The 144179-nt window shown below is 43.4% G+C and overlaps 1 protein-coding gene across 1 annotated transcript; it reads left to right on the top strand.

Moving 5' to 3' along the window:
* The first annotated feature begins 68452 nt into the window (after nucleotides 1-68452).
* LOC148146490 (uncharacterized) lies at nucleotides 68453-133723 on the top strand. The gene is made up of 8 exons (XM_087998643.1): nucleotides 68453-68633; nucleotides 92449-93351; nucleotides 115547-115694; nucleotides 117137-117374; nucleotides 118222-118394; nucleotides 118625-118787; nucleotides 133362-133459; nucleotides 133546-133723. Exons 1-8 carry the CDS (start codon nucleotides 68453-68455, stop codon nucleotides 133721-133723), a joined length of 2082 nt encoding a protein of 693 aa, XP_087854769.1.
* The last annotated feature ends 10456 nt before the right edge of the window (nucleotides 133724-144179 follow it).

The following is a 144179-nucleotide window of genomic DNA, read 5'->3' as shown; positions in this document are numbered from 1 at the left end:
GGGGAAGAAATTACTTGATTTCAGCAACCTGCTGAAATACAAGCGAGTTCACACTCCATTAACACACTTGCGGTGACACCAGCGAATTAACATTGGCAAGGGAGCATTTAAATGTAGCATTTCTGGGAAAGGATGCACTTAAATCTTCCATTCTGCTAATACACCAATGGGTTACAAGTGAAAAGAAACCGTTTAAATGTCCAGAGAATGGGAAGTGTTTTATGTTCCCAGGAACTGAACTCCCATCAACGTGTTCACATTGATGAGAAACCATTCACGTGCTCTCACTGTGAGACTGACTTCCCACTGTGTAGCGACACAATTTACCTGCTGCATCTCCTCAAGCAGTGATTACACTTCTCAAGGACTTCCATTGCAGTGAATCACAGTCAATAATTCTGAATGTATCAAATAAGTTTTTAATACACATTAAGCTTGAACAACGAAGAAAATGCCAAAGAACAGAGTGCAAATGCATATCCACCAGATTCCTCTCACTGGAGAGAAATTGGGGAAAACTGTATATTTGATGTGACTGATACTTGAGCAATTAAAACCCAGTTCAATTAAAGAGGCTATTCACATCCAATGAAGTAAACCCCAGCTGATAGAATGAACACAGTTCATTTCTGGATGCAATAACAGCAACATACAATCACATTTGACCTCACTGGAATGGGTGTACCACCGTCGATATGCAGACCATAGGAGCTGCTCTCTGCATTAGAGACAGAAGTGACTGGTGGTGATTTAACCAGTAGGCTCCAAGACTCCAGCAACGAAGAGGTTGAGAGAACAGTTGCTTATGGTATTCTCAACCCGTTGATGGGAACGGGACCCATGCTGTCCGCATCTGATAGCTTTACAAACAAGCAACCCAGCCAACTGAGCTAAACGAATACCTCCTTACTGGTGTGTCACATGTGCGGATGAATTATTGAATCCATTGCTACACATAGTGTAGGTGAACGGCCTCTACCCACAAAGCGTTTACTGTTGTATCATCAAAGCATTGTTACTCCTGAAGCTCTTCTCACAGTCAGAGCATTTACTTTTTTCTCGCAATGGTATGAAAAAGCCCATATCTGTTGAGACTGGAGAACCAAGTGAATGCCTTTCCACACAAGAGGCAAGTGTTTGTCACTAATGTGATTAATCTGTGCTCACTGAGTACAGATGATCACGTGAATCTCTTCCAACACTCTGTTGAGGTGTATGGTCTCCATCCAGTGTTTATCAAGTTTGTGCGTCTGAAACTTTACTGATTTAATGCACCTCTTCTCCAGCACAGAGCAGAAGGATGTACACGCTCCAGTTTCAATTCGACTGGTTGACATTAGAGTGGATTGTGGAGGTTATCACTGCCCAAACGGAGCGGAAAAGCTTCTCTCCCAGTGACGAAGACATATGTGCGACATTAGGCTGTATCCCCTCGCGAAAATTTGCCCACTCATGGAACAGCTGAACGAGTTATCGCCCATGGAAATAACGTGATGTTGAATACAGACCTCTGAATTTCAGATCTGAGAAAATCTTAAAGATTTTTACCCACAACCAGAGGAAATGTCTCTTGTCATTTTAAACCCACAGATGTCACGTGAGGCTGAATGACAGAGCAAATCCCTTTCCACACATGGAGCACGTCAACAGTCTATCCTCAGAATGTCTGTGTCACTGAGCTTCCAACTGCTCTGAGCAGCTGTAATACTTCCCACAATACATAAATTTCCTTGTTGCTGATCTCCTTATGTATCTCCAAGTCCGATGATCTGTTGAATCCTTGCCCTTAAACACAACAAAGGTATGGCTTCTCTTCAGATCTTTTAAAGAATGTTAATTGGATTATGTGAAATAATTTCTGCAGTCATTGCACTGAAACACTCACAATGTACAGTGTGTGAGTGTGTGTGTGTTTGCATGTGTGCGTTTGCATGTGTGTGTCTGTATTTGCATGTGTGTGTGTGTGTGTTGGCGTTTTACAATCACACTGTCATTTGAAATCTTTTCCCACAGACATACCAGATAAATATATAGCCTTCATGGCCTGCTGAATTTAGTGATCAGTTGGTTCGTGGATCAGTATATCATGCTTGATTTGACTCACTCAACTTCATTTCTTTCAATCTCGGTATTTGCCGAGAGGTGCGAGTGAGGAGCGAAGGACTTCTGGGAAGGTGAGTTTAACGGTTAAAATTCCTTCGATCAGGCGTCGGGGCCTCCATTTGACCAGAGGTGTGAGGCAGGAGTGAAGGACTGCTGGGACGGTGAGCCTGATCTTTTAGAAACCTTAGTTCAGGCGTTGGGACCTCAATTTGCCGAGAGGTGCGAGGGAGGAGCGAAAGACTTCTGTGAAGGTGAGTCGAAAGGTTTAAAAACTTTAGTTCGGGCGTCGGGTCTCCATTTTCCGAGAGGTGCGAGGGAGGAGTGAAGGAATTTTGGGAAGGTGAGTTTAACGGTTTAAAATGGAGGCGCCGGGGCCTCCATTTGCCGAGAGGTATGACAGAGGAGCGAAGTACTTTTGGGAAGTTCAGTCTACTGGTTTAAAAACCATAGATCAGGCGTTGGGACCTCCATTTGCCGAGAGTTGCAAGGGAGAAGCGAAGGACTTTGGGAAGGTGAGTCTAACATTTTAACAACCTGAGTTCAGGCATCGGGGCCTCAATTTGCCGAGAGGTGTGAGGGAGGAGTGAATGAATTCTGGGGAGTATTTAAGTGTGTGACATCTAACCCGAGGTCTTTCACCGTCAGGCCGCCCTCCTACCGACCTCCTCGAACCTTACGAAGATTCTGTAAACGAGGTAAGTTTTCAGGTTTCTGTTTTTTTTTTCCTCTTCTCTTCCTTTATTTAGATCTGTGCAGATTTTCATACTAGCGGGATATGGATGCCAGGGGAGTTGCATGTTCCTCCTGCAGAATGTGGCAGGTGAGAGACCCTCCACATGTTCCCGTCGACTACATCTGCGGGAGGTGCAGCCAACTTTCGCTCCTTGAAAACCGAATTAGGGAACTGCAGCTGGAGGTGGATGAACTACGGATCATCCGGGAGACTGAGGGGGGAATTGAGAAGATGTATAGGGAGGTGGTCACTCCCCAGACACAGGATAATGACAGCTGGGTTACTGTCCGTGGGAGTAAAGGGAAACGACGGACAAAGCAGGGATCACCTGTGCTCAATCCCCTCAGAAATAAGTACATCGTTTTGTATACTGCTGGTGGGAACAGCCTACCAGAGGAAAGCCATTGTTGTCAGGTCTCTGGCATTGTGGCTCAGAAGGGAAGCGGGGGAATAGAAAAGCGCTGGAGGTAGGGAATTCAATAGTTTGGCGGATTGACAGGAGATATTGTGGTCAGGAAAGGGAATCCTGGAAGGTATGTTCCCTCCCTGGTGCCACGGTCCGGGATGTCACCAATCGAGTTTGCAAGATTCTGAAGTTGGAGGGTGAGCATCCAGAAATCATAGTACATATTGGCACCAATGATATCGACAGGAAAGGGACTGAGGATCTGAAAAGTGACTACAGAGAGTTAGGTTGGAAGCCAAAGAGCAGGAGGAGGAGAGTAGTGTTCTTAGGTTTCCTACTCCTGCCACGAGATAGTGAGATGAGGAACAGTCAGCGAATGGAACTTTACACGTGGTTACGAGGCTGGTGCAGGAGGGACGGTTTCAGATACCTGGACCATTGGGATATCTTCTGGGGAAGGTGGGACTTGGACATGAAGGACGGGTTGCACCTGAACTGTAGGGGTACAAATGTCATGGGTGGGAGATTTGCTCGTGCAATTCGGATGGGTTTAAACTGGTTTGACAGTGGGGTGGGAGTCGGATCCACATGTCTGAGAGGGGTTGGGCTGCAGACAGGACCATGACAGGATATATGGAATCTATCTGGAAGGTTTCTATTCAATAGTACACCCCAGAATGTTGTTCATGGAGGATTCAAGAATAAATTTGGTGTTGAATGTCAAAACGGGAAACTCAGATTCCATCTTGATGAAGATGGGCATTGCCAGGCATATATGTGATATGACTGTTACTTGCCACTTGTGCAGAGTTTGTATGATATCTAGGTGTTGTTACGAATTAATAAACGATTTTTGGGAAGTTTTTTTAGCGCATGTTGAGATTCCGGCTGAAAAGTTGTTCTCAATTAGGACACATCTACCAGCTCAGCTAGCATACATACAACTTGAACATATGCATATGCGCGACTTCAGTATCTGAGCAGTTGAAAATGATGCTGAATGTTGTCAAGCCGTCAACCAACATTCCCACCTCTGAAGGGAAAGTCAGTTACAAACCCGTACTAGGACGTGACCGTTCCGACCACCCATGCGTCCAGAACCTGAGCCAGAATGGCAGCTGTTTACCTTGGAACTGCAAAATATTTACCACTATTTATTTTTCAAGCTGCTCGATTTTCGCTGGAAGCGTTTTTAAACGCTCTCGGCCTGAATCCCTCTCTCCAGGCTCTACAGCCTTAACGTCTGGAAAAGTGCATCTCTCACATTTACCACGGAGGTGAAGCCAGCATGCGACTGCCCCTTCCTCTCCTGTGATGAGTACAGTCTCAAGGCGTGGAATGCCGGGTAGTTACCCAGCCATTGAATCCAATTGTTACAGAATGTGGATTATATTCATTCCTAATTTTCTCTTTCCTGCATTTCAAGCTTCTGCTTCCAAATGATCTTTGGAAAACAAAATTGGCTGGTGAAAAGACATCTTAAATTGCATGCATCTATCAAATCTCTTAAACCCTCTCGCCAACATAACCTTATCATAAAATACGAGTCCTCAAACCATTTAGTAAATTCCCATCCTGAAATGTCAGTGCTGGATTTTGGAAGGTTTTTTAACATTTGGATGATTGAAACTCAAGCGAAGAGATGTATATGTTTCTTCTGAATGTCTCTCAACACATTTATTTTATCATCTCATTTTACTGAAAAGTGGAAGGCACGAAAACCGAAGTGTTTCTCTGATCCCATTACTGTGTTATATTTTCAGGTACAGTAGATGTTAATCCATGACCATCCATAGCTCTGCTCGCGATCTTTGTCATTGTCCAAACTGTCGTATGCTAAATAATGAATATTTTAACTCTGTGTGTTAGTTTGTTGTTATTTCTCCAGTCATGTTTAAGTGAGGGTTTCACCACTGCAGGTCACTCAGCTATGTGCTGCTAATTTATTCCTCTTGGATACGTGGCCTCTTTCACAAGCATCACTCGAACTCTCCTCAGCTCCTGCTTTCTCCGGCTTGGGTTTTGGGGATGAGGCTATGGGGACACACAGAAGGATAGGAATTCAAGGGTAGCAAGGAAGATAGTTGTCCTCTTGACAGAGTGAGGGGATTCGGCAGGAACACTATCCCACAATGGACATTCACCAGAGAAACAGAGAAACCAATTATATTTTTATGGGTGACGAGTGGGGTTTCGGGATGAAGGCGGTAGCAACAGACATTTGCTTGAAACGTCTTGGCTCCTCTCGACGGGGAAATGGAAAACTGTGTGGGAAAGACAGTCGTGAACCAATTATAAGGGGAGGAGAATGAGTTTCTTAACTTTCCTATCACAGTGCGGAAACGATGTGCGGTTTTCTCGTTGTTTGATGAAAGGATCTCTCAGAGTGGTTGCATGTTATTCTGACAGATTGAGGGGTGAGCGGAGGGCGAATATTCAATAGTCGTCGGGCACATTGGCACTAAGACGGTGTGCAAAATAGGGCTGAGGACGTGGGGGCAGATAGCAGCGTGTTGTGAAGCAAACTCAACTGTGTGATCTCAAATGGGGTGATCTTAGAATGATGTGCAGTGCCACCTGCCCATTAGTGTAGAAACAGAAAGGTATATCGGGCAAAGGTATGGCCAAAGAGATGACGCTAGAGGCAGAAGGAGTGGAGTGGACGAGGTTCTGATAATGGACACCATTTCTTGCAGTGGAGGAATCAATCCACACTGGAGGCATCACAACTGGGCAGGGACTGAGATCATTGGGGTCGTGGGGCGGTGTGTTGTTTATTCACCCAGGCATATACAAGGACTGTTTAGCTAGAATGGCAGTGTGCACCGTTTTAGCAAACCTGGTAAGAATGGGCCGCGGGAAAGCAAAAAGACAGGATTACAGAGGAAACTGGACATTTCGCTTTATAAAACACTGGAAGCAGCTCTGAAGAGTTCCAATTTATAATCCTCTGGTTTAATGAGGACTGTGATTAACAGTGCCTATTTATAATCTGAGTTTAGCAGTTCACTGCTGTTTAGTAAGAGTCTGTCCGAATATCAGGAGAATTCGAGGCCATTACCTTTGTTCTAAGTCTAGCTGGAGCTGAAACGACGAGAATCGTTGCGTGCAAATCTGTTTCTGAGTGAGCTGTTTGCTGGAGCAGTGCAGCTGGCGTTAGCTGCGGTGGTTTGGGTCCACCTGTGGGCATGAGCAACGTGAATGACCCAGTAAGGCACTTCAGGAAGAAACCTCTCACACAGCGTTAAGTCAGTCGCATGAGGAATAGAAAATTGAGCAAAGTGTCGAACAGAATTGCTAACAGATGTTTCTATGACCCCTACCCATGTGCAATGTCGTCTGTTTATTCAGCAAGTGTATTAAGTTTCAAACCAGTAATGAGATCGAGAGGACAAGGCGAAAATTTTCATGGGAGATGTTACTGCGTGAATTTACATTCACAACGATCACATCAAATGCGTTCAGATCTCCCCCACCCCCACAGCCACTCATTCTGTTGGAAAAGCAGCCATTGTGTTTCCCATGTGGAATGGACAAACTTGTATTCATCTTAAAATGTGTTACTTTTGACAATGTATCTCTGAGAGCCATTGAGAGCAGATATAGAAAGGTAAGATTTAAAATGACAGAGCGTCTTCCAAACTCAGGATGACTTTCAAACTAGCAAAACTGTGCCAGAAACACGAACCTATTTTTAGACATGCTTGGCCAATTTTTAAACTTTTGGACCTAATGTGTTCAGTTTTCCAAATATTGGCTGGATGCCTGAAATGTTTAATCCAACTCAAGGTGTACAGTTGCTTTTCAATGGTTCAATCACACTTCTTTTTCTCTTTTCCGCACACTGAAATTACTCCATAGAGGCCAGCATCCTATTACTCAGACAATCCTCATGATAAGTGCGCAACACTTGACATAAGTTCGTCTTCCTCAGAGCCAGCTCTCAGAGAGGAAAGAATCTCGACACTTTAATTGGACCTGCCAGCCAATAATCTCTGTATGAATCATATTAAATCATCCTCTACGAAGTTCACATGGCTGACCTTGTTTTAATCCCTACAAAACAATTACCATCAGCTATTCAAACATAGAAATACGTCATAAGCCTCACACGTGGAAAAAAAGTTAATTCAGTTGCATTGATTGCCTCACTTGCAATTGGTGCAGCAGGAAGAGGAATTCAACTTTTAAGTGGAACAAACAGTAAGACAGAGAGAGATATGGGTGGGGGGAGAGACAGACAGAGGGAGCGAGAGAGTGAAAGGGAGAAAGAGAGAGAGATTTGTCGCTTGCATAACCACAACAGCTACAGAAATCTGGAACTAAAACTGTGATTTTGTGGGATACGTCACAAATCTGGCTTCTTCTATCGCATCAAAATAAATACAAGGCTTCATAAACGTTTTGATTTTGTAGGTTTCTGGTCGTGATCTCACCAATTCTGTCTCAACTTCCACTTCTTGCAGAAAAAAGACAGCATAAAATGCACCTGTCAAAGCCATAGCATCGCCACAATCAGTGATGGTTATGGATCAGATTTGTTTCGAATTGTGATTGATGTAAGGCTTAGTGTGGATCCTGATGATAGTGTTCTGAAGTATCTACTTGTCATTGCTCTTGTAGACAATAGAGTATGAGTTTGGAAGGCGCTGTCTGAACAATATTGATTATTCTCTAACTTATACACGGCTGCGACTTGTGCGCTGGCGTTCGAGGAAGGGGAATTCTAAGTGTTGCCAAAGATGACAGCTACTTTGCCAGGGATGCCATCAGACTTCTTGCGCATTATTGAGGAAACATTCCAACTAGTAAGTTTTGTTGATTATGCTTTGCTGATAGTTGGATTCCATCCTCGGGCAACTATCTTTGTGGAGATAGCACATTCTCTCCGTCTCTGCTGGGGTTTCCCTGAGTGTTTCAGTTCCTCCGACAATCCAAAGATGTGGTGGTCAGCTGAGTTGGCCTTGCTAAATTGATTACCGTGTTAGGTGTGTTAGTCAGGTGTAATTGTATGGTACAGGAACGGTTCTGAGTGGGTTATTATTTGGAAGATTGGTGTGGACTAGTTGGAACGAAGGTCCTGTTTCCATGCGGTCGGGGATCTAATCTAATCAGTATGTACTGGTTCTCTTGCGAAAATTATTTTGTCAAAATGATGTTGCAATGTCTGCTTCAGAAACAGTGGCGAAACAGCATTGAGCTCCTGGAATTGTTGTGTTTTGTTGAATTAAACAAAAGCAGCACATGTGGGTGGACTCAGGCTCACCGGGACACAGGTTTTTAGTTGTCCCAGCAGTTTAAGTTGGGGGGGGGGGGGGGTATTGGTGAAAGATTGAAGCAGATAGACACAGATCTGTTCGTTTTGCTGAAAAAACCGGCGTACTCTCTCTGCTGTTGTAGAGTTTGTCTTTTTTTGCATCTTTTCCTTTCTCCATGACTGAAGATAACCGGTTAAAAAGAATAATCTGTGCTTATGGGAACAAAAGCAACAAATGCTGGAAAACACAGCAGGTTTTGCAGCATCTATGGAGAATAACCAGAGTTAAAGTTGCGTGTCCACTTACACTTCATCAGAATTCATGGTTTTTGGTGATGCTGCTGCATTTTAACAGTTGAGGATTTGTAGTTGAAGAAAATATACGTTTGGTCAACCTTTTAATGGATTGGAAGTGATGCCAATTTTACATTTTTTGTTATATGTTAACTTTTTTTAAAGAATAATGTGTATTTTGCTTAAAGCCAAGTAGCTTGAAGAAAACATACACATCTGAAACACTACACTTTTTGCATGCCTTTAAATCAATACAGGTCAGGATCTAGGGTATCTTCTTGATAAGTTTTGATCGGGGCTTGTCCAGTTCGTTATACTTCCCACACCTATCACTGGACTAGATTCTGAAGTTTCAATTTAATCAAATATGCATCAGAGGAAAGGTTGAAAATCAGAATGAGAAAATACAGGAAGACAATGGAATCGGTCTTACTCTGTGAGTGACTTCTCTACATCTGGTAACTACAACAGTAACATTGTTAAAAGAAGTACAAAAGATGTGTACTGTCTGTAAAATATAAAAAATTAAACAAAATCTGTTAGAGAAACTCGGCAATTTTGGCACCATCTGTGGAGACAAAGCAGAGGCAACGTATCGAGTCCAGTGACTCTTCATCAGAAACGTCATTGAGATAAGTTGATACCATGAAGTTACTCAACATTGTTGAGGGATCACTCTTTAACGAACTCCGCTATGTGTGTTTTGGTCGGGAAGTTTTGTTATCAATTTGTGTTTTTATTTCTTGAGCAGTTATAACATGTTTTTGAAAACAGTATCATTGCAGCTGATGTAATGTTTTTGGTCAAGTATGTGCAGCGAATATCACTGATGAGATGCACAGCCATGTTAGTGAGGATGGATTTCAATAGCATTCCAAGGCCCACTTGAATTGATCAGTTTCGATGATCTTGCTTAACTATCACTTCTAGTCTAATTAAAACAGCTGCTTATCCAAGAAATAGAACATGCAATAATTGGTGAGTTAGAACGCACTCACTATTCTAATATGGCAGCTGTTCGGGTCCACGGTATGCTCCTTTTTAATTGCTGAACTTGAACATCGCTGTGAGCTTTGTATGTTCTTGTCCGCAGTTCTAATTGATTTATTTCACAACTCCTTGTTGTCCATAACAATTGAGCAAAGTGAGTTACTCTGTCCACAATGTTACATTGCTTTAGATTGTGTTGTATCAGCAACGAGTTTGCTTTGTTAATTTCTAGCATTCAGTCCTAGTTTAACAAAAGGGGACATACTTCTTTCAAAAATGTGCTCGTTCTTGTTCTCTCGGGGGTGGTTGTGAGTCTTCAGAATTCTGGGCATCAAATAATAAATTATTCTTTTTCTGAGAAGAAATCATGAAGGCAGAGCTAGTTTCTTGATGACTAATTAAGTGAAAGAAAAGCAGAGATATTCAAAAATATTCAGGAAGGTCGAGATGAGGATAAACGTGTGTGAGTTATGAAATTAACGATTAGCAAAGGAGGCTCTTAGGGAAAAATGATCAACTTATGTATTTTTGGTTGTATCTTCAAAGTGTTAACGAAATGTGATTTTTCATGAGTGTTTGTGTTTAGAAATGACTTCTGGTCAAGCGTCAGGGAGCGGGGAGACATCAATTCTTTCTACTTTTTACGTGTGAGCCTGGCGATCAGAATAACAATGATCAAATACCTTTCGTGTGGAAGCAGGCCATTCGGTCCACAGAATCCACACCAATCCTTCAAAAATATCCAACCTAGCTACCCAAAATCTGTAACACAGATTGCACATGGCTGACACTGCACATCCCTGGATATTATGGGCGATTGACCAAGTGTAACCCACGTTCTGTGCACATCCTTGCACTGTGAGATAAATCGGAGCTCACAAAGGAAATCCATGCAGACACAGGGAGAATGTACCAACTTCGCGTGGTCGCCTGAGGATGAAATTAAACAGACGTGCCTGGCACAGTGAAGCTGCTGTGTTAACCACTGAGACACTGTGACAAGAAAAATCGTTTAATATATATACTTCCAGTAAGAAATCTGTGTTTACCCGTCCCAAAGTTACGCAGAGGAAGCTGGAAATGGTCTCACCCGAATCAGAGGCTTATGTGTATTCGGGTTTAACAATATTGGCTATCTGTCTGATGTTGTATAATATTGTGCATAACTAAGCCTAAAACAGATTGACGTAAGATTTCCAGTAAGATGAAAAAAAGATGAGAGATTAATGTAAGTTAGAAAGAAAATAACGTCGAGCACATGCAGGCACTGAAATTGATCAGGAAGACGTCACTACAGGTATGGATCTGTGTGGAGCGAGCATGATCTTTAACAGATTAGGAGAGATCAAAGGATGAAGAGATCACACAGACAGAGTGAAGAAAGACATAGGAGGAAGCAACTGCTGGTTTGAGAGGAGACTGTTTTGCAGAGTTGAGATGCAGGCGCAAAATGGCAATTGGGAGTGTTTTACAGAGAGTGACAGCAAGGGATGGAGAGTAAATTAGAGGGATAGAAAGAGATGAAAAGGTATTGAGATTGATGGAAGAAGCTGTGAAACTAACAGACCATGCACAGTAATTCATGGGAGAAGCTGTTTTTATTTTGTTTGTTTCTTGACAGAATCCTGTCTTATTGAGTGATATTGCAACTTGGCCTTATTTTCTACAACTATGTTCCTTTCAGTATGACAGTCTCTTCCATAAACCTGTTACCATTCCAAAATCTAAACCGCATTTGTGTCCAATGTCGGATCAATTTTTCATAACACAGGATTTGAAACTGAACATAAAAAGGCCTTTCCCAAAGAAACCGGAAACAGCCCAAGTCTGATGGGCTGGAAAGCACTTTAATTCTATAAAAGTCCGCCGTGTGGAATTAATAAACGTGGATTGCACCCTTCGCTTACCTGTCACTAACATCAAAGGCCATAGGATTAATGATTTTTACGGCTCTTGAATCATTTACTGTTAGTTTAGTTAAAGAAGCATTGCTGCACTTTAATGCTCCACAGATTGCCGACAGTGTGGAAACAGGCCATTTAGCCAAAACGTCCACACCGACCCTCCGAAGAGTAACCAGTTCCCTAGTCTATTACTCTAGCTTTACTCCTGTTTTTTGAACTAACCTACATACCCTTAAACTATGAGCAATTTATCATTTCCAATTCACCTTACCAGCATATCGTTGGATTAAGGAGAAACCGGAACTCCCAGAGGAAACCCGCACACACAGGGAGAATTCTTCTTTTTCTTATTTTTTTAAATGGATCCCTACAGTGTGGAAACAAGTCCACATTGATCCTTCGAAGAGTATCCCATTCAGATCCAACCACCGGCCCGATTAATCTGCATTTCACCTCAGGAATGCACCTGAATTACACATCCCTGAACACTATGGACAATTGCGCTTGGCCAATTCACCTGACATGCACGTCTTCGGAATGTGGGAGGAAAAACACTCACACGTAGGAAGAACGTGCAAACTCCAGACAGGCTGTCGCCCGAGGCTGCAACTGAACGTGGTGTTCTGGTATTGTGAGGTAGCAGTGAACATAGAACATAGAACATAGAACAATACAGCACAGAACAGGCCCTTCGGCCCACGATGTTGTTCCGAACTTCTAACCTAGATTAAGTACCCATCCATGTACCTATCCAAATGCCGCTTAAAGGTCGCCAATGATTCCGACTCCACCACTCCCACGGGCAGCGCATTCCATGCCCCCACCACTCTCTGGGTAAAGAACCCACCCCTGACATCTCCCCTATACCTTCCACCCTTCACCTTAAATTTATGTCCCCTTGTAACACTCTGTTGTACCTGGGGAAAAAGTTTCTGACTGTCTACTCTATCTATTCCTCTGATCATCTTATAAACCTCTATCAAGTCACCCCTCATCCTTCGCCGTTCCAACGAGAAAAGGCCGAGAACTCTCAACCTATCCTCGTACGACTTCCTCTCCATTCCAGGCAACATCCTGGTAAATCTTCTCTGCACCCTCTCCAAAGCTTCCACATCTTTCCGAAAGTGAGGCGACCAGAACTGCACACAGTACTCCAACTGTGGCCTAACCAAAGTCCTGTACAGCTGCAACATCACTTCACGACTCTTGAATTCAATCCCTCTGCTAATGAACGATAATACTCTATAGGCCTTCTTACAAACTCTATCCACCTGAGTGGCAACCTTCAAAGATCTATGTACATAGACCCCAAGATCCCTCTGTTCCTCCACCTGACTAAGAACCCTACCATTAACCCTGTATTCCGCATTCTTATTTGTTCTTCCAAAATGGACAACCTCACACTTGGCAGGGTTGAACTCCATCTGCCACTCCTCAGCCCAGCTCTGCATCATATCTAAGTCCCTCTGCAGCCGACAACAGCCCTCCTCACTGTCCACAACTCCACCTATCTTCGTATCATCTGCAAATTTACTGACCCACCCTTCGACTCCCTCATCTAAGTCATTAATAAAAATTACAAACAGCAGAGGACCCAGAACTGATCCCTGCGGAACTCCACTTGTAACTGGGCTCCAGGCTGAGTATTTACCATCTACCACCACTCTCTGCCTTCGACCGGTTAGCCAGTTTTCTATCCAATTGGCCAAATTTCCCTCTATCCCATGCCTCCTGACTTTCCGCATAAGCCTACCATGGGGAACCTTATCAAATGCCTTACTAAAATCCATGTACACTACATCCACTGCTCTTCCCTCATCCACATGCTTGGTCACCTCCTCGAAGAATTCAATAAGACTTGTAAGGCAAGACCTACCCTTCACAAATCCGTGCTGGCTGTCCCTAATCAAGCAGTGTCTTTCCAGATACTCAGAAATCCTATCCCTCAGTACCCTTTCCATTACTTTGCCTACCACAGAAGTAAGACTAACAGGCCTGTAATTCCCGGGGTTATCCCTATTCCCTTTTTTGAACAGGGGCACAACATTCGCTACTCTCCAGTCCCCTGGTACCACCCCCTTTGCCAGTGAAGACGAGAAGATCATTGCCAACGGTACTGCAATTTCCTCTCTTGCTTCCCACATAATCCTAGGATATATCCCGTCAGGCCCGGGGGACTTGTCTATCCTCAAGTTGTTCAAAATGTCCAACACATCTTTCTTTCTAACAGGTATCTCTTCTAGCTTACCAGTCCATTTCACACTCTCCTCTTCTACAATACGGTCCCTCTCGTTCGTAAATACTGAAGAGAAGTACTTGTTCAAGACCTCTCCTATCTCTTCCGACTCAATACACAGTCTCCCACTACTGTCCTTGATCGGACCTACCCTCGTTCTCGTCATTCTCTGGTTTCTCACATACGCATAAAATGCCTTGGGGTTATCCTTGATCCTATCCGCCAACGATTTTTCATGCCCTCTCTTAGCTCTCCTAATCCCTTTCTTCAGGTCCCTTCTGGCTATCCTGTATCCCTCCACTGCTCTGTCTGAATCCTGTTTCCTCAACCTTATGTAAGCCTCCTTCTTCCTCTTTACCAGACATTCAACCTCTCTCGTCAACCAAGGCTCCCTCACACGACCATTTCTTTCCTGCTGATAGGTACATACATATCATGGACACGTCGTATCTGCTCTTTGAAAAAGTTCCACATTTCCACCACATCCTTCCCTGACAGCCTATGCTCCCAACGTATGCTCCTCAAATCCTGCCTTACAGCATCGTAATTTCCCTTCCCCCAATTATAAAATCTACCTTGTTGTGCGCACCTATCTCTCTCCATAACCAAGGTGAAAGTCACAGAATTGTGGTCACCATCACCAAAATGTTCACCCACTAACAAGCCCACCACTTGTCCCGGTTCATTACCGAGTACCAAATCCAATATGGCCTCCCCTCTGGTTGGACAATCTACATACTGCGTTAGAAAAGCTTCCTGGACACACTGCACAAACACCGCCCCATCCAATCTACTTGATCTAAAGAGCTTCCAATCAATATTTGGGAAGTTGAAGTCGCCCATGACTACGACCCTGTGGCTTCTGCACCTTTCCAAAATCTGTTTCCCAATCTGTTTCTCCACATCTCTGCTGCTATTGGGGGGCCTATAGGAAACACCCAACAAGGTGACTGCACCTTTCCTATTTCTGACTTCAGCCCATACTACCTCCAGAGGCAGATCCCCCTCAAACTTCCTTTCTGCAGCCGTTATACCATTTCTAATTAGCAATGCCACCCCCCTTCCTTTTTTCCCACCCTCCCTAATCTTACTGAAACACCTGTAACCAGGAACCTCCAACAGCCATTCCTGTCCCACATCTATCCACGTTTCCGTGATGGCCACAACATCGTAGTCCCAGGTACCGATCCACGCCTTAAGTTCACCCACCTTATTTCTGATACGCCTTGCGTTGATGTATACGCACTTGAGCCCATCTCTGTGTCCGCTAGTAGTCCCTGTCAGTGCTACCTTCTCCACAGCCCCCCTACAGTCTTGGGCATCCTGACAAACAGCTAACCTACTTGCTGGACTATAAGTCCGGATCCCATCCCCCTGCCAAATTAGTTTAAACCCCCCCCCGAAGAGTGCTAGCAAACCTACCCCCCAGGATATTGGTGCCCTTCTGGTTCAGGTGCAACCCGTCCTGTTTGTACAGGTCCCACCTTCCCCAGAATGCAGTCCAATTGTCCAAATATCTGAAGCCCTCCCTCCTACACCAGCCTTGCAGCCACGTGTTCAACTGCACTCTCTCCCTATTCTTTGCCTCACTGTCACGTGGCACCGGCAACAACCCAGAGATGACGACTCTGTCTGTCCTAGCTTTTAGCTTCCAGCCTAACTCCTTGAGCTCTTGAATGACCTCCCCACCCCTCTTCCTACCTATGTCGTTGGTGCCAATGTGCACCACGACTTCTGGCTGCACACCCTCCCCCTTAAGGATTCTGAAGACACGGTCTGAGACGTCTCGGACCCTAGCACCCGGGAGGCAACAAACCATCCGTGAGTCTCGCCCATGTCCACAGAACCGCCTGTCCGTCCCTCTAACTAGAGAGTCCCCTATAACTAGCGCTCTCCTCCTCTCCCCCTTTCCCTTCTGAGTCTCAGAGCCACAGACCCCTTCACTGCAGCTTACACCTGCAACGCTGTCCCCCCCAACAGTTTCCAAAGCTGTATATTTATTTTTTAGGGGAACGACCACAGGGGAACCCTGCACTGCCTGCTTCTTCCCCTTCCCACCTCTAACTGTTACCCAGCTACCTCTGTTCTCCGGCGTAACTATGTCCCTGTAGCTTCTATCAATCACCCTCTCAGCCTCTCGAATAATCCTCAGTTCATCCAACTCCAGTTCCAGTTCCCTAACTCGTTCGGTGAGGATCAGGATCTGACTGCATTTCCTGCAGACGAAGTCGGCAGGAGTATCGGTGGTCACCCCTACCTCAAACATCCTGCAGGAGGAACATTTCACCGCCTGCGCTGCCATGACTGTACACTTTCTCCAAAAACAAGAACACACCCACTCAAATACTAATCACTTACCTTCCCGCCCAGCTATGCGCTCCAACCTCACTTCCGCTGTTCCCACTCAAATGACCGTTGGTGATTAAAGGGTGAGTATTTATACTCAGTTCTCCTTCCCGGCTGCCCCTCTGCTTGCCGTCACTTCCTCTGCTGCTCCCGCTCTTTTTGTGAAGAGAGAATAAAAAACACCGCTGCCCGCTACAGGTAAGTAATTTTGAAACAAACTGTTTTACCTTAGCTGTAGTCTCCCGGGTTCGCCTTTACTCGGCCGCTGCTCCCACTCAAATGGAAGCTCACAGCTTAGCCATCAGGCCACTGAGCTTTGATTTCTTTGAAATATAAGCAAATGTAGCGGAATTGTGGGAGCACCACAGATATCGTAATCTCAGCGTCTCTGTAGGGACACCGATTCTAATCCATTCGTAATAGATACATTTGAATTTAATGATTAAATAAACTCGATAATTGGCAAATTTTCTCCCCTGTTTCATTTCGTGGAGGAAATCAGTCAGCCTAAGTGCGACATCAGAAGAGACAAACAAACTGCAGATGCTGAAATCCAAGGCAGACAAGCAGGAGGCTTGGAAAACAAAGTAAGTCAGGTAGCATCAGGAGGTGAAGATATCAACGTTTCGGGTGTCACCTTCCTTCAGTCGTTGGGCTGGGTGTAAATGGATCCGCAGATTAAGCGGGGTAGTGGTTGAGGATGGCAGTGTGTTGTGTTCAGGACAGGTGAAATAAAATAGAGGGCACGGCCTGGTTGGTTGATTGGAACAATACATTTGTTTATTTCTGGAGGAAATGCTTGATTAGAGGAATGGAAGGTAGGGAGAGGGGAGGGGCTGAGAATGGTGCTGGGGGATAGGAAAGGAAGCAATTTGAAGTTCAAGAACTCAATGCTGCGTGTCCGGGCTACATTGTCTACAAGCAGAGGACGAGGTGCCATTTCCCACAACCTGCAGTCAGATTCGCTGTGGCAAAGAAAGAGGCTAAGGATGGTCATGTTGGAAAATGAGTAGGAAGGGGAGTTACAACAGAGAACGACTAGGAGGTCAGGTCGGCTCCAGCAGGCCAGGCTGAGATGCTGAGTGAAACGTGGACTCGATTTACACTTGCTCTCATCGATGACGAGTAGACGTCATCGGGACCACTGGATACAGTAAACTACTTCGCAGAAGGGGCAGGTGAACATCAGTTTCACCTGGAAAGGTTGTTTGTGGCCAGGGATGGAGGTGACTGAGTGGTGGTGCAGCATTACGTTTTGCATGCCTTTCAGTCGTATGGAAAGGTACCTTTGGGTTCAGGAGTATTTATAGGGCAATGTCCCCAAACATTTGAGGAATGGAACGATACTTGACGTACTCAGGAAAGGGGACGAGAGCAAGGTGTTGTTGGTGTTGTGGTCTAATTAGAGTTGTCAGAAGGGTTTAAGGATGATCGGTTGAATATAGAGACTGGTCAGCTGTTCGGTGAGCACAAGGTTGAAATTATCTTTACTGTGTGCAAACGGGTTTTGAGAGCAGTGCAATGGGGAATGCAGGAGGTGCGCTCGAGTGCTCTATGGATGACAGGGCAAAGCAACAAGTTTACCAAAATGGGTGGACATCTATGATGGTTGAGAGTGGAATGTATCCTCATCCACGCAGATGCGGTCTAGGCTGAAGAATTGCCTGAATGGTGTGGACTGCTTGACGGTTATTGGCAGGGAAAATTTGTCAGTCATGTAGCGATGAAAGTCTGTGGGTTTTCTTATACTCATCCGCCTGGCGATTGCACCCGAGATAGACGGATATGTTAAGGCAGGCGAGGATGATGTTCAGGATGGACCAGGTGTGACTCCTGCAATGTGCCTCATTATTATCTGACCTGATGCAGTTGTGGGTGAGTGATAAAATACTACATATTATACTATTCAATGCATGTACTATTAATAGAATATTTCCATTTTTGCTTCAAGTATTTCGAACTACCTAACTCAGTCAAGCTGTCTTCACTTGCGTTTCATAACCGTTGCTCTCTCGAGAAACCCAATGTTTGTTTCAAAGTTAAAAATCATACAAATCCGAACTTATACCATTCGATAATCTGATTGACAAAACATTTTGCCAGTTGCATACTTCACTGCATTTTACTTCAGCAATTCAAGTGGATCCCGTGCATTTTTAAAAATTAAATTACGGCACTGAGTAAATAAATGATAGTTTTTTTATCAAAGCAAATTGGACAGAAATAGAAAGAAAAATATCATCGTCCTTAATAGGAATGGCGAAGAACGATTTTAAAAAGTCATTCTAGAAATGTGATTTGCGACTTTGACTCTGCTGACGATCCAAGTATATTTTCTCTCGTTCGGTTAACCTCAGTTTAATCCTTTTCCTGTCCCGCTGAAAGTGTGCTTTGATACTGTTGATACTATTGATTTATAAAACATTTAATCTCTTCCTGACTTCACTGCACCTGACTTCGGCAATTCAAATACATCTCGTGCTATTCTTCCTCATTTCCGGTATTAAGTAAATCAGTGAGAAGTGCTTTCCCATTTCCACCAAAGGAAATTGAACCGAAATACAGAAAAAAGTTTTACGTTCCTCATTGAAGGTGTAGAATTTCGTCTAGACATGTTAATTGCGTTGTTGTCTTTGTATCTGAGACGTAAACACGAGACTTTAGGCCAAAGCTTATGTTTTAGAAGTGACCTAGATAATGAAAGTGGAGTGGTCAGTCCAAAAAGCTGAACTGTTTGTTGAGTCAGTGGTACAGCGGGCTGTGTGCAAACTAGCTGCGAGACTCTCTCTCCTTCTGTCCTTCTAACTTCGAAATATAAACCTTTGAATCATTTTTGCTCAGTGTTTAAGGGGTTGTGTATGTTCGGAACAGCATAATTATGTCTAGTTTCGAGATATTCTGAGTGCTGTGGGTATTCTATATTCTGTTCTTTGTGTTTCATTCCGCAATTCTGTAAATAACATTTTTTTGTCTGTTTTCCAACCTGATAGTCAACCTAACTAGTTTACCCCAGTTGTTTTCACTGTGCACTTACCAATACGCATTGCAAATACACAGTCTGGGCTGTCAGCTTAAGAATGCTTTGGGTGGTCAGGCCCAGTTAATAAAATAGTCTCTCTTTCATTTACTGGTCCTGCTACTTCATTGGTCATGACTAATTTTAAATGTTACCAGGTTAGTGATATGGCCAATGATATAGGTCTCAGTGTAGGTCAGATCCTTTGTTCGGGACAATTCAGATATATATCTTAAATTTGCAAAAATAACTCATCTTTAACCAAAACAACGTAACTCAAGCTATGAATCAATGATACATGAGATGCAATTTGGGCAAATATGTGCATCAATTCTTCTATTTCAATGCATGCAGAGATGCCCTTCGTTCGCACACACAGACATACACATACACCGACACACACCGTGACATACACAGAGTCACGCACACAGGTGTACACAAACAAATACATACACATACCTGAAGACAAACAGAAAAGAAAAACCTGCAGAATATTAACTCGAAAGTGTTTGTCCAAGCAACAGTTAAATTCCAGAAAAGAGGCGAAATTAGATTGCCCGAAATGCTATTCTCCCTGTCTGGTTATTCTGCTCAACCAAGCTGTGGGCAATGGGATTACTTCCTGGAAAAGTTGTATTTTGCTTCAGGCAGTGGAAAGGTTCCAATGAATCATCAACAGGAATCTTTCACATTTGTTAAAGATGAATGGCATATTTTCACCTCTCACATTTTACTGTGAGAAGGAACAAGGAAAGAGAGTGAGCAATAAGCTGCCTCTCCAATAGATTACGTTTTGACAGTCTCTGACTGAAATTGACAATAATGTTATCTGACCACCAAACTGGACTATGTGAGGCCTCATTGAAAATTATCTGGAATGTATGACTCCATCCTTGTTCCCTGCTCCATGTCGAAGCAACTTTTAATTTTTAATTATACTCTCTTGGTGGTTAAACAAATTTGAAGATATGTTCAAATGTGTTCTCATGGTTTTTGTCCAATAAATTCATGTTGTCATAGTAACTGTGTTAAAATGTATACATTATTTTCTTAAATTTGAATCCTTGGCTCTAGTGTACCATACCAGTGAAAATGTCCATCAGCTACGCACCTCTCATTCTCGACTCTGAAGTGTTTTGGCCTTATAAATGTGTATTAAACCAAGACGGGCATAGAAATGGTAAATCACCAACGTCATTTTCCTACTTAGGCGGACTCCAAAACTGGAGCACATAGATTTAAGCTGAGAGGTGAAATATTGAAAAGGACATAAGTGGTAACCGTTTCATGGAGTGCATGGAATTAATTGCCATCCGTTCTGTTGGAAACTGCGATCATAACAGCATCTAACAGCCATTTGGATAAATACATTAATAGGAAAGGTTCAGACGGAAATGGGCCAAATGCTGCCAAATGAGACTTGATTAATTCAGGACATCTGGTCAGCATGGGCAAGTTCGACAGAAGGGTATGTTTCCGTGCTTTATGATAGAACATGGTCTTCTTCCAGGAGCAAGTAAAGTGAAATATATTTGCAAAGCTTCGAAAACAATTGGGTACATATTTATTTTCAGTTTAGGGAATCATAACTGCATACAATACATCAGATGCGGCCTCAGAAATGCTCTGTACAGATGCATTAAATCATTCTGATAGCATTTGTATGAAGTAGAATCATTCCATGTACGGTCCTAATCACTTGGTGCATCTGCATACTAACCTTGTGTGATTTATGTAACAGGCCGCACAAATGCTTTATACCACTAAAGTTTGTGATCTCTCTCCATTTAAATAGTTTACTGTTGTCTTACACTCTGTCACAGCACGAATTTCGTTATTCCAGTCTATACTGTTTCTGCTGAAGGTTTGCACATAACCCAACTGTCTCTATCCCCTTACAGACGCTCTACCACCAATTGACATCTGTTTAAATTACTATTTTGTTTGCTGAGCTAATTGAGCTCAATCCAATCAGTACACACATCTAAAGCATTGATAGATTCTAAATTGTTGCTAATCTTACAGTGTGGAAACAGGTCCAACAAGTCCACACCCACTCGCCAAAGCGCAACCCACCCATACCCCTACATTTACACCTTACCTAACACAACGGGCAATTTAGCATGGCAAATTCACCTGATCTGCACATCTTTGGACTGTGGGAGGAAACCGGAGCACCCGGAGGAAACCCACGCAGACACGGGGAGAACGTGCAAACTCCACACAGTCAGTCGCCTGAGGCGGGAATTGAACCCGAGTCTCTGGCGCTGTGAGGCAGCAGTGCTAACCACTGTGCCACCGTGCCGCCCTAAATAATTAACTCTGTGCCATTCCACCAATGTAAATCTTTCCAACCTGAAAAGAAACATCTAACCCTAATGTCGATTGTCTGACAGTACCCAGTGCTCCCCTGTTCCTGTGCAGCAGGCTAGAAATGTTGAATGACCTCCTCCTGTTCTGTGTAATGTACTCATAAGGCTGAATGACTTCACCCTAACCATTTGTAAAAAAAATAGGGGAACAGAATGTTATCCTCCTGTCTTATTGCATCGATGCTGACTGGCTGAATGGGATCTTCCTTTCCTTCTGTAACAGCATCGAGAGGCGAAAGTGAATGCTGCAGATGATGGAGATTAGAATCAAGTGTGTGGTGTCCGAAAGGCACAACAAGTCAGACAGCATCCGAGAAGCAGGAAAATCGGCGTTTCGTGCAAAAGCCCTTAATAAGAAAATAATGCTTATGATGTAGGGCTTTTGCCCAAAACGACCAATTTCCTTCTGTGCATTTCCGGCGCAACACTCTTGACAGCATCAATGAATTGAGTGAGAGTACACCACATGGATTGCGAGCAGCAGTTGGTCATTTAGCCCCTCGAGCCCTCTGCACCGTTTTGAATATGCAATGTTGATGTGAATATTGCTGCATAACACTTTCCTGTTTGTTCCCAGTTGGCATGGATTCTTTTGATCATCAAAGATCTATGGACCTGAACCTTGAATGTTTTCAGTAACCCATTCTTCACTGCTCTTTGGGGATGAGAACTCCACAGCTCACACAACGCTAAAGAGAAACGATCATCCCTTCTTCAGTCTGAAGTGTGAATGCCCTTATTCTCAAATGTCTTTCTCTCTCGACAATCTCCTGCGTTTTGAGACACAAGGATGCAACAACGAGGAACAGATATTGACTAATCACCCTTGATAACTGTCCACATGTCCATTAAATCTCTTCAATGAAATATATACCAAATTTTGCCTCCATTGAATTTAGCAGAATTCCAGATAGCATAAGCTCACAAGAGTATAAGAAATTGGAACATAGAACATAAAAGAGTACAGTACAGCGCTTCAGCCCTCAATGCTGCGCTGACCTTTTATCCTACTCTAAAATTAAACTACACTACATACCTCATTTTACGATCATCCATGTGACTATCCAAGAGTTGCGTAAATGTCCCTAATGTATTGATTCCACGACACCTGCTGGCACATCATTACAAACACATCGGATCTCTCTCTTCAACCTTCCTCCAATCACCCTAATATTCTGGTCCCTTTGTGATCGATATTCCCACCTTGGGAAATACATTTCTGGCTTTGCACCCTATCTATGCATCTCGTCATCGTGCACACCTCTGTCAAGTTCTCTCATCATTCATCACTCGAATGAAAAAAAAGCCCGAGATCCCACAAACCTTCTTCAACAGTCATGCCCCTCCCCCTCCCAGTACAGGCAGCATCCTGGTAAATCACTCCTGCACTCACACTAAAGCTTGCATATTCTTTCTATAATCGGGCGAACAGAACTGGATACAACATTCTAAGTGTGATCGAACCAGGGCTCAATAGAGCAGCAACGTCCTGCTAATGAAAGCTGACACACCATATGCGTTCAGAACAACGTTCAAATTGGGTAGCAACTTTGAAGGGTCTATGGACATTGACTTCAAGATCCCTTTGTTTTTCAACACTGCCAAGAATCCTGCCTTTGAACCTACAATCTGCATTTAAATTCGATCTTCTAAAATGACTCACTTCAGGAAACAGTAATTTTAGCAGAATTGGGACATTTAACCCAGTGGATCTGCTGTGCCAATTGATCACGTTTGAAATGCTTCTCAGCCGTATTCTCGTGCCTTCTCCAACTGACCATTGATTACTCTATGAATGAAAAACCTATTTCTGTTCTAAAGAAGTTTCAATGTGTTTGCATGTAAGTTAGCATATCCACATGTGTATGTGGTAGCTGTTTAATATGTGCAGTTATATTTGTGTGCATCTCTGTCTGTATCTCTGTGAAATGCTGTCTCTGTGGTTTTTCCAATAAATCAATTGGAATTGGGATCAACTCCCCCCGCCCCCACGTCATCTGCCTGTCCCCTTGAATTTTATACACATACAATGACTTCTCCAAGCAACCACAAAAATAGCAGATATGCTTTTTGCTTACTCTGAGAGGACATCAAATACTGTGAAACTCTCACGATGCACGGCTGTTTAGTTTTTTTTTTCAAATACTGTCTTTGGAAGCACAGAACAGTTTGTCTGATACGGAGTAATGTTGTTCTTGAAATTTTGCCATCACCAATGGGCCAGTTTCAGAGCTTTTAAATCCATTCTCACTTATAGTTTGTAGGATTGCATTACAAATGATTTAAACTTAAAGAACGTACAATAAAGTCATCACATCACCTTACAAATGGTTCTGTCGGAGATGCTTGGATACGATTCCAATGCAAATACACTTTAATGTGCACATTCTGTTACGTATAATCTTCAAACATAAATTGCTTCGACATTACAGAGCAAACACATACATTACTCTACATGATCATATTGCACTCTGAGGGGCTTCAGTACAATAAGTATTCCTGCCTCTTTCAGCGTGTGTGAGTGTTCGTGGTGAAGGTGCCATGCACAGTGATACACACAGAGATACACAGAGACGAATACAGTCACAAAGATGCACACAAAGATGAATATTATAGAGTCACACAGATACTAATGCAGCCATACAAAGACAAATACTGATACACAGATGCACATGCACACAAAGATACGCAGTCATCAATACACACACAGTACACACACTGACCAAAATACAGAGTTAGGAAATCTGGCAGTACTTGCTTTTCTGCGTGATGACTTTCTCAATATTTTAGTGGCTCTGTGTGGTCTGTGTCAGTATTTCTGCTGTCCTCTGTACCCTCGCTAGAGCTTCACACATTTCGTTTAATAAGTCGACCAGAATTGAACACAATATTTCAAGTGTGGTGTTATGACACGTCAATGAAACCTTCTGCTAATTAAAGTTCGCAAGCTTTAGCTGCCTTGTAAGCTATTAATATACAAGTGAAAGAGAATTAACAAAATCAACTATTTTCAAAAACAAAAGAAAACAATTTATTCCTTTGTCTAAAAGTGATCATTAAACAGGAACTGTTCATAGCTCATGCTCACCATTATCTAAACTTGTAATCCGCATCCAACTTTATAACAACGTAGTATTCCAACCAAAACTTGTATTAAGAATACATAAACTTAATTTCTGAACCAGACAGCGGTTGTCGTATTCAATGCCCTACTTCTTCGGCTAAGCATCTCCCTGGGTTGTCTCCGGTAAAAATGCTTCATACAAAAAAAGTACCCTTGATAGAGAGTGTTTTAAATATCAGTCTCTCTCGATGGCAGTTTACTTCTGTGTAACATTCAAACTGACTGCCTCTTTATCATCCCAATATCGATCCTCCCATTTGTTCAATCTTGGCAAAACAATGAATACAAAATCGATTGAATTTTAGTATCCTGTGAAATAATTTAAACTGCTTGGTTAAATTCGAATTATTGTCAAAATAGCACACAAAACCTAGCTATCTATTCCACAGCGAGATTTACATATTTTTCGTTTTTCTGGAAACTCTGAGACTGCGAGTTATTCATAACAAAGGTGCTTGTGAACACTGTACAGAATACCATTCACTCTCTCTTTAAGCTACAGGGCACACTTCCACATTCATAGCAATGGCTTAATGCGGGCTTTATACAGCTGCATCACAACCTCCCGGCTCATAAAGTCAGGCCCCAGGTTAATGCAAGCCAGCGCACCATGTGCCTTCTTAACAACTCTAACAAACTGTGTGGCAACTTTGATGTATATTGACATAGACTCCAAATTACACTGTTCTTCCACATTACCAAAAATTGTGCCTTTAACCCTGTATGCTGTATTCAAATTCATATTTGAACTCCCGAAGTGTATTATTCGCACTTTTCCAGATTGCACTTCATCTGCCAATTATCAGCTCAATTCTGCATCCTGTCAATGTCTCGGTGAAACCTACAATAAGACTACACACTGTCCACAACTCGAACAATATTAGCGTGATCAGCAACATTCCTAATCCATTCTTCCAATTACACATCGAAGTCATTCATAAAGATCAGAAAGAGCAGATATCCCAGAACTGATCTCTGCAGAACACCACTGCTCACTGAGCTCCAGGGTGAATACTTTTCATCTTCTGTCTTCTATGGGACTGCCAATTATGGATCGAGATATCTAGATCAACCTGCATCCCATGTCTCCTTACTTTCTGAATAAGCCAATCATGCGGAAAATTATCAATGCCTTGGTAAAATCCATTTGCAACACATCCAATGTTCTACCTTCAACAACGTGTTTTGTCATATCGTCAATGATTTCAAATCGGCTTGTGAGGCATGAACCGCCCCACAAAAAGTCATGCTGAGTCTACCTAATCAAACAATGGTAATAATGAGTCCTGCATCTTGGAATCCTCTCCAATAAGTTGCTAACTACTGGCATAAGAATCATGGTCTGTAATTACCAGGATTAACCCGATTCCCTTTCTTGAACAAGGAGTAACATTTCCATCCTCAAATCACAAAGCACTACTCCAGTGGCAGTGAATGCGAAAAGATCAATACCAAAGCAATCTCTTTCCGAGTCTCTCATACTAACCTTGAGTCCGACCCAAAAGATTTACCTATCTGTGCGTTTTTCAAAATTTTCGGCAAATTCTCCTTCCTCACATCAACCTGTTCCAGAATATCAGTCTGTTTCACGCTGTCCTCAGAAACATCAAGGGTTCTCTCAGTACAGAATACCGAAGCAAACTATTCATTAAAGACTTACTCTCGCTCCTCCAATACCAGGTGAAAATACCCTACACCGATCCTGATCAGCCTTACCCTCACTCTGGCCACCCTCTTGTTCCCCACATTAGTATAGAATGCGCTCTGATTTTGCTTAATTCGACCCATATTTTCACGCCTCTTTCCAGCTCCCGCTTAGTCCATTATTCAGTTCCTTCCTGACTACCTTGGAACCCTTTAAAGCCGTGTCTCACCCTTGCCCCCTCAAACATACGTTAGTTCTCTTCTTTCTCTTGTCTTGATGCTCCATATCCCATGGCTCAATTGAGATATGGAGCTCTGAATGATGGGAGCTGTACCTCCTGTCTTTTCCAGCAGGGGCTGCATGATTCCATCTGTTCGACAGTGATCGAACACAGTGTTAGCAAGCAATGCACAGGGTCGTTGCACACAGCTGTATTTTCCGGGAGGGCAACAGCTCCTGTTTTACAGATCAATTCACTGCTATTCGCTGCAAGGATCCCCTTGCTGGACAGGCAGCTAATCAACTAGTGTGTTCTGCACGGTCTGCATAGATTGTTGCCGTGCATTGAGCAGGACATTTGACTGGTCTGCACATTGCTCCATACTGCACTGACATCTCATTTGGTTTGTGGTATCTGATTCTCTGAGGTAGATTGATTAACTGATATCACTGTCCATTTCAGCTGATTTGTCGCCACATTTATTTTATGTTCTCATTCCTGATATTGGACTCATCAAAATCTGATTCGTCAATCCTGTCCTATTTCTTTAAGACGATCCACATTTCTGCAACTTGGTAAAAACAATGACTGCAGACGCTGATTTCTGCAACTTGCCGATCAAGTACTTATCCAATGATAATATAAATGACTGTCCTTCTGTACGTTTACCCGACTTTCTTGCTCATATCCCTGGATGCCCGGGTACAACATCATGAAGCTCAGAAGCAATGTGCAAAATGTATACCTCACGCTCTCCTGTACAACCCTGGTATGTCTCACATTTAGCTCCCTAGTGTATGGAGTGCTGGAATTATGAAACTCAGAAGCACTAAAATGGGGTGTGTCGGGCTGGCGTTCACTTCTGGTGTGTCCCAAGTGGTTCTCCATGTTGGACTGGGGAGTGACAGCAGCTTTTTCTCACATCTTTGAAATCTGGCCAGTGCCTGTCCACCGAGCATCTATGTTTGTCCTTTTCAGATGATCGTGTGGTCAGTTACATGAGAAAGCCCCTCAAGTATTTTTGGAAAGGTAGGCATCTAACTTGTCACTGAGAGGCTTCTGACTGACGCATGTCCTTGAAATTTAAGTTAAGGTGCTGAGGTTGGTTTGCTGCAGGTTGTGCAGTGAGCTGCCTCTGATATTCCGGGATTGATGAGGATTAGTGACCCAACTCTGAATGAAGCATGGGGACTGTAGTTCTAGCAACTGGGTGCATAGCATAACCAACAAAAGAGCAGAGGCTCCAGTGTGGGGTTGATCTGAAATCACGGAGTGAGTGCGTTTGGGGAAAGGAGTTTGGCCGTATCCACACATTGTTTTCCAAGAACAGTTTCTCAAGCTACACTTAACCCAGGAGTTGAGTGTAAGGGGGCACTGATGTAACAATGAATCCGTCACAGTGCAGTATCATCTCCTTCAACACGACCTGCAGCTTCACACCAGGGGGTGGACCGTGCTTCCACGGGTTGTTAGTGTCACACTTTCATTCAACTTCTTTGATCCGGACTTTCCAGACAGGAGGGCGGTGCCATATCGATCATCTCCTCGTATGTCGACACCAGTGTCACCGTTTGGTGACGGAAGAAATATATCGTGTATCAGAACAACAGGGCACTTGGAACATCAGGGAGCAGAGTATTAGGGAATGGAGCACCACGTCCGATGTCTAAACGGTTTGGAGTGAAGCCTCCAGTGCGCACTGTATCATTAAGTCCAGTATTGTCTCTATATTTCAGTAACATATTCCCTGCCAGTCTCACTGAAATCAAAATGACATGTATTATATTACGTTAAATTCCACTACTAAACTATTACAGACTGACTTCACTTATCGATATCCATTTCCATAATCTCCAACTTACCCGATAATTTAATTTCCTGTTTATCTTAGTTTAATCGCCAAATTTAGTTGCAGTACATCTGTTCCCTCCTCCTGATTGTTGATGCAGATTGTAAATAACTGAAGACCGAGCACCGGCCACTATACAACTCCAATGGTTATGGTCTGTCAAACAGATTAAACCTGATTTATCCTGGTTGCATGCTGCCTGTTTGATAACCAATCCACCCCCATTCTTGTATAAAACATTCGAAGGGCTGAGTAAGAATGCCGAGCATTAGACAGCAATTCAGCTTTTCGAGCCTGCCCCGCCATTTAACACAATCATGGTTCTGTCATCTCGGGCTCAAATGCACTTTCCTGCCGACTCTCCATTCACTTCACTTTCACACGATCCAGCATCCCCTGCACTCTGGGGCATAAAATCGCACAGATTTACAACGATTTGAGGGAAGTAAAATGTCCTCAACCCTGTTCAAAGTCTGTTTCACCTTATCCTAAAACTGTGATCTCCTGTTCTAGGTTAGTGAACATGAGGAAATATCCACTCCACATCGACACTGTCAATCACCTTCAGCAACCAACATACGTCAATGAGAACTCCTCTCATTCTTCTAACTTCCAGAGAGTGTAGGACAGAACTACTCAATATCTCTTCAGAGGACAAACTCCACAACTCTAGAATCAATTTGGGGAACCTCTGCTGAACTGTCTCAAATGCAAATACATCCTTCCAGCAGTCAAGACAGCAAAACTGCACACAATATTCAATTTGATCTCACAAATACATTGCGTTTTTGCAGCAACATCTCACTCTCTTTAGAATCGACTGTTTTAGAAATAAATGCTAAAATGACACTGACCTTTCTCATTACCTGCTGCACGTGCATCTGAAATTTCCGTGATATGTGTGAGGACACCCAATAATTCTGCATCTCAGCATTCTGAAGTCTCTCTCTGTTTGGATAAGGCGTTCTCTTTCTGTTACACTGACCAAAATAGACACCCTCATACTTTTCGTTGTTCATTTTCTTCTGCCAAATGTTGGCCCATTCTATTCATATCCATTTATAAATTTATTACATCGTCATTTCAATCTCACATATGAGTTTGTGTCATCTGATAATTTGGTCACAGAATGTCTATCCCCTCAAATAAGTAACAGTTTAGATTGCAAACAGTTGGGGCATGGGGACCGAGCCCTATGGTACTCGAGAAGTTGCATTTTGCCAAAATGGAAATGATACATTTATTCCATCTCACTGCATTTTGTTTGTTCTCCAATTCGGTATCCAAGCTAATAAATTACTTCTAAACAAACGCAATCGCATTTTCCAGAGAAAAACTTTTTTGCATAATTTATTCAATGCCTTATGGATGTCGAAATATTACATCTCAAGGATCCCAATTATCCAGATTGCTTTTCACAACTTCAAAGAGATTTAGAGAGTAATTGAAATATGATTATTTCTTTGTCAAATCATATTGATTCTGATGGATTGTGGTTTGCCTTTTGAAATTTCCAGTAATCAATTACGGAATAATTGATTTTAACAATCTTTCTTAAATTTTAACAGTTTTCTCGCTACCTTATATTCTTTAATTCAAAATTCTTGTCTTTCTATAATCTCACCATTCCATGCAATGCGATATAAGAAGCACAAAGCGTGAATTCGCCTGCTCTCGCTGCTTTTCATGAGACGGTAGTGGCTATATGGACTCATTTGCATCCTTGTGTACAAAACCGGTTGGCTATTGTTTTTCTGGTATTTCCACATAAACGTCGTGATGGTTCTCCTCTTGTTAATGCCGAAGACTCTGGAGGGCTTATGGAACCTTGCTGTTGATATATAATAACTTGAGCGACTGAAGACCGTCCTCATATTCCTCCATAACAGGCTGGAGACAGTGAATCGCCTCTGTCTGCATCTCTGAATTAGGACTGATGGAGTATTTGGCTTCATCCTGTTCCCATACAACAGACACGTGAGGTGAACGTCTTCCTTCTTTCACAAAAGGAGTCTCATAATTTGCATCCTTTTTCCAATTCCGGTGTAGCAAGTTTGATGCAACTCAATGGCCTCATGTTAACCCTATGTAATACCCTCCAGTCACCCTGTGACGTCTTCCACTTCCTGCTTTACAGACTTAAGGAGGCTGAATGGACCGATCCTGTTGCTGTGTATCATGATACTGGTGTTGCATGGCCGACACTGGATACTGTGTTACAGGTTCGAGAGACTGATTGGGCTCATCAGGGTCGAAGGCTTCAATATCCTTCTGCTGTTCCTGTGTAACCGGTTGGAGAAGTGTAATGAAATCCTCCATTTACTGTGCAATTGGCTTCTGTTTCCGATACCTTCCAGTGTTCAATGTAAAAGTAAGATCATTTTTCAATCTTGTAAACTCCAATGGGCTTGGGATCAACCTGATCATCTTTTTCGGATAAATTCATAACTTCACTGCAGGAATCAGTTGAGCGTGCCAACACGGCTACCAAAGTCTGACATGCCTTTTTCAGTGTGGAAACTAATTCTTTACACACGAATCTTGATGTGATCTCACAAAGATACTGTACGGCAGCAGCAATACTTTCCAAGCCTGCTATAAAGTTCCCACTCTCTTTAGAGCAGTTTTAGTTGTCTGGCGGAATACACAGCATTGCTGAAATATCATTGTCCTTCTGCACTCCAAACAAAAAGGAGATCTGGTGTAAATATCATAATGACAGTTGAGAGGAACATGAGAAGATGTAGAGGTGTGATTTTAAACGAAGTCAAAATAGGTCTGGCTGAATCCACCGTGCATCACCCCACAACCCACGTCGCCCAAACTCTACTGAACCTGGTAAAATAGAGCTTAGACCAGACTAGCATTGATGGAAGTTATATATCAAAGTGAAAACGGTGACACAAATGTCGGGCATGTTCGAAAACAGGAAATTGGATATAGAAGTTTGTGAGTACCGCAGTAACAATGTAAGTTATAGGACATCTCTAGACACATCTAAACCGGCTCAATCCAAATGAATGTTAATGCTCGGAAAAATGGATTTCATGAGTGTGCATGAGATGGCTTGGTTTAATAGTGAGTTGACCATAAGGCGAGAGATCAAGCTTTTTTGGAGTTGATATTGTGTGATTAGAAGACGTCATTGAAAACCTTGTGGTGAAGGAGTTTTTTGGGAATTTTGATCATAGCACATTTTTCTTTCACAATAATATTTGAATACAAGACGGTTGATGATTTCTGTTTTGGAAATTTTGTCCAATACCCTGAGTCATGCATGTAAAGAAGATGTGAGGGCAAGTTGACTTCAGTGAATTGGAAAAGTGAATTGGAAGACAGACACTGCCTTTTAAGTAATGAAACACTTTCAGGTGTACAATTCACATTTATCCCTTCAAGATGATAACATCAAAAGGGAAAGGTGATTCAATAATGGTAAACAAAACGTAAGATGACATTAGATCAGAGTAAGCAGCTACGAAAAATTGAAAATATTGTGAGAAGCCATTGATTCAGGGAAGATTAGGACCCAAGCATGTTGAAGCAAGAAGCTAATAAGTCAAAAAGAAAGAGAACAAGTTTGTAAAGTAACTGGAATCATAAGTATTGGCGAAAACATTCTACCGATAATTAAAAGAAAAAGCAAGCAAGGTCAATTGTGGAATGGTGAATGTGCAAACAGGATTTTATTTGTAGGAGAGAATCGAGAACCTAATCCGTTACTTTGTGCCTATCTTCATGGAGGAACATTCGGGAAACCTCGCAGAAATACTGTCTGACAATCATACCTTTGTTAATAAAGTCCTTCAAATCAATAACGAGATTGTAATGCAAACATGTCTGGTTGAACATTGGTATATCTGACGAACCAGATGTAAGTCATGCTAGCATTCCAGATGAGATGATAATACACATATTGATTGCATTGGGGAAATCAAAGTAATTTCTTCCTGTATATTCCAGAAATTCAGGTAACTCGGCCTATATTGCCAAGTGCTTTAAAAATGACGGGTGATTTCAGCGAAAGTTAGTTAATTCACACAGACAATATCACAGAGAAAATGGGAAATGTGAGCGGGCAATTTTAAGGAGAATCACAAGATATTTCACAAGGACATCAAGCGGAACAGAATAACCAGTGAAGAATTAGGTTACATTAGAAACCAAGGGAAGAACATTTGTGTGAAGCTGATGAAGATTGCCAACTTGTTACCTGATAGATTCACAACAGTTTTACTTCGGAGAAGGAGGATGCAAGTATAGTATTCGAGAAGATAGACTGGGAAGATCCTGAGAAGATTGACAGAAGATGCAAAGCTTTTCACGGAGAGGGTGTTGGGGGTCTGGAATATGCTTACTGAAACAGGAGTTTCACAGGTACCCATACGAACGTTAAAAAGTACTTGGACGAGCCCTTGAAGGGTCAGAAAATTCCCAGCGACGGACCTCGTGTAGGAAGATGGGATTTAGGTTCACCGTGCTGAATTTCGTTTGGTACAGAGCCTATGGTGCTGTGATTGTATGGCTGTGAAATGCCAATTATTGAGCAACATTAGACAGGACTTCATGGGTTACTGAAAAGTATATTAACAAGGTTATTTTGACTGAACTGTTATAGCTTCTAAAGTTATGCCAGTGCGAAAGCGAAAGGTAAACAAGACCAGTCTCTTTACGGTCTAAAACTAGAGAATGGAGAACCGAGAAATGGCAGAACTACGACATAATGATTTCAGTTCTATGTTCACAACAGAAAACACTATTTAAAGAAATTTTTCTCAAGTAATAATAGGAATGTTAAGTCTGGTGAGAAAAAAGAATAGAATGAAATTTGTAAAGAGACAATTTTGAAGAAATTATTAGGAGTAAAAGCAATATAGATTTATGAAATATGAATCATGCTTGAAAAACTGACTGGGAGATAAAGAATGAAGAATGTATCGATACAAGGTGTATGGGTTTTCTGAAAGAATATCAGTGAAGTGTCAATCTGAGTGCACAAAATCAAATCGTCTGGAAATGAGCCTACTAAATGTACATTCTTTTAGGATGGGACAACTGGCAGGAAAGAGTGAGTGGGAAGGAAGCAATGTTTTTCTTTTAGTGGAAGGCACGTGGGGTTTCAGAAGAATCTGTACTTGGGCCCGAGCTATTCCCAATACATATCAAGCATTTGGGCGAGGAAATCAAATGCAATATTTCCAACATGGCAGAGGGCACTAAACAATGTCTGATTTTGAGTGGGTGAGGAGAAGGTGATAACTCTCCAAGGTGATTGAGACAAGTGAAATGAATGTGCGAACACGTGGCAGATGAAAATCGATGTCAGTAGATTTGACGTTCTTCACGTTGTTGGGAATATAGAATAGCACCCTACCATTTTAAAAGTGACTAGACAAAAACGTTACTCTAAAGGGGGACTTGTTGTTGCATCCTTCCGCGCAGTCCTCTGAGGTCCATGCAGGGCGGCGAAATGTGAAGCCAGAAGTCAATAATAGGAATAGCAATGGCATGCTGACTAATCTACAGACACCCAACAACTGGATAGCTGTAACACTGAAAAAGATCTTGATCTCCCTGTACACCAGTCACTGAAAGCAATATTTCAGGAGCAGAAAGCAGTTACGAAGATAAACGGTGCGTTGACTTGCACATCAAGGGATTTGTGTAGAGGAATAATGGCGTCTTGCTGTCGCTGCACAGACCTTGATGAGACCCCATCTCGAGCATTTTACAGTATTGTGTGCAGTTTTGTTCTCCTGACCTAATAAAGGACAAACCTGACATTGAGGATGTACAGTAAATGATGGCCACACTAATCTCTGCGATGACAGGCTTGATGTGGAAGCAGAGTTTCGGCCTGTATTGCAAGGAGATTGGGAAAATGAGTGATGAGCTCGGTGAAGACAGGTCGAGAGAGATTTGAAGCAGGTATGATAATTCCTCTGGCTGGGACGTATTAAACAAGGGGTCACATAATAGGATACAAACAGACATATCTGCATTGAGTTAAGAATAAATGCCAGCGCTGAGAGTCTGGTGACACTGTGGAATTCTCTGCAACACAAGGTTGTGGAAGCCAAGGCATTTTGAGCCTCTAAATGGATAGGGAGAGTGCAGGTGTTCACTGTGGAGATATCGGATCAAACATTATTATAATGGGTTGGGTCCAAAACTTGACAGACAAAAGGGATTAGTGTTGTTTCTATTTTATATTTCCCAAGCTCAATCACATTAAGAATTGTGTACAGTCTGTGCGAAAAGAGGATTGAGGAGACGTTCGGTAATGAACTAGAATGGGGAAAGATCAATGTATTGGATGATCTGTTCCATTCATGATGTTTCTGCTCAGACGACTGGAACTCTCTGGAAATGTTTTCGAAAGATCTCATATGTTTGGAAGGATATTTCTACAGGGTCGACAAGTCTCTGGTACCCACTCCATTTTTTGAAACGGAGGCTGGTGCTGAGTGTTCTGTCTAGATTTATCCTTTAAAACCATGGAGCGGTTCGATACAATTGAGAGACTTGCTTGGCCGTTTCAGAGACCATTGAAGACTTTTTCACGTGTTTGGTGGGTCTGGAGTCACCTTTAGGCCAGACAAGGAACGAACGGGTGATTTCCTCAGTGAAATTACGTTGGGGAAATAATATAGTGATTACAATCGACGTTGGCTTTAACGTCACTGTTGATTTTAGATCGCAATGTTTTATTAATTGTTTTAAACGTCCATCAGTTGCCAGTGCATTAGCCTGATCTGGCTTAGTCACCCATTGATATTTCCAAAACAACATCGCCTCCACATGGAGACATGTCGGAAATTACCCGGAGCATGTTATTTCTGTGCTGCTTGACAGCTCTGTCAATAAGAATATTCACAAATTTGACTGTGGTGATGAGACTGAGGGGGAGGTAATTAATCAGGTTGTATTCATTCTTATAGCGGACGGGACAGAGTTGAGTCATTTTCCACATTGTCGGAGAGATGTCAGAGTTGGAGCGAGAGTAAATTAGACACGTGCGGACATAACTTGTTGCGCAGACAAGTCTTCATTCTTATTGCATGAATGGTGTCGGGCCCAATTCCTTTTTCGTATCTATTGTGTTCAGCTGTTTAATTCTTGTCACGTGCAGCGAATCGATTGGTTGAAGGCTGGCATCTGTGATTCTGTGGGCATCATGATGAGGGTGAAGTTGATCATCGACTGAACATTACTGGCTGAGGAAGTTGCAGTTGCTACATCCTTGTCTGTTATACTGATGTACAGGGATTTTCCTTTATTGAGCATGGGCGTATTTGTGGGGCATTTCTCCAGTGAGTTGTTTAACCGTCCATTACCATTTATGACTGGATGTGACAGGACTCTTGGTCTGTTAGTGTTGGGATTCTTATGCCCTCAAATGAGATGTTAGTTCTGCTGTTTGGAATGTAACCAGTCAAATCTGATAGCATTAACGAGTGGTCATCAGGTTGAGACATAAATATTTCTGACCCAGCTATGTTCAGTAACACTATTATTGGATCATAGATCGGCTTTTTTATAATTGTAGACCGAGGGAATATCCCGAATAAAAAGTGACAGAGTGTGCTTGAGTATAATCCTGCTGCTGCTGTGGTCTTCATTACCACATCAATGTCAGGAACTTTCTATTTAATAAAGATCGGAGAGGTAAATCTTTGAAGGCATTTACAGGGGATTTTTGGCCTGTAAATGAGGTGAGTGCATTTAAAATTTAGTGATGAAAGAGGAGTTATACAGTCACAGACTCACAGCATCATGCAATATGCAAATACACCCTCCAGCTCAAACCATCCATGCGCACCAGGTTTGCTATAAAGAACTACATCTATTTATTTCTTTTTTTGGCAAATAACCCTCCTATGCATGTCCCAATCCAATTGTCATTTAAATGTCGTAATTGTAGTCCAAATACTACGTACTCTGATAGCTCGCTACATATACACACCAACCTCTGTGAGGACCAGCTGCCCCTTACATCTCTTTTAAATTTCTTCCCTCTCACATTAAACCTATCCTCTCTGTGTTTGGACACCCCCACCCTGGGGAAAAGCCCTTAGCAATTCATCCTACCAATGCCCCTCGTGATTTGATAACACTTGACAAGGTCATCCTTCAGCATCTGAAGCAATGGGGACAAATTTACAGCCAATCAATATACGTAAAAACCTCCAGTCCACATCACGTGACTGAAGATGACCACAAAGTTTTGTTCGACGTGGCAATGCCAGGAGATATTCAACTATTTGAAAACCAAACCACAGCAAACTTCACAAAAACTTTTATAGTCGCAATCGATGCTCGTGACATAGGAGCAGAAGATGTACTGCTATAGTAAGATAAGAATGGTGTTGAAATGTCATTGAGTTACGTTTCGAAGAAACTTAGCATCCACCAGTGGAAATATTACGAAGAAGTTAAGGTGAATTAGATTGAAGTAATCTGCATGTCATGGCAATATGTTTGAAAAATAGACAAAAATGTGAAGCCGCATTTTCATTATGATTGCTCCTTTTGTTTTTTTTTGTGTTGTGTTGTGTCATTCTAAATGAGTTGAAGGACTTAGCAAATACACCGAGTACTAGAAAATTTACAATGTAACATTTCGCCGTGCAGTTGGCAGTGCCTGGGATGCTATGAGACAAAAAAAATCGAATCAGTCAATCCGTTTAAATTATGCCCCAAAAATACAAAACTCCAATCAAGTTTGAATTTAGGATTTAGACAATATTAACACCACTGAAACGATCAGTTTTGGGTATGAAATCGAAAAACAATGAACAGTTGAGGGGAGAACTGCCAAGCCACGAGCATGTGCAGACGGCCAGTAAAATGGTTGTCTTGAAGGTACCTCTTTCTGTCAATGGGCTGTAAACCTGAAGACAGAGGAAGATGTCAAGTGAAGATTCGACAGCTGACTGGTTTTGAAATCTGAAGTTTTTTGGTAAATCTTAATTGGGGTTTTGTGGGACCATATAGACGGGGAAAGGAAGAAAAATGGGTTAGAGAAAGGAACAGTAAATAGTTATTACACAATTACTCTGTTAGTTTTTTTTTTAAATATATCAATTTTTAGTTTAAGTAGTGATTTGGGGGAATAGTTCCTTATCTCTCGAGTTTTCCAAGATTACAAAACGGGTTAAATCGTTTCAGGGTTGGACTTCCAAATTAGCAACTGGCTGGGGATTAATCCGTGTCAGAACAGAGGTTTCCCCAATCAATACTAACACCACTCCTCTCTTTCCTTCCATTCTATCCTCCACGAAGCATCTGTACCTTGGAATAATGAACTGACAGCCCTGTCTCTCCCTCAGTTGTGTTTCTGTAATACCTGGAAAGTCCCAGTCCCATGTTCCCATCCATACTCTGAGTTCATCTGCCTTAGCTGTCAGGCCCCGTGCAGGTAAATGAATTCAGTTTAATTCATCAGTTTTCCCTCGTTGCTTGCTTTATATTTGTCTGCATTGTTCATTGAAATTACTCACTTCATCGTCTGCAACAGCTTCAACCTTCTTACTGCCCTTACAACTGTTCAGGTTCCAACATCTCTGCCAGATTAGTTTAAATCCTCTCGGGTAGTTCCAGAATTTCCCCAGCTGGAGATGAAATCCCCTCCCGCTTCCAGTTCAGGTGTCTTTCCCACCCTATCTAACGTTGCTGACAACTTCAGGGATCAATGGACTTGTTCATTGAAGTCCGTGTGTTCCTCAACACTCCCTAAGGATCAATCGTTCACCAGGTATGTATTCTATTTATCATACCTCCCAAAATGTATTAAATCATACTGAGCAGGAATATACTACATTTTCCATTACTCTGCATTGTTTTTCATGGGATCGATATCAGACTGTATACAGAAACTATCCGCCTCACTGTGGACAGCACCCTGACATTTCATGTCATCTGCAAACCTGCTACTGATCCCTTCTAGTCTGACATCCAAACTATTAGTGTAGATAACAAACAGTTGTGGTACCGCCGCATGTCACCGTCGTACACCACTGGGCAAAGTCTGCTCATCACAAAAGGAACCGTCCACCAATTTTGGATCCAAATTGCCAATTTATCTTGGATTCCATAGGCTCTTCCCTTTTGTAGCAGCCTTCATTTGGAGCACTTCACCTGTGTACAGAAAAGTATTAAATACATGCGCCAGTGCTCCTGCAATCTCCTCCCTTCCCTCCCATAGCATCCTGGAATACATTCTCTTTGAACCGGCATTTCTTCACCTTGATGCCCACGAAACATTTAATACCACAACCTTATTGATCTTAACATGTTCTGGTATCTCAACGTTCGAACTGAAATCTCTGGCTACAATGTCTTTCTCCAGTGTGAATACTGATGAGAAGTATTATTTTAAGACCTAACCTCCTTCATCCGGCTGCACACACAGATTATCGCTTTGGTTTCTCAAACGTCTTATTCTTTCCCTGGTAATCATTATTACTCTAACTATTTTATAAAATACCTTTTGTCTTTTCCTTAACAGGACCTGCCAAGGATAGTTCATGGCCATTGTCTGCTCCTCATTTTTAAGAACGCCCCTGTAGTCTCCTTCAGCTGTTTTTATTGTACTGTAATTTAATTAACAAACTCACCATTAATGATCAGTATTGACTGGAATTCCTGCCTTTGTCATTCACTTTTGATGAACAAACTGTCCCTGAATTCCCACTGTATTACTTTACATTCCTACCACTTCCCGATTTCTGACTCAACTGCAAAAATTTCTTCCCAGACTATATTTGTCACATCCTGTCGAAAGGCGGTTAGAATGTCTAGTGACACCTAATGATAATTGGCCTTACCTAAATTTAGACTATTGTCTTCTGCACAATCCTTATCTCTCTCCGTAATGACTTCGAAACTGACAAAATTCTGCTCACCATACCCAATAGACGACCAAATCCTTATCTCGGTCATCTTGCCAAGTTGCTCCAGCCCAAGTTACCTCTGTAACATCCTCCAGCCATTAGGAATCTCCCGATCTGAGCACCATCCTCATGACTCTACAGTCCACGATATTCTTGTAAACCTCTCCTTTCCCTGAAGCATTCCCCGATCCTGTCAGATTGCATCTCACTCCCTTTAATCTTCTACCATACTTGTAAATCTCCTTAGCTGATTAAATCACTCCAGTTCCTACAGCATTTCAAGTCAATACTCCTTTTATGCGACATTATAAAACCTTTTGAACCTTCCCTTGATCTGTAAACTTGCCCAATCTTTGAAATCGTCTCTGTCTCTGTGACAGCCTACCATTACTACTAGCCTTTCTAACGCTGTCACCGAAACCATCAGTGAATGGATAACATCCAATTGATTACTGTCACCTCTTGTAGTGCGGACAATTCTCTCTCCCTGTAACCTTGGCCAGTCCGAACAGTCCTTTGAAACTCTGCATCCATCAGTATTTCTAACTTCATCCAGTCTTCACAACCTTCCTTGTCTCTGTAACCGACTACATCATCCACCACTCTCACAATTGCTGTAATCACCTCCAATCCATTGAATACACACTGTAGATGTAACCTCCTCTAGTCCCTATAGCATACCCTGAACGAATCCTCCTCCTGTTCCTATAATCCTTGTGAACGTTGTGAACTGTGCCATTCTTTGCAACTCTCTGTATCATCTCATCTTCCCGCAGTCGACCATCCTTTTCTTAAGAATCTTGCCTGGATACCACTGTTCTCCTTAAATCTGTAAAGAATCTGTTGTACACGTGTCGCCTATGTAAGCTTCTGCAGTCATCACAAAGTTCCATGCTTGTCATTTTTTTCCTGTCGTTAGAATTCTTTTTGCTACTGCAAATTCCAAATAAATGAATCAATGAATTAGCTTTATTTCCACATGTACTCAAATGTATTCCACACTTGCAGCACCATCTGATTTGCTCTCTTCAGTTACAGTATCAGGTACAATGCAACAATATCATCAACACACAGTTTCATCTGAGATACAGAGTACGTCGGCACAATCCATACAAACGGAATAGAGAAATGAAAAAAAAAGTTATATTGCATTCCGAATCACTGGTACTGCCTGCAACTCTAAGAACATTTCACATGTCAGTGTAAACTGATCGAGATAGAAAAAACGTTCTTTTTGACTGTCACTTCCTCGGTCACCATCGCTAGCACTATATTACTTTAAGTTTCCCCCATCCTGACACTGACCGTCTTCGTAACGTCTTCCCAACTATACAGACCTCCCTCTGGTTGTAATCTCCTCCAATTCCTATAATCCTTAGTTTGTAATCTCCTCTAATCTATAGAATCCTCGATATCTTGTCAGATTCTCTGATTCCTAACACTCTCAATGTCAGTGCAAACCTCTTCAGTAACTTCACCCTTCCGACTCCATGTATACTCCCGATAGCAGTCGCTATCACTGGAAGATTCTCTGACCAAAACAACTGGCCATGTCTGTGTGTTTGCCCCAATTCCCCATGGTTCGTTACCTTTGTAATCTTATGCGTAAAACATGAACCAACACTGAGCGTTATAAAAGACTCAGGCTAAGGTCAAAACATATTTGTTGGCCAGGAATGCACAACGATGTGGTTAACTTAAACCATAAGTGTCATGCTTGCCAAATAATAGGTAAGCTACAGGCGGTAATGAAACCAGCAGCTCTATTGCCAATGACCACATTTGAAGAACCTTTCACGTGGGTGAGAATTTATTGTGTAGGTCCCCTCCAAATAAGTAAAACTGGGAAATAGTCCTTGTTAACCGTAATGGGTGTGACTACCAGATTTCCGGAAGCAATTCCATTCCAGAGTATTATGCGCAAAAACTGTAGTAGAGGAGATAGCAGCTTTCATCACACGGTATCGGCTGCCCAGGGAGATTCAGACGAACCAAGGGTCCAATTTTAATATGAGGCTGTTTAAGGAGGCCATGGATAGCTTAGGTATACTGCACTTTAAATCCAGTGTTACCATGTCAAGAGGATATGGTCAGGATTACTCGAATAATTGGGATAAAAGCATCCAATTCGTATTGTTTGCCATTCTAGATCTCACAAAAGAATCTATTCAGTTCACTCCGTTTGAGTTAATATTCGATCATAAAGTGAGAGACCCTTTGAAATTAAAGAATAATTGGTCGGACCAAAGTCAGAGATCTCAGAATTCGATTATGTATCGGACGGGATGGAGAGATTAAATCGAGTAGCAGAGTTCGTTGTACAGCAGCGAAAGAGGGCACGGTGTTGATTGAAGCAGGTGGAAGATTAAACCTTCTGAGACTTGGACGTTTCCTTAGGGTATAAATTGATAATACTGTTTCTAATGATAGCAGATATCTTCAAAGCCACGTTTAGTGGTCCCTATCAAATTGAGAAAAAGTTGAGTCACGTGAATTATTTGGTAAAGATGCTATCAATGAAAAGGAGCTATCAAGTATGTCATGTGAAGACGTTGAAAACATATAGCAGAGAATCAGAACTGGAGAAACAGGTGCTAGTTACTGCGCGCAAAATGAGGAATCAAATCCAGATGGTATGGATTTTGAAGTACCTCAGAATAGATTCAATATGAGGAAGTCCTTGAGGAGTGGGATAGATTACTAAGCTACCTGTCTCAGGAGTGTAGAACGGTGTTGAAAGAGTTGGAACATAAGGAACGAAGTAACAATCAGATGAAGAGAACTAATGCTATTGTACATGAAGTAGATGAAGGGAATACTGTTCTATAAAATAATACCCCTATCGGCTTAAAGTTTTGAATGCCAGACAGGTCAAAATGAAGGTGGAGGCCATGCTCGATGAGAACACCATTGAAGCAAGCCAGAGGGAGTGGAGTTTGCCGATCGTCTTAGTGCCCAAAACGGATGAGACGCAACGATTCTATAGGGATTGTCGGAAGGTCAACGCCATTACAAAATTGGACTCATATCCAATTCCGAGGTTGGAGAACTGTATCAAGAATTTCAGACAAACCGGTTACACTACCAAAATTGGAATTAATGCGTGGGTACTGGCATGTACCTGTAGTAGAGACGGCAAAATAAATTTCTCCCATTGTCACACCAAATTTGCAACATTAGTTTAAAGTGATGCCCTTCGGAATGAAGAACACTGCTGCCACATTCCAGTCTCATGACAAGCGCTTCGGTTAGTTTAACAAGCTGTGCAGTCTATTTGGACAATGTCGTGATCTTTAATGAGTTCTGGAAAGATCACTTGGTACAGTTGGCAGAGCTCATTGATGATAAAGCAAATAAAATGGAATTTAAGAAAACGGAGGTGATGATCTTGGACATAACATCCGTCATGGAAGGATTAGTTCCTTCTCTCAGAACACATAACGATGACTGTCGATTCATTTCCATGACCAACCTTAAAGAAAGACGTGCTTTGAATATTTAGGACTCAGCGAATTCTGTCGGAAGTTTGTTACAAACTTTAACAGTGTACTGGCAGCGTTAACAGATGTTCTGAAGAAGACCACAACATTTCGGTGGACAGAACCATGCCAGAAGGCATTCAACCATTTGAAATCAATATTCACGACCAAACAAGTTTTAGCAACACCAAACATTTGAAAAATATTAAAGTCGCCATCGATGCAATTGATATTGCAGTTGGACCTGTACTCCTACAGGAAGGTGAAGATGGAATTGAACTGCCAGCTGGTTACTTTTCGAAAAAAGATAAACGTCTTGCAGTGGAAATGTTCCACAATCAAAAATGGACCATTGAATTTGGTACTGACCTGACAACATTTAAATGTGCATTTCATGAACAATATTTCTGAGACGATTGGTACGCGGATCACAATCCGCTTATATTCTTAGAATGTCTTAAAGTTGAGAATATGAGACTATTTCGTTGAAGTCTTATGTTAAAGACGTTTAATTATATAAAAAAAATACATGTCCAGATCGGAAGACTGCAATCACAGATGCGTTATCACAAATATAACTGATCGAGTTTAGATGACGCACACGCACAGGTGGAAGGGAAGAAGTTAAGGTGAACTAATACTAAAGTTATTTGTATGTTAGGATAACGAGTTTAAAAAGTAGGTAAAGAAAATGTAGCAATCTTTTCATTATGATAGTTCTTTTTTTAAGGGGGGAGGTGTTATGAAGATGTGGGTGCACTTTCAGAGAGTTAAAAGCAGCGAAACTTTCAGACAACTGTTCTCAATAAGGCAACAATGCAAGTTACACTTGGCCAACCAAAATGATCAACTCGTTGCCTGGAGCCAAAAAAATAACAAGTTCGAATTCGGACAAATATTTAAGATTATATCCCGAAAAATACCAAACTCCAATCCTGTTTGAATTAAATATATTGACAATCTTAAAAGCTAATGACATAATCTGATGCTTTGCGGATAGAAGACCGGGGAAAATTGTACAGTTGAGAGGAGAACAACCAAGTCCTGCCATGTAACAGACTGCTTGAAATGTTATCTTTCTGAAAAGTACATTTTCGATCAGGAGCCTGTGACGCAGAAATTCCTGACAAGGACCAAGGAGGCACAGGAAGATCCGAAGACAAGCACCGAAAGTTGCCTACTTTTGTGATAAGAAGTGTTAGAACATAGAACATAGAACATAGAAAAAATACAGCGCAGTTCATGCCCTTTGGCCCTCGATATTGCGCCAATCCAAGCCCACACAACCTACACTAGCCCACGATCCTCCATATGCTTATCCAATGCCCGTTTAAATGCCCATAAAGAGGGAGAGTCCACAACTGCTACTGGCAGGGCATTCCATGAACTCACGACTCGCTGAGTAAAGAATCTACACCTAACATCTGTCGTATACCTACCCCCCTTAATGTAAAGCTATGTCCCCTCGTAATAGCTGGCTCCATACGTGGAAAAAAGTTCTCATGGTCAACCCTATCGAAATCCCTAATCGCCTTGTACACCTCTATCAAGTCACCCCTAAACCTTCTTTTCTCCAATGAAAACAGCCCCAAGTGCCTCAGCCTTTCCTCATGCGATCTTCCTACCATACTAGGCAACATCCTGGTAAACCTCCTCTGCACACGTTCCAATGCCTCCACATCCTTCCTATAGTATGGCGATCAAAACTGCACACAATGCTCCAGATGCGGCCGCACCAGAGTCTTATACAACTGCAACATGACCTCAGGATTCCGGAACTCAATTCCTCTGCCAATAAAAGCCAATGCGCCATATGCCTTCTTCACCGCACTATTTACCTGGGTGACAACTTTCAGAGATCTGTGTAAATGGACACCAAGATCCCTCTGCTCATCCACACTACCAAGTATCCGACCATTAGCCCATTACCCCATCTTTTTGTTACTCTTACCAAAGTGAATCACCTCACACTTCCTTACATTGAACTCCATTTGCCACCTTTCTGCCCAGCTCTGCAACTTATCTATATCCTGCTGTAACCTGACACATCCTTCCTCACTGTCAATAACTCTACCGACTTTCGTATCATCCGCAAACTTGCTCACCCAACATTCTAGCCCCTCCTCCAGGTCATTTATAAGAATGACAAACAGCAATGGTCCCAAAACAGATCCTTGAGGAACACTGCTAGTAACTGCACTCCAAGATGAACCTTTACCATCAACTATTACCCTCTGTCTTCTTCCAGCCAGCCAACTCCTAATCCAAACCTCCAATCAACCCTCAATGCCATACCACCGTATTTTTTGTAGACGCCTACCATGGGGAACCTTATCAAACGCCTTACGAAAATCCATATACACCACATCTACCGCTTTACCCTCGTCTACCTCCTTAGTCACCTTCTCAAAGAATTCAATAAGGTTTGTGAGGCACGACCTGCCCTTCACAAAACCATGCAGACTATCCTTGATCACATTATTCCTTTCCAGATGTTCATAAATCCTATACCTTACAATTCTCTCTAAGACTTTGCCCACAACAGAAGTGAGACTCATCGGCCTATAGTTACGAGGGTTATTCCTACTCCCCTTCTTGAACAAGGGAAACACATTTGCTATCCTCCAGTCTTCTGGCACTATTCCTGTAGACAACGAAGACGTAAAAATCAAGGACAATGGCTCTGCAATCTCCTCCCTTGCTTCCCAGAGTATCCTAGGATAAATGCCATCAGGCCCAGCGGACATATCTATTTTCACCCTTTCCAGAATGTCCAACACCTCTTCCCTACATACCTAAAAGCCGTCCATTCTAATAAATTGTGACTCAGTATTCACATCGGCAACAGTGTCCTGTTCCTGAGTGAATATTGACGAAAGGTATTCATTCAGTGTCTCCCCAAACCCTTCAGCCTCCACACGCAACTTCCCACTACTATCCTTGACTGGACCTGTTCCTACCCTAGTCATTCTTTTATTCCTGACATACCTATAGAAAGCCTTTCCAACTATGGATTTTTCAAGTCCCCTCCTTGCTGCTCTTAGCTCTCTCTTCAGGTCCTTCCTGGCTCCCTTATAACTCTGAATCGCCCCAATTGAACCTTCATGCCTCATTTTGACATAGGCCGCCCTCTTCCATTTAACAAGGGATTCCAATTCCTTATTAAACCACGGCTCCCTCCCACGACCCTTTCCTCCCTGCCTGACAGTTACATACTCATCAAGGACATGCAATAGTTGCTCTTTGAACAACCTCCACATATCAATTGTGCCCATGCTTTGAAGCCTACATTTCCAAGCCACGCATCCTAAGTCGTGCCTCACCACATCATAATTTCCCTGCCCCCAGCTATAACTCTTGCACTGTAGTGCACACTTATCCCTCTCCATCACTAGAGTAAAAGTGAATTGTGGTCACTGAGCCCAAAGTGCTCACCTACCTCCAATTCTAACACCAGGCCTTGTTCATTACCCAGAACCAAATCCAGTATGGCCTCACCTCTTGTTGGCCTGTCGACATATTGTATTAGGAAACCTTCCTGCACACATTGGACAAACACATTGGATTTTGTTTTGTAAATCTTAATTGTGAGTTGTATCGGACTAGAATTACAGAAGGGAAGGGAAAAGATAGGTTTGAGAAACAAATTGCAAATAGTGGTTAGTTAATTATTCTCTGCTATACTTTATGAAATTATGTTGTTAAGTTTACTCAACGCAGTTGTTGTCCACTCGAATATGTACAGCTGACTGCACGGGATAAACCTTTTCTGTGTGACTGGTTTTAAATTAAGCAGGAGATGTTTGCCTATGTAATACTAAGCACATAATGACACGGGGATAGGCCCTCCATACCAACGAACCTGCACTGGCACATGATGCCTTTCTAAATTTAAAAAGAACGCTCTTGCGTCAACTCATCCTATGCTATTCTATTCCCCACCGACTCATCTCTGTGTTAAGATTCCTCTAAAATGTTGCTAATTTATTTTCTTCTCCTCTGTCGGTGAATTTCAGGCACTTCCACATTCTGTACAGAAAAGAAAAAAAAAGCCTGTCGCATCTCCGTCAAACTTCCCGCCTTTTCCTGAAGCATACGTCCCTGAGCTATTGATATTTCTACTCCAGGTGAAAATAGCCTCTAACTCCCCTCCGCTCTCTGCCTTTAACAATTTTGTAAATAACTATAAGGTAGCTCCTCAGCCATTGATGTCCACGTGAAAACAACCCATTTGGTACAATTTCTCTTTTAGAGTAATATCCTCCAAACCAGGCGATATTCTGGAAACGTTTTTCTACTTGCTCTCCAGCACCTCGGTTCTGCTGCTGTGAAAACCAATACAGTGCACAATATTCCAAATATGGCCACAGTAAATTTCTATAACTCTGTAACATGAACCACCAATATTTATACTGTATACTCCGACAGATGTAACCAAGTCTTCTTAACCACTATGATTACCCATGTTGTCACTTTCAGGGAATTGTGGAGCTGTACTCTGACAACCGTTCCGACATCGATATGACTAATAGTTTTTTCTTCTACTGTATACTTCTCTCCTGCAATTGGCCTTGTAAAATGCATCATCACACAACTGTCCATACTAAATTGCATGTGTTTTTTTCTCTCTTCCAAGTTTCCAGCCGACCGATATGCTGGTGCGACCTCTCGCAATCATTCTCACGATCGAAACTCCCTCACTCTTTCCACATATCTCCAGTCACAAAAACACCATCCCACACCGACTTAGTCCACAAAGACCTCACAGTTCTGGACCCGTCTTACCGACTTACTTCTGATCCCGTGTGACTTCAATTTCTATTTGAGCCGACAATAAGGAGCACTATCAAAGGTCTTGCTCTGGTCCATAAGGCCACCATCAAGCCCCATTCCCACATCAATCACCTTTCTTAATTCTTCAAAATGTTCAATTGAATTCGTGAGACATGATCTTCCCCACACAAAGTTATTCTGCCTTTCGCGCATCCGCCATGTTTTTCCATGAGTCAACTGTATCTTTAAGAATGTTCTCCAGTAATTTCCCTCCCACTGACGTAAGGCTCACGAACTGAATTTTCTTCGATTAACTCTCGTACCCTTCTTCAAAAAGGAAACAATGTTTCCTCTCTCCCATTCTCAGTAAACTCTCCTGTGACCAGAAGAGCATAAAAAAGAATGTGTACAATGCCCCAACATTTTCTTCCCTCACTTCCATCAACACTCTGTGATTGATCCAATCATATCTAACAGACTTGTCTAACTGAATGCTTTAGAAAACGACCAGTATATCCTCCAATTTTTGGAAACTGAAGTACCCTGGAATATCACCACATCCTTCTCTCGACTTACCATCCATAATATCCTTCTCGACTTACCATCCATGCTGTCCTTCTCCTTGATGCATACGAATACATAATATTCGTTAAGGATTTCACCCACTTCCTCCACGCATTAATTCCCTCATTTGTTCTGGCATGGATATACTCTTTCCTTGGCGACTGCCTTACTCCTGATAAACCAGCTTGGGTTTACCTTAATTCCATACCCCAGTTACATTCCAGGATGTATCTTAAGTCTCTGAACTCCGTGTTAACATTTTTATGTGTTTTTAATGCAGTTTTCGAGGCCTGTCAGTGTCTTCAGTTACCACACACTTACAAGTTCCTCCTTTTCGTTTTTTGAATGAGCTCGCCATTCCTCTTGTCACCAAAGCTTCCCAAATCTTGCCATTCTGAGCACTCTGTGTCGATGATCGGATCTCATGTTCCTAAATGCAGGAACATTTAGACAGTTTACGAAAATGTTCGAAGAAAAGGCTGTTGAAATTCAATGTGAGCAAAGGTGAAGACTTGCACTTTGGAAAAGCGAACACGGCCATGATCTATTTTATAAATGTTGAGGAAATTCATATAGCTAACGTGCAAACGGATCTGGGAGTGCTACTACAGCGTTCTCTCAGGTTAACTTGCAGGTTGAGTCCGTGATTTAAAAAGAAAATATAATATTGTCATTTATTTCAAGAGGGTTGGAATGTAAAAGTAGTGAAGTGCTACTGAGACTTTATAAAGATCTGGCTGGGCCCCGTTTAAAATACTGAGTCGAGCTTTGGGCCTCATACCTCAGGAAGGACATACGGGCACTGGAGCGTGTCCAGTGGAGATGCACATGAATGATCTCTGGAATGGCAAGCCTAACATGAGATGAACGGCTGAGGATCCTGTGATGGTATCCATTGGAGCTTCGAAGGTTGAGGGAAGATCCAGTAGAAATGTACAAGATATTGCATAGCTTGCAATGGGCGGACGCTGGAAAATTGTTTCCTTCAGGTAAGGATATTAGGACTTGTGGCCCCAGCCTTAGATGTAGTCGAGGTCAATTTAGAACTTGGGCAGCCACAGAGTGGTGGGCCTGGTTAATTCATTGTCACGGAGCGCATTGGATGCCAGTTTATGAAATATGTTCAAGGCACAGATTGATAAATTCTTAATCTCTCTCGGAAGTAAGGGTTACGGAGAAAGTGCAGTTAAGTGGCGTTCAAACATCCATCAGCCATGATTGAATGTCGGAGCGGGCTCGATGGGCTGAATGTAGTCCTCTCAAACAATACTCTCAGATTCATTACTATATCTCACATTGTTGAGGTCCTTTTAAATTTAAATTCAAATTAAGTATCATATACAAACCTTGCACAGCTACAGGTGGTTTCTGTTGTTTGCCTTTTGCGTTCCTTACTTTATTTGTTTTCATTTTCTTTATTGAAAACATGTCTCCTGAGTATTGCTTGCTCTATATTGCTCTATCATTTCACAATTTCTTTTTTGGTCACATCCCTCGACATTCCATTCTCCTCTGTAGTACTGAGATCCCTCTAAATGACATTACCGAAGCCTTTTTTTGGCAGTCTGCTTGTTAACTTCCAGGGAACTCTGGATTTAGCAGCCAGACCCTCACGGCACTCACACCTGCTGTTCTGCCTCAGTGGAGGAGGGTATGGATAGCAATCAAGAGGACTGATTTTATCCAGTGTTATTCTGGGACGTATCCATCATAGTCTTTGGGGACAGGCTTTCGGGCATCAGCCATTAAAATGCAGAATTGCTGGCCTCTGACCTGTTCTTGATGGCCGTGTCATTTATATGGCTAGTCCATAACATGTCTGGTCAATGACAACAAATTTTATGCACAGAAGCACTATGTTGGGCACTCTGTGGTGGTAATGCTATTGAAAATCAAAGAAGGATGTTTTGATTACTTCTTGCTGTATTTTCCTAGCATTCATGTGGCATGAATATTATTTGCCATTTATGAGACTAAACGTGGGTATTTTCCAGGTCTCATTGCGGATGGACTGTTTCAACATCTGGGGAATGGTGTGATCAGTGAATATTTCCACGTCTGAACTTATAATAGACAGATAGTCATTGCAGCAACTGGAAGTGGCTAAATCTTGCACACTCGCCATCCCTAGGTATGGCTGCAGATCTGTCCTGAAGTTCCAATTGCTGACACTCACAACAAGCATTTTAGCCCTGGTGATTATTCCAAGCAGGAGTGTATTTTCCCCAGATTCTAGTTAACTATAATTTTATTCGGGTCCCTATCGTCACACACTTTTAAATGGCGCCTCGATGTAAAGAGTAATTGCTCTTACTGCCCTTTTGGAATTCCACTCCTTTAAACTGAGCTTGCAATGGAGACAGCAGCTCAGTGAGCCAAACGACACACTAACTGAATGACACTGAGCAGGTTATTGCTGATTTATCACATTTTTATTGCTGATTGCTTCATTTATACTTACATGGTAGATCGTGCACCAATGGTTCAGTGACCAACTGCAATGCAAGCCCCTGCTTTTTGTTTACATGGCATACTGTGCAACTTATCACGTTGTGGGTAGATGTTAATGTTCTTGCTCAAATGGAACAGATTATTTGGAGGTGTGGCAATCTCTGGAGGTAAGCCACAGTGTCTAGTGTCTCCAGCCATATCTTGACATTGTGTGGGGTAAATCAAGTTGTCTGAACACTGGGGTCTCTGATGCTGTTGCCTCCTAAAGGAACCGAAATGGATCACCTGCTCAGCCCTTCTGGCTGATGGTTGTTATAAATGCAACAGCTTTAATTTCCCTTCTGACATGCTGTGCTCCCCCATAGCTGTGTATTTCACTGTTGGAGAGCAGTCTACTCCTCTAATGGTCTCTTTCATTATCCACTATCTTTTACACCAACATGTGGCAGGACAACAGAGGCAGATTTAAACCATACATTGTGGGACCACTGAGCTCTGTCCTTCACTTGCTGCTTCTGGTGTTGAACATGCAAGTTGGCATCTTTTTGTAGCTGAAGGCAATAAAGGCTTCTCCAGGTTATTCTCAAATATCTAGCTCTGGCTGGTGCTGCTTCCGGCATGTCCTTCTGCACTCTTCGCTGAACCAGGCTGGAGCACAGGCTTCATATTTACTGCAGAGATGGAGGTATGCCGGGCCGTGAGGTTCGTGACCGTATGAGTTGTATAGCGCATGATTCTGCTGCTGCCTGATGGCCTCTTACACGTTCGTTGCTCTTTCTTTTTAAAGTCTGTCCCATTCAGCTCACCGGTTGCCACGCAATATAATAAAGGGTTACAAAATGTGAAGATGATCCTTCCTCCCCACAAGTTCTATGCAGTGGCAACACTTACTTATATTAAATTCAGAGGTGTCTCTCTGAAGTAGGAGAAACGGTGATGATGTTGTCATCTGTATGCTTCTCATAACGTGCCTCTGAGCAAGCTAGCAGCCGCAGGATTCAGCATAAATGCTGAACGCAATGCTGATTATATACCAAGAAGCGACGTACCAACCCCCCCTCACCACTCCCCCTCCCCCCCACCCACCCACCCCTCCTCCCCCCCCCCCCCCCCCCCCGCCTGGTTTGTCCTTTCAGGGACAGAACCTACAAAAGAAAATGGTGATGTTGACTGGGACATAGTCCTGTTCCCTGAATCCGGATTTAAAGACAATGACTGCCAGTTGCTTGATTAGTCTGTGTGAAATATATGGCAGGTCCCTTTTACATTTTGTGCCATGAAGATGTAATGTCACTTTATTTCTTACTTGTTTTAAAATGAACCGAAATTCATTGTTTTCAGCTGAACACAATCGAAGTGAGCAATAATTAAATTACCAGAGAGCACATATAAATTTTACACAATCCAGTGACTGTAGTAAGCAGCTGATTCATGATCAGATCAGTGAACACACCATTTTGCAGTCAGCAAAGCTGTTGAAAATATCTTTTAAAAAACTGAATTCGGACGCAGTGTTACTGGGCTTCACCACTACCTCCACAACACTGGCCAGCTCCAAAATCTATCCAGAGTCCTTTAAAACTGGAGCTGGCCAGTTTTCGCACAATCCCTCACAACAGACCAAGGAGCGACAGATCTGAACAACAGGGAATTGCATGGCCAATTAACGAGCACAGTGCTTGGTGCTGGTCCAAACACAATTCAACATTTGTAAAAAAACATCTGACCACGAGCATGTTTTGCAAGTTTATCTAATCTCGTATGCCACCGAAACTCTGTGAGTCTCCACCTTGGACGCGATCCGAAATGAAATTGCTATAAAAATGATGGACTCCTGACGCACATGGCGTCTTGCACTGAATCCATCATAAACCATGTTCAGTGCATGTCAGCTCCACAATGTCAGTATGTAAGCAGAATTGATGACCAGCATGATCCCAGACCAACTTCCAAGTGTGTGACTCGAGATAGACATTTCTGTGTAGGTATTTTCAGCATTGGTCAAACCATTAACAGCAAAGTCGCTTTATTGACGGTTCGACATCGTTAGGTAATATTGACTTTTCCATTGCCCGATAAGCACAAACCCATCCGTTTGTTCTGTTCACTTTTATCATAACTACATGATGAATGCAGTGCACAAATCACATTAAGGGGCTTTGGAATGATACATCTCATTACTACAACCAAGAGCAAATTATTATGAAGTGTAACGATGCAATTACTTTCCCTTGTAATAACATTGTGCGCTAACATTCACACACAATCATTTTCATGGCAAATGTATCACTGTCTAACGTTCTACAGATAGATATGGGTACATTGTCAATTGCTTCTGTCCTGCTCATAGCGCAGGAATGTGATGTGTCAATATCAGTGTGTACCTGATGTTAGGTATGTAGGCCGTGCTTTTGAAAGACTGACAATGTGTTTCAAACAGCAAATCCTTTGAGCTGTTCACAGCAATGAAGATACTAACTATGCCCAGCCAGCGTGCGCTCACAAAACCAAAAACTCAGAGCCCAACTTTGGGCATTGATTGGATAATATTTTTTATTCTAATTTATTCATGGAATGGGATTGAGCCAGGAAATATTGCCCTCCCATGTTGCCCTTAAGGAGGTGGTGGTAAGCTGCCACAATAAACCACGACAAACCATGCGCTGTCGGTACGTTTACAATACCCTTAGGGAGGGAACTTGTACCAGTGACACCGAGAAACAGCAATATATGTCCCAATCAGGATGGTGGGTGGCTAAGTATTGACTGTTCCCATGTATCTGCTGCCCATGTCCTTCTTGATGGTGGTTTTTCAGGGGTACTTTGTAAGAGGCTTCGGTAAATTTCTGCAGAGAACTATGTAAAAGGCAGGGATTGTTGCTAGTAACTGTCAGTCGATGAGGAGTGAAGCTGCGCTCATATTGATACATGGGGTATATCTCATCACACGCATTTTCAACATGTGTCAAAATGATGGCGGATAGGCTTTCAGAAATCTTGAGGAAATGTATTTTTTACTGGATTCATAGCCTCTGACATACGCTTAAAGACAATGAATTTATTTCAGTTGGCAAGTGTGGTTCCGGAATAGCACAGGATGTCAGACAACAACTGGGGTACAGAGAGTAGAAATGTTTCAGTTTAAGCCCATCACTGGAATGGATAATAAACTTATTTGGTCCATCCAGTTCTGGTTATTAGTAATATCCAGTATATTCGTCCTTCTGAATTCTGTTGTGGCGATAGCATTGAATGTGTTGTTAGAGGTGATAGTTGTCTGACATGTGTGTAAGGATAAGGTGACTTGTCGCTTTTCAGCATGCGCCTGCATATTTTGCATATCTAAGTAATCACATATCATGTCGAATATTATGCAATCATTGGAAAACACTCCCACTTGTGATTTTACGGTGGAGAGATAGTTTTTCATTATGCAGCGAAAGATTGTTAGATCGAGAACAGACATCACTCTAAGAACTGACTGATAAAGACACTCTCTCTGAGCTAGGAAGTTTGCTTCGACTTCCACCTACTCCAGAGGTGTGTAACAACATATCTGAACAGATTAATATTATTATTTTTTTCCCTAAGGAGTCCAGTGAGGACGTCGTTAGCTCAATCAGTTGGATGGCTAGTTGTAATGCAGATTCATGCCAACAGAGTTGTTTCAATTTCTGCACTGACTGTTTGTACTGTCCTGCACAGTATCGTTTCACTCAGCCACTCCTTTCTGTGTGGCACACTCACTGTCCAGTTAAAATACTACCGATTGTCTCTGTCTAATAAGAGCGTAACCACATAATCTCTTCAGATTATGGTGCCTTACCTTTCCATTTCTGATCTACAGGCATACCCAGAAACACTTCCCCGAGTTAATCGCTTCAGCGCTGTCGTGGAGCTGAGATGGCTGGTTTCAACCATCTTCCTTTGTACCAGGTATAGCTTGAACCAGTACCGACGTTTCTCTGATTCTCATTTGCTCCACTTTAGCAATTAATTCTTGATTTCACACCTGATCAAGAGCAGTTATGTTAACGTTAAGTGCAGCCACTCTTGACTCACCTGAGAATTTAGCTGTGTGATTTCTTGTTGTCCATGTTTAAACCAAGTTTTCAATAAGGCCAGGGGATGAGTGCCCTGGCAGATCTCAAACTGAGCTTCACTGAACAAGTTGGTGCTGAGAAAGAGCTGCTTGACACCACTGCTAATGACATTTTTCATCATAATGTTCATGATAGGTGTGAGACCAATAGGGCAGTCAGTGAGTGATGTTTTTCTGTGCATGCACAGGACACACTCGATACTTTCCCACATTGTCAGGTCGATGCCAGTGCTGTAACCCAGCAGGAACTGGTTGAATGTCATGTTATTAAGACCCACAGCCTTTGCATTATCCAGAACCTGCAGCCTGCTTAGAGATACCACACGAACTGAATCAAGTTAGTAGAAAACTGTCATCTGGAGGAGACTAAAATAGATCATCCTTTCGGCACTTCTGTCTGAACCATTTTGTGAACGTTTCAGCCTTATTTTTCTATTGTTGTGCTGGCCTCTTCCGCCATGTGGATGCCTTTGATGATAGAGTTCCGGTTGGAATGCCAGGAGTTCTTGTGAATGTGTTTGTTTAGTCTGTCACAGGATGGAAGTATTGTCCTCGTCGAACTGATGTCCCTGATCGTTGATGTGCATGATGCCGGTTATCGCTGATCATGACTTTTGGTTGCTGGTGTATGCTCATATATCCTGGTGGCTAGTTTAATGCCCTCTTGTCCACTGTCATATTTGTCCCAGTCGAATTCATGTTTCGAAACGACACGACCAGCTATCCTTAGTAGCCACACACGCAGACAACAAGCAACATGAATTCGACTGGGACAACACTACTATCATAGGGCAAGCCAGACAAAGAACAGCCAGGGAATTCCTAGAGGCATGGCATTCATCCACAAACTCCATCAACAAACACATCGACCTGGACCCAATTTACCAACCACTACAGCTGAAACTGACAACCGGAAGCGGCAGGGACAGACCAGTATAAACACCGGAGGAAACATCAAAGAAGCGCTTCGCAGGAGCCTCCCAAGCACTGATGATGTCGCCTAGCCAGGGGACGAAACATTTGCAACAAAAACTTCCAGCTCGGCGAACAGAATCACAACAACGAGCACCAGAGCTACAAATCTTCGCACAAACTTTGAACTAGATTGATCCTTTTAAATTTCGATGGCACTATTTTCCCGTTTAATAATATCCTTCCAATAGCAAGGTTAACAAAACTGAACACAATGATCGGACTACGGCCTCACTGACATCCTGTACAACTGCAACATAACTTCCCAACGTCTGTTCTTCATGTCCTGACTGATGAAGGGCAGTGTGCCGGAAGCCTCCTTCCTTGTACTGTGTACCTGTGACTCCACTTTCAGAGAACCGTGCACCTGAACGCCAAGGTATTTCTTTTCCAGTGAACGCTAAAGACTCTGCCATTCACCATGGAAATTATACCTTTAATTGATCTTACAAAATACAAACCCTCACACGTATCTATATTAAACCACATTTACCATTACTCAGCCTAATTCCCCACCTGTCATAATTTCTCATAAACTTTCTCACTACCCACGATACTGCCCTTTTTAGTGTGATCTACAAACTTCCTCATCATGCTTGAGCGTTGTCATTGAAGTCATTGAGAAAAAAAAAACAGGAATGGCCTCAGCACCATTCCCTGCGGAACCGCACTACTCACAAACACCCAGTCCAACAAGCATCCTTCCACTATTCCCCTCTGTTTCCTACCATCAAGCCAGTTTGTATCCAATTTGTCAGCTCCCTCTGAATTCTATATAATCTATTCTTCCAGAGCAGCCTGCCATATGGAACCTTATCAAAGTTCTTACTGAAATCTACATAGACTATGTATCCCATCCGAGGAGCATTCAATATTCCCTAAACCTGTAACATTTTCCAGTCCACCCCATCCTCCATATCCCTGTAATATTCTCCAATCCATGCTATAATTCCCATTCGTGTAATATTCTCCAGACTCCACAACTGGTGTTAAATCTACCACATTCTCGACTCTACTGAATGTTTCCACACCCGGCTCAATTTGGCCACTGTGACGATCCACAGCCTTACAGCAGTCCCTACCTCTGAAATCTCATCTAGGCACTCCAAGTCTGCAACTTGCTCCAAACTGTAAAACCCATCCTTGCGCGATTCTCTGACATTCTCTGACAGCTGGTAACTGCCTTTAACCCTGGAAGAAACTCAACCGCCTTCAGACTTCTGTAACTCTATAATCCCAACTAACCCTCAAACACACACTATCACTGAAACACTCCCAGCATTCACATCGCGGCTTTCAAGGTAACCCTTCTTTCCCGGACTAACCAAAATCTGATAATCACTGTCGGAATTATACTTAATGACCTAGCCTCGACAGCCCTCTGCAGTTACGCAATCCACAGATTCAATACCCACAGAGAGGCTAAATTCATCCTCATCTCCTTATTGAGTGAGTAAGATCTTGCTGAGATTTGATTGTCTCTGGTCACAGATTCTCACAAAAAAGCAAAACAAAACGATGTGGCAAAAATAATTATTCAGAGTAAGGCTGTGGAGATTCTCTGCATTAAGTTACTAAACCACTTGCCGATGGCAGGTTGGTCTGCAAAATCAAATCACAATCTATGGAATCCGTGGTGATTGATCAGTTGGATACAAAATTTTCTTTGTCACAGTTGTCACAGGTATCGGACGGTTTATTTCTGTTTACAGGTCTGTGGTCAGGGATGCTGTGCAAGAATCAGTGCTGCAATCTCTGTACTTTATATCAGTGATTAAGAGGAAAACGTCAGCGCTCTGATTAATAATTTGACTGACGATATGTGGAAAGACAATTAGTTATTGGGCTAACTGGGAGTATTGTGGATAATGAGGAAGGATGTAAAAGACTGTAGCAGTATGTCGATCAGCTGGAACACTGGTTGGAGAAATAAAGAAAATTGCATTTCATCGTGACAAGTATGAAGTGAAACATTTTGGAAGTCAAATGGTAGAGTAAAATACACTATAAACAACCGACTGTGCTATACAGATGGATCTTGGTTGCTTCCTGAAAGTAACAACACGGCATGATGTGATGGTAAAGAAGGTGTACGGCATGTTTGCCTCCCTCGTTCGCAGCATTAATTGCAGGCGTTTATATGTCATGCTGTAACTGAATAAAGCTTCAATCGGCTCAGTTTGGAATGGTATGTGTCGTTCTAATCGCCACACGATCGGAAGGTTACGGAGGCTTTGGAGAAGGTGCAAAAGAGGTTTACCAGAATGTTGCCTGAATGACAATGTGACAAGGAGAAGTCGAAGTTTTGCATGTATGCAAAAGTGTTGACTGTGAGGAGAGGTTGGACACAGTTGGATTGTTTTTCTAGAATGTGGAAGCTCAAATGCGACCTGGTCCAGATATATGGCATTGGGAGAGGCGTGAATAGTCTGGATGGTCGGAATCGCTTTTCCAACGTGGAAATAATAAATGCTAGGGCGCCTTAGTCTCAGGTGAAAATGACAATTTGAAATGAGATGAACGAAACACTTTTTTTATTGCACAGAGGGTGGAAGCTGCCCAGGATAATGTAGAAGAGGAAAAGTTAGTAAAGTGTTTAAGTGGGGTTCAGACAGAAATACGAATAGGCTGAGATTAAAGAGATATGAGCCACGTGCAAGCAGATTGTATTAGTTGATACAAGCATCATGATCACCACAGCCATGGAGTGCCAAAGGGCATTTGCTGTGCTGTATTATTCTATTTTCTAACCTCCCAGTTTCTACCATGGCAAATGCACTCAGAATCTTGGATGTGTATTGAAATTCGCATTCATTCTTCTAAATTAGAGTGTGTTAAAGTTCAACTGACTCAACCCCTAATGATTAGAATATCGGTCCAGCCGCAAGATCAACCGATCATCCTCTGCCCTGCCTGCAAAGCCAGAATTTCTTTCCCTGGGACACTAGTACTGATCATATTATTCTATGCTTCATTTGATTCGGTACTTGTATAATTTTAGCAAGTCCTCCCTATGTTTGCAATCCATTCCCATTGTAATAAATTACAGCATCTTGTTTACATGTTCTATTACCCGCTGACCTGTAAGCTGCCACTTACACAAGAATTCTCAAATCTCCTTGTGTGAAACCAAACGGTGCTAGCCCCTGACAGTAAGTTGGGAAAAGCTAGACTGTAATAGATGGTTTATGACAATAAATAATAACTGCACACTTAGAAACAATGGGATATACATGATTTTAGGAAAGGGAAATATTTTCAAACCTGTTTGGATTTTACATTTTGGAGTGACCATTAATGACAGAATTGATAGAGATGTGGGAGAGGACTCTCTGTTTGGGGACGTTTGAAGATCCAGGCAAGTTTGGAACAATTTGAATAAGGGATAAATCTTAGCTCGGGAGAGACTAGGGCCTCTTAAAGTTCAATGAGGTTGTCCATGTGTATCCACTGTTGATGGGGGAGATCTGAAACAATTATCTTGCTGTAGGACCTCCTGTTGAGAATGATAGTACGCGCAGGAATCACGGAGAATAAATTGTGATATCTTGGAAAGTGTTCACGTTATAAAATAAGATGTGCTGGAAGTCTTGAAATGCTAAAAGGTTTACGCAACCTGGGGACATGAGCAGACATATAACAGCACTTCATGAGATGCTCAGGAGGAAATTGAGAGCCGCTCGCAGATATATTTATATCATCGACAGGCACTAAAGAACAATGAGACTGATGAATGTGGTGCTCAGTTGTTGGAGTAGATTCTTAGAGAATAGATCATCATGCATTTGGAAAGGCAAGGAATAATGAGCAACAGTAAGCAAGGATTTTTGCGTGTAAAGTGGTTTCTGACAAACCTGACTGGTTTTTGAGGAGGTAGAGAAGTGTATACCAAGGTAAAGCAGTACACCTTGTCTACATGGTCTTTAGCAAGGCCTTTGGCAAGGTTCCGCATGGCAGAAGAAAAGAACATAACAACTACGAGCAGAGGTCGGTCCTCTGGCCCTTCAAGCCTGCTCCAGCATTCAATAAGGTCATTGCTTATCTATTCCTGGACTCAGAACAAACTATCAGCCCGCACATCTTACTCTTCCATTAATTTTTCTTGTCAAGAGTATGTCAACCTTAGCTTTAAAACGTTTACTGAAGTAATGTGAACTGCTTCACTGCAGTGGAAATGCCACAGATTAAAAGCGTTTTTGGTGTAAAGGTTCCTTCTCAACTTAGTCCGAATGTTGCTCCTTCTAATCTTTTGGTTATGCCCTCTTGTCCTAGCTTCACCTGCCAATGGAAATATCCTTTCCACGTCTATCATCTCTACTCCCTTCATAGTTTCATTTTTTTCCGAGATCTCCCCAATTGGTTTGAATTCCAATGAATAAAGTCCCAAAATACTCTTTGCATCTCCTTATAAGCCAATCCGCTCAACTTCGAAATCGAACATGTGAACGTCCTGTGCACCCCACCTGTATCAATACATCCTTCCTCAAGTAAAGAGAACAAAACAACACACGGTAATCCAGGCTTTGGCAGCACCTTGCACAGTTGCAAAAGTAAACACTCTGCTCTTAAACTCAATCCATTCAACCAATGAAGGACAACATTTAATTGCCTTCCTAATTAGTTGTTTCACCTTCGGACCAACGTTCTCTGACTCACGCACAAGTGCACCCAGGTCTCTCTACACAGCAGAGTGCTGCAACATTTTACCATTCAAGTAATAATCGTTTCGACTGTTACTCCTGTCAAATTCTGAGGGTGCTGGTGTTCGACTGGTGTGGACAAAGATAAAATTCACACAAAACCGGGTTTTATTTCAGCAATTTCGTTTGGAAGCAGCAGCTTTCCAAGCAGCGCTGTCCTCATCTACATTCGTCTCTTTATCGATCACTGGCATGTGTTGAGTGTCCCCCACTGTGAAGACCGATCACAAATACCTGTTCAATGCCTCAGTCGTTTAATCATGTTCCATAACTAAATGCCTCAGCTGTTTTATCGTGTTCCTTAACTAAATGTTCCTCATCATCATCTAAATAACTAACATTTACTTTCGCCACACCTTTGTGTTGTAAATAATTATAGAACATTTTGTTGTCTGAACTGGAACTGCATTTTCTTCTGTGGTAGTTTATCTCATGTTCTACCTTACTATTCTTTGTAGCGCTTTTGGCGGCTCTCTGTTGATCTTTGAAGTGTTCCCAATCTTCTCGATCCCTGCTGTTTTTGGAAACGTTGTATCGCTTCTCTTTCAATTGTTAGCCTCCCTTGTTTCCTCAGATAATCATTGCATATTACCCCCTTTTCTTACAGTCTTTTCTTATCGCTAGAATATGTTTTTTTTTTTGCTGAACATCTTGAAAAACATGCTCTGAATGTCCTGCGCAGCTCGTCAACATATTCACATTAAAATATTTGCTTTCAGTCTATGTGAGTCAAGTCCACACTCATTCTATTGTAGTCTCCCGTCTTTAAGCACAGGGCCTTGGTATTTGATTTTGTGTTCGCACACTCCATTTGTACTCTAAATTGAAAAAAAAACTATGATCACTCCTTCCAAGAGGATTTCAAACAAGCAGGTCATTAATTAATCCTGCCTCATTACGTAGGACGAGATCTCGGACAGATTGTTCCCTCATTGATTCCATTTCATACTGTACTAGCCAACTATCACGGAAACACTGAACTAACTCTTCCTCAAGTCGAATGTGACCGGGCTGATTCACCCAATATTCCCCATAACAATTGCCATGCAATTTTAGAGACTATAGTTATTTGTTTGTTGATTGCCCACCCCTGACGTATTAATAAGTTTAGATCACACAGGGCCAGGGAGTGCTCACCATCTGGATTCAATGTTTGATTGACAGTCGACGACAAACTGTGTTCATAATGGGTTCAGGTCAAGGTGCAGGCCGATGCGAAACAGTGAGCAGTGAGGTTTGGTGCTGGGTCCACTGTTGTGCATCGTTTATATAAACAATTTGTATGTGATAACAAGAGTTATGTATAGCAATTTTACGAGTGACATTGAAATTGGTGGTAAAGTGGACAGTGAAGTGGTTTATCAACGAGTACAACGGGATCAACAATACTGCTGATCCATTGTTGAGGTATAGCAGGTGGAGATTTCAAAGACGTTGCATTTTGCGAATATAAACAATGGCGGGAATTTTCTAATGAATGCTCGTGGTCTGGGTAGTTTTACCAAACAGAAAAACCTAGGGATGCAACGACACAGTTCTTTGAATGTTGTGTTGCTAATTTTTTTAATCATTCTGTTGAATATTTTAGACAGTTCCTTCGAATGTTTTCCACTGTTCACTTCCAGCAGCACATTTCAGTATGTTTACCCTGTTTAGCTTGGTTAGTTCTCCACTCAAACTCATGTAATCGGCTTTTATATGATTATCAGCTGTGCCTACTGGTCATTTTAAAAATTCATAAGCTCTTTGAATTCCAATATATTACAATTTCGCTTAGGATCGCTCAGTGTAATATCTCTCATTCCCTCACTTTCATCTCCTCATCGATCTGAGATAGCTATGTTCATAACGACTTGCACTATTTGGTATTCAAAGAAATATGACAAAAAGCATTCCCCACAGTCCAGTTTGAGCAACACACTTGCGAGTGTGACTGTCCCAGAATGTAGAAAGATTGACGTCTCCCAAAACTATTACAACGCATTTGTTACAAATTCTAATAATTCATGTTTAATGCCGTGATGAGTAATTAAATGTTGCTCGGCAGCCAAGAATCCATTCTCCTGCTGGAGCTTTTGACAAGTTGTACCTAGAGTGCAGTCGGATTCAACTGAATAATCTGAGACCAATTGTTTTTTTTTGTAATGCCTTTGTCAGGATTACACAATCTGCATTCCCATTCAGCCTGCGCCTCGGGACTGTTGTATACTATTGAATATTTATGTTCTACAGGTTGTTCACTCTTCTACCACGTCTGTCCATCGAACTTATTTCAGGTAATTTGTCCTTTCTGAAAAAAATATATAATGTACATATCATCCGCATTTCCTCTAACTAACCTATTAGGTGATGTACAGTTTTAGTTCAAACTCTGTCCATTCCTATTCCTTTCACTTTGCCTTTTGCCATATCTCCAATGCTTTTCCGATACTTTCCTTTTCCTCTTTGAATTTCGAAAGGTTCTTTCACCTGAACAATGTCTCCGCGTCTTCTCTGATTGTTTAAATACTTTTTCATAAACATATGAATGGGATTGTCCAGGAAACAAGTCCCAGCAGGGTTATGTTTATTTGATGCGTGCGATTTAGATGTTTCTCGCTGTTCAGTGTTTCTTGCCCGAGCTGGCCTTGGAGTGAGTGGCTTGCTGGACAATTTCAGAGATCAACTGAGACTCAAACACATTGCTTTTGTTCTGGATTATATACATGCCAGACAACTGCTGAGAACATATTTTCTACCCTGAAAGATATTAATCTATCAAATGGATATCCCTTGCTAAACTGTCTTGTGAATAACACTCGGCCATCGTCTGACCACTAATAGATCAATCACCCCTGAGTACTGATACAATTCCACCCACATTCTTCGTGACAATTGTTTGATCCTGATACCTTCCTGAACTCTGGTGCTATCACTCGATATCTGTTCATGTGTTATCCCTATCCATGTGTGTCCAATTTCCTCTGCCTTCACCTTTTGCAGCTACTCCAGATCCTGATTAAACAGAATTTTCCGCTCCAGAGAGATGAGGTATCAGAGACCAAGGCGGAGACTGGGATTTTCGTGGTCTCTATGGGCCTCAGCACCATTCTCCAAGTGTAAAACTCAATGAATCACTCTATTTTCCGATTCTCTGTTTCTCTGTCTCCAGTAGGTATGCAGGAAATGTCCAACTGAATAGACTTCACAAAAGCTGGGAGTCTCATCCATCACCATGAATTCCAGTACGTTTGTTGAGCCCGCACTAGGATGAATTCATTCTCCCAGTCGAAGTGGTGTCCTTCTGTGGATGTCCGTACATATAGTAGTGATAGTTGTTCATGTCTTTTGGTGGCTATTTGCTGCTCGTGTATCCTGGCAGCTAGTGTCCTGTCTGTGAGACTGATGCAGTTTTTAGTCAGAGGGATGAAGGACAACTCCAGGGTTGTGAACAAAAACAACTTCGATTAGCACTGGAATTCAATCCAAAAGATAATGGACTTATGGAAGAATCTGAGCATGCCATTAGACAGACAGCAGTTTCAGCACTAAACTGGACAAAACAAGGGACACACCCCGAATACCCATGAAAGGAAAGCCCATACTTCAGACCCATAGTGCCACTCATTGGCACACCGAAATACAAATGACCAGAGAAGCTTCACCAAAAACTGAAACAGTTATTAGAAGCCTTACGCTACTGAATCCACTCCACCAAACAATTCTGCAGCATCACCCATGCACCAAGCTAGGGGAAGACGAAGTCATGGTTACCTTCGACGTAGCAAAATCAATTAACATCTGCCTGGCCAAAGAAACACTGACTGCACTACGAGATGGTACCAAGGACGTAAGTAACAGACAGCACCAACTTCATCAGAAAGTATAGCATCTTCAATGTAGTAGTCCTGTGTCTCACTGCCCACTTCATGTTCAACGACCAGACAGACAAACAAATCAACGGGACACGCATGAGATTATCAATACCAGGATTCTAAGCAGAAGCAGTTATCCGGACATTTTCGCAAACAGCCATTCACATGTTCCAAACCAATCTTTGCATCCGGTATTTGCATGACACATTTTTTACATTGCGAAATGGAACAAATTTGAAGAAATCTGCAAACTCAAGAACTTATTGGTATAATATTCACCAAAGATGAAGAGAGCAAAAACAGACTCCCCATCCGAGATGAAGCGTCTTTTTTTGTCCAAAACATCTATTTTCCTGCTCCTTGGATGCTTCCTGACCTGCTGTGCTTTTCCAGCACCACTCTAATCTTGACTCTTATCTCGAGCATCTGCAGTACCCAATTTCCCCTTCCGAGATGTCACAATGAAAACGTTGAGAGTCGGAGTTGTGATGTCATGCTGTAGCTGTACAGAACATAGCTGAGGCCAACATATTGATCAGCATCGATGATCAAATCTCCTCTCAGCGTGCTCTGCTTCAAACATTCCTCATAACTGCACTTTGACTTTCACAGACTAATGAATTTCCTCTGTTCTCTCTTCAGTTCAATTCTTTCCTTCCATGTGACAGGGTGACCAGAAATGTACTCAATCCGCAAATTGCGAGCGAACTCATTATTTCTACATATGCAGCATAAGCTTCATGCACTTATATTCTGCATTTTGGCTGATAGAGGAAATGAAGCTATTCCCTCACTTAAGATATTATTGAAGTATTCTTTTACCTTCTGGGTGCCCCCCAATTGTTTGCCTTGCACTTCTCTTAGTTATTTGCTTCATTCACCTGGGTCCAGGCGATTCTGTTTTTAAATGATACTCCTTGTGTTCCCTTGTCAAATCCAAGTACATGACATCAAGTTGCAAGTTACTGTCTCAAGCCAAAGCAGAAAAATTAATTCTGCATGATCCTTTCGAAACAAATCCAGCTCGCCTGTCTGGGACTCCCTGGGCAGAAATCCATCAAACAAAAACATTGCAGCAATGCACAAAATCTAAGTCTGGTGAGAGAGAAAAGAATGTAATTAGGAAAGAAATCGTTTTAGAGAAATTATTGGGACTGAAAGCCAAGATAGATTTATGGAATTGGAATCATGTATGAGAAATTGACCGATAGATACATTTAGGAGAAACAATCGATTCAACACATTGGGTTATCAGAAAAAAAATCAATAAATCCAAGCTTAGTGGGCAATATTAAATATTATGGAATTTGGCAAGATATATTAGCATGTTTTAAGAATGGGAGAGCTGACAGAAAGCAATATGTTTTTGGATCTTAAGAATTATGTGGTATTGCGATTGTGTTTGCCGAGCTGGGAATTTGTGTTGCAGACGTTTCGTCCCCTGTCTAGGTGACATCCTCAGTGCTTGGGAGCCTCATGTGAAGCGCTTCTGTGCTCTTTTCTCCGGCATTTGTCGTGGTTTGAATCTGCCACTTCCGATTGTCAGTTACAGCTGTCCGCTGCAGTGGTCGGTATATTGGGTCAAGGTCGATGTGCTTTTTGATTGAATCTGTGGATGAGTGCCATGCCTCTAGGAATTCCCTGGGTGTTCTCTGTTTGGCTTGTCCTGTAATAGCAGTGTTGTCCCAGTCGAATTCATGTTGCTTGTCATCTGCGTATGAGGCTACTAAAGATAGTATCTTCTCACAAAATTTGAGTTATGTGGAATTGCATGGTTTGGTTCTTGGGCCCCAGCTATCTCGACACATGTCAAACGTTTAGTTTAGGGATTCAAATGTAATTTTTCCAAGCCTACTGGTGTAACTAAACAATGTCAGGTTATGCGCAGATGAGGAGGAGATTAATAAAAAAAAAACACGTTCCAAAATGATTGAGACAAGTAGAATGAATCGGGAATGACATGGCAGACAAAGGGCGATTTGGACTTTGTGCTCTTTGGTGATAGATAGAATACAGCAGCCGACGTTTGTAATAGGTTTGTTTGAAAAATGTTGAGCTATAAAACGATTTATTCTCCTTTTCTTGTTTTATTCAGTGCAGACCTCTGAGATCAATGCAGGACAGTATGCTCTTAAGCTAGACATCAATATGGGAATGACTTTGGCACGCTGAGCAATGCACGTAGACCAACGAGGTGGGTAGCTGCAACATTGAAAAAGATTTGGATATCCTTATCACCAGTCAGTGAAAGCAATATTGCAGGAAAAGAAAGCAATGACGATGATAAATGGTGTGTTGCCCTTCATTGTCATCAACCCTCCACCATCACTTTCGTTTCTTACCTTCGCACTAATGACTCCAGTTCTCCACGGATTCCATATGATCTAACTTTGCTGACAGACTATCATGTGGGAAATTGTCGAACACCTTACTGAGCTCCATGTTGCCAACATCGGTTGCTGTGCCTTCATCAATCTTTTTCATCATTTCCGTAAAAACTTCAACGAACTTAGTGACACATTATTTCCCACACAAAGCCCTGATATCTACCCCTGAGCACTCCTTTGTTTTCCAAATACAAGTAATTCAGTCCCTCAGAATATACTCCAAGAGCTTGCCCACACTGACGTCAGGTTCACCGGTGTGATATTTCCTGGCATTTCCTTATCACCTTTCCGAAATAATGGTACGACATTAGCCAACCTCCAATCTTCTGGCACTGCATCTGTGGCTATTCATGATGCAGATATCTCATTAAGATGCCCAAACAATCGAATCCTTAGCATTCGAAGGGGTTTGGTGTTACAACTGATGAGGTTCCCGGGCTGTATCCGCCTTTGTGCATTTTAACTCTTCCTCTTCTCGATTATAGACACTTCCCAAAATATCACTTTTTATTTCCACAATTTATCTAGATTCCATAAGCTTGTCCAGAACAGATATTGATATGAAGTATTCATATAGTATCTCACCAAACATCTGTGGTTCCACAGATAGGTGGATTTGTTGTTCTCTCCCCAATTACTCCCTTGCCCTTTCTGCACTTGTGGAATCCCTTTGGATTCTCCCTGACCCTATTGACTGAAGCATTCTCTGGTTCACATTTGCCCCCCCCCCCCCCACTGATTTCCATCTTGCGTATGAACCTGCTCTCATTATACTCCTCAATGGATTCAAGTGATCACTGCTCTCCAAACCCTACCATATGCATTTTTTCTGTTTCTTGACCAGAGTCTCTGCTTCTAGTCATCCAAAATACCTCACAACTGCCAACGTCTCCCTCCTCTTGAACAGTAATATACTTCTGCAAGTCTTTGTAATTTCGTTTCTGAAGATATCCCATTATTCAGCGTGTAATCTCTCCAAAGTACTTTCGAAGTGCTTCGCTAAAACGTGCATTATTGGCCTTAACAAATTTAGAACTTTAATATTTATATCAGGACAATTCTTCTGCCTATCTCTTTTAGAGCCAACAGCTGCTGCATAACAAGCTCAAGACTTCCTGCAACATGCACGAAAGGCTGAATGGTCTCCCCCTGTCACTTTCTTTCAGAAAGACGGTGATAGACTGTTACCCCCTGTTCCGGAGAACCCCACCCAATGATCTAAATGATATCTAAATGTTACGATACGATTTGGAAACAGGGTACTTCACAATAGGTGCAGCATTACATGATGTCCACAGGCCATAAATATTGCTACCGTGATTTATGATCTCTGTTAATTTTTCAATCAGTCACGTTCTGCCGCTGGTCTCGTATAAACAGGGTGGAAAATGCACCACTCTGCAGTGGCATGGCACTATTCCCCAATACAAGCACGAAGGATTAAAAACATTGAATGTTTTATGGTCCATCCTTCAAAAACTCTCATCCATTCCATCCATACCCCCTCAGTAAATGTTCCCTTTTATTAGGGCATGAAAAGTGATGAAAGGAAGGGGTTAACTGAAACTGTTTGTACAGTGACTGTGATTAATGAGAGCCTCCATGGATTCAAATGATCCCAGTGAAGGGTTTACATCTTTTAATGAAAACTGCTCTCCATTCACAGTGTTATACCAAAAAATGAGTAAGAGCCACGAAAGCACGAGCAGGAATCAGCAGCTCCAGGGAGAGGGGAAGAACAGATCAGAATCTTATAGCATTACACTGGAGTGTTCCAACAATGGATCAGAATCTGAGTACATTATACCGGAATATTGCAACAGTGGACAGGGATTTATCGTGGAATATTTGGGCTCTGTCTACATATTACGATTATTTGCCATTGTCAGTGCGAATTACATATGTACTTTACATTATTCAATATATTTATTATCCAATCTTGGCTATCGTTGGTGTCCCTGGTAAGTCTTACTTTTCAGTTATTAATTACATACACCGTTTGTGAACAGAATACTGTTATTTTCATTTACTCGACTCTCCTTGCTGCTACTATTGTATCAGTTGAGAGTCTGAATCCAGATATTCACTCCACAAACTATCTACATCAGTCAAATTGTTAATGCTCTCTCTCTCTGTCTCTCTCTCTCTCACTCTCTCTCTCTCTCTCTCTCTCTCTCTCTCTCCCTCTCTCTCTCTCCTTCTGGCAGAGTCCCTTGTGTCGCTCTATGTTGATCTTTCAGTTTCAGCTGTGAACCACGATTCATTCTATCACTGCCCCTGTTATTTGAATATTGTGAGTGTGGAGATTAGTCTCTCCCGTTCTGATTACAAACATCATTTTCTTCCTCTCACTCCAATTTCGAGCCAATATTTGAGCCTGAAAGAGACAATGTGCAGCTGTGGTGATCGCTTTGACCATGAACTGATTCCTGCTACCATAACTCACCATTCTAATTGTCATTCATAACAACTCCAGAATATATTTCACTGGCTCAGCCTATCTGGGACATTGACCTATGAAATACAGTCTTATTGATGTCAATAATCTGCTGACAATTCCAGCATCAAACCTGCAGAAGCAAATCTAGGTTGACACTCCATGACTCGTATCTGAAATCGCACCGAAATTTGATCCATCTTGAGCGCAGTGATTTATGTTGCTATTGGGATTCGTAATGCCATTATTTTAATATTAACAAACATGACATCACATCTGACTGTCCATATATCCCTTGTCAGTTACCCAAACCCCTGCCAGTTACTCATATTAAAATGGATTTCCTCCATAGGTGTACTTTGTCCCACAATGACTTCCACATCTACCACCGCCTCAGATACAGATGCATGCACACATCAAGAACCTTTCCTTGAGTTGGTATGTACAGATACAGATATAAATTTGCGGGAACCCCAATTACTGTCATTTGCAGTGTGGGCTGCAAGTCTTCACTTGTTCAGCAGACATCTAGTTCACGGCTCACAGCAATATACTGACACAGGTTTGAAATACTTCCAATGTTGGACACAAAGCTTGGTTTACTGACCAATGCACGAGCACCGTCTGCACAGCTGTCTGTGCTTGTCTGTTACCTTGTCTCAGTTTCTGCTGCTGGGCTGGTTCTGTGAGGCAGTTTCAGAATGTGATGTGACGTGCCATATCAGTTGACCTGGCAAAGCCTTTTTTCAATGTTCTCATTCTTTTGAATTAAACCGTCCAAAGCATAACACTTCTGCCTTTCTTTCGGCTATATTTCCACAACATGTTCTCAGTTAATGAATTGTTTGCTTCTATCTTTTCGTGAACCTTCCTGTCCTTTTATATTTTTCAATGGTCATGGTATCTGAGTCACATCTTTGAAACTTGTTCTGTGCCAGTCCTCTGAACGCCTTTGTTGGTCCTTCCCAGCTGATCGTGCAGTCAGTAACGGGGATGATCCCAAGTATTACTGTACAGGACAAGGCATCTAACTTGAAGCTGAGGGGCTTCTGACTGAATTTTGTTATTGAAACGTTAATGGAGGTGCTGGGGATGGTTTGTTCGAGGTTGTACTATAATATGCCTCAGACAATCACGGGGAACTGAGCATTTTGTAACTCAATTCAGGACGGTGCGTGTGGACCGTACTTACACCATCTGGATCGGCAATATGAACAAGTGAAGCAGAGGCGCTGAGAGGCGAAGTTCTGAAACAATGGAGTGAGAGCGTGTGGGGAGAGGGCTCTGCTGTATCTGTTTGTGTCTTAAATAGACACACTCTCACTCTCCCTCTTACACACACTCAAATTTGCACTCTCTCAGACACGCACACTAGCCCATATATTCAAATATTTGGTGTGAATATATATTTGCAGATTTGTATTTGTAGATAGATTATATTTTGTTTAAGACCATAAAATATATGGACATCAGATAATGTGACATTTTATGAAGTCCTACTTTGGAAATAAAACGGGTCTGAAACCAGTTGAAGACACAGACAGACTCAAAACCAATCCTCACGCCTAAAATACATTACCTAACCGGAAGGGTCCCCTCCTTTTCATCGATAATGACTTAAGTTATCTCCAGGCAGTGATTTGACATAAAGTCTGAAATTTGCATACTGATGTATCAAGACTTTCACCTCCATTCTCACTGACGAAAGATGTTAGATCCATCTTACATGTATTGAATCTGTGTGCATAATTTGCATGACCCTTTGATCTTTTCCTCATAAATTATCTGTCTCTGGTCTTCATTTTCACTAACACCTGACGAAGCTGCAGCGCTCGAAAGGCTAGTGTTTAAAAAAAATCCCTTTGGACTATAACCTAGTGTAGTGTGATTTTTTTTTACCTTGTCCAAGCCAATCCAACACTGGTACCTCCATGGCGTTCATTGGTTAGTCAATCATCTCTCCAAACAATTATTTTTAAGCCAGCGGGTGCTTTTATTGCATGGCCATCATTTGTGGGGCACCTTATGCCAATGCCATCTGGATGTCCAATTATAATATATCTATAGGATGCCTTTTCTCCACTTTGTTTGACACATTTATACATACACTCCGGCAAACAATTCATACTCGACTTATCCTTCTTAAAATCATGTTGACTGTAATGGATTTTACTTGGACTTTGACAATCCCCTATTATTAATCATTTAATAACAGGTTTCAACAACAGCTTCAATTCCAATAGTTTGCTCTCTACTTTATATCCCCTTGTGAAGCTGCTTATTCTAAGTGCTTACATTTCTATAACCTCTACGTTCCCATATCATTTCCTGTATAACAGACGCAAAACGCTTAAAAATCTGTTCCGATTGCTGGGTACAGGCATGACTGGCTGAATGGATTCATTTTTGTCCTGGTTTACTTCATTTGCTGAATGTACTCCGGATGTTTCTGACGTTATAGTCTCGATGCTGTGAATGTCCTGCTCCTTTTCCTGACCAAGCCGCTCAAGATCTGACTGTTCTCCTCGTGTTGTTGTGGAGACGTTTGGCGATTTACAGAATCTTCCTGCTGTGGTGCAACATTTCAAGAGGCTCAAGTGACTTCTCAAATACGTCCAGAACAGGCTCGAGATCCTGAACAGTCTCCTCCTACATCGCTGAAATGTGTTTGAGAAAGTGAATGTTTTGCTACTGTTCAAATTCAACAGAAATGTGATTGAATTACCGCCTTATGTTTACGTGAAAAAAACTCAACAAGCGTCACGTCTTTCTGCTGTTCTTGTGCAACACACTCAATGGGCGAAATAGCCTTGCTCTAAACTGACAATTTCCCCTCACTTTGTTGCTTCTTCCAGTGATAGATTTGCATCATTGAGAAGGCTGAATGATCTCATTCTTCTGTTGTGTAACAGGATACAGGTGCTGCATGGTCTATTATGGGTCCGATGTTGTAGTATCGATGGACTAATTGTCTTCTATCTGAAACAGTATATGAGGATACAGGAATTAAATAGCATCCTCCTTATCTGCTACAACAGGTTTAAGACGTTTCTCTTGCTGTTCCAATGTTCCAGGCCCGATATCTGAATTGGATTCCTCAATTTTCTGCGTAATTGTCTTCTATTGGTGAGCTTTAAAACAAATCTTGTTATCCTTGTAAATTTTAATAGGTGTTGCTTCAACCTGCCCATCACTCTGTCTCATCCGTAAACATGACGTGTGGCTTAGTTGGTTAAAGTGCCATCTCGTTAAACACAGATATCCGGGGTTTAAACCTTAGAGGTGCCGACACCTCACATGAACCAGTTCTTGCTTAAACTTCTCTCAACCCCATCTTGCTCTTCCATCAGGATGTTGATTCCACTTGGTGATGTTATAGGAGACAGACATTGACTGAACGTGATTCCCTTGTTTAAAGGAAACAGTGCTCCCATTCCTGTTACCTGGGATTGATCTCAGACAGAGAATTTTGTGTTAAGTTCTAATGATGGCTCACTGGATTTATCACTTCCCTGTGCTACGAGAGATGCAGCAATACCCTCAGGAGCTGGTAGCAAATTTCACTCATGAATTCAGTTCAATTTGGTAGTGTGGCTGAGTTGGCTAAGGTGCTGGATTTAAGTTTGGTATCAAAGTAGGTGTGGGTTTGTATCGTATTGCTATCACTTATACGTGTTAAGGTGTTAAGTTGCATCTTGTTACGGGTGAGTACTGTTCAAGTTGAACGCAACAAAATATAACCTGTTTCGTGCAAATCGATATATGATGCGTGACAGCACAGAAGCGTCCGAATATGAAGTTATCACATTCACTTCATATAGGAAAGTTTCCCTTTCCGATACTGGGCAGAAACAAGGCTTTTCTGATGCTTCGATGTGCACGAGAGTTCCTTCGTCCACGCAAGGTAGCTCGGTGTTAGCTCTACTGCCTCGCAATGTCAGAGAGCTGAGTTCAATTCCAGTCAGGGATTACTGTCTGTGTGGAGTTTGCATATTCCCATATTGTTTGTCTGCGTGTTTCTGCAAGGTATTCCAGTTTTCTCCCACAGTCCCAAGATGACCAGTCTATGTGGATTGGCCAAGATAAATTATCTAAAACATCGGAGACGTGCAGGTTGGGTACATTAACAATGGAAAATGCAGAATGACAGAGTTTGTGTAGGGTGTGAGTGTGCTGTGGAGGATTAGTGTGAAGTAGATGGGTGAAATAGCCTCCTTCCAAACTGTAGTGATTCTATGATGAATATCTTACTTTCGGAAATCCTCTGAGGGAATAACCTCTGAGTTAATTCTAATGCCCTTTCATGAGTGAGGCGATTAAATCTGTACAATTGCTCCAATTGTGACTCATTACGATTCTGTACAGCAGCAGTAACACTTTGCCAGCCTGCTGAAAGGTTCTCATAGTTTAGAGCAATCTCAGCTGTTTGGGGGAACAGACACTGTTATTGAAAGATCATTGTCCTCCCCGACTCCACCAGAGTAACAGGCGATCAGGTAAAAAATGTCATAATGACACTTGAGAAGAAGTGATGAGATGTTGCAACATGATATCAATGCTGAGATCAACCTTGCCAAACAACTTACATGAATCTACTATTAATTTCCCAGGGCCCACGTCACTCAGATTCCACTGAATCTGCGAAGGTGGAGATTAGGATCAGCATGAAGACGCAACATGGAGCAAAGTTACATAGTAAAACAAAAACTGCAATGCGAATGTTGGGTATTTTATAAAATAGGAAATTAGATCTACCAGATTGTGGGCACTGCAGCAATCACGAAACAATTCAATCTGCGTCAAACCTGCATTAAATCAAAGGAATGGTAATGCTCGGAGAAATTGATATCACTAGCATGTGTGAAATGGTTTCCTTTAACATGTTGTTGAGCACCAAGTTTCAGTTTTGGAATTGGTATTGTATGATCAAAAGTGCGAATTGAAAATCTTGCTGTAAATGAGCTATTGGGAATAGTGAATTGGGCATAACAATAGACAATAGACAATAGGTGCAGGAGTAGGCCATTCTGCACTTCGACACTGCACCACCATTCAACATGATCATAGCTGATCATCCTTAATCAGTATCCTGTTCCTGCCTTAGCTCCATAACCCTTGATTCCACTATCCTTGAGAGCTCTGTCTAAATCTTTCTTAAATGAATCCAGAGACTGGGCCTCCACTGCCCTCTGGGGCAGAGCATTCCACACAACTACCACTCTCTTGGTGAAGAAGTTTCTCCTCATCTCTGCCCTAAATGGTCTACCCGTAGTTTTAAGCTGTGTCCTCTGGTTTGGCACTCACCCATCAGAGGAAACATGTTTCCTGCCTCCAGAGTGTCCAATCCTTCAATAATCTTATATGTCTCAATCAGATCCCGTCTCAGTCTTCTCAAGTCAACAGTATACAAGCCCAGTCGCGCCAGTCTTTCAGCGTAAGGTAGTCCAGCCATTCCAGGAATTGACCTTGCGAACCTACGCTGCACTCCCTCAATAGCCAGAATGTATTTACTCAATTTTGGAGACCAGAACTGCACACAATACTTCAGGTGTGGTCTCACCAGGCCCCTATACAACTGCTAAATCACCTCTTTGCTTCTATATTCAATTCATCTTGTTATGAAGGCCAGCATTCTATTAACCGTCTTCACTACCTGCTGTACCTGCATGCTTACCTTCATTGACTGGTGTACAAGAACACCCAGATCTCTTTGTACTGCCCCTTTACCTAAATTGATTCCACTGAGGTAATAACCTGCCTTCCTGTTCTTGCCACCAAATGTATGGATAACCATGCATTTATTCACATTAACCTGCATCTGACCACTCACCTAAACTGTCCAGGTCACCCTGTAATCTCCTATCATCCTCCTCACATTTCACAGCCACCCAGCTTAGTGTCATCAGCAAATTTGCTAATGTTATTCTTCATACGATCTTCCATATCATTAATATATATTGTAAAAAGCTGTGGTCCCAGCACTGATCCCTGCAGTACCCCACTGGTCACTGTCTGTCATTCCAAAATGGAGCCGTTTATCACTACACTTTGTTTCCTGTCAGCTAACCAACTTTCAATCCAAGTTAGTACTTTACCCCCAATACCATGCGCCCTAATTTTGTTCACTAACCTACTATGTGGGACTTTATCAAAAGCTTCCTGAAAGTCCAGGTACACTACATCTACTGGATCTCCCTCGACCATTTCCAGAGTTACAGCATCACAAAATTCCAGAAGATTAATCAACCATGATTTCCCCTTCATTAATCCATGCTGTCTCGGACCTATCCTGTTACTACTATCCGGATGTGTCGTAATTTCATCCTTTATAATAGACTCCAGCATCTTTCCCACCACTGAGGTCAGACTAACTGGTCTATAATTTCCTTTTTTCTCTCTCCCGCCTTTCTTAAAAAGTGGTATAACATTAGCCACCCTTCAATCCGCAAGAACTGATCCAAAATCTATCGAACTCTGGAAAATAATCACCAACGCATCCGCGATTTCTCGTGGCACCTCCTTCAGTACCCTGGGATGTAGACCATCAGGCCCCGGGGACTTATCAACCTTCAGACCTAACAGTCTCTCCAACACCAATTCCTGGCAAATATAAATTCACTTAAGTTCAAGTCCTTCAGCCACTGTTACCTCAGGGAAATTGCTTGTGTGTTCCCCAGTGAACACAGTTCTGAAGTACCAATTCAATTCTTCTTTCTTCCCCGTAATATATTCCCCTGTTTCTGTCTTCAAGGGCCCAACATCTGAACACAAAACTGATTGTATTTTTTTCAATTGGAAGTGCCTAAGTCACGGAAGCCAGGAAAGAATGAAGAAGGTCATGGCTTCAAATGAACTGAAAATGAACATGAAAAAGATTTCAAAAAGACAGGCAATGACTGTTCCTTGCAGAATCACTCCAGAGTATGAAGTGTGCGTACATCCCCTCAGGGTGCAAACAGCAAAAGAGAAAGGCAACGGAATGATGGTTAATAATAGAAGCTTAACATTTTATTAGATCTAAGGAAGTGGCTCAGAAAAATTCCACGTATTGTTGAATCAGCGAAATTTGGGACACAACAAAGAAGGGTCAGGAAACTGAAAAGAAAACAAGGATGCAGAATAACAATAAGCACAAAGACTGGCGTAAAGCTTCGAACAATTCTTGAAAGGAAAATAAAAGCAAGATCATATGTGGAACAGTGAATGTGCGGACAGGCCAATTTTTTTAAATGAACACAAAAATGACAGAAGAAGTAAACAGTTAATTGTATTTGTGTTCATGGAGGAAGATCTAGAAAATCTCCCAGGGACCTGTGTAACTATAACTCAATAATTTATGCAAGTGATGAGGTAGTAATTGGAAACAAAACTTTATTGAGTATTGATAAGTCTAACGGACCAAATACACATGATACCGGAATATCAGAGCAAGCAGAAATCGACATGTTAATTGCCTGGAAGATCATGCATTTTTCCAAATTAAAACTGGAAGGATATAATCGCATTCCAATGGATTAAAAAGGGGAGGAAAGGTTGATTCGAGAACTACAGACTAGTTATCTTGTCATCTACATGAGGTAATGTGTTGGGATCTATTATTTTAAAAATGCAATATTGGACACTCAGTGCTCATAGAACTGTTTGGCACTGGAAAAGTAAGGGAGGTCATGCAGCATCCAAGTAGCAGGAGGGACGACGTTTTGGCCATAATTACTTCATCTGGAATGTGGGCGGTGCGATGTCCAGAGGCTGTGAAAAATAGGGGGTGGGGATGAAGCTGGGATAAGTTAGCTCGGAAGGTGATGGATAGAGACAATGGGAAGTGACAGTGAGTGGTGGAGAAGGCAGGTGGGGTAGAAGATGGACGCGGTGGCAGGTAAAGATGGCCTGTCAGCCTCGTTTTCTTCCATCCCATATTCCTGATGAAGGGCCTCTGCCCGAAACTTCGACTCGCCTCCTCCTCCGTTGCTGCCTGGCCAGCTGTCACACTTTTCGACTCTGACTCTCAAGCATCTAGAGTCCTCTCTTTCACCTAGAAAATGAAAGCAAACTTCAAGAAAATGATTGACTGTTAATGAAAGGGAAGTCATAGTTTACATTCTTCTTGTTTGAAGATATCTCTTGTAGACATCAACAAATAAGAACTTGTGGATGTGGTCGAGTTGAATGCTCGGGGGAACATTTTTAGGGAGTTCACACAGTGAGTTCGAAGAAAATAATTAAAGCAAAGGATATTGAGAGGAACTTATGCAAACAGAGTTTGTAAAATTCAGATTTTCCTTCATTTAAAGGGTATCACGAGATAGATGATGAAGAGTCATCTCAACTGAACATTAGCTTGCTGTCTCTCCAATTATGCGCCCTGCCCTGATGAGCTCTCCAGCAATTGTTTTCTTTTCAGTACAGGTTCCAGTATCTGCAGTACTTTGCTTCCACGAGAAGTAAAAAGATCCTGCGCCAGTTTCACAGAGTGTTGGTGAGAGGGTAGCTGTAGCATTGTATGCAGTTATGATTTTCTGCTATAAGCAAGTATATATTGATCACATATACTGAATGGGTATTCTCCAGTTTAATGCTGCAGATTCGAAGATTGTCCGATGATTCTCCGTCTGTGTTCACTGGAGTTTCAACGAATGAGAGGTGATCGCAGTGAAACATTGAAAATTCACACCAGTGGGGACTGACTAACACCAGAACATGAAAAAGTGCAAGCAGGCAAAGTTAAGCGGAATCCCAGGATTTTTCACAATTGCAGCAACTAGAAAAATATTACTAGGGAGCAATTACTGTCCATTAGAAACCATGCAGGCAATCTGTGTGTGAAGCTCGTAAGCATTGATAGATTGTTACATGAAAGCTTCACACCTGGTTTGTTATGGAGAAGGATTATGCATGTCAAGAATTCGAGAAGATTGACTGTGAATCGCTTAAACACATTTACGTAAAATGCGAGCAGGATTGATTGGTTTTGCCGAGTATAAAATTAAACAAATCCCCAGGACTGGATGAGTTTTATCCCATGCTCCTGTGGGATACAAGAAAGGAAAGGTCATGACACTTACCAGGATGCTGCCTGGACTGGAAGGCATGTCTTCAAAATATATGTTCAGGGAGCTAGGGCTTTACTCAAGGAAAATTCAGAAGGATGAGATGTGATGTGATAGAGGTACAGTACAGGCATAGATGGAGTGGATAACCAGAGACTTTTGCCCGTGGTGTAAATGGCTACCACAATGGGACATAATTTTAATGTTTTTGGAGGAGGGTTTAGGGGAGATGCCAGATGTACTTTCCTGCACAGTGAGGTTTTTGCGCGTGGAATGCACTGATCACAGTATTAGTAGAGTCAGATACATTAGGAACCTTTAAACGAGTACTGGATAGGTACATGGAAGACAGTAAAATGAAGGGTGGGTGGCTCCGTTTAATCTGAGAGAAGGATATAAGGTCGTCAAAACATGGAGGGCTGAAATGCCTGTACTGTGCAGTAATGTTCAATGGTCAATGTTCTATGTTCAAACGTTTAAGTAGAACCTGGTCACAGGGGATGTGCCAGAGGAATCGAGAACACTCTTTAGATGAAGGGTGGTGGAGATACAACAGGGAAGTATAGACCAATGAATATCAGATCAGTGTTAGGGAAACTACTGGTGAAAACAGAAAAGGAGAACAATGTTCTCCATTTGGATCGGCAATGCAGAATCAGGAATAATCAGCATGACGTCATCCGATGAACGTCATGCCTACTAAATTTTATTGCATTGTTTTTGGAGGTGTTCGTTTATACGTGTTCTCAGCAATACCTTTGATAAAGCCTCACAGAGTTTCAAGATAAGTTACATGCAAGATCTTCTTAGTAGCAGGAGACAGGGATAATTGTTGTGTCGCTTATTATTCATAGTAATCATCAATGATGTAGGCTGGAGAGTGGAGGGAGATGGGTTGAGTGTGACATGTAAGTTTGCGCTTAACATAAAAACTTCCCAAGTGGTTGGCAGTGAAGAGCACTGTCTTCTGTTACTGGAAGATATGGATGGATAGGTCAGGTAGGCAGGTCAATGGAATGTAACCCTATGAATATGAAGAGATGCACTTTGGGAGTAGAAACCAGACAGGGGAATCCTCAAAGTAGGGCGGCACCATTGAAAGCCCAGTGTGTGCTTTACCACAGATCCCTAAATGTGACTGGACAGGATAATAATTCAGTTGAGAAGGCTCACAGGACTGTGGATATAGCCTTTATTCATTGAAGCACAGAGAGTAAGAGCTCAACAGAATTTTATTTCCCCACAGGTGGAATGGTGTGTGCTGTTTTGGGCGGCACACCACAAGAAGAATGAAATTGCATTGGAGGGGGTGCAGAGGGGATGAACAGTCATGTTCCCTGAGATGCAGCATATCACCCATGATGAGAGGCTGTAGAAGCTCGGATTGTTGGCTTTAGAGCAGAGTAGGCCGAGGGGGACGTGATTCAGTAGGATAAGATTGCAAGGGGCATAGACAGACTGGATATATCCGAGCTGCGTTTTTTTCTGGCATTAGATTAAAAAAAAAGGAAGCACACATTTAAAATGAAGCGTTTTCTGTTTTAGAGAGATATTGAAGGTAGTTTTTCCAACAAAGGGTATTGCGAGCTGGAATGTATGTCCTGAGAGGAGCATTGCCACGGTAACCTCAGAATCGTTAAAAACGCACTTGGACGGGCACTTGAAGTAAAAAAACATTCACAGCTGCGGGCGACGTGTCGCAAAGTGGGAGTAATGTAGACCGTGCTTTATTTCTGATGATACATAGTTTATGGCTCTGTGATTGTACGGTTATGGGAGGTCAATCGTCGAACATGGAGAACGTATACCATAGAAAAGTACAGCACATAACAGGCCCTTAGGCCCAGGATGTTGTGCCGAGATTTAATCCTAATGCAAAATATAATAATTTAACCTATGCACCCCTCAATTTACTGATATCCATGCGCATGTCCAGCAGTCGTTTCAATGTCCTTAATGATTCTTTCCACGATCGCCCCAGGCAATGCATTCCATGCATTCACAACTCTCTGCGTAAAGAACCTACCTCTGACGTCTCCTCTATACCTTTCTCCTAATATCTTAAAACAATGAACCCTTGTACCAGTCAATCCTGCCCTGGGGAAAGGTATCTGACTATTGACGATTTATTCCTCTCATTATCTTGTATACCTCGATCAGGTCTGCTCTCTTCCTCTTTCTCTTCAGGGACAAAAGTCCGAGCTTATTCACCCTCTCGTCATAAGACAAGTCATCCTGTCCAGGCAGCATGCTGGCAAACCTTCTTTGCAGCCTCTCCAATGCCTGTATATTTCTTTCCTATAGTAGGTTGAACGCAGCTGGACACAATACTCCAAGTGTGGTTTTACTAGGGACTTGTAGAGCGGTAGCAAAACTTCGCGGATCATAAACTTGATCCCCCTGTTAATGAAAGCCAAAACACCATGTGCATTCTGAACAACCCTATTCACTTTGATACCAACTTTGAGAGAACTCTGTACTGGCACACCTAGATCCTTCTGTTCCTCCACACTGCCAAGAATTCTGTCTTTAATCCTATATTCAACATTCGAGTTCGACCTTCCAAAATGCATCACTTCGTATTTATCCAGGGTGAATCCATCTACCACTTCTCAGCCCAGGTCGGCATCCTGTCTATGTCGGGCTGTAGCCTGGAAGAGCCCTCAACGCTATCAACGACACCTCCAACCTTTGCGTTATCTGCAAATTTAATAACCCACCCCTCAGCCTCCTCATATAAGTCATTTACAAAAACTACAAAGAGCAGACGCCCAAGAATAGAGCCCTGTCGGACCCCACTCGTCACTGACCTCCAGGCAAAATAATTTCCATCTACAACCATTCTGCCATCTGTCACCCAACCTATTCTGAATCCAGATAGCCAACTTTCCCTGCATTCCATACATTCTGACTTTATAAATGAGTCTGACATGAGACTCATTCATTTCAGCAAGACATTTGATAATGTTCCTCTGGTAATCCTTGAGAATCTTAAGACAGGAATTGATGCGTGGTTAAACAGTGCATGAAGAAGTGTTATAAGATGGGGCTGCCAATGGGAAATTCAAGAGAAAAAAAGTGCAGCTTCCTTGCAGACTGAAAGCAGAGAATGGAGAATGGAGAACGGGGAAATGGCAGAACTATGGAGCAACTGCTTCAGTCCTGTCTTCAAAAAAGCTGCAAAACAAAAGAAAACAAAAACTTCGTCTGCAATACTAGGGAAACCAATTCTGGTGAGAGGGAGGTGATAAAATGACACTAATAGGGAGAGACAAGTTAAAGCAGTTTTACAAAATCGGAATCATATCTGACAGACTGACTGGTAGGTACATCACGGAGAAGCAAAGAATGAAATACATTTGGTTTTTCAGAATGACTTTTGAATAGGCCAAAGCCTATTGTACAATATAACATCTGTTGATGATTGTGGTTAATATTTCGACATAGTTGTAGAATTGTACGGCTGGCAGGAATCGTGAGTAGGAATAAAATATTGTTTTTTGGAGGTGAAGACACATGTGATATGACAGAGAATGGTACCTGGGCCCGAGCTATTCCAGAAACATCACAAACATTTGGTTGAGGGAATCAAAAGCAATATTCCCAAATCTGCTGACGGCACTATATGATTTTGGGTTGTGAGTTGGTGAGGAGAATTTAAAGATACTTAAAGGTGATTAAACAAGTGCAGTGAACTGGCAAATACGTGGAAAATGAAGTGCAATGTGGATAGCTGTGACTTTGGGCACTCTGGTGGTAAATAGAGAACGGCAGGCTACCAACTTAAGAGGGGTTGGCTGACCAGGGTACATAGACCAACAAGTGGGCAGCCGTAACACTGAATATGATCTGGATCTCCTTGTTCAGAAGTCACTGAAATCAATATTGCAGGAACAGAATGCAAGTCGGAACGTTAATGGTGTGTTCACATTCATTATAAGGGGGATTTGAGTCCAGGAGTAAGGGTGTCTTCCTGCAGATGTACACGGCGGTGGTGAGACCACATCTCAAGCATTGTGCAGCATTGTGTGCAGTTTTGGTCTCCTTACCTAATAAAGGGCAAACCTGACATTGAGGGAGGGCAGGGAAAGATGACCAGACTGATCTCTGAGATGACAGGATTGTTGTGGCATCAGGGTTTGAGTCGAATGGACCTGTATGACATGAGGTTTCGAATAATGTGAGAGGGGATCTCAGTGAAACATGTAACATGCTGACAGGGTGAGACAGGTTGGAAGCAGGGATGGTAATTTCCCTGGCTGGAATGTCTAAGACAATGAAACACAGTATTCGGTACAGGCAAGCCACTCTGCATTGTGTTGAGAGTAAAGGTCAGTGTTCAGACGCTGGTAAACCTGTTAAATTGTCTTCCAAATTAGGCTGTGAAACCAAGGCACTGAATATAACGAGGGACTCTAGACCCGAAAGGGATTGCAAAATTGCAGGTGTATGGTGTGGAAATAATTTGTCAGGCTTTGTTATACTGAACGGGATGGAAAAATCATGTGCTGAAGGGATACCTGCAGTTCCTAGTTTAAATGTTTCGAATGGTCAATAATTGATAACTTCCTTGTGTGAGAAGATCACGTTAAAGGATGAGTACAATGTGTGAGAAAAGTGCATTGAATACAATTTCGGCCATGAACCAGAATGGTATTTGTTCAATGTCTTCAATGGCCTACTCCTTGTCCTCTATTTCTGTGCAGTCTGTTGGATAGCTCTGTACGTGTTGTCACAAGCTCTCAGATGTACGGAAGGAAATCTCTGCAGGATCAACATGAAGGTGTTTCACGTTCCCTCTTCTGATACAGAAGCTGGGGCTGTGTGTTCTAACAGGTTTAATCATTTTAGACCTCGGAGCAGTTTGATAAAATTGAGTGCCCTGCTCAGCTATATCAGAGACCATTGAAGAGTTTATCACATGTCTGTATGTCTGGAATCACTTTCAGACAAGACCAGAAAAATAATGTAGAACTACATCCTGACATCAATTGGGGAATAGGCTTTGGTGCTTACAATGGACATTGGCTTCAAAGTTACGATTACCGATACCAGATCTCAGACCTCGATGCTTTATTAATTGTTTTAACTTACACCAAACTCCAGAGAATTAGCCTTGTGTAGTCCAGTGACATTTCCACAACAGCACCATCCCCACATGGAAGACTATTCAAAGTTTGGGAGAAGATTTGTAGCTCGGGTGCTCATTGTTGTGGTTCTGTTCGCCGAGCTGGGAATATGTGTTGCAGATGTTTCGTCCCCTGTCTAGGTGACATCCTCAGTGCTTGGGAGCCTCCCGTGAAGTGGTTCTGTGATGTTTCCTCAGGCATTTATAGTTATATAAATGCCGGAGGAAACATCACAGAAGCGCTTAACAGGAGGGTCCCAAGTACTGAGGATGTCACCTAGACAGGGGACGAAACATCTGCAACACAAATTCCCAGATCGGTGAACAGAACCACAACAATGGAAGACTATTGGAAACCACACTGAACTGGTACTTTCTGTGCTGCTTGACAGCTCGGTCAAAAGAACTCCCACCAATGTGACTATCGCGATGAGAGTGAGGACGTGGCAACTACTCAGGTCGTAATTATTCTACTCAGAGTGTACTGGAAATTTTTGACTTTTTTTTCACAATGCCAGGTCCATGTCAAAATTGGAGCTGGAATGAGGCAACTTTCCCAGGCGCATAGCTTGTTTTACAGCACAGGTCTTCAGTTCTGTTGCAGGAATATTGTCAGGACCCATTGCCTTTATCATATCTCCTGCACCGTTGTTGCTGACGCCATGTACAGAGAATCGAATCGAAAACTGCCAACTGTGATTTTGTCGACATCATCCACACAACACTTTTGGCTGTAAATGGTTTCAATACTGCAACATTGTCTTTCAAACTGATGTGCTGAGCTTTCCAGTTCTTTGTACGGATAAGCAATTAGCGAGTCGTACTACTGGTAGGCTGTAAATTAAGGCACTGACGTGTGGTCCTGGATACCTGGATTCATATCTTGGCAGAGAAGGTGGCGGAATTCGAATCCAACAAATATTTGGAATCTTGAGTAAATAATGTAACAAATGCTCACAATATGAAGAATCCATCTGCTTCATTAATGCCGTTTAGAAATGTAAACGACCCTTTCTTACCTGTTCTGGCCGATATGTGACTCCACACGCATAGCACAATGTGTGCTCATTGAACCACTCTGGGTTCTGAAGTGGTTATTTTAATATTCTCATTCTGTTAGCGACTCGCCATGGTGTCACGCCTCCAATGTAATTCATTTCTCAAAACTCTTTTACATATTGTCTGAATCATTTACCTTCATGGAGGCCCATCTTCTGTTTTTAATGTGAATGCATTTATCTCTGTTTCTCTCCTTGTCTGGGATTAAGAGCTTTGTAATGGCAGTAATATCAGCCTTATGTCGTTTCAGAATCAATGAATTTGTGCATCTTGCGTTATCGCTCATTTCACATTGTATGACACTCGATGTCGGACAGGGTGTTTCAGGAGCTTTGACGCACGCCTTTCAAACTTGTTCAACAGAAGCAATTGTTGGAGAACGGAAGCAAGTTTGGCCGCATTTGTGGAGTCAAAGCAGACTATGTTTTTTAAGTTCCAGAGACCATTCATTTTCGCTTTTGTTTTCTCCAGCTATTTTTATTTTCATTTCGAATACCCACAATAATTTGTTTAATTGAAGAGTTGAGCTGTGCCTATTGTTGTCTGGAGAAACTCAGCACTTCTGGCAGCATCTGTGCAGACAGCGAAACATATTTAATATTTCACATCCAGTGTGACATTCTTCACAACTGAAAAGGATTGGAAATTTGGCTTTTTAATGTCTTCACATTGTTGGGGGTTATATGACTGGAAACACAGCACGTGTGGGAGCAATGCCGCAACGCAATGGGACTTTAGTTATAGTGAACGAGATCGAGATGTTAGATTCATGTAAATTAGATGTGAACGAATGGGGGAAAGACATTCTGTCTTTTGAATGAAATAAGCAAGACTCAGCCACACAATTTCCAAGGGAGACCAAGAGGGAGATTGATGGAGAAATGGAGAACAGTCATAATGGGAATCAAGCTGAGAGGTTATGGAATTGAATATTGACTCTGACGGGCTAGAACGTACCAGAATCTAAAGTGAGGTCTGACTGGAGCTTGGATTGTGCTTCATTGAAAATCAGCAGCAGCTCAGGCCCGAAATATCAGCATGAGAGCAAGGTAGATTAGTGAAGTGTGAAGCAAGGAGAAGGCCAGGCTTATACTTACAGACATCTGGTTTTTGATCCTGAAGCAGTCTTATCTTTTGGCATCGTAAAAGTAAAGGAGACTGCATTGTGAGCAGCAAATACAGTGGACTGCATTGAAAGTACAAGTGAAATACTGCTTCATCTGAAATTGTGTTGGGGACAGTGGTGTGGATACTTTTGGATGGAAAGGTGTCCTTCAGAGGATCAGTGTGGAGTCTATGGGCCAAATGGCCTGCTTCCACACTGTAGTGATTCTATGATTAACAACTTCGTAACAGAAATTAATTGAGAGAATTATCCCTGTGGTAATTGCAATATCCTTTCCTTAGTGAGGTGATTAAGTCTGTCCACACTACTGCTGATGTGATCTTACTAAAATCGTGTACAACAACATCAGCACTTCTCCATACTGCTGTAGGATTCCAACCAAGTTTAGACCAACCTCAGCTATCCGGGGGAATGTACTGCATTTCTGAAGGATCATTGTCGTTGCCTACTCCCCCAGCACAATGGAAGATCTGGTGAAAACGTTGCCATGATGCTTGAGAAGAACGGATAAAATATGGCAATAAAATGTTAATACTGAGATATGCCTCGCCAAACATTTTGCCTGTATCTACCATTAATCTCGCCGGAGCCCACGTCATTCAAATTCCACAGAATCGGATAACGTGCAGCTTAGAAACAGCAAGAGGAATCAAACATTGATGGTAATTATATATCAAAGTCAAAGTTGTGATACAAGTATTAGTTATGTTAGAAAACAGGAACGTAAAAAGTTAAAAATGACACAACACCAGGTTATAGTGCAACAGATTTAATTGGAAGCACACTAGCTTTCGGAGCGACGCTCCTTCAGTAGGTGATAGTGGAGGGCTCGATCGTAACACAGAATTTATAGCAAAAGTTTGCAGTGTGATGGAACGGAAATTATACATTGAAAACTTGATTGTCTGTTCAGCCTTTCATCTGTTAGAATACAGTGATAGTTTCAATTCTTTCATGTGTAAATCACAAAAACTTTATTTTAAAGTTGCATTCTCGGGTTAGCTGTTAACAATGGTGACAGCTAGACAGTATGTTGAAGATGTTGCCCCCCCCGTGTTCTCTGTCTATGCGATGGTGTTTAGATTGATTCTAATCTAAAAAGTGAGATAACAGAGTTTTACACAAAATCATGCAGTTTTTGAGCAAAGTACAATGTAGCTCTACAAGTTCAGATTCACCGCACAAAATATATGTGTTCATGTTGGTCTTTGTCTGTCTGTGTGTGTGTGTCTGCCTGGGGTGGGGGGTGTGAGTGTGAGAAAGTGTGTCTGCGTGTGTGTGTGTAGTCAGTGCAGAGTGTCTTAGGTCTGTGAGGGTGTGCATGCATGAGTGTGGGAATGTGTGTGTCTATAAGGGTGTGTATGGGTGTCTGTGTGCGCGTCTGTGTGTACTGTGTCCATGTGTATGCGAGTGTGTGTGTGTGTGTGTAGGAATATCTCATGCTTCATTTTTGCCATTCTACTACACCCCGTAAGCTAAAGGGATTCATGATCCCAGCTGCCTATTCCTAATGTACACCTTACTCCTTTCCCATGACTGGACCATCAATGTACCCTGTCATGTTTTGTTCCCTACTCTTCACACTGACAGGAACATGCTATCTCTGAGCTCTCACTATCTCCCTTTTGAAAAACTCCTACTTGCCAGATGTACTTTTATCTGAGAACAGCTTCACCCGAACATCTTTTGAAAGTTCTTGCCCAATGCCATCACAATTGGCTATGTCCCAATTTACAACATTAACTTGTGAAACAGGCCTATCCTTTTCCAGAACGATTTTCAAACGACAAGAATTCTAGTCACTGGTCCGAAAGTGCTCGCAGCACAGTTACTTGCCCTTCCCAGAGGAAATAAAGGTGAGGCCAGAATGAGTGGCGGAATAGGAATGATTCCATATAATTTCGTGTTTATGATTTTGTGTGTTTGTGTGTGTGTGTGTGTGTGTGTCTTTGTGTGTCTGTGTGTGTGTGTGTGTGTGTGTGTGCGTCCGTGCGTCTGTTTGTGGACGTGCGAATGTGTGTGTTTGTAAATCCATTTAAATGGGAATCAAAATGTCCCTTCTCTCTCTCTCTCTCGCTCTCTGTCAAACCTCTTGTGTTTCAAATGATGTATTACCACCCTCTGCTGGCCGCCGCAGGCCATTTCAGAAGCAGCAGCTTTGTTGGGAAAAGGGACCAAAGACAGTGACTCTCTCAGCTTTGAATTAAATTCGCTACATTGTCACGAGCACACTAACGAAGGCAGGGAAATTTTAGTAATGTCTTCGCTTATGACACCATCTCAGGTACAAGAAATCTCTGTACACATTCTTCAGTATTTGGTGCAGAAGAATAATAAGGTAAATAGAACGGATTCGAATTACTGACCCTTACACCCCAGTGTGTGCCAGCAACAAGTTTCTGTACCGCACCGGGGCTCATCTCCAGAACACACCAGGCCCAGTTTCTAAACCGCACCAGGCCCAGTGTCCAGGACCCACCAGCCCAGTCTCCAAAACACACAAAGCCCAATCTCCAGGCCGCACTGTGCATTAGATCGCGAGGCCTTGACTCCCTAAGCAAGCCTCTGTTCTGGGATTCACCTTCAGCATTACCATTGGAGTCATTTAAAAAAGAAAATAAAAGTTTGTGAAGGAAAAATACACCAGAAAGCAGAATAAAAATGAGAGATACAAAGTTGGTGGAAGCAGATGAGTTCCTACCCCTGCCGCTATCCTTCATATTTCACGCTGTTTCCTTCTTCCACATATAACTTGGAGACTCAGAGCAGTTTTGTCCGATTCCTTGCAATGCTGTCCCAGAAATATGAACACAGGGAGATGAACATGACCATTACTATCCTGTATGCTGCTATTGGCTTTATTTCAGGGCTTTATCATCCATTCTCACTGCAATTTGGAAAAGTACATCAAAACACATTGAAAGTTAGATAAATTGATATTACCTTCATCTGAACCTCTTCCAAAGTGCTTCACTCAGAGTGGCCTGGATGCAATCGTACTGCTGTGGTGAACATAGCTCCCCTTGCTGGAGAAGTTTTTTTTAGTTTAATTCACGGCATAGCTCCCGATGTTGGACAGACATCCCTTCCGGATTTATAGATCAATGCACTGCTGCCGTCTACACAGTTTTCCACACTTGGCAATTTTCTGGGTTGAACCGAGCACAGCTTGATCTATGCAGTGCTGTGTCCTGACCAGATAGATAGGCCCTTTGGTTAATGGTTCTCTGTGGTGGTTGGAGAATTTGATATAACTAACCATGTGAGTTGATCTGACACTGCGTTTCATTTATGTTCTCCTTCTTGTGTTTGGAACCTCCGTCTCTATTAATGTTGCAGTGAGCCCATGTACAGTACATCATGTTTGTGAATTCACACTGTTTATGGCAGCAGCCACAGTCTCTTTATTCTCAAGCAGTCAGCAAATCCCATCGTCTTTGTGTCTTCACGTCGAAAGAAAATATGTCGTCTAGGCTAAAGGCCGTCCGCTTGGTACATAGTTCAAAACATGCTCCCCCTCACTACTTCACACCGCCAAGCAACCACATGAAAATATTCCGCGTGTAATGAGAGCAATGCGACCACTGGAAACATCAGGGATCAGACTATCTGGGAGATGGAATAACACTTCCCATGTCTGAACTGGTCAGAGTGAACCCTCCAGTAATCACTGTGTCGCTGAGTCCTGTAATCTCTTTCCGTTTCAGTAGCATACTGCATTTCATTCTTACTGAAAAGTTCAAAAATTAACGATTAAACACGTTATTTTCCAGCTGCCAAATTATTGTCCTTTGCTTATCCAATCAGAGTGCCTCGACCACTTTTTGATAACTTCAGTTCCTAACTATCTTAGTTAGAATACATTTTTGCATTTATCAAAATCTTTGATATCGTTTGCAAATAGTTGAGGCCCAGCACTGGTCACTCTGTCATTGCAGTCATTGATTTGTGTTAAAATGATAAAAATCGATTCATCCCTAATTTATCCCTGTTTCTGGCTCAATGACCTGTCCTTCCCCATTCACATGTAGTTACTTTGGAATGCTGACTATTCCCTTTCATTTCCTGTGTAACAGCCATGAGAGTTAAAAGATCGGTTCCAATTGCTGAGTAAAAGGCTCGAATGGCTGAATGGCCTCATTCCGTTCCCATGTAAAACTCTTGATGGGCTGAATAGCCTGCTTCAGTATATGCGCAATTATGAATGTTGCTGAATATTTAGGAACAATCAGTGAACAGCCTACTTCTGACGTTTTGGTGGAGGGAAGCGCATCGATGCTGCAGCTGCTGATGAACTAAATTAACTGATGGATACCCAGTTTCCATTGGCTTAGACCTTCAGAAGAATGTCCTACTTCACAGGAGGTAGTGCCACATAACACAGTGGGCAGTACCTTCAGGATGAGACTGAGACATTCTCTCCATCGGACTGTCTGCTCGGTATTCCTACAGAAGTTGTCAGAGACAGATCCATCTGTGCCAAGGTGTATGTTGAGAATGCTTCCTTCTTGTCGTTTCCCCATCGCTTCCCACAGACTGGCTGCTGTGTATTAGAGGCTTCTGCCTGCTCAGTCAGTGGTGGATCTGTGGAGACACGCTTTGTAATGGACATTGAAGTCCCACACCCTGAGTGCTTTCTGTTTCCTTGTCACCCTCAGTGCTTCCTCTGAGGAATTGAGTTATCACCAAGAAATGTTGTGGAAACCGACCATCAGGAGATTTCCTGTTACCATGAGATTTCCCGGGTTCTGAAATCAATGTTGGGGAATTGCAGGGTAACACCTTTCCTGACATTATCCCCGAGGATTTTCCCAACACTGGTGGGCCTGCCCTGCCCGCGGGACAGGATATAACCAGGGATGGCAATGGAGCTTCATTCAATATTACCTATTAGGCATGATTCTGTGAGTATGGCAGTGACAGATTGTTGCCTGACCAGTGGTCGGAAAACGCAGCCCTTCAGGCAGAATTATACGAGCTGGAGAATCGATATTTCTGGCATAAGTCCTTTACCACGAATGAGGCTTGTGTGTCTTTTGGGGGGGGGGGGTCTAGAAAGAAATGGGAGGAGGCAAGGTAGCTGCGAATTCGATATGAAGATGGATCTGAGGGACAAGTTGATAGTTTAGAAAATATAGTAGAGTGGATAGATGGGAAAGGCGACGGACTTGTCAAGAGGGCGGTGCCGAGTTGGAGACTTGAGACTCGGATAATGCTGGGGGAAGGGAAATGAGGAAACTCGTGAAATTCACATTAATCCTGTGGGATTTCAGGATCTAATGATTGAAGTTGAGACGTTCTTCCTCCAGTCATCGGGTGGTTCGGGTTTGGTGACGGAGGAAGACCACGACCTGCATATCCTTGGATTGCGAGAGAGTGTCTAAATTTTCACCCATGGGTCTCGGTTGGGGCGGGTGTCCCAAAGACGTGCTCTGAAATGATCCACAAGTTGGTGCACTGGCTCCCCAAAGTAGAGGTAATGACATTGTGAGAAACAGATACAGTTGATGACATGTGTGGAAGTGCATGTAAATTTGTGACTTATGGGGAAGGATTCTTTGGAGCATTCGACAGAGGTGAGGGGATAGGTGTGGGCACTGGTTTTGCAATTACAGCAGTGGCAGGGAATTATGTCAGAGGTTGGGTCCAGGCTGGGTGTCGCTATGGACTTAAAAACGTTATCACAAAGCGAATGGTATCCCCAAAACGCTGATAGGGGTCGGGAGGGAAATGTATCTCTGGTGATGGATCTTTTTGTCTGTGGTGGAAGTGATGGAGGATGATGCGAAGGATACGGAGTGAGGTGGGATTGCAGGTAAGGACCGGGAACATTCTGTCCTTATTGCAATTGGGGGGCGGAGTTCGAGGGCGGAGATGTGCAAAGTGGATGAGAGGCGCTGGAGGGCATCATCGACCATGTAGGAGGCGAAATTGCGGTATTGGAAGAAGGAGGCCATCTGGGCTGTTTTAAGGTGGAATTGATCATCCTGGGAGCAGGTGGGGCCGTTGTGCAGGAACTGGGAATAATGGATGTCGTTTTTCCATCAAGTAGGGTGGGCGGATGTGTAGTCGAGGTAGCTGTAGGAGTTGGTGAGGTTGTCGTGGATGTCCGTTTTGAGACGGTCGCCAGAGATGGAGATGCAGATTCATGGGAAGGGCAGAGAGTTATCCGAGATGGTACAGGTGAACTTGAGTTTGGGATGGAACGTGTTGGTGCAGTTGATGAACTGTACAACCTTCTCGTGTGAGCACAAATTGGCGCCGATAAATTCATCAAAGTAGCGCCAAGAAAGGTGGGGAATGTTGCCAGTGTAACCGTGAAGTTTCCCAGCAGCAATAAGCACAAACCATTCTGTCTGTAACTGGAATTGCCTAGAAAATACTCTAACCATCATTCTCTGTTACATTCGACCCCCGACATTAGTTGGGAACGGCCGGACGTCAGTGAATTAAAAAAAAGGATGAGATCCCAAGGAAGAGGCCCTGTTGCAGGGTGAGGGAGACACTGTTACGAAGTCCACACAGGCAAATAAAATGGTGAATACATTTTCCCTCCGTTTACACTTGTTCAGTTAGCATGATCGATCACAATTGAGCCTAAAAGTTAGAAATTTCCTAACTCCATTTATCTTCAAGGAACTGGGAGTGAATCCTTCACGAAAGCAAGGTTTCACCCTCCGTGTGAGAATATGGAAATAAAGTGACCTCTGTCTGCTCTCCAACGATCGAGTATGTGAGAGTTTCCTCGAAATCATCTGTTCCTTTGGATGTGTCTCTGTATGTTTGGGGAGGGAATGTTTCTTGTGGTTTATGTTACATTTCTGTCAAAAATTCAGATTTTCACATTTGTCATTTCAGCTCCAACTGTTTTCATAAATCCCAGAGTACAGTGACACATTTGAAAATCTCTATCTGTCCTCAATCAAACAAGTCACTTTTCCTCCATGTTGATGTACAAGGTTTTTTACCTTCCTCACAGCTAACGTAGTGACGACCTACGTCCTGCTTTATAAAGATTGTGGATTGGCTGCATGTGTCAGACGTTATCTGGGGGCCATGGCAGTGGCGGATCTACTGGTTATTATCCTCGACCTGATATTGAGACACATTCCCATTGTTTATCGGGAACGGTTTTATTTCATGTGGGACATCTCCGTGTGTAACATCCACGCCGTCCTGCTTTATGCAGCTACTGATTGTTCTGTCTGGTTCACCGTCAGTTTCACCTTTGATCGATTTGCGGCCATTTGTTGCCAGAAGCTTAAAAGGAAATATTGCAGTGAGAAAACGGCGGCTGTTGTTCTGACAACAGTGACTGTGCTGAGCTGTTTAAAAAATATTTTCTGGCATTTTATGTTTACAGGTCAATATCGGCTGGCGAACCAGCCCTGGTTTTGTGAAGTAACAGATGGTGTTCATGTCTCCCCTTTCTGGGTGGCAATTGAGTTCCTCCACCACATTCTAAACCCAGCTCTCCCGTTTCTCCTGATCCTGCTGCTCAATGTTTTCACCATCAGACACATTTTAGTGAGCAGCAGAGCCCGCAGGAGACTCAGGGCTCACACCAGTGGGGACGCTCGGTTTGACACAGAAATGAGCAATCGCAAAAGATCTATCATTTTACTGTTTGTGATCTCGGGCAATTTCATTCTGTTATGGTCAACATTAATGATGTTTTCCATATGGTACCGGATGGATGTGATCGGGCGTCGACGTGTGTCTTTACATGACTTTGTGAAAGAACTGGGCTTCATGCTGCAGCTCCTCAGTTGCTGCACAAACACCGCAATTTATGCTGTGACACAGACACAGTTCAGAAAGCAGCTGAAGAATGTGCTGAAATATCCCTTCACCCAAATATATCAATCAATCAGTTTCACTTGTAAATCAATCCATCCGGGAGTCTCTCATTGTAGTTGAATTTTTCAGCGATGAAGCAACCTGTCGCTTTCGTATCAGCCTGTGGGTAGTGAGGGTTTGTCTCACCTTATCCGACAGGCGAGTTACACGGACATTTCAATGATTCTATCAACTCAGGTGTCAGTAAGTGAAGGCACCATCCCACTGACTGTATCGATCACTTCAAATTATAACCAATAAAAATGTGCATTAAAAGTTACCGAGCAGCAGAGTGTAGGATATTGTTGTTTGTCATTATTTTGAAGAAGCTGAGTTGGACAGAGACAGAGTCAGCCACAAGTCTTGCTCCGTGGGGAAGGGGACGGGACCGGGGCCTGAGCTCAGGAGTTCGATTTAAGTCGCTCTGTCATTTCTTTCACCTCTGGGTCCCCCAAACCGACCTGGTCTTCGGCACAGTTCATCTTTCTACCCCGTTGCCGCTAACTCAAGTCAACCTCATCTGTCTCTCGCTTTCTCTATCACTGGCTCCTTCTCGAATCCTTCATTTGCACACAGTCCCAAATTTATCTCCCCCGTTATTTCATCTCATTTTCCTCCCTCACTTCCTCTGTGCACTCGCCCTTTCTCTCCACTCTCACTTTCACTTCCTTCTCTTGCCAGCCTACTTTTTGTCTCTCTCTCTCTATTACCTCCACGGTTTCTCCACCCTTGTCCACTCTACTCTCGCTCCAGCAACTTCTCTCTAACTCTGACTACCACCTTCATATTCCTCCCCCATTTTCTCCCTACTCACAGTCAGAGAGAAACGGAGTGAGGGCGGGGAGAATGCGAGAGTCAGAGGGAGAAGATGAGAAGAAGTCACACAGATGGAGAGGGAGAGAGAGGGCGCAGAGCGTGCGGGGAGAGAGGGTACGAGAGAGAGAGGGAGAGAGGCAGCGAAGCAGCGAGGAACGAAGAGGAAAGGAGGCCAAAAACAGGAGGGAAGTTGGCGAGAGAGAGAGAGAGAGAGCAGAGAGAGAGAAAGCGAGGGGTGAGCAAGAGAGGAGGGAAACAGAGCCGGAAGGGAGGCGAGAAAGAAAGGTGTCAGAAGAGAGTGAGAGGGTGTAGGAAGAGAGTGAGAGCGGGATCGGGAGAGAGAGACATGGAAGCGGGAGACAAACTGGGAAGACAGGAGGGAGAGATAGTGGGCAGGGAGGGAAAGATAGAGAGAACGGGAAAGAAAGGGAAGAGAGTGGGAAGGGGACGGAGAGAGACAGGGAGACGGAGAGAGAGGTGTAGAGAGCGAGAGTGAAAGAAAGCGGGAGAGGGTGGGTGAGAGAAATTGGGTTTAGAGAAACAGAGACAGTGGGAATGAAGGGGGTCGAGAGAATGGGACGGGGGGTAGATGGACGGAGATGTGGGGAGAGAATGGGAGGTGGGGAGACAGAGGATTAGAGGGAATAAGTGTGGGAGAGAGGGAGAGGGGTAGCGGGAGGAAGACAGAGAGGGTAGGAGAGAGAGAGTGTAGGGAGATAGAGGGGGAAAGAGAGAAACTACGGGGAGAGAGTGCGGGCGGGGAGAGGTAGGGGAGAGAGGGAAAGGGAAAGAGGGCATAGAGAAGGAAAAAGATGGTTAGGGCTGGCAGAGAGAGTCAGGGGGAATGGGGGAATAGAGAGATGATGGGGAGAGAGATTTTAAGAGAGAGCGTATAGAGTATGAGAGGTGTGGAATGTGTGGGGGAGCTGGTTGGAGGAGAGTGTGTGACAGGGCGAGGGAGAGGGGAGAAATGGGCGGGGCAGGAGGAGAGAGAAGCTGTTGAGAGACAAGAGTATAAAGTGGGGAGTGCTGGGTCAAGGAGAGTTTGAGAGAGAAAGAGAAAGGAAGAGGGAAATGGGAGAATATGAGAGAGAGTGGAACGGGAGGGAGAGCGGGAGAGGGAGAGGGAGGGGGAAAGGGACAGAGACAGAGGTAGTTGGAGAGAGATGGGGAATGGGAGAGATAGAGTTGGGGTAGAGAGGGAGGGGGAGAGAGGTAATGGCAGAGACAGAATGTGAGAGGTTGTGGGAGATGGTGAGGCAGACAGAGAGGGAACTGGAAGAGCGAGAGATAGGAGTGAGAGAGGGAGGGTGGACAGTGATAGTGAGAGAGGAAGAGGAGATGGAGAGAGACTGAGAGATGGCATGAGGAAGGAGGGAGAGAGTGCGGTACAGGGCGAGTGGAAGGGGAGAGAGTGTGGGAACGGAAGAGGGAGAGAAAAGGAGATGGGAGCAGGGGAAATGGAAAAGAAAGGGGAGGGAAGAGAGATAGTGGGCAGAGAGAGAAACAGATATTGTGGGAGAGAGAGAATGCGCCATGGGGAGAGACAGACAGGGGAATTAGAGAGAGACGGAAGTGGAGGAAGCAAAGAGAGAGAGGTGGGAAAGCGAGAGAGTAATTTGGGATACAGAGAGAGAGGGACGGGCGGGAGATACAGTGAGCGAAAGAGGCGAGAGAAAGATGGGAAAAGGGAGAGAGTGGAGCGTAGGAGGGATGGGGACAGATTAGTTTAGATTCCCTACAGTGTGGAAACAGGTCCTTCGGCCCAACATGTCCATACCGACCCTCTGACTATTGAAGCACGGCAAATTCACGCGATCTGCACGTCTTTGGACTGTGAGAGGAAAACAGAGCACCCAGAGAAAACCCAAGCAGACACGGAGAGAATATGCAAACTCCATACCGAGGCTGGAATTCAACCTAGAGCCCTGGTGATGCAAGGCAGAAGTGCTAACTACTGAGCCCCCGTGCCACCAACTTGACTGAATCTGAAAAACGCACGAGTGAGATTTGAAAACATGACCTCTGGTTTTATTTTTAACAACGTTCAAACTAATCTCAGCTGGTGTAGTATTTAAACCCCTGAGGTTCGCACTATTCTGCATTGCAAACTAGCTGCGCAACCAACTGAGCTAAATTGACAGAGAGAATTAGAGCGGTCCTGGAAAGGCACAGCAGGTCAGGCAACATAAAAGGAGGAGAAAAATCAACGTTTCTGGCAAAAGCCCTTAATCAGGAAAAGAGGCACGAAGCCTGCACGGAGGAGAGAGGGGACGAGTGAGACAGACGAATAGAGGGGTGAATGGAAGAAAGAGAGAGATAAGAATGTTTGGAGGGGGAGGTGGGTGAGAGAGGGAGTGGAAGAGAGATGGAGGTTGGGATAGACAGGGAGAGAGATGGAAACAGATAAGAGTGGAGACGAAAGAGATAGTGAAAGGGAGGCAAGTGAGACAGAAAGAGAGGAAGAATGGGAGAGCGACAGACGGATTCAAGGGTGAGAGAGAGGGATAGGGAGGAGGGGGTGAAGAGAGAGAAGGATGAAGAGCGAGGAGGAGTGAATTTGGAGATAGAAGGAGAAAGTGACGACTGCAGATGCTTGAGATCAGAGCTGAAAATGTGTTGCTGGAAATGCGCAGCAGGTCAGGCAGCATCCAAGCAGCAGGAGAATCGACGTTTTGGGGCATGAGCCTTTCTTCAGGAAGGAGGGAAAGGTGAGAGAGAAGAGAGAGGGTGGAATGGAAGGGGAGAGAGGACAAGACAGAGAGAAGGTGCAGAGAGAGGGACGGGAGAGAAGGATAGAAGGAGGGAAAGGTTAGAGAGAATGGATGGGGCGAAAGAGAAAGTGGGACATTGTAGAGAGACAGAGAGAGAGGGAGGGAAAATAGACACGAAGGGAGGAGATTGAGACAGAGAGTAGGAGAGAGAGAGATGAGTGCTGAGAGATAGCGTGTATCGAAAGGGGGTAAAGGAAGACAAAAAGAGGGGAGATAAAAACAGCTGTGGAGACAGAAAGAGGTGGATGGGGAGATAGAAAGAGAGGTGGGGGCAAGAGAGATATAGAAATAGAGGGTTGTAGAGAGTGAGGCGCGGTAACAGAGGGAGACAGGGAGGGATTAGAGGGAGAGAGGTTGGTGGGGAGAAATGGAAGGGGGAGAGAGAGGAAGCGGATGGAGAGAGAGGGGTGAGGGACAGAGAATGGAAGGAGAGAGAAAGAGAGAGGGTAGGACTAAGAGAGGTGTAGAGAGAGGGGGTGGGAGAGAGAGAGATGTAGAGAGCGATGGAGAGTGAGGGAGGCACGGGTTAGAGAGAAGGTGAAAGAGAGAAGAGAGAGGGAGGGATGGAAGGGGAGAGAGGACAAGACAGAGAGAAGGTGCAAAGAGAGGGAGGGGAGAGAGAGGGAAGGAGAGAGAGGGAAGAGGCAGAGGAGAAGTGAGTGGGAGAGAGAGACATAGAGCGTGGAAGAAGACAGACGGAAGGAGGAGGGATAGGGAGGGAGATAGGATAAGAGATTGAAGGAAGAAAGAGAGAGTGATTGCGGGGCAGACAGAGAAAGAGAACGAGAGAGAGAGACAAACAGGAGAGAGGTGGGAGAATGCGACAGTGGGGGAGGACAGGAGGGTGAGAGAGGGTAGAGAGAGGGACACGGCGGGAGAGAGAGTGAATGGTCGAGATAGGGTGTGAGGGAGTAGAGAGAGAGGGAGGAATGAGAGAGATTGGGGTGAAAAAGACTGGGGAGGGGAGCATGAGGGCAGAAGAGAGACAGGGAGGGGAGGAGAGATGAATGGCGGGGCGAAAAAGAGGCAAGAGAGGAGAGGAAGAGAGAGGGAGAGGAAAAATAAGAGAGGTGAGGAGCGATCGAGACACAGAATAAGAGAGGTTGGTGAGAGAGTGGGTAGAGACAGAGAGTGGAGAAAGCGAGAATGGGCAGAGAGCGAGAGTAAAGGGGCAGAGAGAGGGGAGGGGACAGAGAAAAAAGGGAGGGAAAGGGGAAAGAGAGATTGGAAGGTTGGAGCAAGTGGAGAGAGATAGTTCGTTGAGAGAAATTGAGTGAAGAGAGGAAGACAGGCAGACGTGAGAGAGGGAGAGACGTGAAGGCAGAGAGATGAGGGATAGATAAAGAGGGAGGAGGGAGAGACACAGAGAGAGGGAAAGGAAGAGTGAGCTCAGAGAGGGAGGGAGAATGGCAGAGTTAGAGGGAGGCATAGAGGGCAGGGAGAGAAAGCGGTGAGGATAAAGATAGCGAGAGAGAGAGGCTTCACAGAGTGAGAGGAGCGAGAGGGGAAAGAGAGAGGGCGGATGGGAGAGATTGAGCGATTGAGAGAAAATTAAAGGGGGAAGAGAGAGACGAAGGGGTGACAGGGCGTGGGAGAGAAGAAAGAGAGGGAAGGGAAACACAGAAAGAGGGATAGAGGGAAGAGAGAAGGAGGGAGCAGCGAAAGACAGGCAGCAAAGTTGACAGAGAGAGTGGGAAGGGCAGAGAACGAAAAACACATGAGGAACAGAAGAGGGAGAAGGACAGACAGAGAGGGAAGGGTTTAGAAAGAGAGTGGTTAGAGAGATACAGATGGGAAGAGAGAGAGAGGGTGGGTTGCAGAGAGCAAGAGGGATGAGAGAGAATGGAAGTCAGTGAGAGGGGGAGGGCGAGAAAGAGAGAGGAGAGAGACGGAATTGTGGACGTCGGGAAGGCAGATGGGAGAGAGGAAGAGAAGTGGGGGAACGAGAGAGAGAAAGAGAGGGAGGTGCGACAGAGAGAGAGGGATACACAAATGAAGAGGGTAGAGAGGGAGCGGTGAGAGTGAGCGATCGTGGTGGGGAGAGACAGAGAGGCAGAGCTAAAGAGCTGGAGCAGGTACAGACACAGAGAACGGGGAGAGAGACGGAAGGGAGAGAGAGAGGGAGGGTTGAGAGAAACTGGGGGCGTGAGAGTGAACAGGGGTGAGACTGAGTCAGACGGGAAGGTGGGAGGAGAGACGGGGACTGGAGTCGAAAATAGGGAGAGAGGGAGGGTGAAGAAAGAGGGATGAAGGGGAGAGAGGGAGTGAGCAGAGAGTGGAGGAAGGAGATTGTGGTGACGGGGAGCGAGAAGGAGTGGTGGAGACTGGGAGACAGGTGGGGACGTAAAGTTGGGAGGGAATGATAGAGAGAGAAAGAGAGGGGGAGGAAGCACAGGGAAGGTGTATCGAGTGGGGGGCTCTAGAGCTGTGAGAGAAGGAGGAGAAAAGAGGGTGGGATGAGAGAAGGAGGGGAAGGAAGAGAGGGAGGGAAAGAGCGAAATTGCAAGGGAGGTGTAAGAGAGAACGGGAGGGAGGGGTGAGAAGGACATAGGGTGATGGGAAGAGGCGGAAGGGCGCATAAGAGAATAAGGGGGTAGGATCAGAGAGGGAGGGGTGACAGAGGGAGGGGAGGGATGGAGAGGGAGGCTGATTGCTGAGCGTGGTTGCGGAAGAGAGGGAGATAGAGGAGGGAGGGAGAGAGGGAGGGGAGAAAGGACTGTCTGGGAGTCGTGGGAGAGTGTGAGTGAGAGTGGGAGGGGCAATTTGAGAGGGTGGAGTAAGAGACAATGAGAAGAGACAATGAGACGTAGCGCAAGAGACAATGAGAGGAGCTGAGAGAGACAGAGAGTGAGATCGAGGGGCAATACAGAGAGGGAGGAGAAAAGGTAGGAGAGAGGGTGTAGCGAGTGAGATACGACAGAGGCAGGGGGAGAGAGAGAGAGAGAGAGAGAGAGAGAGACACGGAGGGACCTGGGGTAGCCAAAGAAAGAGAGGAGAAGTGAGAGTGTACGAGGGGAGAGGGGGAGAGATTGTGAGAGAGGGAGGGGTAAGAGAGAGGGAGGAAGTTGAGAGAGCGTGGGAGGGATGAAAGAGAGGCAGGGCTGAGAGATTGTTGGGAGAGGAAGGCGGGACAGAGAGAGGGAGAGGAGGAGAGATGGAGGTGGAGCAGAAGAGGCAGCTTGACGAGAGAGACGGACAGAGACAGACGGGGTGTGAAAGAGAGAGGACAGGGATTGACAGACGGTGAGAGAGGGAGATGGATAGAGAGATTGGGAGAGAAGAGCAATGGAGAGAGAGTAGAGAGAGAGAGGGACAGAGGGAAAGAGTCGGAGAGAGAGAGTGATGGAGAGAGCTGGGGGAGAGAGAGGGGGAAGAGAGACGATTGGTTATAAGAAAGACAGAGACAGAGGGCAATAGAGAGAGGGAGGAGGTAAAAGAGGAGAAGAGAGAGTATAAAGAGTGAGAGAGGATATAGCGAATGAGAGAGAGATAGAGAGAGCTGTGGAGCTGAAGCGAGCGGGAGACAGAGTGAATGAAGAAGGCACGGCAGAAACTGAGGGAGAGCGAAGCAACATGGTAAATGGGGAGAGAGTGAGGGAGGACTGAAAGAAAAATGAGTGAGAGAGATTGTGGGGAGGGGAAGGCAGGAGAGATAGGAGGGGTTGGAGAGAGGGTTGAGCAAAAGAGGCAGCTAGAGGAGATCGAGAGGGTAACAGAGATGGAGGGAGGTCGTCAGAGACAGCGAACGGGAGGGACAAAGAGAGAGAGGAAGATGGTTAGAGAGGGAAGGAAGCGCTATCGAGAGAGACAGGGAGGGGGATTAGAGAGAGGGAGGATAAGAGAAGGGGAGACAAAGTGCAAAGAGTGAGAGGGGCAGAGGGAGACGAAGAGAGCTGGGGATATAGGGAGTGAGGTTGAGAGAAAGTGGATGGGGCGCGGAGAGAGAGGGAGGTGGAAGAGAGAGGGCGGGGAGAGGGAGAGAGAGGGAGTGGAGAGGAAGTTCGGAGCAGAACACGCAGCTAGGGGAGAGAGAAAGATAGATACGGGGGGGGAGTGAGAGGACAGTCTGTTGCAGATAAAGAGAGATAGGGTTAGAGACAAGAGAGGGAGGGGGGAGACAGAGAGAAAAAGAGAATGGGGAGTGAGAGAGAGAGGAGGAGAGGACAGAGAGGGCTGGGTGGAGAGAAGGAGGCAGATGGGAAGAGAAACCTGGAGGGATGATCGAGAGAGAAAGAGCGGGCGAGAGAGAAAGGGGGGAGAGGGACGAAGGCATAGATGGAGGAAAGGAGATAAAAATAAACTGAGTGGGGAGAAAGAGACACGGGTGGGTGAGGGGGAGAAAGAGAGAGAGATGACAGAGAGGCAGAGTGCAGACAAAGACAGGCAGCAGAGAAGAGAGAGAGTCTGAGGGGCGAGATAGAAATAGACGTGAGAGATAGAAGGAGTTGTATCGAGCGAGGGAGAGTTTTGGATGGTGAGAGTGGGAATCGAAAGAGAGTGAGGAGGAGAGATAATTTGGACGGGTAGAGAGAGGGACAGAGATGGCCGGCTGTGGAGAGCGCAGGCAGATGACGAGAGAGGAAGAGAGAGACAGAAAAAGAGAGTGGGATACAGAGAGAAGGGGGAGTTTACAGAAAGGGAGACGAGCAGAAAGAAATAGAGAGAGGCATTAGAGGGTGAGAGGGTGATGGGAGACAGGGAGGTGGCGATAGAAAGAGGGGGATGAGAGAGTGAGGAGGGAGAGGGAGAGGGACTAATGGGGCAGAGAGATTGGGAAGTACGAGCGGTAGGGGGCGAAACAGAGTGGCAGAAGTGGTGAAAGAGAAAAACAGAGGATAGGGGATATGGGTTCATGTGGAAGAGAGGGGGAGTGGGAGCGAGAGGGAGTGTCAAGAGCGAAAGTGGGCGAGTGAGAGATGGAAAGTGCAGACAGAAAGGAGCGAAACTGAGAGAGCGAGATAGAGAGGCTGCGAACGGGTGGAGAAAGAATGGGAGTATGGCGTGAGGCAGACAGGGAGGGTGAAAGGTCTTGAGGGGTGATAAAGTTTGGGGAAGCGGGATGACAGAGCGAGAAGAGAGGCACCAGAAGAGAGATAGTAGGAGTGGATAGAGAGCGAAGGAGGTCGAGAGAGAGAGCCATGGACGGGCAGACTGAAGGAGGAAGAGCAAGAGAGAGGGCGGGGGTACAGACAGGAGGAAGGCAAGAGAGGGGCTAAATAATGTTTAAGAAAGACTGTGGAGAGAGGGAGAGGAGAAAGAGATGGAGAGAGAATAGTTAGAGGAAGGGGTGGAGAGAGGAATGAGAGCGGAGACACAGAGAAGGATGGGGAGAGCGAGTAAGATGTGGAGGGAGAAAGAGAGAAGTGGGGGAGTGAGAGAGAGCAAAGGAGAGGTACGGAGAGAGAGAAGGAGAGGGACTTATGGAGAGCGAGGGAGAGGAGGCAGTGAGGAGCGAAAGAGAAGGGCAGAGAGATGGAGAGGAGAGAAAGGGATAGGGAGGCTGGGGAGAGAGAGGCGTTAAGAGAGAAACGGGGGACTGGGGGAGTGAGAGTGCGGGGATGGAGTGAGGCGGAGAGAGACAAAGAAGGGGGAGAGAGTCGGAGACAGGGGCGGGTTAGAGAGGCGGGGAGGGCGGGTAGATGGTGAGAGAGTCAGATCGGAAATGACAGAGTGATGGAGGGGAGAGATAGTTAAAGAGCGAGTGAGAGAAAGAGTGTGAGGTGGAAGAGGAGACGGAGAGATTGGGGGCAAAGAGAGGGGGAAGAGCGACAGAGAGGTTCCGAGAGAGAGTCGGAGGAAGGGGAGAGAGAGATGCGGAGCGTTGTCTGATTTGGCAGAGACAGACGGAACGAGACAGAATGAGTGGAATGAGGGAGAGAGAGACAGCGGGGTTTGGGGGACAGTGAGAGAATCAGGCGAAATAATAGGGGTGAGAAAGAGGGACCGAACAGAGAGAGGGGCGTGCAGAAAGAGAGCGAGGGAAAGTGAGAGTGATAGAGATAGGAAGGCTAGGAGAGGTGGGAGAAAGAGAGAAAGAGGGTGGAGAGACAGAGAGGGTGAGGTGGAAGAGGAAGAGACAGTGTCTGGGGATAGAGAGAGGTGAAGAGCGAGAGAGAGAGAGAGGCGAGAAAGAGTGAGTGGAAGGAAGGAAAGAGGGAGACAGTGGTGAAGAGTGAGAGGAAGAGGTGAGAAGGAAGCGGCGAGAAAGAGGGAGGGGTCAGAAAGAGTGGGAAGGTGCAGAGTGAAGGAGAGGAAAAGTGGGAGGGAGGGAGGCTGGGAGACAGGGGAACAAAGAGAGACCAGATGCAAAGAGAAAGACAGGGAGATGGAACAGAGAGAGAGAGAGAGAGAGAGAGAGAGAAAACAGAGATATATCGAGAGATAGTCAGGCCGAGAGAGAGTATAGAGAGGGAGGGGTGGAGAGAGAGAGATGCAGGTTTGAAGAACAAAATAGAGAGGTCGGGAAAACGAGAGAAGAAGAGAGAGGGAGGGGAGACAGGCAGATAGGGAGAAGTTTACTGAGAGGGCGTTGAGAGAGAGAGGGAAAGGGGGAGTGAGAGACAGGGATAGGGAGAGATAGAGTGGTAAGGAGATAAAGAGAGGAGTGGAGCGGGGGAGAGTGAGGCGGAGAGAGAGAATGTCGGCGAGATAGAAATAAGAGCTGAGAGATACGGAGAGTAAGAAGAGAGAGATTTAGTGATGCAGGGAGAGGGAGAGGACAGAGAAAGGGAGTGGAGAAAGAAAGAGAGGGAAGGGGAGTGAAAGAGAGAGAGGGAGGATGGGAGAGAGTGTGAGTGACGGGGTGGAGACAAATGGAATGGACAGAGAATGAGAGTGAGGGAGGAGAGAATACAGAATCGGGGAGGGACGATAAAAAAAGGGAGGGGGAAGAGAAAGGGATAGAGAGGCTGGAGAGAGGGGCGTTGAGAGAGACGGGAAGTGAGCGAGTTGGAGGGAGGGGATGAAAAGAGTGAGAGAGAGACAAGGAAGTGGAAGAGAGAGTTGCTGGGGAGGGATTTAAAAGAGGCGAGAGGGAGAGAGAATGAGGGCGAGATATAAAAGGTGAAAGAGAGACAGAAAGGAGGGGATAGACAGTTAAAGTGGGAGAGGGAGATAGATAGATTGAGAGAGTGAGGTGGAAGAGGAAGAGGGAATGACTGGGGACAGACAGAGGGAAAGAGCGAGAGGGGGAGGCGAGAAAGGGTGAGTGGGAGGAGGGAGAGAGGGAGACGGCAGGGGAGAATGAGAGAGAGAGAGAGGCGAGAGAGAAGCGGTGAGAAAGAGGGAAACTTCAGAGAGAGAGAGGGAGGGTGCAGAAGAGAAAAGGAGGGAAAGTGGGAGAGAGGAGGCTTAGAGAGTGGGAGAAAGAGCGTGAGGGTGCAGAGAGAGAAAAAGTGAGGGGGAGAGAATGTGGGACGTGGGAGTGAATGAACGAGTGGAGAGAGACGGTGGGAGAGAGAGGCAGTGCGGAGAGAGACTTAGGGGTAGAGAAAGAGAGGCATATGGGGAGTGAGATTAAGAGGTGGGGGACCGAGACAGCGAAAATGGGGGTGGAGAGACAGAAAGAGAAGAAGGGAAGGAAACAGACGGAGGGAAAGGCTGTAAGAGAGACAGTGGTGGGGCCAAAGAGCCAGAGATTGAGGGGGAGGTAAAGAGAGACAAAGGGGGAGAGCACGAGAATGAGGGATGTGAGAGTTATGGGGACGGGGAGGAAGGGAGAGAGGGGCGTAGATGGAGTGGAGATGAATAGACAGAAATTGGGTCGAGGTTAGGGAAAGAGAGAGACAGGGAGGTGGGCAGAGGCAGAACGGAGGGAGGGAGTGGGACAGGTGTAGAGAGAGAATGGCGCAGAGAAAGGGAGCAGGAGAGGGTGAAAATACAAGGATGAGGGGTGGAGAGAGGGAGGAGGGAAGAAAGTGGGATGGTGTGCAGCGAGAGAGGGAACGGGAGAGAGTGAAGGAGGGGAGGCATGAGGAAGAGAAGGGGAGAAAGGATGGAGAGAGGGAGGGACGTGAACGTGCGGCAGCAGAGGAGAGAGGTCGAGCGTGAAGGGGAGAGAAAAAGGGATGGCGAGAAAGAGAGGAGGAGGGGATAGAGAGACACAGCGGGGGAGTGAGAGATAGAACCAGAGAGAGAGGCGGAGAGAGAAGGAGGTTGTGGTAGAGAGGAGGAAGAGGTGAGAGACAAAGAGGGATGGGGAGGGAGAAAAGGTGGAAAGAGAGGTGTGAGACAAAAGGTGAGGGGAGAAGGGGCGGGGAGAGACACAGAAAGGAGGATATTGGGAAAGGGAGAGAGAGGAGAAAGAGGGATGGATGGAGAGAGAAAGAGATGGAAGGGAGAAAGGGAGAGCGTCCGGGTTAGAGGGAGAGACAAGGAGAGAGGGAGGGGTGACTGAGAGAAATGGAAACGGAGGTGGAGAGGGAGAGAAAGGGAGAGCGGGCGGTGGTGAGAGAGAGAGAGGGACGGGAGGGAGAGTGGCGAGAATGAAATAGAATGAGAAAGTGAGCGAGAGACGGAAATGTGAGGAACACAGAGAGATGAGGAGGGAGCGAGAGGGAGGGAGAGAGAGGGAATTGAGGGGTACAACGGAGTGATTAAGAGAGGTGCAAGAGGGAAGATTGGTGGGTACAGAAAGATGGATGAAGGGTCGAAGAGAGCGAGGGAGTGTGGGAGAGATACGTGGGGAGACAAGGGGAAAGATGGAGCGTGAGCGAGTGTGGATAGGTTGGAGAGAGTGAGATTGCCGTAGAGAGGGAGGAAGTCAGGGGGTGAGAGACAGGGAGAGAGAAAAGCGGGAGAGAGTAAGGGCGGGGCGAGAGATTGGGAGTTGAGAGAGATTGGGGAGAGAGGACGAACCAGAATGGGAGGAGAGGAGTGGGGACAGCGAAAGACAGAGAGGGAGGGAAAGAGAGAGACAGCAAAAGGGTGTGAAGGGAGTGAGAGTGAGGTAAGAGTGAGAGTGGACATTGGAGGGAGAGTCGGGGAAGAAAGGGCGTGCAGAGAGATGGGGTGAAAGTATGAGGTGAGATAGACCAAGTGGTGGAGAGAGCGGGTGAGAGAGATAGGGAAAGCGGAGAGGGTGAGTGGAACGAGAGAAAAGAGTGAGGAGGAGAATGTGTTGGTGGCGGAAAGAGGAATGGGGATAGAGAGGGAAGGGGAGAGAAAAGGGTGTGGTGAGATTGAGGGGGAGAGAGAGGGGGAGTGAGAGATGGTGGCAGAGGGAGTTCAGGAGAGATTTCTATAGAGGAGGGGGAAGGAGTGCAGCGAGGGCATGTAGAGAGATTGGGAGAGAGGGAGTGGAGATGGGGAGGCGATAGTGGGGGTAGGGAAGGTGTGTGGTGGGTTAGGAGAGAGTTCAGGATGGGGAAAGACAGTTAAGAAGGCGATTGAGGAAGAGAGTGGGCGGGGCTCAGTGTGACAGTGTGTGGGGGTTAGAGAGAGTGAGAATGAAGGAGAGACAGGAGAAGGTGAGAGGGAGAGGTGATATGAGGAATAGAGATGGGGAGGGGAGACGCACAGAGAGAGGGCGGGCTGGGAAAGATGGAGAGGGAGAGCGAGAGAGGTGAGCCAAAGACAGAAAGAGTGATATGGGAGTGAGAGAGAGAGGTGGAGAGAGGGTGGAGAAAGAGCGCGGGCAAGAACGGCAGGGAAACACACAGGGTGTGGGAAGATAGAGAGGTAGAGCGTGGGGTAGAGAGGGAGAGAGGCCGCAGTGGGGAGAGACAGAGAAGAGGAGGAGAGAGGGAGTGGAGAGAAAGGGGAATTGGAGACATGGATAAAGAGAGCGGGAGAGAATGCGAAGGCAATACTAGGAGTGAAAGGCAGACAGAGAGAGCAGGAGGCTGGTTGAGACTGAGACAGTGTAGGAGCGAGAGGGGGGAGATAGAGAAAGGTGGGAGCGTGAGAGAGTGTGGGCTGGGCGAGATAGGGTGGGAGGATGGGAGAGACAGTCGGAGAGCGCGGGCAGAGAGAGGGAGATAGGGAGGAGGGAAGATATAGCGAGCGAGAGAGAAGTGAGAGTGTGATGGGGGATTAGAGAGACTGGGAAGGTAGAGAGTGAGGGAGGTGGGCATAGAGATAGTGAGGGAGAGAGAGGCGTGAGGGTGGATGGAGAGAGAAATGGAGGGCACAGAATGTGGGACGTGGGAGACAGTGAACGAGTGGAGGGAGGTAGAGGGTGTAAATCGTGGATCTGTGGAGAGAGACCAAGGGGTGGAGAGAGAGAGGCAGAAAGAGAAGAAGGGAAAGAAACATATGGACAGAGAGGGAGTGAGAGAGACAGGGGTCAGAGCGGCAGAGGGTGAGGCGAGATAAAGAGCGTCAAAGGGGGAGACCGCGAGAATGAGGGGTGTGAGAGCGAAGAGGAGGGGGACGAAGAGAGGGAGGCCGCGCTGGTGAGGGCGTGGGAAGAGAGAGAGAGAAATGGGTGAGGGTTAGGGAGAGAGGGGCCCAGGGAAGTGGGGAGATACAGAAAGGAGTGGGAGAGAGGGCTGGAGAGAGAATGTGGCAGAAAGACAGAGGGGCGGAGACTGAATGGGGATGACGGTAAGTGGCCGAGAGAGGGAGAGGAGTGAAATGAGAGGGAGTTCGGGGGGACAGAGAGGAAAATGGGGAGAGAGAAAGAGAGAGTTGGAGGGAACGAGAAAGAGAGAGAAAGTGAGGAAGTGTCCAGAGAGAAAGGGAGGGTGTTAGAGAGAGGGAGGTGGGAGAAAGCGTGATAGAGGGTGGAGGTGTGTGAGGCAATCAGAGGCAGAGACGAAGAGAACCAGCGAGAGAGGGGGCCATGCGGGAAGACAGAGAGGTGGGGAGAGGGAGAGAGAGAAAGACAGGATAGAGAGAGGGGGGATAGATGGTGTGAGCAAGCGAAAGGATGGGAGAGAGGCAAGGGCGAACGACAGAGAGGGAGGCGGGAGGAAGAGAGAGAGAAAGTGACGAGGAGGGAGAGAGAGAGAGGGGAAGCGAGGCAGAGAGGGATTCGACAGGATCAGGCGGAGGAGATGAGCAGGAGAGAAGGGGAAGGGGGAGGTTTAAAGAAAAGAGAAGTGGAGAGGGAGGGAAATGAGGGCAGAGAAGGTAGGGGAGACGGAGAAAACGGGTGAAGAGAGAACAAGGGGAGAGGGAGAGGGCGGAACCGGCGGAAGGAGAGTGAAGGAGGGGGCAGAGAGCGTCAGGGAGGGATGAGGGACAACAAGGAGAGAGTGGGTGGAGAGAGGAATGGGGAGAGAGACTGGATGTGGAAGAGAGGGAAGGTGAGAGTGACTAGGAGGACAAAAGTGAGAGTGAGGAAAGAGGAAGAGAGAGTGGGGTAGTGGATGAAGAGAGGGAACAGTAGAGGCAAAGAATGGGGTGGGAGAGAGAAGGAAAGGGAATGGAGGGGCAGAGAGAGGGAAGAAGAAAGTGAGAGATGGGAAAGAGAGTGTCGTGTAAGATAGTCAGAGAAAGAGGGGCGGGTATAGATAAAAAGAGCTGGAAGGGGGGCAGACAGGGGGGAGAGAGAGAGAGAAGGGTGGGTGAGTGACATGGATGGGAGAATGGGGGAAAGACATACAGGAGCGAAAAATAAAAGAGCAAAGGTAGAGACAGAGTGTGGCAATCAAGAAAGAGAGATAAAGATAGGGAGACGCGTGAGAGGGAGTGAAGGGGAGAGAAATGGAGTGGGGACAGAGAAGGAGTGGTGGAGAGTGGGAGAAATGTGCGGGGAAGCGAGAGGGAGAGAAAGAGAGGGAAGGGAGTGAGAGAGTGAGTGGGTTAGAAGGAGGAAGGCAGGAAGATATGGAGTGGGGAAAGTGAGGGACAGGTTGAGTGAGAAATTGGGAGGGAAGGGAGAGGGTAGAGATAAACTGAGAGAGAGGGGAAGAAAGGGAACACCAGGGAGAGAGAGACAGACAGCGGGGAAAGCGACAGAGGGATGGGGACGGGGTAGAGAGAGGAGCGTGTAGCAAGTGGGACGCCGGCGATAGAGGGAACGGGGGATTAAGAGTGGGAGAGAGAACGACAGAAGCGTTGCTCTCTTTGAGAGAGGAAGTAGAGAGAGGGTGAAGTCGAGTGGGAGACGGGAGAGAGAAAGGGGAGAGACAGAGAGGGAATGGAGTCGATAAAGAGAGTGGGAGGGGAGTGCGTGGGAAGAGAAATGGAAATGGAGGAAAGTGAGAGGGAAAGAGAGTGCGGCAGAGAGGGAGGGAAAATAGTGTGGGAGGGGGAGAGAAAGTGGGGAGAGAGGGAGAATGGGGAGAGAGGGGGCGAAAAGGTAGATGGAGGCGGGAATTAGAAGGAGAGGGGTGGTGAGCGTGAAAGAGGGAGAAGCGAGATAGAGAGAAAGAGGAGGGAAAGGAAATTTCGGATAGTGATGGAGAAATGGAGAGGTGTGAGCTTGAGGGGAGTGACAGAGTTGGGGGAGAGTCAGAGTGAGGAAGGGGGAATGAGATGGAGGGGAGAGTTAGAGGCAAAGTGAGAGGGAGGTGCCTGATACAGAGAAGGTGAAAGTGGGAGAAGAAAGATAGAGGACGGGAGAGATAGATGTGGAGGAGTGGAAAGGGATGGGGTAATGGAGAGTGAGACAGGGAAGGACGCAAAGGAGACCAGGCAGTGGGGAGAGAGCGAGAGAGAAGCAAGATGTAGAGGGCGAATGAGAGGGGTGCAGAGATAGGGTTGAAAGAGAGAGAAATGGTAGGGGAGAGGGAGAGATAGATAATGAGGGTGCAGACAGAGAGAGGCAGTGTGGTGGTACAGAGAGAGAGAGAGAGAGATAGGGGAGTGAGAAACTTAGGGAAGTGGAAAGAGAATGGGGAGAGCAGGATAGCCGGAGGGGGAAGGTTCAGAGAGGATGGATAGAGAGTGTGACGGACTGAGAGATTTGAGAGAGAGAGATAGAGGGAGGGGGAGGTTTAGAGAGACAGGGTGAGGGAGATAGGGAGAGGGTGATCTGGAGAGACCAAGTGAGTGGCAAGAGAGAGAGGAGGTAATAAGAGATTTGGAGATAGAGTGTGGGATGTGGAAAAGAGAGTGAGAGGCAACGGGAGAGTGTGGTCGGGGAAAGACAGTGATAGTTTGGCGGAAAGAGAAAGATGGAGTGGATAGACAGAGACAGATGGATGGTGCTAGCGAGCTGGAGTGAGAGTCAGACCGAGGTGCGCGGGTGAGAGAGAGGCGGGGGAGAGAGTGAGGGTGGATAGATAGAGGGGGTAGAGATATGGACGGAGGGGTGAGAGAGGAAAAGGATGGGAAGGGACAAAAGAAGGAGGGGCAATGGAAGAGGGACGGGAGAAAGGAGAGAACGAGAGAGGTGGAAGAGAGCGATAGTGGACGGAAACGGAGGATAGACAGAGGAAGAGGGAGAGAGAAAGAGAGAACGATGGTAGTGGAGATGATAGCGGGGCAGGGAGATGGATGAGAGAGGGGAGGGAAGAGAGAGCTAGACAGGGAGTGGAAGATAAAGACAGAGTGAGAGAGATGGGAAAGGCAAAGAGAGGGAGAGAAATAAACAGAGGCAATGGAGAGAGAGAGGTCGGGATAGAGAGTGAGAGGTAGGAGAGAGGAGAACGGGAGGGGAGGGGAAAAACATTGGACGGGGAGCGAGAGGAAACGGATAGAGAGACCGAGGGAGGGATTAGAGAGAGGGGGTGAGGAGAGGACAGAGAGAGGGCTGGAGGGAGGATGTCAGAGTAATATACGAATGAGGCGAGTGAGAGAAATAGAGAAAGCGAGGAGGGTGAGGGAGAGAGAGAGAGCTTTGCGAGGTGATGAAAGGTGAGAGAGGGCTGAAGGGATAGATAGATGGAGAGGGGAAGCGGGGATATGTGGAGAGTCAGAGAGCTTATGGAGAGAGCGGGAGGGTGAGCGAGAGGAGGGGTGAGAGAGAGACGGAGAGAGGGCAGTGACAGAGAGGCAGGGGAGATGAAGAACGAGAGAGGTAGAGGGAGAGGTAGAGAGAGGGCAGTGAGGAGAGACAGACAGTAGGGGGAGAGAGGTGGCGAGAGAGAGTGAAGGTAGAGAGAGGGGAGAGAGGAGAGGGGAGGAAAAGCGATACAGACTGAGGCGGGAGGAAGAGGGACAGACAGAGAGGAGGAGGGTGAGAGAGGGGAAGGGAGAGAGAGGCGAAGGGAGAGAGAGGGGAAGGGACTGAGAGAGACTGAAGAGTCAGAGGTGAAGGAAGAGTGTGAGACAAGTGGGAGAGAGGACAGAGAATGATTTAGTGACAAAAGGAGGGGCGAGTGAGAAAGAGAGGGAGAGAGGGTGCGAGAGAGGCAGGGCTGTGATAGAGTGGGAGAGTGGTAACGAGAGCAACAGAGAGAGGGAAAAGGCAGGAGGAGAGAATTGCGGGTAGCGAGATATAGCGAAAGAGATGGAAATGAGAGAGAGATGGAGGGGTTTAGAGAAATGGAGGCGGGAGAGAGGGAGCAGAGAGAGTGAGGGACTGGAAAGAAAGAGATCGGGTGGGATGAGAGAGGGAAGAGAAACACAGAGAGGGAGGGGGAGAAGGAGGTGGAGCAGGGAGAGAGAGAGACAGAGAGAGTCAGGGAGCAAGAGAGGGGGAGGGGAGACATAGAGGTAGTTGTATAGAGCGTGAGTCTCCGGAGAGGTAAGGAGCGTGCGAATAAGGGGAGGAGAGAGTGCGATAGAGGCATTGATGTGTATCAGGGAGGTGGGACGGGGAGCGAGCCTGAAGGAGAAAGAGGGGATGGGAGACACCAGTAGATGTAGAGGTACAACGAGAACAAGGGGAAGGAAGAGAGAACGGGATTGAAGATAGTGAGAGTGGAAGAGTGGAACGGGAGCAATATGAGAGGAGGAAAGAGGCAAGGAGTGGAAGGAGAGAATGGAAGGGAGAGAGGGAGAGAGAGGAAGAGTGGGGCTTGAAAAAGCGGTGGGAGGAGGGGTAGGAAAGAGAGGGAGCATGCTTGTGGGCAGACATAGTGAAGGGAAGAGAGTATGTGGAAGGGGAGAGTGAGAGGGGAAGAGACACAGTGAGGGAGGTAGTTGAGAAGTAGTGACGGTGGGTGGAAAGAAGAAGAGCAGATGAGAAAGGACAGAGAGAGAGAACTGGGAAGGGAGATTAGGAGGGTGGGTGGAAGCTGTAGCACAACCTCATGGTTCTGGAACGCCATCACTCAATTCATATAAGCTATCACACGGTATGCCTTCTTAACAACCATGTCAATCTGGGTGGTAACTTTCAAGGATCTGTGTACCTGGACACCGAGATCTCTCTGCTCATCTACACTACCACGAATCTTACCATTAGCACAGTTCTTTGATTCCGGTTACTTAGACCAAAGTGAATCACCTCACACTTGTTCGCATTATCCTCTATTTTATACCTCTCAGACCAACTCTGCAACTTATCTATGCCTCTTTGTAACCTACAACTTCCTTCGTCACTATCCACAACTCCACCGACCTTAGTGTCATCTGCAAATTTACTAACCCGCCCTTCTACGCCCTCAACCAGGTCGTTTATAAAAATGACGAACAGCAGTGGTCCCAATACTAACCCTTGTGGTACACCACCAGTAACTCGACTCCAGGATGATCATTTCCCATCAACCACCACCCCCTGTCTTCTTTCAGCAAGCCAATTACTGATCCAAACTGCTCTTCCACAATCCTATTCTTCCCCATTTTGTACAATAGCCTACTTTGTGGAACCTTAACGAACGCCTTGCTGAAATCCTTATACACCAGTTTACCGGTTTACTCTGATCTACCTGTTTGGTCACCTTCTCCAAGAACTCAATAAGGTTTGTGAGGCACAGCATACCTTTCACAAAACCGTGCTTACTATCCCTCATCAAATTATTCTTTTCAAATGATTACAAATCCTATCTCTTATAACCTTTCCCAACATTTTATCAACTACTGAAGTAAGGCTCACTGTTGTATCATTATCAGGGTTGTCTCTACTCCCCTTCTGGAACGGGGGAACCACATCTGATATCCTCCAGTCTTCTGGCACTATTTCTGAAACAATGATGATTTCAAGAGCAATGCCAGAGGCACAGCAATCTCCTCGCTGTCTACAAAGAGGTTCCGAGGAAACATCCCATCCGCCCCATTTTCACACTGTGCAGGATTTCTAATACCTCGCCCTTCTGAACTTCAATCCCCCTCAGTCTAGTAGCCTGTATCTCAGTATTCTTCTCGACAACATTGTCGTTTTCTAGAGTGAATACTTTCGAAAAACATTCATTTAGTGCTTTCCCCATCTCCTTTGACTCCACGCAAAACTTCCCACCACTATCCTTGATTGGTCCTAATCTTAACCTCATCATTCATTTATTCCTTTAATACCGATAGAAAGCCTTAGGGTTTACCCTTATCCTCTCCGCCAACAACTTCTCATACCTCCACCTGGCTCTTCTGAGCGCTCTCATCAGCCTTCTTCTTCCTCTTCACCAGAGTTTCCACTTCCTTTGTAAACCACGGCTCCCGCACTCTGCAGTTTCCTCCCTGTCTGACAGTTACATACTTATCGAGGACACGCAGGAGTTTTTCCTTGAATAAGCTCCACATTTCTAATGTGCCCATCCCCTGCTGTTTCCTTCCCCATCCAATGCTTCGTAAATCTTGCCTAATCGATCGTAATTGCCTTTCCCCCAGCTGTAACTCTTGCCCAGTGGTATACACCTATTCATTTCTATCTTCGAGGAGAAAGTGAGGACTGCAGATGATGGAGATCAGAGCTGAAAATGTGTTGCTGGAAAAGCGCAGGAAAAGCCTTCTTCAGGATTCCTGAAGATTGGCTTATGCCCGAAACGTCGATTCTCCTGTTCTTTGGATGCTGCCTGACCTGCTGCGCTTTTCCAACAACACTTTTTTCAGCGCTATTCATTTCTATCACCAAAGTAAACATAACAGAATTGTGATCGGTATCACTAAAGTGATTACCTACTTCCAAGTCTAATACTTGGCGGGGCTCATTACCCAGTACCAAATCTAATGTGCGTTCGCCCCTTGTTGGCCTGTCTGCATATTGTGTCAGGAAGCCCTCCTGCACACACTGGACCAAAACTGACCCATCCATCGTACTCGTACTGTATTGTTCCCAGTCAATATTTTGAAAGTTGAAGACCACCATGACAACCATCCTGTGTCTCTCACTCCTACCGAGAATCATCTTTGCTATCATTTCCACTGCATCCTTGGAATTATTCGGAGGCCTATAGAAAACTCCCAACAGGGTGACCTCACTTTTCCTGTTTTTAACCCAAGCCCATACTACCTCAGTTGACGAGTCCCCAAACATCATTTCTGCAACCGCAATACTGTCTTTGACCAACATAGACAGCTTTCAAGACATTACTATTTATTTCCCCATGCTTCCTCGGTCCCATCTCCATGATAGATAGGATCTGGGGAGAGTCAGGAGTTGAGTTACAGACCGCAGTATTATTGTTTACTGACATGCTCTGAAGTCACTGTATTTTCGTTGCGAGCCATGTTGAGATTCTGGTGAATAGTAACTCGAGGATACTGACCATGAAAGAGTTAGCAATGGTAACATAATTACATGTCATGGGACAGTGGTGAAAGGGCGTCTTAATGGAGATGATTTTGCCTATCACCTATTTGGCGTAAATCTTATACATGGCTTCTCAATCCATTGTTGTGGTTCTGTTCGCCGAGCTGGGAATCTGTGTTCAGACGTTTCGTCCCCTGTCTCGGTGACATCCTCAGTGCTTGGGAGCCTCCTGTGAAGCGCTTCTGTGATATTTCCTCCGGCATTTATAGTGATTTGTACCTTCCACTTCCGGCTGTTAGTTCCAGCTGTCCGTTGCAGTGGTCGGTATATTGGGTCCAGGTCGATGTGCTTATTGATTGAATCTGTGGAGGAATGCCATGCCTCGAGGAATTCCCTGGCTGTTCTCTGTTTGGCTTGTCCTATAATAGTAGTTTTGTCCCAGTCAAACTCATGTTGCTTGTCATCTGAGTGTGTGACTACAAAGGATAGCAGGTCATATCATTTCGTGGCTAGTTGGTGTTCATGGATGCGGATCGTTACCTGTCTTCCTGTTTGTCCTATGTAGTGTTTTGTGCAGACCTTGCATGGGATTTTTTACACTACATTGGTTTTGTTCATGCTCGGTATCAGGTCCTTCGTCCTGGTGAGTTGTTGTCTCAGAGAGGCTGTTGGTTTGTGTGCTGTTATGAGTTCTAGTGGTCGCAGTCGTCTGTCTGTCAGTTCAGAAATATTTTTGATGTATGGTAGTGTGGCTAGTCCTTTGGATTGTGGTATGTCCTCATTCCGTTGTCTTTCCCTTAGGCATCTGTTCATGAAATTGCGGGGGTATCGGTTTTTGGCGAATACACAGTATAGGTGTACTTCTTTCTCTTTTTGCAGTTCTGGTGTAATGCAGTGTGTTGTGGGCCTTTTAAAAAGTGTCTTGATGCAACTTCTTTTGTGTGTGTTGGGGTGGTTGCTTTCGTAGTTTAGGACTCGGTCCGTGTGTGTGGCTTTCCTGCATACCTTTGTGGTGAATTCTCCGTTAGGTGTTCTCTGTACCATCACGTCTAGGAATGGGAGTTGGTGCTACATTCCCAGCTCGGCGAACAGAAGCACAACAACGAGCACCCGAGCTACAAACCTTCTCCCAAACTTCTCAATCCATGTCTGGACTTTGTCCAGATCTTCGTTCTATTGGATATGGACAGATTGTGGATTTCAAGAATCCATTATGATACAGGACATAGAGATATCATTGTTGAAAATCGCTGTTATTGTCGGAAGATCATTGATGAAGCAGCTGGACATGGTTGGGAAGAGGAGAAAATTAGGAATTCCTGAAGAGATATGCTCGAGGTGGGAGGACACATCCCCAACAACCACAAGCATCTTCCTTTTTGCCAGAAATGAATGGAAAGTAATTGTCATGATTCTCATAGTTTCTTGTTTGTCCGCAGCTCCTTGATGTTACATTCGGGCAGTTATGGCCTTGAAGCAAAGAGCTGACCTCAAATCTCGATTTTACTTCTTTTTGACTCTACTCAAACTAAGCGCTGCCAAAGTTTCTGGCGTTAGTTCAAACCAAACAACCAGAAAACCCCTCACCTTGTAATATATTCAAATGTGAGGGACAGGAGAGTTCCCATTTCCCATTTAAATAAAATATCAATTTATTGTCCTCATTCTAATAGTGAACACTGAACAAATAAGCTGTTCTGAAATCCAAGCTTCCTTTTCTTAACGTTTTACTCTCTCACGCAAATCTATACAATTTGCTGTTCCAGTGCAATTATTATGCATCCCATCTTAATCTCAAGACCACACAGTATCTGTGTTGTTTGCTGACTTCAATCTTCGTCAGTTGATCGCTCAACTTTATTTTCTTTTAACTGTTAGTATGTTTTACATGAAAAAGCACCTTCGGTAGAGACGTTTTCGAATTTCGTTGAGAGAAAGATGTTAGATGGCTAGCAACGTCTCCAGCTTGATGACCGATACTTAGCAGATCGGTGGCAGTTGTGCACTGTTCCAATTGTCAAAGTTCCCCTGTTTTTCACGCACCCAAAAAATCGGACCTTTGCATTGGACTGATGTTGTCAAAACAATGAATTCAAATTTGATTTGTTTTTTGTATCATGAAACTTATTAAACAAATTGGTTATATACGAATTGTTGTGATTCAGCAACCAAAACTCAGCTACCAATTTCACAGCCATGTGCCACATGTATCTGTCTTGTTTCACAGCCTTTCCATTTGCACTCCTAAGCATGCACCTTAAGTGTCCTTCAAAATACAAAAAACTATTTCTATTTAAAATTAGACATAAATGTTTAGGTCGTAATATTAATTGTTTAGATCACATCTGCATTTATGAGAATGGCACTTGTGATGGCACTGAGAGAAGTATGTTGCTGTGTTAGAAACGTAATGGAGAGCCTCGACTCGCGAGGCTGGAGTTGAGAGAATCATATGTGACATAATTGAAACAAAAAAAAATGATCCTGAGGAGAATTTAATCGGTGCATTTGGAAATCGTGCTTCCTTTTGAGGTAGCACCAACAAATGAAGATTCAACATTTATTTTTAAAAAATGAGATGACCCAATCTGGAGAGAAAGACTGGTAAAATAAATATCTCAGACATTTTTGGTTCTCTGCAATTCACTTTGTCAAAATGAAGTTAATGCAGAAACTTTTAAGGATTTTTAGTCAAAGGTTGATAGACTGTTGTGCGAAAATAAGCGAAGAAGCTGCTGACTAAAAACATTATGTAGTCCTTAGTTTATTTTTCTTTCCAGAGAGTTCGCAAACGACACGGAGTCCAAAAAGTCAACGTTTGAAGGGATTGAGGGCCAATTTGATAATAGCGAAGCGAAGCTTTCTCAGGCATCGAAGTTGCGAAATGAAAGGGGAGTGGCCAGTTCTCGCAGCAGATATTTAGTCAGTTTTGGCTTGGTTTCTCGCACAAGTGTGGAAGAAGTTACTGGACACAAAGAAGCAGATCCAGGCAGGTATTCTATTTCTGATTTCTATCCTGTAAGAACCTTTGTTTGATTTTATTTTTTCCATCCCGAATGTTTATGCGGATTGTGGCAAATGTTTGCACATCATTAACTGGGATGGTATGTTCGGTTTTCGGAGACGTCAAGTTACTCGGTATATTGTTTTCTGTTAAATGTGGTTCATCGATAATCCCCTCAATATATGCTGCCTTGTTTAAAAGTAAATGATTTCAACATTGGCATTTTTCCTGAAATATCACGTTCAAGCTGCTTCAAACAAACCAGCAAAGTTATGGTCTTCTTTAAAGTTTTTTGGGGTCGTCCTTGGTTCGTAACAGTTTGTGGGCTCGTTGAGGGGTTTGTTCTGTATTTTCGATTTGGAATATGGATTCTTGGACTCGACGGAAGCATATGGTAGGTATTAGGGTCGTTTTTTTTTCCGAATGTTGAACTCAGTTGGTTTAAACTACGCTTGAAACAAAAAGTTACGAAGAGTTTGCACAGAGTGGAAGAATTGATATTCGGGGTTTTACAAAAGGCGATCAAGGCCAGCCTGCTGGAATGAGCAGACACCCTGGACTTAGAGATTACTTCTTGTACGAGGATAGGAGAGGTAATTCCAGCAATTGCTCAGCATTTAAATTTGCTGGAAATGTAATCAGAATCAAAAGCAATTCGAGCGGGTGAAATTTCAATTGTCAACAAAGTCCCTTTAGTTAGAGGTAAAATACAATAACGGTACAACAGAAATGAAAGAGTTTGATGAATGATTAAAAGCAGGCGAGAGAGAAAAGGAAAGATAGTATGAAGAGAGAGAAATTGAGAGAGAGGAAAGGAAGTCAGACAGGCATTTTCAATTTCAGAAATTGGCAATTATACAGGAAATTCGACGTAAAAGGATGGAGATGAATGCAGAAGATAAGCTCAGTGAGGAAGAGAGTGAGGATGAGCAAAACCCTGACATTCAAAGGTATGGTGACAATCTGCTAAAATGCATTCATGCATCGCCTGGTTTTGATGAGACGGATGCGGATGCCTTTTGTGTTAATCTCACGTGAGTTATGTTGATCCAAACAAAATTTGTGGTTAGAGCTAATGAGGCATTTCCATGACTGTACCAGGACGGATCTGGGGTTTATGAGGAGTTGAAGAAAGCCGTCGCAATTCCATTGAAACTGGTGCAACAAGCCTACAGAAAACGCTTCTGGAATCTAAGGAGGGAAGCTCATTGAACTTCCATTGAGTTTGAAAGGATCAAATAAAGTAATTTTGTATATGGGTAAGGGCATTCAAAATAGAGCAAACCTACGACGCTCTTCGAGACAAAACCAGTTTGGAGGAATTCACTCCTTCACGTCATGAAATAGCAACAATCCATGAGGAAAAGCAGAGAATCACGACGGATAGAATAGCAGCTGAAATGGCTGATGGCTATGAATTGGGTCAGGTATCAAGTTTGGCTTCCGTAATAAATTTCAATCAGTCAGGTACTTAAATTCGGGAAAAGAGAATTTCTCACGTGGACATGGAAAGGTAGATTTCGATGAAATTCATGAGGATAATTTACCACAGGTTAAAATCAAACGGTTAAAAGGAACAGAGAAAAGAAAAGAAAAACCTCCCGTGTTTGCATTGCAATAAATTAGGGCATAGGAAATCACACTGCTGGTAGGTTAGGAAAAGCTTTGGGAAACCAACTGTAAGGAAATACGATAAGCCAATAAATTGTGTTGCACTGGTGACAGAAACTCCAGTGAAGGCTAGAAAACTGAACCAGAACGTACAAGGTGGTCGGAGTTTGTTTGAGGAGGAAATGGTTTTCTTAAATCATACGCCTGCGAATGTAAACTTTACTCCCCTATGTCAGAAGCAGGAAGTGAAGAGTTTACTATGTTCCGAGATACCTCTCAATATCTGATGCTGAAAGATGAGGTGTTATATACCTCTGAAAGTCTATTGCTGGAACAGGTCCCAGGGACAATAATTCACGGTGAAACAAGGAACACTCAATTATGTAAAGTGATGTTACAGTGTCTCGAGAATAGTGGGGAAGTCATGGTCGGACAAGCGCTGTGTTCCAGGAATGAAATTTTTTTACATTACAGTGTGGAAACAGGCCTTTCGGCCCAACAAGTCCACACCCACCCGCCGAAGCGCAACCCACACATACCCCTACATTTGCCCCTTAACTAACAATTTAGCATGGCCAATTCACCTGACCTGCACATCTTTGGACAGTGGGAGGAAACCGGAGCATCCGGAGGAAACCCACGCAGACACGAGAGAACGTGCAAACTCCTGAGGCGGGAACTGAACCCGGGTCTCAGGCGCTATGAGGCAGCAGTGCTAACCACTGTGCCACCGTGCCGCCCACAATTCTGTCAATTTTTGTCAGTTACTTTTCTTTGAAGAGTATGGGAGGTGCTTTCAACCAAAATATGACGAAGTCAAAAATTTAGATTTGGAAGTAGTATGCACAGAGCAGTTTTGTTTTACAATTTGTGATTAATCCTTTTTAGTGGAATTCAGAACAATAGTGTGCATGTTTGCCAGAGGACAGAAGTATTGGCAACGATTGATCAAGTACTTTATAAAAATGGATGAGTTTCTGTTTTGAAAATGTGATGACTATTCAAAATATATGAGAATTATGGCAGTTTTGATTAAGAATTCTCATTATGAGAATTGTTGTATGTGACTAAGGCTAGTGATCTTAGAATTAGATTTTAAAAACTGTATAGAATTTATTGGTGACCCAAAGAAAAGGTATTCAGAATATTAAATTCTATTTATATTTAAGCAATCAATTTTATACCAGTCATGGACTGAACAATGCTCTTTGAAAAATCATATATCTTAATATTCAAAAACCAGGATGGTTTCAGATTAACAGGCCAGTAATTTGTCAAATCGCCTTGCTTGTTTATTTGTAAACAGTGAAACCGATATGATTGAAATTTTATGTTCAGTTTTATTCTGAGGTTCATAAAATGTACAGTGGACTTTTTTATTCTTCCATTGCTGAAGTTAATTTCTGCATGCAGTCTACTCTTAATTATAGATTTACTTTGAATGCAAAACATAACTTTGAAATATTAAACTGTTACTTTACTATTAATGGGGGATGAAACATGTATGAGTTCCAACTCCAGGAAGACATTCAGACTGAATATCTGAGCAATATAGAACAGAGGTCCATTAGCAAAGTCTGTTAGTATAACTCAGTATTCCCTCTTAGAATGCTGTACAATTTATTAACTGAGATTTAAAATGCTGTTTCAAATTGATACAAATGAGTGAGTTTCAGTGTGCGTTTGAAGGCTTTTCTGAATTGCCCGACCAGGTAACAAAAACTACAGAATATAATTTGTCATGGATAATGATAAAGATGATTCATCAGTAGAAGTGGTTGAAACTGAATGGAAACTCAGGTAATTGAATTATTCCATAACACATGTTCTAGAATTTTTGCTCACTCAATGGTATCGAGGTCACAAAGTCACAAGTTGAAAGAGGAGAAAACTAGAAGACAGATAAGGAAGTTGACGTTTTATTAGCAGAGATTTGGTTTGATCAGACGGTTGAAACACTTCAGGAGCAGGGAAATGACTGAGCAAGTATCTATAGCTCAGATAAATTAATTCACTTACAGCAGAAATATGAACGCCGAAATTAATCATATCAAAATTCATACACAGAAAAATAATCAGAATGTATTCCTGTATCTTTAAAATTATATCTCAATGGGCAAATGGAGGCCATCACATATTCAGGCAGACGTGTAACGTGCAGAAGTTCATCAAATTCGATTGCCAGTGGTTTATGGAAAGGAGCTGTTGCGGGTGGCACGGAAGCTACCTTCAATGGTTTATTTAGGAGTGAGAACAACTGAAATTAAAACAAAAAAAGCGTTCTATTAGCCTCGAGTGCACAAGGAAGTGTTTGCATTTTGCGAGCCGTGTCGTACATGTCAGGTAATTGGAAAACCAAATTCGCACCTTACTACCTATTGCAAGAGTCTTACTTGTTTGTGTAGCACCCGTACCCAAAAGGAAAGGTGGGATTCAGTATTTGTTAACAAAAATGGATGTGTCGAATGGATTTCCAAAGGTCGTTCCATGACGCAATATCACAGCTAAATGAATAATTGATAATGACTCAAAGTTTTCACAAGGTACGGACTACCCACAGCGATACAATCACATCAGTGTCAAAACTCACATCAACAGTATTCAATTAAGTTATGGACAGCTCGCAATATAATAATTTAAATCTACCGCATACCATCCTGAGTCACAGCGAGCACTAGATTGGTGGCATCGGAAATTAAATGCCACGTTAAGTACTTAGAGTGAAGACTATCCACGTGACTGGGGTAAGAAAATTCCGATTGTGCTTTATTGCGATCAGAAATGCACTACATGAATCGATCAAATTCAGTCTATTTAAACCAGTTTTAGGCATGATGTAAGAGGTTAGTTAAAATTGATTAAGGAGAATTTGCTCAGTCAGAATTCTGACACCTCGAACCGTAATCTGTTAAATTTGGAGAGGCAAATAAATATTCCAAATTTCACCACCTCAAGAAATCAAAATTAATAATTTCATTCGTTAAGACCAAACAAAGACCATTAGACAACGACTATTTGCAAATCTTGCTGTTAAAAATATCAGTTACCTCCCAGTCTACCATACTGGTTTGATAAAAACACCGTATGAGATTTACAAAAAAAAATAAAAACGCGTTTCACAGCTAGCCAGCATTATCAATTCTCGATGTCGACTTACCTCTGTCGATTTTCCTCTATCATTTTCTCTGTGTCGATTTTCCTCTGCCGATTTTCCTCAGTCGACATTTTGGTGTTATCTATTCTTTGGCCTTCTGCCACACAAATCTCTGATGGGCAGGTAGCTTTCAAAGAGCTATTCAGTTAGCAGTTGGCTGATCTTTGCCATTCTCGCAACTGGTTAAATTGCCCGATTTTATGCCCCAAAACATCGAATAGTCTAATTGGTTTAATATCATCAAAAGATTAAAATTCAAATTCGATTGCATTTTGATATCTTGAGACATAATATAAACTGATTGTCCAAATTCGAATTCGTTGTGCACGATGGCAACGCAGCTCAAGCTATTCCTTTCACAACCAAATGTTCCCTTTTTAAATTGTTCAGCACACTCCGTGCTTTCAGTCTTTCCTTGCCAGGTTTCATGCTCTCTTAAATGTATAATATTCACGTGCGTGTTCACAAATAGCAAATTGTCCTATTATTTAAATCATAAAACCATTGCAGCATTCTGCAGTGCAGAGGCACCTGGTTGTCCTTGTTCATTTATCAGAATAAGTTGGTTTGCAGGTGCAGCAGATAATTAAGACGGCATATGGAACAGGTACACACATAATGACACAGCAAAACACAGATACAGACACACATATACAAAACCTTAATCACAGAGTCATACATAAACAATATTTTTTTAATTACAAAAATAAAAAAAAGTTTTTGATTCATAAGGGATCAAGCGTTATGGGGAAAGGCAGGAGAATGACGTTGAGGAACATAGCAACCATTATCGGACAGCAGAGCGGACTTAACGGTAAAACTGACTGCATCCTGTTCTTTTATAAGCTCATATTGTATTATGGGATCTTAAAACGTGTCCTTCGAGTCCAGAGTCAATTAAGGCTGCTGAACATTTGATTGGGGATTCAATAGTAATGTGGCATAGGTTTAAGAGCTTGATTTATATATGTCTGTTTCTAATTGTTGTCTGTAGGTCTCAAAATAGTTCGTTCCTTAGTGTGGGTTCAACACACTTTGATCATAATGGATCCCCGATTGAGATAAAGTTGTCCCTTTCTCTTTTGCACTGTGCTGACTGCAGTGCCCTCAGCCCCAGGGAATAGCAAATCCTGCGTCTTCGTAGATGTTCAAGGCTGAGCTCAACGAAACTTTGGACATTGCAACCAATAATTATTGGGCAAATAATGTTCAGACACTCATATCATCAATGAGCATTCTGAATTGGGCAACAGTCTCGCGGAGCCGAATGGCCAACTCTATGCGTTCCTTTCTCACTCAAGCCCTCAACGCCTTTGCGCAGTGAGAGGAAGATACCATTCAACCAGTCAGGAGACGACCATTCTATCGCTCAGGAGTTACACGGGAATAGAATGAGACCATTCAGCTCTTTACGTAATTACAAAGCAAGGGACGATACCATTCAAACATTCTAAACTGTGGCATAGGAGCAGCTTCCTCCTGCTTACCTCGACATGCTCCAATTTGGGGGTCGAGTAACATTATTGTATGTTTTAGAACAAAGAGAGAGAAAACGGAACCTGCCTGAGAAGGAATGGTCTACTCCACATTCGGTCGTTCTTTATTCCTCCTCATAACAAATTGGGGGAACAGAAAACTTTTCACTCAGCTTTACAACTCCTACAGGATTCCTGATGGTGATGCAATGAAATTTCCCCACTGTCTGAATCAAAGGATATCTGGCAAAATCCACTTGTTCCAAGTGGAAATGCCATTGCCAACAGAATGTTTCAGCAGAATAACTTTCAGGTGGAGAATACTATTTGGGCAATCATCTTTTTTTTATTTTCTCATGTTCTTGGGTATTGTTTGGACAAAGCTTTTTTCACATTGACGTTCTGTACAGACGTATGTCTCTGTGTGTTGGGTACAGACAGGAATGTTTGTTTCTACCCCAAGCAGATTAGTCACCACCAGGGTCAAAGAATTTCGGCTCCTCATTCGTATTCACTTTGTTACTTAAAGCCCCTCAAAACTCTGCTGAGAAGCGTTGCAGTCAGAGAGACCGGAGGATTTCATGAGCCATCTCTGGCTCAGATGGGGGGGCCTGTATTGACAGTGAACCTGGGACTGCAGCAAGGCCAATAGATGAAGCACAAGTTTCGGAGAGGGGAACCTCTGTAAAGAGAAAGGAGGGTACTCTTTTGTACCCAGGCGTATTTTTCCGAGCATTGCCCAACCTACACCAAACTGTATGTGATTGATTTGATGAGGAAATGATCTCCTCTGTTTCTCTGAACCAGGTAGAAGGAGGGGTAACGGCTGGGCATTGGAGAGATAGACAAGGGTATAGAGATGCGTATGTTGAAAAGATCGGAAGAAGTGTGGGGTCTGAAAGAGTTGAGAGTGATAGGAAGAAATGTCGGTTCTGGGTTTTAGATATATAGGAATGTTGTCGAGGTTGGAGGAGATCGGAGATATCTGGAGAGGTGTAGGGAAACGTCGAGGTTATGGAGACAGGGAGACAGGGAAGGGTGAAGGGATTGGAGGAGAAAACAATATGGTTTTCAAAAGTGTAGAACATAGTTTGGTGCCAGAACAACAGATACTATTGTCGTATTGGAATATCTTGTTTTCAGTTGCTGGCAACAAATGACAACAAGTCAATCGAAAGATAACATAACAGGAAACAGTCTGTGGCTGCAGGAAGAAGGACTGCAATAAAACTTCACACATGAGTGATATTAAGGAAAGACAATGGGAAGCAATGATTACTAATATGCCTCAAGATAACCTCCGTGACAATAACAAGGAGATGGCCACAAAGCTTAGATTAGACTACATTACAGTGTGGAAACAGGCCCTTCGGCCCAACAAGTCCACAGCGACCGGCCGAAGCGCAAACCAACAATTTACCCCTTACATAACACTACGGGCAATTTAGCATGGCCAATTCACCTGACCTGCCCATCTTTGGACTGTGGGAGGAAACCGGAGCACCCGGAGGAAACCCATGCAGACATGGGGAGAAGGTGCAAACTCCACACAGAAGCATTGTTCTGGACAACTTCAAAATAGTACAAAACATTTTTTTTTTTATCGGAAGCTATGGTTAAGTTGAGGATAGAGATCATAAATGGGTGTGCAAATGCCAGGACGTTTATGTTGGTGTTCAAAAGTGCAGAAGCAGATATTAGGTTTAAGGAAGTTTTTGACGGGTTGCTCAAATGGGCAGATCAGCAGCCGATCGAAATTTGCCATGAAAACTGTTCAATAATGCACTTTGCAAGACGGAACACGACAAACAGTTACTCAATGAATGGAAGGATGTTCGAAAGCTTTGAGTAACAAAGGGAACTTGGGGCCCTTGTCCATCGACAATTGAAATTGGCACCAAACGTTGAAACTGTGCTTCAGAAGACAAATAAAGCTTCTGTCCTTTCCTGCCATGTGTCCATCAGTGCAGAGAGCAGGGGCATTGGATCAGAGTTGCACAAATCTTCGCGTATGCCAGAGCCAGATTACAGTGTGCAGTCCCATTAGCCATGCCATAGTATGCTGTGAATTCTCCGGCGGGGGTGCACCACATATTCGCCAAGGTGTTTGCTAGACAGAATAAATTTAGCCATTAAGACAGTGTGTATAGACCTGAGGGTTTTCTTTATAGCTGAGACGGCTTTGTGTTTCCAGAGTGAGGATTATGAGTTTATGAGAGGCAACGGAGCAGTGGAATTACGTCGCAGTTTATTAAACTGATGGAAAAATAACGATGAGGATATAATCTGACGTTATGTGTTTAGGGGCTATCAAGGATTTTGTTTCGCAGCCAAAGGGTTTGGATGTCTGGAAGTGGCTGGCGGAGAGTGTAGGGGTCAGTCAAAGTGCTAAACCTCACCAATGTTAAAAAGTATGTCAATGAGCACTTAAATGTGATGGCAGAGAACGTCATGGGCCAAGCCTTGGAATGTGGGATGAGTGTCGCTAGGACAGTGCAAGATCATTTTTGCGAGTTCATTTTCTTTGCTGTTTTAGCCATGACACTATGCGTCTAGGAAACGTGTCAATTGATCTGTGGGCAGTGAGCACGACTTTCCAATTCTTTCCCTTCAGCCAAAAAGTGTTGAAACCACACACTAATTAACAGAATGTGCTTCCGAATTTGCAAGTCTCTCTGAATGGATCACGACATGGGAATCCATGCAGGAATGACAAGATATGACATTGCCAAATTGGACCGATCATGCACATCTGATGCTTCGCAGGTAAGGAACTTTTCTTAGCTTGTGATCATTCCGCATCATTTTATACTATGCATTAAGTATGGCTAGATGAGACACACATCGGTTTGTACCGGGTAATCTGTGATTGTTGGAAATGCAGCAGAGAAGCATGAGTTGGGAATCTGGTGGAGGCACGCACGACTTTGAATGGCATTGATTCGGTGAAACAAAAAAAATTTCGCGTTGGTCGAGATGTCAATAAGACGATAGCAGAAATTAAAGGGGAAGACTTACTGTTAAAACAATACCTTGCTTTACAATAAAATAAAGTAGACAAGCACACGCACAGAGGTGTGTCAGTTTCGTATCATTGTGTGACATATTACATTGAAAGCAATTATTTTGATCGCATTTGCTGTATGGCAGAAGACATAGACGAATAAAAAAAAAGTTCGCCTTATGGAACACAGTTGTTCTAGCAAATTTTGTGGAAAGAAGACTCCGTTAATGTTTTGAACACTGATTCCCTTCTTCAGAATAGATGAGACAGACCTGAAGTCATCGGTGTCGTACCACACAGAATGATTGATCTAAAGCGTTTGATGCGATGTTTCCAACCTTGCAAGCCCCCGGATTACAAACAAGCATGACTGAAATTCAGTTTCGGTTGGTGTAAATTGGTATAAAAATTAAATGGACTGATATGAATTTCGTATGAATTCTAAACGGGATTTTAAATGGGAATTTGGTTTGGAGATCACTGGAATAACATTACCTCTCAGCTCTGCTGAACTAAAGCGTCCCTGCGGCTTTATGCACCTCATGTATTGAGGTGGAGTGCGAGATTACAGAGATGGGAGAAAGCAGTATTCGGTTTCCTCCTGCGCAAATCTTCATCATCGGGTGGGTCGCTTTCGCATGGCTTCTGACAGGGACAAATCTGAATGGTTTCCACTTTCGCAATGGGTTTGGAGGTACAACTGTTTTTGTATGTTATTTACAGAAGCAGTTAATGAACTGAAAACATATTCATAATGACACCACCAAGAAGTAGAGTGGAAGTAAATGACAAGAATGTTTGGATGGCTTTAACATTTTTCAAGTGATATTTGGAAGTGTCACACAATGCAGAGAGCATGCGATTAAGTACTTAATCGTACTAAGGGAAAAAAAGGAAGTCTGAGTTTATTCTATTATTATTTAAAATGTAGGAATCAACCAAAAAACGAAAACGCAGCATAAACCCATGTCCAACCTTATACCGTGATAGTCAACGTTTTGTTTTTTGGTGAGATTGTGACAAATTGCCATTTAATTCCAGCTTAATGTTTTCTGACGAAGATTGAATGCTCATTTCATTGAATACATTGTGTCAGGATCTGTTTTATCCAGCGCTGACTGCATCAGTTGTTTGTTGTCTCTGTTGGTGGTCATGCTGCTGATAGTATCGAATACCGCATTGAACATAGCTGCTGATTAACATAACCAGGATATACAGAGATGCCAGTTAAAAAATTGATTTTCGCGAACCCGTGTCTGGGATTTTTTTTTCGCATTGATCATAAAAAAAATCAAAAATGCACATGATAAATGCAGAAAATTTAGAATGATTTAACCGCAGCGAATTGGCAGTGACATTGGTGAATTGGATTAGCCTGTGAATTAGATTGTAGATTGATGAGTCAAACGAAGAAATTTCGTCAAATGAACTTAAAATAACATTGTATTGGGACTCAGTAACCTGCTCGCATGCTCCCAAAGAAACCAGGAAATGACATAGGAAATTTCACGGACGTTACATTTGGGACAAAGATTGTGGAGACGCGATATAATTTCCAGTTTTAAAGTTTGCACTCGCAAAAGAACAAAATTTAGCAAGCCTGGAGATTTTGGAGTGTTTGGAAAATGTGTAAGACCGCTCAAAAAGCAGAACACCAGTTTCATAAATATAGGACAGCATATAGAAGCAAGAAAACCTTGCACACAATATGCATTTCCCAATCATAGCAGTCGTACTTTCATTTCTTCAATTAAGATATAGCGTTTACAAGCTCTAATGCATCTCTGGGTCGACCGTGACACATCTATTGTGCACCTATATTTCATGGTGCATGAATCGAATTGCAAAGTCTAATTTTACTTTGTTGCATATGAAAAGTGATGATTGCAAGATGAGATATTCTGTCGTTTCCCGATCTTTATTTCTGCTAATGTTACAGTCCATTGTATTGTTTTCTAACTCAGTTTCGTTGATTGTAAACATGCACTAGCGTAAACGTACAATTTATGAGGTTTGTGGAATATTTCATTTAATTCATATTCTGCAAGTCCGTCATAGGCATCCTTGACATTTCCAGCAAAATCAAAATCGAAATGTGTTAAATGTGCAGCAGCAAGCCGATGTGAATTTGTTTTTAAATGCGCTTTACAATTAAATTACAAATTTAAAATCACAGAAATAATTATAAGTATGGTAAGCTATTTTCCAATAAATGCAGAGGATACTCTTATAAGCCTGTTGAACGGTTTTCCCACAATTAATTGGACTTTGTATTACTTGTTTCCGAGCATGCGGTTTCTTTGAGGTTTACTTGATAATAATATCCAACATACACTGGGAAGAATTTTGGTACCTTTGAAAAAACAAGTTTTGATGACAGCCTCTTTACTCCTTCTGATTTCTCATCCAGATCTTATATTTCATCACAGATAAAATGATTGCAGTATTCCTTTTAAATAGTATGTTGTAATATATTTCCAATCAGCATTTCTCATTCGATGTTCCCTTTCAACTTTCTACGGGTATATTTTCAATTCGAATTTTGTGACGACTATGCTCAGGGTTAATTCCTTCTGCGTTTTTAATGCATTTCCAAGTTCTCACTTCTCGCGGACAACCACGCCATTAAATCAGATTTGGGAATTTTTGATTATTACTTGAATAAGCAGAATTCATTGACAAATTCATCTACTTAGATTTCACAAGAAGAGAGAACATGTTACAGTGAAATTTAGAGAATGCATGGATTTTATACTAATTTACAAATCTCAAGAATACATGGTGCAATTATGAACTTTGTAGCATTCCACTTAAGTCGCTGGAATGTATTACTCTTATATTTGTGGGAAATTCTTCCAATAATGTCTCACATTGTGTAACGTCACTAATAAGCTGCTGGGATCGGGTTACATTGAAAACTGAGAACCAAAAACTGTGACATTTATGCGAGGGGTCAGATTTTGAGAATTTAGCTCGAATTCCAGGGAAATATATTGGAGTGTGTCCTATTTGTCCGATTATGTTTGGGCAAATTGTTTGATGCTAGAATATGGCATTGCGTTTGCTCTTCTCATTATCCAGTTGCTATAGTTTTCATCGCACCCTCGCTGTTTTTGGCGTCCACGGTAAGTGAAGTATCGATTTCTAAACTTTACGAGCTGCCATGCTTGACATGTACTCGCCTCTCTGCTCTACTATTCCTGTGTCTGCAGAATACAGTAACCAGTTCTGGAGTTGCAGTTGCTGGACCTCCTCCACCGCCAAACCATTACCACACGACGCCTGGAGAAGGAACACCTTATATTCGGCCTTGGGACTCTGCAACAACACGGATAAATATGGACTTCAACAGCTCCCTCATTTCCCGTCCCACGCCATTATCCCAATCTCAAGCGTACAAATCGGCACCGCCCTCTGGACCAGTCCATCACTCCTCCTTCGACATATCACCTTGTGCCTCACCTTCACCAACCTATCACTTTTCCAGCTACCTTCCCAGAACTCCATTCCCTCCCAGTTATCTCTCAGCCCCGACCCACACGCCTCATTCCTAATGAAGCGCTTATGTCCAAAACATCAATTCTCCTGTTCTTCGGATGTTGGCTGACCTGCCATGCTTTCCCAGCACTACGTTCTCGACTCTGATCTCTCGCATCTGCAGTCCTGACATTACCCCTAGACCTAAGTCCACCTTGCTTACCACACTTAACAACAACTCAACCAACTGCTAATTGCAATTCTGTCAAACCCCTCCTTCTATTGTCTCAATGTTGCACAATATATCTTAATGTGCTGCGGTGAATTCCGCAATTTTACAACCCTTTTGGAACGGTAATTCATCCTCACCTTATTTTTCTGTCTGCCATCCTGCATTTTCTTTCACATGAAGAAGCACCTATTCCATGTTTACGTTATGTACTGGAGGGCTGAAAGTATTCAGTGGTTTTCTTAATGTCTTCAGAAAATATATGCAAGGAGAAATTTGCAAGCTTGTGCGTATTTATGTCCCCTTCACTCCTTGTAAGATTCTGTAAATTCCACTTTGGAAATACAACCAGTCTGACTCAAGTTTTGTATACAGACAGACTATAACTTCACAATCGGAATAACCCGTTCAACTCTGATGGGGTAACCCTGACGAGCGGGACAACGTGTCTGCAACTAATACTGCATTGATTACAGAAGCATTTCAACAGAAGTCGGCCATTATGCTCTTTAATCCGCTCCGTCATTCATCAGATATATGGCTAAACATTTGAACTCAACAGCCTAATTCTTCTTTCACCCCATACACTTTGATCCCTGTCGCCTCAGATACTGTATTTCGCATCTTTTCCGATCACATTAATTGTTTTGGTATTCATTATATCCGATGGTAATGAATTTCAGAGTCTAACTGCACTTCCGGTGGACTTAAGACTCCTCATCGTTGTCCTATACAGTGAACGCTGGATCCTCAGATTGTGATCTCCGTGTTCTCGACCTACACTCATACCATCGGCAACATCCTCCCTGTATCTACCCTGTAGAGTCCTGCTAGAAGTTTATAAATGTCTGAGAGATTCCGCATTAATTCATTTGAACTTTCGTGAAACGATCCTAATCAATCAATCTCTCTCCATACCTCAGTGCCACCATTCCTGGAATCAGACTGGGAAACGTTCATTGCACTCCTTCAACAGCTACACCATTGAGAGGAAAATATGTGCAGCATTACTAATTCTTTGCACTTACAGACCATTTCAAATATTCCATTTTGGAGAAATTAAGGTGAAGCTACCTCCAGTTGGTTTTATGAAAACGACAGAAAAGTAACCGTTCTGTGGATCATCAAGATTATACAGTTGCACCTGCTTGGATTAGAGTGGTGCTGGAAAAAGTCACTGTAGTTCAGGCAGCATTCAAGGGGCAGGAAAATCGACGTTTCGGGCAAAAGCCCTTCGTCAGGAATAGAGGCAGGGACTCTGCAGAGTAGGGATAAATGAGAGGGGTGTGTGGGTGGGGAGAAAGTAGCGTAGAATACAAGAATGGGGATGGGATGACGTTGAAAGGTCAGAGACGTGGGTGGGGGAAGTTAGCAAAATGGACAATGGGTGTTTGGGGGTGGGGATGAAGGTGCTCGATCAGAGAGGAGGGACGAGTCGATAGGTGGAAAGAAAGATAGGCATGTAGGACAGTTCATGGGGACGGTGCTGAGCTGAAAGGCATCTGCCCACAAAACCGCCTCTTTGAAAAAATGATGTCTTATTTCCTCAAGCAGTTCTCCGTTTGTGAACTTTCCACTAGACGTTAAATATTCATTGTCATGTCCTATTAATTTTATCCATTAACCCTCGTTACCAGACATGAAGTTTATAGCCACTATGAACTATGTTACCTCCTTCAGCACATTAATCAACTCAATTATATGTTGTCTCAATCTTCTAAACTCAAGAGTGTATGGGCCTAAAATGTTTCATTACTTGACAATGATGTTCGATCCATGGCTCGCGAGTTAAACAAATGAATCATCAGCAATATATCACACAGCTTCAAAATAAAGATCCAGAATTACCACATATTTTTAGTTTTACGACTATTTATATTTTTTTTTAAATCCCAAATATTTCATTTTTATCTTTTTGTCATATGCCCAGTCCTATGACAAAGGCCCTGATCTCCAGCATCTGCAGCACTCACTTACTCCTACATGACTGACAAAGGCAGACATATGCCTGTGTCTCACTGTTCTCTCCTGCCTTTTGATGTTGTAGCATTTTTGTTCCGACGTTTCATCGAGTAAGTGCCTGTAGAACAATGTTCGAACAGTCATCTTCTGTTTGAGTATGAATTCTATGAACCAGGCAAAGTCTGCAGAAGTGTAATACTGAATTTCTCAGCGTCCATTAAGCTGTTATCGTTCGATAGGTGAAAAGGAAGGCATATTAACTTTTGGTACGTGTTGCTGAAGAAAGTAAACAAAAAGCAAATATTTTTCATTGAACTATGCAAGGCATTGCTTTGTTTGCATCTGGATTGCTGTGGAGAGTTTTGGTCACCACATAACTGTAGAAATTATACAGCATCCGATTGTAGTACAACATGTGTATTTGTAAGCATGAGCATTCGTAGCGCTGCCTCGTCATCAGGAATTTGTGGAGCTGCACCTTAAGACACAGATTTGCAAGCAAAATATCGAAGTGTCATGCAGCTCAAATATATTGAACACATTTGAAATGGGTTTTCTAATTTCGGTTCATCATTATGCAAATCCCAAATCTCCTTTTAAGTCACATTCTCAAAATAACTTCAGATTTCCTGATATATGGTGTCATCTCAGCTCAGGCAATGCATGAATGGTTTGAAGGTATCGTCTGTATCCAAATCTAGAATCGGACTGGTTCTATTTCGAAAGTCGAATTTACAGAATTTTTCAAGTATTGACTGTACGTTATGCATATTGAGCAAAATAAAATACGGATTCTGCAAAAAAGATATAACGTATAACCTTAGACGTGTGCGCGTGCATGAGACACAGATCTAGTGTGTACATGTGTGTGTTTGCAAATGCTAATAGTTTGTGAGTAAATGCGTGTGTGAGCTTGTGCTTGTGTGTGTGTGCGTGAGAGAGAGAGAGAGATAGAGGGTGTGTCGTGCAGTGGGGGCATCTGTCGTGTGACATGAACCCAACCTGCTGATTGAGATCATTGTCAGCGTACCAACCTTGGCTATCAGTCTAAGCTCAGTTACTTTACACGGTTGTTTCTTTTTCCCAAAGTCTGCCTTGGAGGATGGTGATGCGAAAGTCGCCACGTGTAATGGTGGGTTCTGTATCGACACCCTGAGACGTCTTGAAGCATCTGCCCTGACAGTCTTGTAAGGTGTTGTGGTCGATATTTTCCTGAAAGCTGGGCATTTTGCTGCAAATAATGATCTTTTTAAGATTTGGCAATTGTTTACAGTCGGAAAGTGGAGGAGTGTATATTGGCGAAACGGAGCAGACAACTCATGAATGAACACCGCACAACAATCACCAAGCAAAGGTGTTCCCTCACAGTTGGGGAATACGACAGTGGTCCTGGACATTCGGTCTCAGACTTTCGGGTGATCATCCTCCAAGCCGGACATCGGGACAACTAACAACGCAAAGTGACCGAGGAGACATGATTTGGAGTTGCAGGTGTTAGATTCGGATTTACTTATTAAACTTCACACAATGCAAGGTTATGTTGCCACAGCTTTATTTGGAGCCAGTTGCATTCCAAGAAAGAACGCTGCTCCTTCATCAGATGGTTGTGGAGTGTGAGATCATAAGGCAAAGAATTTATAGGAAATCTATATAGTGCTATGCAAATGAAATAGCATATCTACAAAATGCTGGATTATTTGTTAAGTCTCTCATCTTTTAAAATGGCCATGTTGGTTGCAGTTCTTTCATATGTAAATCGTAGAATCCGGCAGGTGACTGATGACTACTTCTTCTCCCAGTTCTTGTGGCCTTGTGTTACTCGAACGATGTCAATCACAATCTTCACACACGCCCTGTAACTGCAGTCAATAGCATCAATACATTTCCACGCTATACAGCTCTTCCACCTCCAAACAGACCCCACCACCAGGGATATATTTCCCTCCCCACCCCTCTCCACCTTCCACAAAGACCGTTCCCTCCGTGACTACCTGGTCAGGTCCACGCCCACCTACGACCCACCCTCCCATCCTGGCACTTTCTCCTGCCACCGCAGGAACTGTAAAACCTGTGCCCACACCTCCTCCCTCACCTCCATCCAAGGCCCTAAAGGAGCCTTCCACATCCATCAAAGTTTTACCTGCACATCCACTAATATCATCTATTGTATCCGTAGCTCCCGATGCGGTCTCCTCTACATTGGGGAGACTGGGCGCCTCCGAGCAGAGCGCTTTAGGGAACATCTCAGAGACACCCGCATCAATCAACCAAATCGCCCAGTGGCTCAACATTTCAACTCCCCCTCCCACTCTGCCGAGGATATGGAGGTGCTGGGCCTCCTCCACCGCCGCTCCCTCACCACCAGAAGCCTGGAGGAAAAACGCCTCATTTTCCGCCTCGGAACACTTCAACCCCAGGGCATCAATGTGGATTTCAACAGTTTCCTCATTTCCCCTTCCCCCACCTCATCCTAGTTTCTAACCTCCAGCAACTCGACTTGTCCGGACTTGTCCGACCTGCCCAGCTCCTTTTCCACCTATCCACTCCACCCTCTCTTCCCTGACCTATCACCTTCATTTCCTTCCCCACTGACCTATTGTACTCTATGCTACTCTCTCCCCACCCCCACCCTCCTCTAGCTTATCTCTCCATGCTTCAGGCTCTCTGCCTTTATTCCTGATGAAAGGCTTTTGCCCGAAACGTCGATTTTGCCTGTCCTCGGATGCTGCCTGAATTGCTGTGCTCTTCCAGCACCACTGATCCAGAATCTGGTTTCCAGCATCTGCAGTCATTGGTTTTACCTCTATGACTCTAATAGACAGTGCAGTACATTGAGAGCCACTATACGTGTATTGAATCAGAAAATGTATAACAATTGCGCTCAAGAGTGTCATCTTACTTGGTCGCATGACTAAATTGCTGTCAGCTACAACTTGTAAATACATTCAGAATAGTACAGTCACAGATTCAAACAACATGGAAACAGACTATTCAAACCAAATTGTCCAGGTTACCTCAACTGAGATATTCTTATTTGTCTGCATTCGTCCGATATCTCACAAAGCCTTTCCTTTCCATATAATTGAAAGATGTTTTCAATAATTATTGTTATTGTACTCGCATTTTTCATTTCCTTTGTCAGTTCGTTCCGCATACAGACCACCGTCTTGGTCCCTTGCGTCTCTTAATTTTGTCGTCGCTCCGCTAGAATCTATGACTTGTAGTTTTTGAATTTCATACATTAGTTAAAATTCCTTGCAATTTAAATATCTAATGATCTCTCTGAATCTGTAAAACTCTCCCTCAGCCTCTACTCCCCATGGGAATTCTATCCCCATCTATCCTGCTTCTTCTTATAACTCAATTCCTCCAATCTTGTTAACACAGAGTAAACCTTTTCTGCATACTCAAATGTGACATTGACTTTCAGCAGAGAGATAATGTTTGAGTTGTATAGGACTTTATACAGGCAACAGCCGCAGTACTTCATGCATTTATGGTAACCACATGATGGAAAGGATGTGATTGCACTGGAGTTGGTGTACACCAAATTCAGCCTTGGGTTGCACAGGACATCTAAAATGGCACGAGATAACCTTCTATGAAACAGCAACTGTATAATATTATGAGGTGCAACGGCAGAGTGGATGAGAAGCAGTTGTTCATCTTATTTGAAGAGAGAATAGCAAGGAGCCATAATTTTATATGGCTGGAGATTTCAAGGGGCTTTGAAGAAAAGTCCTTTTCACCCAGAGTATCATGGGTGTGTGGAATGCATTGCCAACAGGGCCACTGAGGTGCAAACCTGAAATCATGTGAAAATGCTAGTACGATCTCTTGAAGTGCGATAACGTTGGAGCCCATGGGACCTATGAAACCTTCATGTCACTTCGATGCTACCCACGTGGTATGCTGCCGTGCCTCTTCTGTTAATTTTCATTCCATGATTTACTTTTTCTTGTTACTTATTGCTCGGACATGTGTGTCGCTGCCTATTCCACAAGTGATTGACAGACCCTTTTTGCCAATAGAGGTGTTTAGAATTAAGTAAATTCTTAATGATCTGTATCACCTTCAGGCAAGAGCAGCTAATGACTTCCTCAAAGACAACAGTGAACGGGATTTGTTTGGTTTGTTTTATACCCGAAACTCAACAATGGTCTCATGGCCATCACCTGGCTGAAATACTTCATTGTATTGAAATTCCAGAAAATTATCCTTTCTCATGATCGATATGTCCGGCCTGGGAAACAGTCTATATTTATCTATTCCATCTATGACTTTCAACGTCTTGTACACCTCTAACAAAACATCTCTCATCCTTCTTGACTCCAATGAGATTAGCCCTCGTTCCCTCAATCTTTCTTCATAAGACATACCATCCAGTCCACGCAGCATCCTATTAAATCTCCTCTGCACACTGCCTAAAGCTTCCACGTCTTTTGTATAATGAGGTGATCACAACTGAACACAACATTCCAAGTGTGGTCTAGCCAAACTCTACAGATCTGTTGCATAAACTCGCAACTCGAAATCAAAACCCCCCTTGCGAATAAAAGCCAGTACACCATATATCGTCCTAAATATCCAATCAACTTGGGTGACAACTTTTAGGGATGCATGAATATGGACCTCAGATCCTTCTGTTCCTCCATTCTGTCATGTATTCACCATTCAAATTCGACCTTTCAAAGTGAAATAATTCACACTTTTCTACGTTGCACTCCAGCTGCCACTGATCACACCAGTTCTGCAAACTGTTAATGTTCTCTTGCAACCTACAACATCGCTTCACACTACCCACAATTCCTTCCTTCCAGTTCCTCATCCAAGTCATTAATAAAATCAGAATCAGTAGAAGTTCCAGAACCGATGTCTGTGGAACACCACTGCTCAACGTGCTCCAGCCAGTATACTTTTAATCTGCCTTTGCGTTTTGTCTTTTGTGGGTCGGGACAATCGGCATCCAGACAGACAGGTTTCCTTATATCCAATGCCTCGTAATTTCTGAATGAGCCTACCATGTGAAACATTATTAAATGCCTTGCTACATTTAATGCACATCACCTGTCAGCTATGTGTACTCAAAACAATGTCATTTGCTGAACTGATCATGAGATTTCATTAATCTATTCATCAAAATAAACAAAATACGCGCACATCCAAAATTTCATAAAACTATCTGAAATTGCATTGTTAGTTCATTATTTTTCAATAAGGGCTCAATTCAGTTCGAGAGTAATGTTAAATATGTTCATCAAACTTACCAATTCCAGTTGTCAATTTGCTGAGAATTGTTAGTAAAGATGATGTTAGGATACAATTAAATATATTGATACATCGTCTGAACAGTTAGGCTTGCATTTCAGAATGAGTTGTCAAATTCTTTTGCCCTTGTCGGGTCTCAGCAGCTTTAAAAATGTATTTTTCTGATAAACGTTCTTTTCACTTCCAGAGTCTAGCTTGTAACAAATGAAACGTTGGCTTGATTGTTAGAGCAATTCGCACGTGCCTACTATGTGCAACTTTTTTTTTAGGATAACCTTTAAATGTCTGTGTACCCAAGACTTTAAGGTATTTTCTGTGGTATGGTAAATATTTTGTTTATTTGTTTATTCAAACTTTTGAATTGATATTGTATTACTACTTCAAACATCATTCACTTAATGTTTGAAACCACAATTTCATCAAATATGTTCCAACCTGTGTTGATATCATGTGAGTCTTTGCTCATGCACAATCCCTTGTCTGCCAAGCTCTTTTATGGAATTTTAGAATAACATAGTGCGGAAGAGACACTTCGGTCCATCGATTCAACTCTACTTTATCTATGCCATACCTACAAGTGTCCAATTTGTGGATTTGGTCAATAGGCAAGGAAGTCATGACACTGTAAGTGTTCATGCAAGTATCATTAAAACTTTCGGTGATACCCGTGTAAAATACCTACCGAGGCAATCCGTTCGAGAATACCAACATTTCTGGGTTTAAATGATTAGCCCTCAACTCCCCGGTAAACATCCTGTTTTCCAAGACAACTGTGCCCCCTTTGTTGTGTCCCGTGGTCGAAGGGAGACAGCGATTTCCTTATCACCATGACCATGCCTCTCATAGACAGTTATTGCTCCACAGTAAGCAACACGAGCTTATTCAGCCTCCAACCAGAGCCTCCTGATCCAGTTGTGCACTTCTATGCTACATTCTTCATGAAGCAGGCCTTTGTTCCAACTACATTCCCTCCAACATACTGGCAAAATTCTAATGCAGACATATCAAATTTACTCCCTCTGCAGTCTCCCAACCTCACAGTTTCAGTGAGCTCATATAGGATAAAATCCTCTCCGAATTCTCTGATGAGCTTCATGCCTTCAAAACAGTTATAAAAATGTATTTTATTCCTGTTTGATTTAGACGAAGGGGCAAGAATATCTTCTTCTGGTGAACGACATTAAATGCATTCACAGTCGTTTCTTTCTAAAGAAAAACCTTGCCATTCTATCCATATTCGAATATGTTTCCAAAGTTATTTCACAGAGCCGAAGTCGTCCATTCCTTTGCCTTATCCATTGGCAGAATTAATCAAGAATTCGGCGTGATTTTCCTTTTTCCAGGACACACCTTTTGATTGCCTTGTTGCCTGTCGAAAATTGGCTTTGATCTTCTTTGAGATCCCGAGTTTTGCGTGTTCACATCTTCCTCCTTCCACTGCAAAAGGGCATTATGCAAAGTACTCCAACATAATAAATCATAAGTCACACAACATTAAAAGCGCCTTCATGGATACAAGAATTCACGCTCCAAATAATGTGAAAACGCCTTCACCAACACAATATCAGAAAGGACTTTCAATAAAACAATTTCCACGTCCCTACGACACCAATAACGTATTCATTGATCCTGTTCTGAGACCCGGACAAACACTGAATATTATTCATGTCAATGTTCAGTACGGTTTCGTTCTTCCTGTTTTATGTGGAGTTTTCCCAACAGTTTCTTGCAAGGGAGATGATCTTTCAGTATCTCCTCTCCCTGCGGAGAGAGGTAATTGTTCGATGAGGAGTCAGGTATGAAAATGAGGAATTGCAGTTTTACCAGAAAGACATCAGGAAACATTACTCAGCCTCTTTCACCATTGATAGCGCTTTCGTCATAAGAAGGAGAATTCCTATCCAATAAATACCTGGTATACTCCTTTCTATTTTTGTTAGGATATGGGAAACCGATTCCCAATCCATCATCGAACGTTCCATCACTGAATGAGGGAGTGAACTATCATCCACCCGAATTCGTAATGCGATTGGTGAACAATGTAGCCCAAAATGTGTTAAAATTTACAACGAGGGATGGTCAGTTAATGCTGACTATGCTAGTTTAATGAAGAATAGAAGCAACTGGGAATTACAGCAGAATAGACCCCTTACCTACTTCTCAGGAGGGTCGAGGTTCTTCCTGCCAACGTATATCACATGAAATTGGGCACCGATTTGTTCACAATCTTCCTTTGACAAGTCTACCATGGCTGTAATGTTGAAAGGATTAGTACTCAGTTTCAGTCCATCAAAGCCCCGAATATGATTAGGAGCTCAGCTGCAGAGTGGTCAGAAGATATTAAGTGAGATTTAATTGGGAATGAAGGGTTTACCTTTGAAATATTGACTGGCCATGCAAGAATATTTTTATTGAAGTATGTGCCGTTGAGAGATGGCATTATGCAGGTTTATAAAATCATGAAATGCACAGATGAGGAGAATTGCAAGTGCGTTTTCCATTGTATGGGGGAGTTTATGAAAATGTCACATATTTTCAAGGTGAGAGGAGAAACGTTTATAAATACATGCTGGTATTTTTTACACAAAGAATGCTTCGATTGTGGAATGAACTTGCACAGATAGATTTGGACATCGAGTTACTTTTAAAATTCATTAAGGTCAGTATGATATCTAGAATTGTTTGAAGGTAGATGGGCCATGCACAGAGAAGTGTGACTAGTTTATTTTTGTTTATGGATGACACGAACTGGCTGGATGAACGTTTCCTCGTCTGCGCTGTGTGACTCTTTGACACTACGCATTGTTTATGTGATCATGTTGTAATCGTCAGAGAGCAACTGTTCATTGATATTTGTATCTGCATGTAAAGATAAAGGCGAATTTACCTAAATGCCCTTCTTCCACCTCAAGACCCTGCATTCATACATTTGGTATTTCCACACCAATTTCAGAAGTTAAGGAAGAAAGTACAATGTAACTTCAGGCAAACAAAAAAGGATTATACATTAAATTTGCCTTAGGCAGTGAGTGAAATTTCATCACCTTGATTCAAATATGAAGTTTTAGGATTTCCATCCGATAATCTTGCTTTATGTTTGAGAACAAAAAAGAAAGATTCATCAGATCTTCCACAATGCGACGGTCAGATGGAGCCATGCTTCAGTATCTCGGAAGATGAGGCAGCATATTTATGACTGCGATGAAGAAAGAGTTTTCAAACAGAGACTGTGGCATTTTTTGTCACAGAAACCGATTGTGGTTGTTTCCTTTAATGTATTAAAGAAATAGCAATGCGTATTTCTGAGGGCTTCGAGGATGCTTGAGCCTCGGGAGAATACGAAAAAAAGTTTTGAGAAGTAAGATCGCTCTTATTTTCGTATTTTCTCAAAATATGCATTTCGTTCGTGTACTCATCACTGAGCGTTATAGGCACCATTCCTGTGTACATAGTAGGCCGATTGACAAAAGTTATCTGTTCCGTCTATTGAATGAATTAATGCTCCGTTCCGCGTCATACAAGAGCCAGGACCGCAAGAACGTTTCCTTTGTTTCTTTTTGACTGTTTGAAGTTGTCGACTATGGCGTTCCAATGTGTAATTTTGACAGACTATAAAATCTATTTTTTTGCAAAACTTGCACAAAAATAGCCAGTTTCCAATTTGAAGCAATACTATTTTTGATAATTTCTACTGACAGCAATAAATATGAGTACGATTTTATACTGACGTATTTGATCACGATATCGATTTTATATTCATGTATTTATTTGAAATATATCCTGCTCAAGAGAGGTTTTAGAACATTGACACCTGATTTTGAAAATGAAACTTTTCAATGGATGTTTGATATGAATGTTTCAAACAAAACTCGCACGAAACAGAAATTATCACGCATCAAAATTCTGATTGAAAATCTAAGGGGTAATTGTGCAAAGCATTTATTACAAACGGAGAATTAAGGAAATCAGGGTGAAATCTAGCCTCAGCTACAAAGCGATTCCGCTAAAATATATTGCTCTTGTCCACATTTTTTATAAATACTCTGAGAGTTCGTTCCAATAGAGATTCCATTGCATTCTTCAGTTCTCCTCTGAATATTTTCTGGGTTGTGGCATAAATACAGGGATTCAGGAAACAACTTATCAACTTGAGGATATTTCCTGTTTCAGTTGCGATATATTCAGGGGCGTTAAAGTCACCTCTGTAATAATTAGAGTTTGCCAGTCTGGTAATGACCAAAATAGCAGAATATGACAACCAAAGTAACATGAAACTGACGGATACCGAAAATAATAAAACGATGGACTTCCTCCGGTTCTCCGTCTCTGCATTGCTTTCATTCTTATTTCTGTGACCACGGAGCCTTATCCGAGTTCGATTCCCCATCACAATACAGTGGATGGTTAAAGAATTAAACGAGAAAATTAAGAGAAATGGAAACCAACCAAGCCAGGCACTATAAATCCAGGCCAACGCTCCCCATGCAGATGATGTTCCACTTGATTGGCAGCCCCATTGAATTCGCTTAATGATTTCCTCTGGCTCAAAAGCAAACAAAACTGGAATAGGGGACAAAGTCAAGACCGAAATGATTATTAATACCGTGGTTGCAGTTCTTTTGGTACAATATAATGTTTTCAATCTCTGGCAGCCGATCATCACAAATCTGTCAAATGTGAAGGACACAGTGGACCAAACAATTAAATCGAGACTGATGACAGTCATGTATATAATGAGCTTGCAAACAGGTGTAAGGGAGAAGAAGGAAAATGGAAATTGATAACTGAGAATGCGATACACTACAACGTTATTGATGACGACCAATAGATCCGATGTTGCCATGGCCACGATATCAGCAGTGATGCATTTGGAAAGACCACCGTTTCTTCGTAAAAGAATTAAAATAGTCACCGTGTTCGCTGTAATAAAGACAGATATAAGAGCATGATTGAAATAGAGGTGAAGATATTTATTAAGCGGATGTGAACACATTTTGAGTGATTTACAAAACATGACATTTACGCAAATGTTTAATATGCTGCTGTAGTCATCATTTTGTTTGGTATTACCAGACTGTCGAAAGGACGACACGACTCCTTGCAGGCTGCACATTGGGAGCAATTGTTAATACACAAGTTATGCTCCCATTTAAAATGGAGAAGCCGAAAGAATTCAATCACTGGTTTGATAATCTTCTGTGAAAACTAACAGTGGAAAAATAGAGTATTCAACGCTTACACAGGTAAAGTAAAATCAACCAGAAAGAAACAAGATCAATGGCTTTCCTGGAAGACCAGCAGCTGCAAGAAGTGGATAGTAAATCTCTTGCAACAGCAAAACCGGTAGTTTCCTCATTTCTGAAAATGAATGACTGTTGTCGTTGTTGAAGGTCTCTGACTGCCATATTACCAACACAAGGAAATGCTAAGCTGTATTTATGCACACATCAGATCTCCATTGTGTCGATTACGTCAAATCATCACTTACATTAGTTCGGCTCATTTAGAATGTTTTTCTTTTGCATAAAACAATGAATCAAAGTAAGATCTGGCCCTGATATTCTCGATTTCACTTTCGTTGTGCTCTCTATAGATTGGACGCCAGATGTCATGTCCATCACATTATTTCAGAATTTACACAGACGAATTTTGTGAAAAGTAACCCTGTCTCCAGACTATTTTTGTTATTAATACGTTTATCAAATGTACTCTGCGCTTCCTCGCTGCCAAATGCTGAATCCTTACGCATATTGTAGCTCATCAAATTCTAATATTTGTCCAGTTTCTGAAATTGTATACTTAGTGGCGAATAGAGGAAAATGCACACAAAGAGATTGACTTAGCACATTGGATATTTTTTCGTGTATCACATGTGATGAATGCAATCTACTTATCAAGTACCTCATTCCAGACCAGTTGGAAGTTTACTCGTGCTCATCTGAACGCCTGGGTTTAGACAAAGAACACTGAATAAATATCAATATTCCTTACTGACGACATGCATAGTTTCTACGATATTTAAGCAACCAACTAATGATAAAGAATATGCGGGTGGGATTAAATATCAATACCATTGCGAGAGAAGTAGAATCACAAACAAAACGTATTGTGCTGGTGACAATGCTGTTACTTTATAATGACATTCTGTCTTTTTTATATGAAGAGGGCATAAAGGCATAGCTGCCGCAGTGTCGATTTTAATAATGATTTAGAGATGTTGTTGTTGGACTAAAACACCAGGTTATAGTCCAACAGTTTTATTTTCATGCATTACTTTTCCGGTTAAACCTGGAAAAGGAATGGCCAGTGCTCTCAGTTCTTTTTTTTTCGACTTTATTTCAGCTGCAGCAGACACAAGTTGGTGGAGTGCAGGGAAGTCGCCAGCTTCTTTCAAAGACTTTTCTGAATTTCTATTGAAGGTTATGTCTTTGAAATTGTTTCTTTCCTTCAATAATAGTCTGTGTTTGATTTGTTTTTGCTATGGATATGTTCATGTGCTGTTAAACTATTGGAACAGTTAATTACTAATAGCTATTGGAGCGTATTGGTGTAGTATTTCAACAGTTAAGTTATTCAAAATTACGTTTTCATTTGTTGGGGCTACAACTGTTGTCCTGAAATTACTGTGTTTTTTACCTG

This window comes from Chiloscyllium plagiosum, unplaced genomic scaffold (genome assembly GCF_037043375.1).
Source record: "Chiloscyllium plagiosum isolate Xiang-an unplaced genomic scaffold, Cpla_swu_hap1 HiC_scaffold_21, whole genome shotgun sequence".
NCBI classification, from domain to species: Eukaryota; Metazoa; Chordata; class Chondrichthyes; order Orectolobiformes; family Hemiscylliidae; genus Chiloscyllium; species Chiloscyllium plagiosum.
The sequence above is the reverse complement of the archived record's forward strand: the minus strand, read 5'-3'. Positions and strand labels throughout refer to the sequence as shown.

What these genes read in the sequence shown, in the direction of transcription:
- LOC148146490 (XM_087998643.1), top strand. Translation starts at nt 68,453, where the DNA reads ATGGATCAGAATCTGAGTACATTATACCGGAATATTGCAACAGTGGAC. An exon ending in TCAATCAATCAGTTTCACTT is followed by an intron (nt 93,352 to 115,546) that starts GTAAATCAATCC and finishes GGATATGGACAG; the next exon opens with ATTGTGGATTTCAAGAATCC. An exon ending in ATGGCTATGAATTGGGTCAG is followed by an intron (nt 118,788 to 133,361) that starts GTATCAAGTTTG and finishes TTTTTCCCAAAG; the next exon opens with TCTGCCTTGGAGGATGGTGA.